We start from the raw sequence: 110,328 nt of genomic DNA, 5'->3' as shown, positions 1-110,328 counted from the left end.
TCGTCCCACAGCCGCAGGGCAGGGCCGGAGCAGGCGGACGAGGCGGAGGCGCCGGCAGGGCCCTTGGCGGGGGCGGCCGCTCCTCAACACCTCCGAGAGTCCTGCCCCGAGGCCGGACCAAATGGCGGGGGGGCAGCCAGCCGCCGGGGGGACCACCCGGCCCGGGAGCATCGCGCCCTCGGCTCGCCCGCCCCCGCCGAGCCCCTCACGGCGCTTACCTGGCTCGGCGCAGCGGGAGCGGAGCCAGCACCTGCGGCCGCCCTGCCCGGGGGAGCGGAGCCGCCGGCAGCGCTGGAGGGAGCCCCGACCCGGAAATGAGCGGGGCCGCGGGCGGGCGGCAAGGGAGAGCGGCGGGACGGGATTGCCGGGAGCAGCGGGACGGGAGCGGCGGCCAGGGACGGCGGGGAGCAGCGGGACGGGAGCGGCGGAAGGGAGCGGTGGCAAGGGACAGCCGGGGCGCGGCGGGACGGGAGCAGCGGCAAGGGACGTCCAGGAGCGGCGGGACGGGAGCGGCGGCAAGGGACGTCCAGGAGCGGCGGGACGGGAGAGCCGGGGAGCGACGAGACGGGAGCGGCGGCAAGGGACAGTCGGGGAGCGACGAGATGGGAGCGGCGGCAAGAGACGTCCGGGAGCAGCGGGATGGGAGCAGCGGCAAGGGACGGCCCGGGAGCGGCGGGATGGGAGCAGCGGCAAGGGACGGCCCGGGAGCGGCGGGATGGGAGCAGCGGCAAGGGACGGCCCGGGAGCGGCGGGATGGGAGCAGCGGCAAGGGACGGCCCGGGAGCGGCGGGATGGGAGCAGCGGCAAGGGACGGCCCGGGAGCGGCGGGATGGGAGCAGCGGCAAGGGACGGCCCGGGAGCGGCGGGATGGGAGCAGCGGCAAGGGACGGCCCGGGAGCGGCGGGACGGCGCCGCCAGCAAAGGCAAAGCCGGCGCACGGCCCGGGAAAGCCAAGGAGCAACGGGACAGGGCCGGCTTCCCCTTGCCCCAAGCACCGAGCCGATCCTAACCACCCCCCAAAGGACACGGAACCGGTGGGCTGGAGACTGCGCTCCCCGGCACCCCTTGGCTGGTCTCTGGGAGAAAGATCAACTTCGGCGGTCACGGCCCCGAGCGCGGTGTCTGTCTACAGTCTACTGCTGGCACTGGAGACAAAAAAAAGAGAAGACCAAACCCCGCAGCAGCGGCAGGGATCAACCCCAGCCGATGTGCTGATCCCTGTCCCGGGGATGCCAGCCCGCGGCAGCACCGGAACGATGCCCGGCTCTGCTGCACCAAGGAAAGCCCCTGGGGTTCCCAGAGCCTGAGGGCTTTTGGTTTCCATGCGACCCGGATGTACATAACAAACACCAGCAGCTCCTAAAGAGAGGGTGAAACTTCCCCAAGGGATGCTCCCGACTGAGAGAAGTTTCAGATCTTCCCTAACCCTCTCACAGGTGGCAAACACCTGCAATCCCCATCACAGGGCGCTTTAGAATCACAGCATTGTTTCGGTTGGAAAAGGCAACTTCAAGATCCAACCATTCTCTAACTCTGCCAAGGGTGGTGCCAAACCAGGTCCCTCAGCACCACATCTCTGCCTCTCTTTAATCCCTCTCAGGGATGGGGATTCAATCACCTCCCTGGGCGGCTGTTCCAGTGCTTCAGAACCCTTCCCGTGAGGAAGTTTCTTCTCATGTCCCACTTAAACGTCCCCGGAGGCAATCCTCTTGTCCTGCCACTTGTTCCGTGGCAGAAGAGCCCAACCCCCACCTGGCTCCAGCCTCCTTTCAGGGAGCTGTAGAGAGCAATGAGGTCTCCCTCAGCCTCTTCTGCTCCACACTGAACACCCCCAGCTCCCTCAGCTGCTCCTCCCCAGCCCTCTTCTCCAGCCCCTTCCCCAGCTTTAGTTGCCCTCTCTGGACCTGCTCCAGCCCTCAGTGTCCTTCTTGGAGTGAGGAGCCCAAAACTGAACCCAGCATTCAACTCGTGGCCTCCCCGTGCCCAGTCCAGGGGCACCACCCCTGCCCTGCTGCCCACACCACTGCTGATCCAGGCCAGGCTGCTGGTAGCTTCCTTGGCCAGCTGTGGCCTCACCGCTGCCAAATAGAGGAGGAAAATAAGTCCACCCAGAAGCTCCAATAAAACCCAGACTCGTACCAGTGGTCAGAGCTGGCCCAAACCACTCTGGTGCTCCCCTCCCCTCATGCTGGTACCTGTTTACCCCAAGAGGATTTGGCTCCAGCAAAACCAAACCCATCTCAGACAGGGCATCCAACCACTGTTAAAAAAAAAAAAAAAAAAAAAAAAAACAAAAAAAAACAAAAAACCCCCCCCACCAAAAAACAACCTTTAAATGAGCAATGCAAGGAAAAGTCCCACAGCCAAGTGAATATACTGAGAAAGTTTTTATTAGAAGATATATTTCTGCCAAAATAAATAGTTACATTTTCTTCAGCAAAACATTAAGGAAAAAAAAATAAGAAAGAAACAACAAGGGGGGGGGGGGAAGCCTTGGCAATTTAATACTGAACTTTTAAAGTGACTGTGAACACTACTTAGTGACATTCGCCGTGTGAGGAGGTGACTTGTGTGTGCTGGTGCTGCTCTAACATCAGTGATTGCCACCCTCTGTGCTGTGCTCAAGGCTCTCCTCCAACTCGGTGGCAGCAGTGGAGCCCCTGGGTGTTAAGTAGCTCGAATATGCTGCTTCCAAGAGCAAGAGAAAAGCCCCAGGAGAAAGAAGTATTAACAGTCACATCTGTGTGGCTGTTGTTTGGAACGAGAGGTTTCCCCTCCCCGTGCAGCAGGGCTGGTGTGGAGCAGACAGCCGGAGGGCTGGAGCTGCCTGCGGAGATGGAGCAACGTCCCCCCCGTGGGCAAGAGGCAGCGAGGAGCAAACGCTGCTGCATTTGGACAGGCAGCCAGGGAGGGAGCCGCAGGGCCCTGCAAAGGCACAGGGTGTGTTTGGCTGGCGCCGCAGCCCGGCCAGGAGGAGGCAGAAACAAAGCAGGAGAAACCTGCCGCCAAGGCTCTCTTTGGCCACGCTGAGCCCTGCCACCCACCACCTCCAGCGTGTGCCTGGCAGAGATGGACCCCGGAGGGAAACACACACACGTGGAGCCTGGAGTGCTTCTCCCACACCCACCCCAGGAAAGCAGGAGTGGGGTGCCAGAGTCATTTTCAGTTGGACAAAAGCACTGGGGGGTTGTACAGTGAGCAGCAGGAACATCCACTGCTGGCCCACAGCAGGTTCTCTTACCCTCCAGTCTGAGTGCTGCAGATACACAGCCCTGGCAAAGAAGTCATGAGAAAAACCATTCTCAGGTCCTAGAGACAGTGGTCAGAAGTGAGGCCTTTTCTCCTGCCCCTTGAAAAGCAGCCTGCAACCCTGTTAGCAGTAGGGCAGGCAGCAAGCCAAACCCAACCTTCCCCCATAGGAGTGGTGGCCTACAGAGCATGCCATAGCCAGGGGCTGTTGTGCCCAGCAACAAAAACTCTACAGCAGGTTAGATGCACAAGGAGCTCACCGTTAGCCTTGGTAGAAGCAGCCAGTTTACCACAGGAAGGAGAACAAAACCAAGTGGGTTTCTGAACGCACAGACCCTGCAGCTGAAGCTGTGGCAACTGCAAGGGCTGGGTGGGACTCTTGCAGAGCTCAGATGAATGCTGGAAGGACAACTGGATGTGGATGGTGTAGTGGTTTGAGCCAGTCCCTAGCTTAGATATTAGTCGTGAATAGGAAAAGAGCTTACTGGGGGGATCTAATTCGACCCACAACAGATGGCAAGCTGAACTTTTGGTCCAGGAACCTGATCTCTCAAGCACCATACACTGGACAGCAGACAGGCCCTGACAACCAGCCAGAGCCACAGCCACACCTTTGGCTGAAGGAGGAGAAGCTGTTACAGATCTTATTCCTCTGAACCTGGCAAGTGGAGGTGAAGCAGCAACTGCTGCCCAGAAGACAACCTGTGCCAGGAGAACTAAGGCTTGAAGGATTCCATTCAGCACTAACAAACCCCTCCATATCCAAGCCAGCTTCCAGGGAATTCAGAGGTAGGGTCTGATCTGGACAAGGCAGCGCTGCACAGCAAAAAGCTACTCAATCAAGAGCAGCTACAGCCCTCTGTCTGCATCAGCAGGCAAGATCCTCCCCAAGTTCTCCATCCTCTGTGCTCTGCACTGAAGGAGCAGCAAGAATTTCAAAGAAAGAGGTGAAGCCTGAGGAAGAAAAAAGTAGTTTGAGGTACTTTGAGACCTGCAGTTGCTTTATCAGAGCTTAAATGCATAAAGTCAGAGAGCTATCAGACAACAGCCAGAGCATTGGGGAATCAGCAGAGGTGAAGGAAGGGTTAATCCAGAGTGGTGCTTTCCCAGTATCCATCCACACCCTGTCAATTAGCATAGGGAAAACTGCAGTTTCCTCCCTGCAGTCAGACCTTTAGATTTAAAGCCAGGTTTTGGTTTGTGGTTGCAGTTTGAAGTGTGCAAAAGCTTCTCTTTGAGAGGTTAGAAGAGCCAAGTGAAGGGCAGAGGAGGTGAAACACAGAGGCCTTCTGCCTGGCATGGTGGCCCAGAACCAGCAAGCCCTCTGAACTGCAGCACTGGCAGACAGTGGCCACAGCCCACTTGGTTCTGCTGCAGAAGGAGAACCTCTAGAGAGGAGATCCAAGGGATAAAAAGTGCCAAGCTGCCAACTCTTAGCTGGCTCTGTTGCCATGAGGATTTGCTTTCATAGTTTAGTGGTTTACATAATTGCTCAGTGGTTCTACCAGTCCAGGAAGAAGGGATACAAAATAATAATAAAAGGGTAGTTGCATCATTTTCTCCACCCACGTATTAAACACAAGGCAGAGTCAAAAGGCCAGCCAGCAGCTTGCAAGCACAACATTCTCCTTCTCCAGCTTTGCCCTCACAGCTGTTTTGCTTCTGGACGAGAGAGATGACTTCATTTCTTGCCACTCAACACCTGGGAGCTCTTCCCTCAGAGACAAGGGACATGCACCTGGCAAACCAAGCAGTGGTGGATGTGCCACTGCTCCAGAGAAAGCAGTGCAAAAAGCAAGCCCACCCCAACCCCCCACACACAAACAGCTCTTAACTCCCATTTTCATCACATCCAGCCTGCTCCCAGCTAACCAACAGCAGCTGCTGCCTGCTTCACTTGGACTGGAATTACCAGCCAGCCAGCAGCAAACTTGATCCACAGGCTTTAGACAACCCTAAAATGGATTTGTTCCATAATCCCATAATTCCTGTTCTGGTTTCAGAATCCTTCCAAGTTTTTGGTTTGTTTTTTTGGGGTTTGTTTGGTTTGGTTTTTGTTTTGGTTGGGTTTTTCTTTTGTTTGTTTTGTTGTTTTTTTTTTTTAATTTATTTTGCTTATTTGTGGTTTTGGGGTTTTTGTTTTGGTTGGGGTTTTTTTTTGTTTGGGTTTTTTTTTGGTTGGCTGGTTGGGGATTTTTCTCTCTTCCTGTAGCAGCTTCCCTCTACCTTAACTACCTAAACTACGTGAAGCTTAAGTACTCAGCTTGACTGCAGAAGTGCAGGGCTGCTTCAGAAGCTGTGCAGCCCCTTTGTGTCACACAGGTAGGTTATACCCAGGGGTGAGGTGGTGGGGGGAAGGGGACAGTGGGGGTGATACCCTAAATCACAAGTTCATCTTTGCACTGGTGTCTCCTGGGCATTACACCACATCTTGCCCAGCCTACTGCCTCCCAGGGTGCCAGTGTCTGTCAGGGTCTCCAGCACAAACACAAGGGTGCTGGGAGGAAGAAGCAGCAGCAGCCACCACCTCAGCCCACACTGCTGGTGCAGGCAGAGCTGAGTGACTCACTGCTTTCTCCAGCTCATTAGTAGAACTTTTGGGGTTAGTTTAACCTTTCTAAAGCAAAAGTGCCAACAAAGGAGAGCTTCTTAGAAATTGCTACTGCACATCTAGGCTGTGTACTTTGGGTCTCCAGCAGGGGCAGGGGATGTTTGCTTTGGCCAGTGGCATGCTGTTTGTGCTAGGAGAGGTGGAAGATGCCTCATGCAGCCAGACACACTGCAGACAGACAGCAGGAGCTGCTTGTGTGTCACAGTGCAAGGATTTAAGGTAGAAGTAGATGCAATCCCCACAGGAAGCCACATCTCACCCTGTGAAGGAAAAGAGTTCCCAGTGGCACAGCAAGTGCCACCCAGACCACCACTGAGACGGCAGAAGCTTACCAGGCACAGTCCTGCTCCTCTGCTCTTCCATGGGCCAAGACAAAAATCAGCCTGCTCCAAGTGGGCTGTGTGTGCTCCCACACTCCCAACTGCACTTCCACTTCTCATGCTGCTGCTGGTGCCAGCTAGAGAGCTGTACCTGCCAGCCACACCACGAGCCAGGCAAGCTGTGAGGGTGGTGTAGCTGCAAGCCTAAGTCCTTCCCCCTCCAAAGCCTCAGCATCTAATCTCCTCCAGCAAAAGATGGAGCTGGTTTGGCAGGAGGTCCCTTCTGTAGCAGCCACTTGGAATTTCCTTCAGTTGCATGGTCCCTCAAGGAGCAAAGGGCAGCTCCTGTCAGAAGCAGTCCCCTCCCCAGCACTTCCTGTGACACTCCACCACAAGCCCAGCACAACCTCACCTTCCTACAAGCACTTCACACTGCTTCAGCTCCTAGCTCAGCCTGACAGTGAGGCTGAGCTTTTCCAGGGCAACCCCAAGCTAATTCCATTCATGGTGAAAGGAATGGAGCCTCAAACTCAACACATTGCCCTGGTCAAAAAAAAACAAACCATAAATTCTGGCTAAATTACTTCATTCAAAACTCAACCACTTGCTCAACACTTACGAGTTCAAGCTGCAGCAGTTCCATGAGGACAAAAGTCAAACAGGGAGAGACCATGACAACCTGAATCAACTCTGACCACATTCTGCAGTCCCAGGGCAGTCTGCAGCAGGGCCAAGCTCTGGCTTCTGGTGGGGATGCAGTGGAAGGACAGCAGAAAGGATGCGGCTTCAGCAAAGAAGAAAGAGTCAAGAAGAGATTTGGAAGCCGTGAGGAAGACTGGTTTGGCACGAGGCTGTTTCATCTTTCAGTAGCACAAAGAGCCTAAGGGATGCCAGGTGGCTGGAGGCAAACCAAGATTCATGCTCTGAAAAGCCAAGGAAGCTAGAAGCTGTGTGAGCCTGAGAGTGTCATCTACGTCCTGATGATTTGGCAGTCGGAAGCCAACGGCAGTTCAAAGTGCATCGTTTGGGACAGCCCAGCTGGGGCAGCCTCAGCCTGGCCACCAGCAATGGCCAGGCCTCACCACAGGCCTGCAGCAAGGTATCAACCCCCCAAGTGTCTCTGAAGACAGAGGGCCCCTGCCTGGCCCAGCAGGCAATGAATGGCTACAGTCAGTTCCAGCAGCCCCCCCCAGGGAAGCCTCCCAGGCAGCACGCTCAGGGCAGGCTGCTGCTCAGGGGGGAGACTGCTCCCTCCCCTTCCCACCCACCCTCATCCCCTGGCAGGAGGAGGCTCAGAAGAGTGGCAGGCACTCTTTTGCACAGTCTAGAGAAGGAAGCTTTATCTGGAACCCTTCCTGAGGGAAGAGGGAGGCCTGCATGTCCACGTTGATGCAGAGTAAGCCCAGCATGAGCTGGCGCTGGTACTCCTCCCACTTCATCATGACATCAGACAGGGACCTGTTGCTTCTCATCCACATGGGCAGGGCCTGACCACGAGCAGGGGCAGAAGAAATGGACAAGCTCTGGGGCCTTCCAAGCTCCAGGTGGTAGTAGAGCCTGAAAGGCAAACACATGCAAAAAATCAGCACGTGAGGAGCCTCAAGCAGGTGGCCAGAGCACAGCTCCAGGAACACAGAGCTGGTTTGCTCTACCCCTGGCTGCATGGATCTCTGTCAGAGGTCTCTGTGTGTGCCCCATTTCCCCCACCTCACATCTCCTGGTTAGTCAGACCACCAGCTCTTTGGGTGAGAAGACTCTTCTTTAATCTGGAGAAGAGGAGGCTGAGGGAGACCTCAGTGCTCTCTCCAAACTCCCTGAAAGGAGGCTGCAGTCAGGTGGGGGTTGGGTTCCTCTCCCTAGTCTCAGGTGATAGGAGAGGAACTGGCCTGAAATTGTGCCAGGGAAGGGTTAGGCTGGAGATGAGAACAAATTTCTTTGGTGCAGGAGTGGTCAGGGATTGGCAGAGGCTGCCCAGGGAGGTGGTGGAGTCCCCATGCCTGAAGGTGTTCAAGAAAGCTGTGGCCATGGCACCTGGGGCCATGGTGGGGTTGGGTTGATGTTGGACTGGAGATCTTGGAGAGCTTTTCCAACCCACACAACTCTGATTCATTAGAGAGGCTGCCCTGTGAGGGGAAGAAGGGAGGAGGCCATGTGCTGAGTCTATCCAACAGTTAAGGAAGCTGAGAGAGCCTGATCCAGGTTTGCACTTGGGTTGGGCAGTAACTCCTTCTGGTCAGTCTATGCCTTGCTCTGCTCCAGTGGAGTGGAGTTTGTGGAAGTCAAAGGGGAAAGGGGAAAAGGGAAATCTGCCCCAGAAGAGGACAGTGGAGGAAAGCTGCCATACCTGGCTGAAAGGTGGCTGCCCAGTTTCTTCTTGGCTTTCTTCATTAGGTAGTTGCAGATGTCAGTCACCTGCTCCCTGATCCATCTGATATCCTCAGGGATATCTGGGAGCCATTCCAGCAACCTGGGAAGAGACAGCCATTAGTTGGGACACACTAAGGACAGGATGGCAAGAACAGCAGAGCAGCCTCCTGTCCATAGCTGCTCATGGCTTTTAGTGACAGAGGCACTGGGAACCATTCACAGCAGCCCCAGAATTAAGGGGAAAAGTTGTGAAGGTTGAGCACAGTCCAGGAACTTGTTCTTTTCCATACTTGTCCTTCATTTTCACATTTGGAAAGAGGATTTCTCCTAAGACTTTCTGTCCCAAACTATCTCCTGCAGAAAGCTTTCAGAGGCTGCTTGGCACCAAGCAGCAGTCTGATACCTGCCCTCCCAGCCAAGGAAATGCAGAGCTGGCAATGGCTGTAGCTACTCAACCCCTTGCTCCAGGGGCAAACAACCTCTCCTGTGGTTCCTGCTTTCAGCCCTGCACTCCCAGGTCAGAAATCTCTCTCCAGGCTCCAAAATTGATCATTCTTTTCTAGGGCAAGTTCCAGCAAACAACCATCTCCCTTCAGGCTGAAGGATTTGCTCTAGGTACATGACACAGAAAGGCAGGACAAGTTTTGGCTGGCTTCTTTCACCCCCATATGCCTGGTGAGTGGCAAGAACTCTTTTCCCTAGAACTCCACCAGCTAGAGAGGATCCAGATCTGTCCATTCATGCTCCACCAGCTCCATCAAACACTCTGCTGCACTGGGAAAGACTTCAGTGAGGGAAGCAGCCAAAGGCCCACCTGACAGTGAAGGAAACTGCAGACTCCAGAGGCAGCATGTAGGGCACCATCATTGCTGTGGCCACACGGATAGGCAGCATGTTGGTGATGCCATCCAAGAAGCTTCTCCTTTCAGCACAAGCTTCCAGAAGAGCTGAAGACAGAAGAGAACACAGCTGAAATCCCACAATAGGATTATCCCTTCCCTGGCCTAAGAAGATGGCCAGAAGATCTAAGAAGATGCCCAGACTAATGTCTCCCCTCCCCACCTTCCACTTTTCATGGAAGTCTTGGTTTCAGGGTGGCAGTTCTCTGAGCACAGCTGAGAACAGCTTTTAGCTTTACAGGACTCCCAAAGGAGTGAGCAACAAGATCCCCCTCTCTCTGCACCATGCAGAGCACTGTCAAATAAGCCAAACTCTCCCAATTCAGCCTCCACAGGGCAAGCCACAATTTATCTAAGGGGGCCCAACTTCACCTAACCATCAGCAGGTGCCAGTTCAGTCCCTGGGTATGTCCACTCCCAGCCAGAAGCAGCACCCACACTCCCCAGCCAGCCTCTGAGGGGGAGCAGGCAGCACAGGGAGATTGCCTTTGGATTATACCTTGGTTCAGTCTGGGAGGCAAGTGTTCAAATATGTGCTCCTCAACAACAGCAAGAGCAGCATTGTCTTCAGGGTCGTCCTCAGCTTCTGTTTCTTCCTCTTTCTTCTCTCCTTGGGGGGCTTCTAGGGCAAGGAGAGGACGTGCAGGGCCCGGACGATGAAGGAGACCTGAGAAGAGAAGTCACACCATAAGGATACCAACCCAACTGCCCTGCCTTTAGAGTGTCAGTGCTCACACCCCCCTAGCCCTCCTCAGACAGATGGGTATCATACCCAGCCTCTTCAGCTTCCATCTATTCCAGTGCTGCTGTAGAATCATAGAATGGTCTGGGTTGGAAGGGACCTCCAAAGCTCATCCAGTCCAACCCCTCTGCAGCCAGCAGGGACATCCTCTACCAGGTCAGGTTGCCCAGAGCCCTCTCCAGCCTCACCTTCAGTATCTCCAGGGATGGGGCCTCAACCACCTCCCTGGGCAACCTGTTGCAGTGTTTCACCACCCTCCTGGTGCAGAACTTCTTCCTCACATCCAATCTAAATCTGCTCTGCTCTAGTTTGAAGCCATTGTCCCTCATGGTGTGACTGCAGGCCTTTGTAAACAGTTTCCCTCCATCCTTCTTGTAGGCTCCCTTCAGGTACTGGAAGGTTGCTATTAGGTCTCCCTAGAGGAGATGCTAGTCAGAGTCCTTGCTGATTCAAGATAATCCTCTTTCCCACCAGAAATTCGAACTTTTCCTCACAGGGAGCTGGTTGGCAGCGTTTTGTTACTATAATCTGCCAGCCTTGCAGGCAAGATTTGCCTCCTGCAGCTTCATCCCGAAGCAGAGCTGCATGGCTGCTCTTACCTCGGGCAGGTCCCCGAGCAGCCAGCGGCGCTTGCTCAGCCGCACACTGCCACTAGGTGGCAGCAAAGGCACCCCCGCCCCGCTACCCCCCGGGGCACGGCTCAGCTCCGCCCTGCCGCCTGCCCAGCGCAGAGGGTAGGGGCTGGAAGGGACCTCAGCAGATCCGCCGCAATCCAACCCCCCTGCCAGAGCAGGGTCACACAGGAACACATCCAGATGGGGCTTCTCCGGAGAAGGAGGCTCCACAACCTCTCTGGGCAGCCTGCTCCAGGCCTCCAGCACTCTCATACTAAAGAAGTTTCTCCCTCATGCTGAGGTGGAACCTCCTGGGTTCTAGTTTGTATTCATTGTCCCTTGTCCCATCACCAGACACCATTGAAAAGAGCCCGGCCCCTTTTCTTGACACCCGCCCCCCAGATATTTATAGACATTGCTCAGATCCCCTCTCAGGCTGTGCTTCTCCAGCCTCAGGACTCGCAGCCTTTCCCCATCAGACATGTTTCAGTCCCTTCATCACCCTCACAGCCTCCATTGGGCTCTCTCCAGTATACCCCTGTCCCTCTTGAACTGGGGAGCCCACAACTGGACACAATACTCCAGATGTGGCCTTAACAGGGCAGAGTAGAGGGGGAAGAGAACCTCCCTTGACCTGCTAGCTACGCTCTTCTTCGTGCACCCCCAGGAGACCATTGGCCTTCTTGGTCACATTGCTGTCCCGTGGATCAACTACTGTCCCTGTGTACCACTGAGTGTCCCCCAGCCTGGCCCAGAAGAACAAGTGAGTGCAGCCAGGCACAGGGAGAGGCTCACCATTCCTCTTGAGGAAGTGCAGTGCATCCCGGTATCCCTGCTTGCACATATCCCGCAGCACCTGTGGGCAGAGGAAGGCAACAGCGGCTCATGGGGGGGCTGTCTGCTGGAGCAGGGCAGACACCCAGCTCACTGCTGGCTTCAGAGCAATTCTCCTCGCTCCTGAGCTATCCCAAGGTCAACTCTCACCCTTGCCAGCTCTTCTTGGGCTGTGAGCAGCAGTGGGAGGCATAACCTGGGAATCACAGGGTAGTTCAGTTTGGAAAGGACTCCTGGAATCTGACCTATGTATGCGCTTAGAGCTGCAGCCACCTGACTTCCCTGTCTGGGGCTGATGATGCTGTGGGCAACTTCCCCTGAGTCACTGTGACAAGCAGCCCAGAGCACTGCCCAGCCACTGAGTTTGTGGATAAAGCCAGCTAAGACTAGAGAGGGGGCAGGAAAATCCTGGCCAAGCCATCCAGCACATGAACAGAGGCTTGCTGTGCCCAAATGGCAGGGCCACCCGAGGCTGCATTTGCTCAGAAGCAGGCAAAACCTCTCGTGGTGCCAGCTGCTCTGCTGGCACTTTTTAGGAGACAGTCAGTGGCTGCAGGCTGGCAGCTCCATCCTGACCTTAAACCACTCAAGAGCACGTTGGTTCTGATGGCTGGCACAGCCTTGTTGTGGTAGTTTTAGGCTGTGCCTAGAAATTTTCCACACTTGTTTACAGCTGAGCCTGGCTTCTGGAGAGCGTGACAGGGGAATACTTTCCAAGCAGCTGCCACCAGTCCAGCAAGAAGGAAAAGCAGGTGACCCTCAGCTGCAGGCAGACAAGGCCTGCCAAGTCCCTGGGTTGATAATGTCAAGGTTAAAACCCAGACAAAGAGCAGAGGCACAACTAAGAGTGTCTGGAAGCTTCTGCTCGAGTGCCTCTTGCCTGTGGCCAGGCCGTGGTGCTGCCAGACCCACCTGTGGCTCCGGGGGAAAGAGGGCCTTGGAGAGGCGGTAGAGGTTGCGCAGGTTGAACTGGATGCTGGTGTTGGTGACCCTCAGCTCGTGCATGTTGGTGGAGCTGTCCCTGGGGCAGATGTCACTCTCCCCTGAGAAGGGGGACACTGTGATGGTGTTCTTCAGCTCGTACCGGGGCAGGTTGTCAGAGATCCCTCCGTCCACGTACCTCTGCCAGCGAGACAAGGGCAGCGCTCTTCATTCCCAGGCTCTGTCACTCTCTGCCCCTGCTCAGGGCTGTGCCCACAGCTTGGGGAGGAGAACAGAGCCCAGCCACCAGCACTGCAGCAGGCAAAACCCTCCTTTTGCTCCAGGCCCTTCATTCCATGCTCAGGTGTGCTGGGCAGGAGCATGCAAAGAGAAAGGCACTTGTGGGGCCCGCTGGCTTGCACCTCTCTGGGATTTGCCTGCTGTCCAGTCCAGTAATACAGAACATGGAATTGTTTTGGTTGAAGAGACCTTTCAGATCATATCCAGTCCCACCATTAACCCAGCACTGCCAGGGCACCACTGAACCACAGCCCTCAGCACCACATCTACACAGCTCTTCAAGCCCACCAGGGATGGGGACTCCACCACCGCTCTGGGCAGACTGGGCCAGGGCCTGGCAACCCTTCTGGGGAAGAAATTGTTCACCATGTCCAACCTAACCCTCCTTTTGGTGCAACTTGAGGCCATTTCCTCTCATCCTGTCTCTTTTCTTTGGTAGAAGAGCCCAACCCCTACCTGGCTCCACCTTCCTCTCAGGAGCTGTAGAGAACAATGACATCTCCCCTCAGCCTCCTCTTCTCCACACTAAACACCCCTCAGCTGCTCCTCTCCAGACCCTTCCCCAGCTTCATTACCCTTCTCTAGACCTGCTCCAGCCCCTCAATGTCCTTCTTGGAGGAGAGGCAGAAGTGAGAGAGTCAGCAATGGTTGGCTTTGGCTCAGCAGCCACAGGCAGGGCTGTGGCCCATAGTGGTGCCTCTCACCTGATGCCTCTTGAGGGCTAGTTGGGGTCAGTGTGGGTCAGGCAAAACTCCCCATTTCCAGGCTGCCTACAACCTTCTCTGGATCTGCTCCAGCCCCTCAATGTCCTTCTTGGAGTGAGGAGCCCAAAACTGAACCCAGCACTCAAGCTGTGGCCTCAGCAGTGTCCAGTACAGGGGAACAACCCCTGCCCTGCTCCTGCTGCCCACACCATTGCTGCTCCAAGGCCAGGATGCTGTTCACCTTCTTGGCCACACTGCTGGGGCACTGACTGCTATGACACCACCAGCAAATGAGCACTGTCCCAAGCTGTCACTCTGTGCCATTTCCCACTTGTGTTTACAAGGAGCAGGCTCGGAGCCAAGTCCCCATGGGCAGCAGGATCATGACATCAGGGCAGGAGCAGCTGATGTGCTGCTTGCAGCCTTATTAAGCAGCAATCCCACACATGCTGGGAAGCTGCTTGCTGTGGGGTGATAACAGAGCACAAGGGACTTTGGGTTTGCTCCTCACAGGCTCCCTGTTATCAGGGAACGTCCTGTACCTACGTAGCACAAACACATTTGCCTTCGCCTCGCAGGAAGGGCAACCCCAGCAGCCTGCACTCAAGGGATCTGCTGCAGGAGCACACTTGCATAAGGAGCTGAGCAAGACAATCCCTATCACAGGCCTTTGGCACAGGAAGGAACATACAGCAGATAAAAGGAAGAGGACATTAGTCCAGCCAAAGGAGCAGAAGTTTGAGACCTCTGCAGAGCAACAACTCAAGCCCTTGTGAACAACTCAGAGCTCTCGTGAGCTCTGCTGACTTTGGATCGGGGTTGATCTTCCCTTCTGCTGCCTGGAACCCTTTGGATAGGTTCAAACACAAAGTCATAGATTCAGAGAATGGGTTGGGTTGGAAGGCACCTTAATGATCATCTAGTTCCAAGCCCCCTGCCATGGGCATGGACACCTCCCACTAGACCAGGTTGCCAACCTGGCCTTGAACACTTCCAGACACCCACAGCCTCCCTGGGCAGCCTGTTCCAATGTCTCCCCACCCTCAATGTGAAGAGCTTCAGTGCTCCAGGCACTGGAACTGGGGACCTCTGGCTGACTCCCTCTGCAAGGGTGAGGTCAGGCTGGGTGGGAAGCAGCAGGCAAGCAAAGCAAAGCAGGCAGCACCAGCTTTGTTTAAAGAATCATAGAAGCTGGATGGAGGGAAGTGTTTTGGCCACTGAAGGCCACCCTGGTGCTGCAGTGAGGCTGCAGAAGTGCACAGCCCCTGAGGGTGGCATCAGCAGCACACAGAAAGGAGGCTTCAATATAGTAAAGCTGACAGGCAAAGGCTTCTGACTGCAGAGAAATCCAAGGATAGCTGTGCAGACCCCAATCCTTGGGGATGCTGATTACCCCTCCTCCCTCGAGTAAGCTACTGCTCCTTTAGGATTTGCTCTGGCAACCCAAGCCTGGGCACCCTCCAACCTCCTGCAAAGCTCCTGAAGGCACAGAGCTGGAGCTCTGTGGATGAGCAGCAGCAGCTTTTGGGGGATGGTTCATGACTGGAGTCATCCCTGTAAGCTAGGAGGAGTTACACTGCCCAAGCTCCTCCTTGGGCTCTGCTGACACCACACAGTGGCTGTCCTCACAGCATGGTTGTTCTCTTCTGTTGTTGGAGATGTTCAAGGCCAGGCTGGATGGTAGTGGGAGGTAGGGGGGTTGGAACTAGATGATCTTTAAGGTCTTTTCCAACCCAAACCATTTTATGAAGCTCTGATTCTGTGGGCACTCAGCTCCTTCCCTTATGTCCTGGGCCCTCCCTCCCAAGACCTGGCAATTAGCTTGTTGAGCCTCATCAGAGGTTCAGCTCACAGCTCAAGGCTAGAGGGTGTGGACAGGTCCATCTCTTGGCATTTGAGAACTCTTTTTCCTCCCTCCCACCCATCTTCAACATCCAGTTCACTGGGCTACCAGAGCTCAAGGAAGTGAATACTAAAAGAAGTGTCAGGAGGAAGGCAGAAAATGGTTTTCACACCTTGCACCCCACCAGGCTGCCTTGAGAAGTGGTCCTCGTGCCTGTCCACCTGTCCTGTGGCACACAGTCCCCCCTGGCATGCCAGCAGCCACACACTCCTGCTTCATAAACCTTTTCCCAGGCTCACACCCAGCCCAGGTTAACCTTTCCCCTTGCCAGCCTCCCCTCCAGAGCCACAGAGCCAGGATCTTCTGGGGAGGAGGTAGCAATTCATTTTCTCATCTTATATATTCCCTCCACACCTTTCCCCATGAGAACTCACCCTGGCCATGCCAGCAACCACACAGTCCTGCCTCAAAACCTTTTCTCAGGCTCACACAACACAGTTTAACCTTTCCCCTCACCAGCCTCCCCTCCAGAGCCACAGAGCCAGGATTTTCTGGGGCAGAGGCAGGAATTCATTTCCTCATCTCATATATTCCCTCCACACTTTTCCCCCGGGAGGAATCTTGGCAGAAGTCACCCCTCAGCATGCCAGGTCAGCTGCACATTCCAACCCCCCTGATATTGTAGGCAGCCTGGAAATGGGGAATTTTGCCTGACCCACACTGACCTCAACTAACTCTAAAGAGGCATCAGGTGAGAGGCACCACTATGGGCCACAGCCCTGCCTGCAGCTGCTGAGCCAAAGCCAACCATTGCTGACTCTCTCACTTCTGCCTCTCACTCCAAGAAGGACATTGAGGTCCTGGATAGGGTCCAAAGAAGGGCAATACAGCTGGGGAAGGGTCTGGAGAGGAGCAGCTGAGGGAGCTGGGGGTGTTCAGTGTGGAGCAGAGGAGGCTGAGGGGAGACCTCATTGCTCTCTACAGCTCCCTGAAACGAGGCTGGAGTGAGGTGGGGTTGGCCTCTTCTGCCATGGAAGAAGTGGCAGGACAAGAGGATTGCCTCAAGTTGCCCCAGGGGAGGTTTAGGTGAACTTTTTTACTTCTTCTGAAGCATTGGAACAGCTACCCAGGGAGGTGATGAATCCCCATCACCTGGAGGGATTAAAGAGAGGCAGAGATGTGGTGCTGAGGACCTGGTTTGGCACCACCCTTGGCAGAGTTATAGAGTGGTTGGATCTTAAAGGGCTTTGCCAACCCAAGGGTAACTGCAAACAGCACTGGGTTGAAGGCACATCCACTGTTGGAAGTTGCTTGTTTGGGGCTTCCTCCTGCCTCTTCAGGCTAAGTGCTGCCAGCAGCCAGGTGAGGAGACTGCTCAAACTGAGCACCAGTATTTCTGTCTTCCCGTTCCTCAGGGCCTGATTTAGTGAAGGAGCCCCTTAGGGTCTTACTCACCACTCCACGCAGGGTTGGAGGTATCAGCCCACAGTAGACAGGGATGAAGGTGCTGCAGACACAGGCCTGCAGGAGAAAGAGAATGTGAGCAGGAGCTCCACGGTACTGACCCCATTACTCTTCTCAGCCACATGCTATTAGTCCAGTAGCAAGGACACTGGGAGCCCAAAGCAAAAGAGGAGTGCAGGAATTTCCTGCCTGGCCCTCTGCAGAAAGCTTCCACTCACCTGGATCAGCTCCTCCTTGGAATTGAAGTCGGACAGGATGACATTTTCTCCATCAGAGACTCGAGTGAGGGAGATACCCAAACGTCCTGCTGCAACTTCATGCCCATTCTCTGGCACTGCCTTGGACAGACAGTTCCTGATGGTCTTCACCAAGTTGAAGGAAGGGTGGAGTGGGCCCAGGAACCTCTTCCGGGCCTCTTTGGAGGCTCGGATAATGCTGGCACCAGCCTCACCTGCAACAAGAGAAAGAGAAATGCACCATAAGGCTTCTGCTTTGCAAAGTGAGGCACAGAAAAGCCTCCTGCAGAGCTTTACTCAGAGCTTTCTCCCTGCTGCCTGAGCCTAACTGCAGCTCTGAGGCTTTTAGGGGCTGCATTAGATAACTCAGGGCACTTTGCTGTCTTAACCCTCACAGCCCAGCCCCAAGAGCTACCCTTCACCCTACTGATGTTTTAGGAAGTCAAGGAAGAATACATGCAGCAGGAGCTTTCTTAGGTCTTGCTTCACTGGTGAGAACACAAAGCAAGGGAGAGGCTTCAAGGGCTTGGAGCTTATGGCTGAATCCACCTCAAAACATCCACCGCTAAAACTTTTCCACTAAGTGCCCTCTTTTTCCTGGCAGGAAAGAGTCTTCTGCCTGGAAGCACAGGGCTAGTAGAGAGGAATGTTGGTGCCTTCCCTCAGCTCTGCTGGGAACTCAGCCACATCTCAGGTCAGCAAGCTGGACACACAGCACAGTCAGCACCGTTAGGTGACTCCATGCCTCCCGCAGAGTCTCCTGTGTCCTGCCCCTTCCATGGCACTGAACCAGGCCCTGTTGGAAGCAGGGCTCCTCAGGGCATGCCTGCCTTACCCCTCCCACAGTGCCCCAGCTGGGTTTGGAGGAAAGGAGACACCTCATCTGCACAAAAGGGAAGGCATCTGCTCAGGCCATTATCCCCTGGCCACTAGGAGCCAAGCAGGGGTCTGCAGTGGGAAAGGAGGGATGGGAGCAGAGAAAACAAAAACATCCTCCCAGGCCAACCCCTCAGCATGCTGCCCTCTGCACACCCTGACTGCTGGTACCACAGCCACCTCCCAGCCATGCTGAGGCACAGGACACAACCATGGAGAACAGAAGGCTCTGGGGAGACCTTACAGCAGCCTTCCAGTACCTGAAGGGGCTCCAGGAGAACAGGGGAGGGACTTTCTACAAAGACTTGTAGTGACAGGATGAGAGGGAAGGGATTGAAGCTTGATGGGGGCAGACTGAGACTGGAGATGAGGAAGAACATCTTGAGAGTGAGGGTGGGGAGAGACTGGCACAGGTTGCCCAGGGAGGCTGTGGCTGCCTCCTGCCTGGAGGTGTTCCAGGCCAGGCTGGATGAGGCCCTGAGCAAGCTGTGCTGGTGGGAGGTGTCCCTGCCCATGGCAGGGGCTTGGAACTGGATGAGCTTTGAGCTCCCTTCCAACCCAACCCATTCTGTGAATCTATGAAACAGTTCCTTGAAGGAGCAGCCAAGCACTGCACTCTTGGGGCAGCAGGGTCATGCATGAGAAGAATGTGAGGGGAAGAATTAAAGAGACCAGAAGAAGAGATTGAAACTGCTCTCTGAACTGAAGCTTTGATCCTGGCCAAAGAAGAAAGACTACCTAGCAGCTCAAGGCAACTGGCAATGCCTCCATTTCGCTTCCCAGTTGCAGAAAGGAGGCAGCAGAAGGAAAGAAGCCAAGTTAGAGCCAGGTTAATAAATAAATGGAGATAAGAGCAACACCACCCTCAATGCTATGGTGACACATCCCTCCCTCTTGCAATAGCAGCAAGATGTTTTCCAGCCACACAGCCTGGGAATGTGACTCTGGGCTTGGGAAACTCATCAACACCAGTAGCTCAAGCATGCACACAACTGGACCCTTGAACAGGACCAGGGACTCTGGGGTCAGGATTTTAGGCACTGGGAAGTAGCAACTTAGCAGAAAATCCAAGTTCACTGCTCTGAAGCAATTTTTAGCACTGTAATCCCAGTCTTCTGCTCTGTCCTGCAGCAATGTTTAGCAGCCTAATTCTGATCTCTCCTAATTAGCAGTAAGCCATTGAGCCCAGCCCTGCTCCAGAGAGTAGCCACATGCACAACATTCCCCACATGAAGAAAGTCAGCCCCAGAGGAATTATTGATCAGCACTCATAGAATCACAGAATTGTTGTGGAAGAGACCAAAAGGCTCAGCCAGTCCCAACCCCCTGCCATGGGCAGGGACACCTCACACCACAGCAGGTTGCTCACAGCCACATCCAGCCTGGCTGCAAAACCCTCCAGGGATGAGGCTTCTACCACCTCCCTGGGCAACCTGTGCCAGTCTCTCACCACCCTCATGGGGAAGAGCTTCTTCCCAATATCCAATCTGAATCTACCCATTCCTATTTTTGTTCCATTCTCCCCCAGTCTTATCCCTCCCTGACACCCTCAAAAGTCCCTCCCCAGCTTTCTTGTGGCCCCCTTCAGATCCTGGAAGGCCACAAGAAGGTCTCCTGGGAGCCTTCTCCTCTCCAGCCTGCACAACCCCAACTCTCTCAGCCTGTCCTCATAGCAGAGGTGCTCCAGCCCTCTGCTCCTCCTCATGGCCCTTCTCTAGACTCAATGCTCCCTAAGGCACCTTCACATGGGACAAGGGTAAGAAAGTCAAAGAAACAACAACAGAGCTAAAACCTGAGTGAAGGAAGGCCAAGGGTCTCCTGGGGTGCAGCAAGAAGAGCATAGCCAGCAGGTTGAGAGGGGTTCTCCTGCCCCTCTACTCTGCCCTGGGGAGGCCACACCTGGAATATTGTGTCCAGTTCTGGGCTCCCCAGTGCAAGAAGGACAGGGATTTGATGGAAAGGGGACAGCAAAGGACTGCAAAGATGCTGAGGGCACTGGAACATCTCCCTGGTGAGGAAAGGCTGAGAGTCCTGGGGCTGAACAGTCTGGAGAAGAGCAGCCTGAGGGGGACTTCATCAATGCTGAGCAATGCTTCAGGGGTGGGGGTCAGGAGTGTGGGACCAGGCTTTGTTCAGTGCTGCCCAGTGGCAAGACAGGCACAAACTTCAACAGAAGATGTTCCATCTAAAAATGAGGAGGAACTTCTTCAAGGGTGGTGGAACCCTGGAGCAGGCTGCCCAGAGAGGTTGTGGAGTCTCCTTCTCTGGAGACTTTCAAGGCCTGTCTGGATGTGTTCCTGTATCAACCTGCCCTAGCAGGGAGGTTGGACTCCCATGATCTCCAGAGGTCCCTTCCAACCCCCACCATTCTATAATTCTGTGAAACCCTGCCCTGCACCATGGCCACACCAGCCAGGAAAATCCAAGTGCAAATGCTGAGCTGAAAGCCCAAATGGGAGGTGGGTGCTGAGCTGTGAGGACAATCTGTGTGCAAAGGCTGTGCTGAGAGGGGTCAGCCAAGAGGTGGTGCTTGGAGAAGGCTGCTTTCAGACTTGTCACCTCTGCCTGCAGAAAGATTTGACAGCAACATTGAAAACAACAGCAATGAAATGGAGCTGATGACTGTTTGGGTTAAAATGTGAGCTGGAAGCCTTTGAAGAAAAACAAAAACAAACCCAAGTCCCAACAATGCCAGGAACAGCCTGTCTCAGCCTTTGAGGGGAGGCTCCAGTTGCAGCTGCCTCCTCTGCTACTATTTCACAGCCAACAGGGCAAAGAAGAATTACTACTCATAGAATCATATAATCCCAGAATTGTCAGGCTGGGAAGGGACCTCAAGGCTCAGCCAGTTCCAACCCCCTGCCATGGGCAGGGACACCTCACACCACAGCAGGTTGCTCACAGCCACATCCAGCCTGGCTGCAAACACCTCCAGGGGTGAGGCTTCCACCACCTCCCTGGGCAACCTCTGCCAGTGTCTCACCACCCTCATGGGGAACAACTTCTTCCTCACATCCAATCGTTAGTGAGTTCATTCTTTGCATTCTTTCACACTGGTTGCTGTTATTTACAGAATCACAGAATTGTTTGGGTTGGAAAAGGCCTCTGAGATCATCCAGTCCAACCAGCAACCCAACCCTACCATGGCAATCAAACCATGGCCACACCTTTCTGGAACCCCTCCAGGCATGGGCACTCCACCACCTCCCTGGGCAGCCTCTGCCAATCCCTGTCCACTCTTGCACCAAAGAAATTTTTCCTCCTCTCCAACCTAACCCTCCCCTGGCACAATTTCAGGCCAGTTCTCCTTCTATCCCCTGAGACTGGGGAAAAGAGCCTAATCCTCACCTCTGCATCCATGGCTTCAGTTTTAGGAGCCCTGTGCCTGTGCTGGACTTGGCCCAAAGCTGTGTGGAAGGGCTGGGCACAGGGTGCTCAGCAGCACCATCAGCTTTCCTGGAAATAAAGCTGGCTGAGGGGTCAGCCAAAGCAGGCAGGGTTACGGATGGAGATCCATGTCAGGTGACAAGCCCTCTTGGAAATACATTTGGGAGAGAGAGAGAGAAGAGGTGACAGTGGTTTAGTCCTATCACTACCAGAAGTGCTCTTCCAGGAAAACCAGCTCAAAGTTGGCTCACAGCCTGCTAGAGGCAGCAGCTGAATGAGATGGTCCAGGGATGAGTCCCTACAAGGGTCAGCCACAAGCTGTCAATTATTACAAGGACTAAACCAGTGCCAGTTCCAGACCACAGAAAGGTTTCTCATGGTTTTGGATGGATCAGGTGATTCAGGACACAAAGGTGATGTAAGAAAGCTAAATTAAGTTCCTCCTCCCTTACTGAGGCAGGTACCAAGGAATTGAGACAACCACTAATGGCTGGAAAACATCTCCTTTCCTTCACCAACCCATTAACCCAACACTTCTCCCTGCACACATGTGCTAAGCCAACGTTCCTCTGTGGAACACTCCACCTGCAGCAGCACAGCCCTGCCCCCACCAGCACAGCCCTGTCCCCTTCTCCCCTCCCCCCACCAGTGGCTCCTGTTACACAGGAACCTCTGCAGGGCCAGCAGCCTTATCTCAATTTCAGTACTGATGACGCAAAGGAGCATCAGGCAGCTGTGTCCTGAACTACCCTGACGTGTCCCTTCCTCCCAGAAAGGGGGAGGCCACCTGCTCCACCTCTGCTGCTTCATCCCCTGCTCCTTCTGCAGCAAGTTACTGGGACCTGGAGGCAAAGACCTAGGGACAAAGACCTGGGGGCAGCTGCTTTTAATCTCTATCAAGCCAGCTTCACCTGAACTTATTGAGAGGTGAGTGGCTGACCTGCTGGAAAGCAGCTCTCCAGAGGACCTGGAATTTGGATAAGTTCCCCATGAGTCAACAATGTGTCCTCATGGCCAGGAAAGCCAATGGTCTCCTGGGATGCATTAAGAAGAGTGTGGCCAGCAGGTCCAGAGAGGTTCTCCTCCCGCTCTGCTCTGCCCTAAGGAGGTCACAGCTAGAGCACTGAGTCCAATTCTGGGCTCCCCAGTTCCAGAGACAGGGAACTGATGGAGAGAGTCCAACAAAGGCTACTGAGGGGTCTGGAGCAGCTCTGTGAGGAACAAAGGCTGAGAGTCTGGAAAAGAGCAGCCCCAGAGGAGAGCTGAGCAATGCTCAGCAAGAGCTAAAGGAGCTGTGGGGGGCAAGAGGCTGGGGCCAGACTCTGCTCAGTGGTGCCCAGGGACAGGCCAAGGGGCACAAAGTGGAACCCAGGAGGTTCCACCTGACCAGGAGGAGAAACTTCTTTAGTGTGAGGGTGCTGGAGACCTGGAGCAGGCTGCTCAGAGAGGTTGTGGAGTATCCTTCTCTGGAGAGCTTCCAAACCCTCCTGGAGGTGATCCTGGGCAAGCTGCTGTGGGTGATACCCATTTGCCAGCCAGCAAAACCAGAGTTGACTCAAAGTATTTCAAGTGGAAAAAAAAAAAAAGCCTAAGAGACAAACAAAAATAGGAGGAGAGCAGAGTGAGGAGGGAGAGGAGGCAGAGGGGCGTTCTGGACATGGCACCCAGGAGCTCCTCTCACTGAGGCCCACTCATGACATTGCTGTTTCTTCTGGAAGAGCTCCACATCTGCAGCAGGGCCACCATTCCTGCCCTCTGCCTAGTGCAGCAGCAAACAGAATGCAAACTTGAAGCAAAGGCTCTCCAACAGGGATGGAGAAGAGAGGATGGCAGACAATGGATGGATGTAGGGACAGCACCTCCTGACCCTTCTTGGCAGGGGGCACAGACAGGAAGGTCACAGCTGACTGCAGATGTCTGGACTAAGGGGGCAGGCAGGGCAGTGTGCAGATCCTCACTAAACCTCCTTCTCACTCAGCACCCCCAGGAACTCAGATGGATTCCTTCCTCCACTCCAGCAGCACAGGAGGCACCATTCCCCTCTCCTCAGTCCCATCACCCAGCTAAGGCTCCAGGCTGCCCAGACACACCAAAACCAAATACTTTGGAAGGAAGTCAGCTAGCAGAAGGCAGAACAGGAGCTTTGGACATTCCCCCACACCCCAGTGCCCTGTTAGTGTGGATGGAACGGACAAGCTCTTTGCAGTGCAAGATTTTCAGGCCAGGACCCAGCTCCTCTGGTCTGTAACCAGGGACCTCCTTCTGGAGCTGCTGGAGCTGTCTATCACACAGATGTCTGTGTGATACTCACAGACTCATACATCACATCAGGCTGGGAAGGAACCTCAAAGAGCATCCTGTCCACCCCCCACCCTGCAGGCAGCAGGGACACCTCCAGCTAGAGCAGGCTGCCCAGGGACACAGCAAAGCTGAACTTGAATGTCTGCAGGGATGAAACCTAAACCTCAGCCCTGGGCAACCTGTTCCAGTCTCTCCCCACCCTCCCTGTGCAGAACTTCCTCCTGATGTCCAATCTGAATCTGCCCTGCTCCACTTTCAAACCACTGTCCCCTGTCCTATCACTACAGGCCCTTCTGAACAGTCCCTCCCCAGCACAGATGCTCTCTTCAAGAGTCCCCAGCTACAATCTTCACACTCTGCTTTCCACTCAGAAGGTTGCTTAATATCATTGGAGTTGTTGTGTCCCCTATTGGTAGGTCTCATTCCAGAGCTGAATTTAGGAATAGGCTGAGTCAGAAGGAAATAAGCAGCATGATCTCCCTCAAGGTCACCTTAGCTTGGTTGCCTATTTCAGCTGTTGCTGTCCCTCACCCATGGAAGAGCTAAAAGCCATTCTCTGATGATGAGCATAGGTTCTTCCTGAGCACAAAGCCCCAAGCTGCTCCAGCTCAGCACCTGCCTCTTCTCCAAGCCCCCAGAGCAAGCCATGCCCATGCTCTTCCTGCCCAGCCTCTCCCAGGAGATGATGGAGTCCTAATTAGAACAGTCCCCGGCCCCACAACAGAAGGCTGTAAACACAGAGGCACTGAACCAAACCCTGCCCAGCTGAGCTCCAGAAAATAATTAACAGACCTTCACTGGCTGCTTCCTTCACCCAAGGCACAGGGCACAGCAACACACTGGTGACCCAAGGCCAAGTCCAGCTCCTGTGGGCAGTAACCATAGCTTCTGAAAGCTCCCACTGCTTGGCAGGACCTCTGCTCCTCTTCCCACACTCACACTGAAGCAACCTGGTTTCCACTCGTTGTCCCAAGAGAGCAAGAAGCAGACAGACCTTTGGTTGAGCTAAGCTGAATCAAGGCCAGCACGTCCTGAATGGGAACTTGACCCCAGATGTTCCCCAACTGCCTCTCAGCCAGGCTGCATGGATGTCAAAGGGGGCCCCAAAGACACACTGATGCCAACAGGAGAAAAAGTGAGAGCCTTGCCTTATGATTTGCAATTAGAAGTTTTCAGGTGGTAGGGGGAAAGCTGGTGACAACTCTTCTATTTCAGGGTAAAATCCTGGACAGAAGCCTGAAAGCATTGCCAGAAATTGTATACTCTTAACATAAAGAACAGCCCTGAGGAGAAGGACTTGAAGGGTGCTGGGGGTGCAAAGCTGGAGAGGAGCCAGCACCAAGTGCTGCCAGCCCATCCCCAGCCTGGCCTGGGCTCATCCCCAGCAGTGTGGGCAGCAGGGGCAGGGAGGGGATTCTGCCCCTCTGCTGTGCTCTGCTCAGACCCCCCTGCAGTGCTGGGGCAGCTCTGGAGTGCTCAGCACAGACAGGGAGCTGCTGGAGCAGGGCCAGAGGAGGCCACAGCAATGCTGGCAGGGCTGGAACCCTCTGCTGGGAGGCCAGGCTGAGAGAGTTGGGCTTGGGCAGCCTGCAGAGGAGAAGGCTCCAGGAGACCTTCTGGTGGCCTTGCAGTGCTTCAAGGGCTGAGCAGAAAGCTGGGGACAGACTTCTGAGCAGGGCCTGTGGGGACAGGCCAAGGGGGGATGGTTTGAAGTGCAAGAGGGAGCTGGAGAGTGGAGAGAAGGGAGAAATGTTTGCCCCTGAGGGTGGGGAGAGCCTGGCCCAGGCTGCCCAGAGAGGTGGGAGCTGCCCCATGGCTGGCAGCAGTGCAGGGCAGGTTAGATGGGGCTCTGAAGGACCTGCTCTAGCTGAAGAGGCCCTGCTGCTGCAGAGGTGCTGTACCAGATGACCTTTAAAGCTTCTTTCCAACCCAAACCAGTTTCTTATTCTATGATGTTTAAAGATTTGCTGCTGGTGGGGTGGCAGGAAGCAGTGGAGCCTTTAAGGCACTGAATCTTTGCACAGCTTCCTGAGAGGCAATAACATTGAGAAACTCCCTGTCCCAGAACGAGCTGTTCTGCTGGGACTTCCCTAATTTTTGTTTTTCTGAGGTGTTTGTTTTTATTTATTTGAAGGGGTTTTGCTCAATCCTTCTCTCCTATATTCTGTCTGTCAGATAAGAAACAGCTCAGCTGACTTTGCTCCTGATAAGAGGTACAGGAAGGAAGCTTTATTTTTTTTGTGATACACAGGTAGAAAACACAACTCTCCCCCCAGCACACACCCACTCAGTCTGCAGACAGCTCTGATGCTTGCCTGGCTGTTCCCTGTGGCAGAAGCCCTTCCATCAGGGGCTGGAAAGTAGGAAGAAATTCTTGGCAGTGAGGGTGGGGAGAGACTGGCACAGGTTGCCCAGGGAGGCTGTGGATGTCTCCTGCCTGGAGGTGTTGAAGGCCAGGCTGGATGAGGCCCTGAGCAAGCTGTGCTGGTGGGAGGTGTCCCTGCCCATGGCAGGGGGTAGGAACTGGATGAGCTTTGAGGTCTCTTCTAACCCAAACCATAATATGAGTCTTTCTCCCACTGTGCTGTTGACTGAGGGTTACATGTCCTACCAGAGCAACTCACAGAAACATTGAATGGGTTGGGTGGAAGGGAGCTCAAAGCTCAGCCAGCTCCAGCCCCCTGCCATGGGCAGGAACACCTCCCACCAGCACAGCTTGCTCAGGGCCTCAGCCAGCCTGGCCTGCAACACCTCCATGCAGAGGACATCCACAGCCTCCCTGGGCAACCTGTGCCAGTGTCCTCTTACCCTCACTGTCAAGAATTTCTTCCTATTCTCCAGTTTAAATCTCCCCTGCTTGAGCTTCTATCCATTCCACCTTATCCTATCACTCCAAGCCCTTGTCAAAAGTCCCTCCCCAGCTTTTCTGTAGCTCCCTTCAGGTACTGGAAGGAAGAAAGGAAGGAAGAAAGGATTCCCAGGGATCCTGATCTGCCTGTGAAAGCAACACCTCCTCTGACCACACAGGTGGGGCAGGTGGAAGCACCAAGAGGAAGAGAGCTTTTCAGGTAGAGCCAGCTCCTGCAGCCGGGGGCAGATGCTGAAGGAAGGGCTCAGCCTTGCAAATTCCAGACAGTGTCAGGAGGCAGCCCATGGTAGGAGGGCTAAGGACATCCAGCTCACCTGCAGCTGCTTCACAGCCAGGAGCCTCCCTCTGAACAGGTCTTTTCCCCCCCAAGAAGTTTATTTTTCTATGTCAAGTAAAACTGGGGCAAGAAAGGAGAAAGCTGTTGGCCACTTTATCTATTCAAAGCCAGACCAAAAGGAGAGGTTTCCCCCTCTGATCCAAAAGGGACAGTTGTTGGTGTGCAGCTAATGGATGAGCCAGAGCTATTGCCACATGCTGCACATGGGGAGCAGATGGTCTGCTCTGAGGCTGCCCCAGCTTTGGCTCTTGCACAGAGCAGCTCACCCACAGTGGCTGTCACCTGCCTGTCCCTCCACTGCTCCCTCCAGCCCCCTGCCAAAGCACAGATGCCCACTTCATGCCTCATCTCACCCTCATGTGGCTTGCTCTGCTTTGTAGAGAGGAAAAAGCTTTAGCAGAAGGGACAGAAGAGCTCTCAAGGGTTGGTTACACCTCTGAGGAAACCTTTGCACCAGACTTTGGCACCCCAAAGCCTCCCCAGGCCACCGGTGTGCTACAAGCCCAGATCCACTCTTGCAACACAAATAGAACAGCCACAGCTACTACTGCCAAAGCATACAAGAGGCAGTTGGGCTCAGGCAGGTAGCCAGGAACATCTCTGTCCCCACCACAACAGCAACCAATTCCCACTGGCCTCAGCTTTTCACCACTGCAATGCCCTAATGGGAGTCTTAACGCTGCTTTGCTTTGCTTGCACAAAAGAGAGGGAAAATGGTGTAACAGCACGTGAAGGGAAGTTGCTCAGGACCACAGGCAAGCCACACCTGGTCCTCATGCATCCATCCACCCCTGCCAGTGGTACAGTGTCACTGAGATTCACAGGGGGTGACAAGAAGAGGGGATTCACAGAAGGCACAGCTCAGATCCCTGCTGAGCCACAGTAACACTCAGGGCGTGGACTCACTGCAAAGCAAACACTCAGCGAGCAAAAGCTGGTGGAGGGCAGAAGTGGATGGCAAAGCACACGGTAAACACACAACATTTCCTGTGCCCTGCACAGCTGCAGAAGGGGAACCACAGCCAATTGTTGCTTTATTCCGAGTGAAAAACACTACCAGGAAGGCTGCAGTGGTTGTTCTTCTGAACAGGAACTGGTGCAGGTGGCTCAAGCCTCACCCACACACCCCATGCTCCACACCCCACCACCACGCTCCTTTCTCAGGTTTGCAGATGAGCACCACACACCCAAGGACAGAGCACAGTGGAGGCACCAGTAGAGGCTGGAAGCTTTGGGAAAAGACAGACCAGTGCCAGGCACCTGTGCCACAGACTGATGAAGACCGAGTGGAATAAGCAGTCAGCATTTCTGTTCCCAGAGCCTGGAGAAGGAGCTGCCACACCAACATCCCCTCAGCTCTACCACACCCCAGCCACTCCCCCAGCTGGCCCACCAAGGCCACAGCAAGGCCCACAGACAGCTCTGGATGGCTTTGACTCCTGCTAGATGCCCTCCTGCTTGCTCGCAGCAATTGTTGTGTCCAGCAGAGATGTCAGCAGGGACAAGGGCAGCTCTATCATGCAGAAGGACAGACACCTCTGTCCTCCCTCACTGCAGCCCTGTGTGACTGCTGGAGCCCTGGCATGGGATGAAAACAGCTCTGCAGCCCTGCCCTGGCCCTCTGCCTGCATCATGCCCAGCTCCCTCGTGCTCACAGGGCCAGCCAAACCCTCCAGCCCACGCCAAGCACCTCCCCACCCACCTAGAGGGCACTGCTCACCATCCATGCATGCTTTGCCCTTCCACCTCACACAGGCATGGGCAGTGTCACTTTACACCCCTGGACTCTTCTCCACCAGTCATGGTGTGAACAGAGCCTGCTACCAGCGAGGAAGCAAGAGTGAGAAGCCTCGTTCCAAAGCAGTCCTCAGAAGGGGCACAGGGACTCAGCTCTAGAAGGGCTCCCACCTGGATGACAAAGCTGATTTGGGAAGGATCTTCAGGCAGGCTGCATTCCTTGGGAGCATGACACAAGAGTAATATCTGGAAACTGATGTTCCATTTTTCCATGGACAGCAGCAGCAGTCCCCCCCTCCCCCCCAGCCACCAAGATGATTCAGGTCCTGAAACCAACCACATGAGCATGACAGGAGCTGCTCACAGAACACTGCAGGAAAAGAACCTCTGCTCAACTCTGCTGCCAGGCTGAGCAGTGCACAAGGAGAGCACCAAGACAGATGTAGCAATGTCCACCTGAAGCTCACAGTGAACTACTCTGCATGCAGAAGCAGACTTGGCAGTGCTGGGTCAATGGTTGGACTTGATGATCCTAAAGGTCTTTTCCAGCCTGAAGGACTCTGATTCTAAGCATAATTAGCAGTTAAATGGTTAGTTTGGTCCCATAAAGAAGTTTTCACCCATGCCACTGTATCCCAGCACTGCTTTAAGTAACTCAGTGTAGCTCCTGTGCTGACACAGGGCTCTAACTTCATCCATGCATGATGTAACCATGGCAGCCTGAATCCACAGCCTGCCTTCACCATCACACAGTCATAGAATGGTTTGGGTTGGAAGGGACCTTAAAGATCATCTAGTTCCAACCCCAACCCGAGACACCTTCTACTAGATCAGCTTGCTCAAGACCCTGCCCAGCCTGGCCTTGACCACCTCCAGGGAGGTGGAAAAGACCTTTAAGATCACCTAACTCTTCCAAGTCTGGTGCTAAACCATGAGACACTGGAAGAACTTTCTTGCCAGGCCCAGCCCTGAATCAGTAGCATTCACTGAAGTCAGCAAGAGCATCTCTTGTAATTAACATATGTAAAGGGCTCCTGGAATCATTTACACCTCCACACACCACCTCCTTTCCTTCAGGATGCTAAATTAGGAAATCCACAGGCGTGGCAGTTCAGAGACACTGCCAGAGCCTCCAACGCTCAAAATGGGACTCATTCCTTTCAATCCTAACCCAAAAGGCTTCCCAAACCAGGACCTTCCAAACAAACCACAGTGGAGGAAGATAAAGGTTCACTCTCTCAGAGTGCCTCCAGGCACCTCATAGCCAAAAGCCTGGGGGAGAGCTGCAGAAGACACTTGATGAAGCTTGCTGATTCTAGAGGACTTGTCAGACAAAAGCCATCCATGGAGACTTGGCCTTTACCTGCACCAGAAAGCACCAGTTATAGTGCCCAGGTATTGGCAAGTGCCAGAGGGCAGCACAAAGCCCTGGGTCCTACCAGCCCCACACCTGCCAAACCCAAAGCACCGAGGCCAAAGTACAGGCCACCAACCCAGACTCACCACTGCAGGGTCCCCCAGGGCACAGCTGCTTCCAGCCCCTCAGCTGAGGGAAGTGCCTTTCTGCACAACACCAAGGGCAGGTCTCCCAGACACACTGTGCTGCACAGCAGCACAGCTCCAGGGGCAGGGGCCAGCCCCAAGCAGCTCTTGCACCACAAGTGCCAAGCTCTCTCCTCCCTTCCTTCCTGCAGCCTTTGTAGCTAAACCAGGCAGGGCTGGTTGGTCTCCAGCACCTCTGCTACACTCCCAGGCTCAGCAGTTCCCTCCTTTCTGTGTGCTCCTTGGAGGGGATGTTCTACTGCTCCAGATCCTATCTCTCCAGGACACCTTCTGCCTTTTTCCAAGGACAAAGACTTATTTAGGGCCTTCTACACAGAGTCATTTCATAGAATCACAGAATTGTTTTGGTTGGAAAAAACCTTTAAGATCACCAAGTCCAACCTTCAACCCAGCACCACCATGGCCATTAAACCACATCCCAAAGCACCATGGCCACAACTTCCTTGAACACCTCTGAGGATGGTGACTCCACCACCTTCCTGGGCACCTTGTTCCAATCCCTGACCACATTTTTCCTACCATTTGCTTTTCACCAGCTCTTACTCTCCTCACCTGTCTGTGAAGGAAAACAGCCCAAGGCAAATGCAGATGGGTGAGCTCCCTTAGCTCCCAGATCCCTGAAGGCACATCCTGATCTCCAACCCAAGTCCCACAAAAAGCTGGGCAATGGAAGTGTAGAAGTGCAGAGGATGCAATGGGAGAGTGATGGCCAGTTTGGAACCCAGCCAGCAGTAGAGTTTGCCTCATGGAGAGCAAGGTGGGTGGGAGTCACCTGCTCATACTCAGGTAGGAGATTTAGCCCTGGAATTAGGAGGATTGTCCATTCCCAGCTCCAGAAAGGAGGAATGCTGACCAATAAGCATCCCTTGCATGGTTCTCTGAGTACAGCATAAAGCAAGTACAGAGAGCTGGAAATCCTCTCCAGCCAGGCTGGTGAACATTTCATCCCTGCCTCATGGAGGGCACAGAGGGAAACAGAGAAGGCCAGAGTGAGGAGAGGGACAACATCAGAGTACAGCCTCTCCTGGCCCTTGACAGAAGGGCAGACAGACAGAAACCACACAACAACAGCTACTGGACACACAGGCAGAGCAGCAGGAACTTGGAACTGGAAAACAGAGCAAGGACCTGAGGGAGGTTTTAGATTCAGCAGGGTCAGACTTCCAAACATCATCAGCAACCAGCCACAGGACACTGAAGAGCACAGGACAGCTTCTCATCTTTCAAAGGGAGGACCTGCAGGTGCCTTGAGTAATTTGGGGAGAGAAGAGTCAGAAAGAAGTGGGGCAGCCTGGCCATGCTACAAGTGCAGGAGAGCTGCTGAAACGCTGGGTCAGAATGAAGACGTGCTGCTGCCACCAACGCTGCAGAGCTGCTGCCAGGGCTGCTGGAGGAAGGCTGAGCACCAGGCTGCTCTGCCTCCTACAGCCTGGCTACATGGGGTGGTAATGTGACTCTTTCACTGCCAGTGGGTGCTCCCTTCCCTTCCACTCATCCAACCAGATGCCTGCAAAGCACAGGACTTCCTTCCTGAAAACAGAGGTGGGTGGGATGCTCTCTGTGGGCCTTCACAGCACTTGCAAGTCCTCCCTCTAAAAGATGAGGATCTGTCCTGCATGCTTCAGGGTCCTGCATCCCATTATTGATTATGTGTGGAGGTTTAGTCCTGACAAATCAAAAACCTTCCTTAGAGTCCTTCCTCTACTCCAAGCCAGGCAGTCAGCAAGAAGCTCCTTCCCTCCCACCAAATGGTACTGTGGGTGCTCCAGCAGCCTGGCTGCCAGCTTACTCATCTGGACAGCTGAGCCCACAGCCCTGTGACTGCTGATGGCACTGGCCCAGCACAGAAGCTTCTCCACCAAGCCAGTAAAGCTTTCAGACTATGTCCACACAGGACATAGAATTGTTCTGGTTGGGAAAGACCTCCAAGGACATCTAATCCAACCATCAACCCAGCACCACCATGGCCATCAAACCATGGCCCCAGGAGCCATGGCCACAGCTTTCTTGAACACCTCCAGCCATGGGGACTCCACCACCTCCCTGGGCAGCCTCTGCCAATCCCTGACCACTCTTACACCAAAGAAATTTTTCTTCCTCTCCAACCTAACCCTTCCCTGGCACAATTTCAGGACACTTCCTCTCTTTCCCTCACCTGAGACTAGGAGGAAGAACCCAACCCCCACCTGGCTCCAGCCTCCTCTCAGGGAGCTGTAGAGAGCAATGAGGTCTCCCTCAGCCTCTTCTCCAGGCTGAACACCCCCAGGTCCCTCAGCTGCTCTTCCCCAGCTCTATTCTCCAGATCCTTCCCCAGCTTGGTTGCCCTTCTCTGGACTTGTTCCAGCCCCTCAATGTCCTTCCTGGAGTGAGAAGCCCAAAACTGAACCCAGCATTTGAGACAAGGCCAGTGCCAAGTACAGGGGGATGATCACTTCCCTACTGCTGCTGGTCACACTGCAGCTGACAAGGGACAGGATGCTAACATCACCCCACACACCCCTGGTCTCCACCACAGAAAGCAGCAGCAGTCTTCCTGTTTCCAGGGAGCTCCAGAAGGCTGCCCACAGATGCCATGCATGAATGCACAGCAGATGCCTCTCCCCACACTGAGTGTGCTGGGGCTGCTCAGCTCAACAGCTTTTCCCCCAGCAAGGTCCTTTGCAGCAGACACAAACAGCCATCTCCTGTGTCTCCAGCTGTGAGGAGCCACACAGGCTACGGAGCTGGGGAGAGCTACAGACCTCCTCACACAGCCAAGCAAGACAGCAACCTCCACTTCCCCTGGGATAAGCCTCCTCTGGCCAGCATAAACTGACACAGCTCTGAGAACTCCAGAGAGACTAAGCTGATTTATTTCCCTCTCTCAATCTGGGATTTGGTGTTAGACCACATACAGAGAATGAAAAACAACCTCTGGGACTTGGCCTTCAGCCTTTGCCTGCACAAACTTCAGAAGCACAGCATTTGAGATGCTGCTACCCTTCCTTATTTCCATTTCAAAAGAGGGTTGGTTTGTTTGTGGCTTCTTTTTCTTGTCCCTCCTGCAGTTCAGCATGGTGACAGCTGACAAGAACACCTGAATGAGAAGATCATCAGGAGCCAGCAGTGAGCACTTGCAGCCCAGAGAGCCAACCAGAGCCTGGGCTGCAGCAAGAGAAGTGTGGCCAGCAGGGCCAGGGAGGGGATTCTCCCACTCTGCTCCACTCTGCTGAGACCACACCTGGAGCTCTGTGTCCAGCTCTGGAGCCTCTGTTCCAGGAAGGATCTGGAGGGGCTGGAAGGTGTCCAGAGAAGGGCCATGAGAAGGAGCAGAGGGCTGGAGCTGCTCTGCTCTGGAGTCAGACTGAGAGAGTTGGGGTTGTGCAGGCTGGAGAGGAGAAGGCTCCCAGGAGACCTTCTGGTGGCCTTCCAGGATCTGAAGGGGGCTCCAAGAAAGCTGGGGAGGGACTTTTAAGGGTATCAGGGAGGGACAGAGCAAAAATAGAAAGGGGTAGATTCAGATTGGATGTGAGGAAGAAGTTGTTCCCCATGAGGGTGGTGAGAGACTGGCAGAGGTTGCCCAGGGAGGTGGTGGAAGCTTCATCCCTGGAGGGTTTTGCAGCCAGGCTGGATGTGGCTGTGAGCAACCTGCTGTGGTGTGAGGTGTCCCTGCCCATGGCAGGGGGTTGGAACTGGCTGAGCCTTTTGGTCTTTTGACATCCTATGAATGTCAAATGAACTGTCACTTCAGGTCAGGTGGAGGCTGGGAAAGCCCTGACTACAAGCTAGTTTAAACCCCCTCCTTTCTGTATTCTCAGTGCTAGCAGCACCCCCTCAACTTGCTCTGATATTTTTTGCTGCTATTGCCATGCTTGAGGACAAGACCTAACTCCCACAGCTGGGAGGTTGGCAGCCAGCTTTGCTTCTCACAACAGAATCCATCTCTCCTCCCCAAAAAAGCAGCAATTCAGCAGTTCCTACCCAGCCTCCCAGAGGAGAGCTCTTTAGGACACCATTCCCTTGCCAGACAGACAAAGGAGAAGCTGTTGATCAACTGTGAGTCACCAGCACAGCCTGGGCCCTTCTCAGCTTTTCAGTGATCCCTGACAGCTCACTGGAGCGAGGGAATTAAAGACCTTTGACAACAATATATCCCCTGCTCTCTATCAAGGAGGGAAGAATCTGACATTGGTTTTATTTTAGCATCACTTGTGAGCAAAAAAAGGCCAGTCTGGTCATGTCATGTCCAGTTCTGCTCACCTAGGCTCAGTGGCTTGAAGATTTATTCAGACAAGTGAACATCCTCAGAGCCTGGAGATTGGGAAAAGCTGCAGGATTGGAGCTACAAAGCCACCACAAAAGGACTTTGAATCATCAGAGGCCTGGAAGCTCTCTGCCATGTGAGGAAAGGCTGAGAGAGCTGGGTTTGATCAGCCTGGAGAAGAGAAGGCTCAGGGCAGACCTTATCACCATGGACCAGGACTCAAAGGGTGGCTGCCAAGGGGATGGAGACTCCCTTGTGACAAGGAGTCCCATGGGGCAGACAAGGGCTGATGGGGACAAGTTAGTGCTGGGGACATTCCCTTTGGGCTGCAGAGGAAAATGTTTCATGAGAACAGTCAGACCTTGGAACTACCTCCTAAGGGAAGATGGAGTCCCCTACACTGGACACTTTGAAGACTCAGCCTGGCAGGGTGCTGGGCCAGCTCCTGGCAACTTCACCATCACCTAGAAAGGTTGGAGCAGGTGATCCTTGGGGTCCCTTCCAAGCTGGCATTGTGTGAGTCTGTGATTCTGAGTTGCTTGGCCTGTATAGATGCATTTCCTGGCATGCTGGACTCTCCAGAGAAGACACAGGCCTGACAGAAGGCCAAGGCCCCAGGACAAGAAGTGATTCATGCTCCAACACTGCAGTGTGCACAGTCAGAGAGCTTGTAAACATGCAAGCCTCTGCTTGAGCCACCTTGCCAAGCAGACAGTTCAGTGACAGAAGGAATAATGGCTTCAAGCTTGAAGATGCTCTATTTGGATTGGACATGCAAAAAAAATTCTTCCCCATGAGGGTGGTGAGACACTGGAACAAGTTTCCCAGGGAGGCTTCAAGCCTGAAGTGTTCCAAGCCAGTTTGGATAGGGCCTTGGGCAACCTGCTCTAATAGAGGTGTCTTTGTACATGGCAGGGGGGTTGGAACTGGATGATCTTTAAAGGTCCTTTCCAATCTAAACCATTTTGTGATTCTAGTAGAAATAAAGTAACAGCAGTGCTTCTTCATGCCAGTGAACAGCAAAGCTGGAGAGAGCACTTCAGATGTGGCACAATACCACTGCTGTAGCCCATGAGACTAAATCCAGTATCCCTGCAACTTACTGGTTGAGGTCATAACAGATGAGGTGAGATCAGAGCTACATGAGGTCATACCAGACCATAAATACCTCCTAGCATGTCATTTAGACATAAGGTCCTCTGTCTGCCCAATGTTTTCCCATTTGGTGTTCTCAAATGGGCCTTTGAAGTCTACAGAGAGCTCTGAAGGCTGCAGGTCATTTGGTCAGGGCCTTCAGCCCAGTGTTAGCCCACAGCAAAGCCTTACTGCCATGTACAAATGATGGCATTTTGGCCTTTCTGCTCTTCAGTCAGCGAGAAGACCTCAACTCCAGACCAAGCTGAACACATGTAAAGGCCAGAAGGAAAAAGCCAGAAAAGAAATGGGATCTCACACTCTGAAATCCAGGAAAAATTCTGGTCTCAAAGGATCAGAACCAAATAAAACCCAAAGGATGAAGGTTTTTCCAGACCTCCCCAGGAAATATTTATCTTCACCCAGCAGAGTCTCATTGAATTCAGAGCCAAGTAGCAATGCATGAAGGCACCAACCTTATCTACACCCCACCAAACAAGCAAGGGTTCTGCAAGAGTCCCCTCTGCTTGCCACCCAGCAAGAGACTATTTAGCACTCCCATCCAATGGACAGTAGCAGCTGCTAGAGGTGTCAAAGCCTACAGGCTTCTCTTCTCCCTACTATCAGGTGATGGGAGAGGAACTGGCCTGAAATTGTGCCAGGGGAGGGTTAAGTTGGAGATGGGGAAAAATTTCTTTGCTGCAAGAGTGGTCAGGGCTTGGCAGAGGCTGCCCAGGGAGGTGGTGGAGTCCCCATGCCTGGACGTATTCCAGAAACTTGGGGCCATGGTGGGGTTGGGCTGATGGTTGGACTCGATGGTATTAGAAGTCTCTTTCAACCCAAACAATTCTGTGACTCTATGACACCTCCTCCCAGGCAGACACCAGCTGCACAGCAGGTACTCAGGTCTTCTGGCAGCCCATAGTGGGAATCACTTCTCTCCCAGTCCAGGCTGCAGCTGTACCTTTTGCCCCATCCCCTTCTATCCTACAATCTCATCCTAACCCCTGGACCTCTGCCTGTGATCTGCACTGTCAGGAGGCTTTATGACAGGGACAAAGTGCAGCAGTTCCATGTCCCTGCTTTCACTTCCACAAGTCAGCTCTGGGGCCTTAGGGCTGCTCTCTGCCCACCACACATGCCAGGCACACAGGCAGAGCCAAAAGAAAACCAGCCCAGGGAAGTCAGACTTGAGGCAGAGGGAGAACCCAAGCCTTGGCTGGCTCTAGACAGCATGGTTTGCCCTCTTTCAGGAGGGAGGTGAATGCTGCCTAGAGGGTGGTCCCTAGCCCACTCCTCTTCATCATGCCTCCTCTTTTAGCACTCAGCAGGGAGTGGGGAAACTTAGTCTAGCCCTGATTCACAGAAAGCTCTCTGCCAGGCTGGGCAACTCCCTGAGGGCAACGCCTGGTACTGTGTGGATGCTCCAGACATATAAATAGATGTGATAACAGACTTGCTCAGCACTGTAATGACACCTGAGAGCAAGGCAAAGGACCCAGGCACTGACGGTGGTGTCAGGCTGTCTCCTGTCTGGGCCACGCCTCCAAGTGACACAGGGACCACTCTTGAGAGCTAAGTGGGCAGCCACCTCCTCATGGTTTAGCACCAGACCTGGCAGAGTTAGATTACAGCTGGACTCAATGATCTCAAAGGGCTTTTCCAGCCAAAAACGATTCTGTGATTCTATAACAGAAGCAACAGCAAGTAAAGCAACCAACCCCCTGGCAGCTATCAGCAAAGGACCCCTGAAGCAGGAGAAGTTTGAGGAGGCCTTTCCCCCTGTCCATGGTAAAAGTCAGCAGCACAGCATGACAACAGTCTTTAAGGTCCATGCTAGGGGTTGAATAGCTGGCAGGAGCTTCTCATTAAACTCCAGGAACAAGGGTTCACAGTTGAGTAACTTCAGATGCCAAGGAGGGGGAAACTTCAAACCTAACTGCACAGAAAAAGCTAACTCTTGCTGCATGAGGGCTGCATGTCAAAACTCTAACCCATCCCCAAAGAACAGGGAGTGCCATGGAAAGACACCTGTGATCAAGTGGAGAAAACCTCAAACAGTAAACAGCTCTGGTTTCACTTGGCCCTAGGAGAGACTTGTAATTCTCTGGGACTAGAGCCACCTGATTCTCTCCCATCACATTCACCTTCCAGGTTTAACCAGCACAGAAAATGATCCTACTCTCAAAAAAAAAAAAAAAAAAAAGCTTTCAAGCACAGATTCTAACACCTGCTTGCTCATTCCCCCCATACGCAAAACATCTCAACTTCAAAACAGAAAAACCCAAAACCAGGAGGCACCACACACCATTCTCTTCACAGAATTATTTAGGTTGGAAAAGATCTTTCAGATCCTCAATTTCAACCACTGTTTAGCTACCAAGTCTGATGGTAGCTCCCCAGGCATGCCCTAAGCTGGGACAGACTGCACTGCATGCCTGTGCCAGAGGGAACTTCTTAAGATTTCTTCTGTACATCTCCAGATGTAGCTTTTGCACAGGAAATGCAAAGAAATTTTGCAAGAAAATGACTCAGCACCCTACAATCCCTCTACTCTGCCCCAGTGAGGCGGCATCTGGAGTATTGTGTCCAGTTCTGGGCCCCTCAGTTTAGGAAGGACCTCAGGGAACTGCTTGAGAGAGTCCAGCACAGAGCCACAAAAATGATTAGGGGAGTGGAAGATCTTCCTTTTGAGGAGAGCCTGAGGGCTCTTCAGCTTGGAGAGAAGAAGCCTGAGGGGTGACCTCATTCATGTTGATAAAGATGTGCAGGGTGAGTGCCAAGAGAATGGAGCCAGGCTCTCATGGGTAATGCCCAATGACAGCACAAAGGACAAGGGGCAGTGGTGGAAGCTGAGGCATAGGAAGTTCCACGGAAACAGGAGGAAAAAGTTTTTTCACTGTGAGGGTGACAGAACCTGGAACAGGCTACCCAGGGAGGGTTGTGAGATCTCCCTCCCTGGAAATATTCAAAACCTGCCTAGCTATGTTCCTGTGTGCCCTGCTCTGGGTGACCCTGCTCTGGCAGGGGGTTGGACTGGTTGAGCTTCAGAGGTCCCTTCCAGCCCCTAACATGCTGTGATTCTGTGTAATAACCCTCTGGCTGAAATAAAGGGGCTCAGAATCAGAGCTAGCTACTTGTAGTTACTCAGAGGTGCTCCTCCACTCCAACTTGTACATGCTGCTGCCCACACGACAAGAGGTCATCAAATCACAGAGTGCTAGGGCTTGGAAGGGACCTCTGGAGATCGACTCCAACCCTCCTGCTAAAGAAGGGGCACCCAGGACAGGTCACACAGGAATGCATCCAAGTGGATTCTGAAAGTCTCCGGGGAAGGAGACTCCACAACCTCCCTGGGCAGCCTACCCCGGGGCTCCAGCACCCTCACACCAACGAAGTTTCTCCTCCTCTTGAGGTCGAACTTCCTGATTTCCAGTTTGTGTCCACTGCCCTTTGTCCCATCACAGGGCACCACCCAAAAGATCCTGGCCCCTTCCTCTTGACACCCACCCCTCAGATATTCATAAACACCGATCCCCTCTCAGCCTGCTTTTCTCCAGGCTAAGCAGCTGCAGGTCTCTCAGTCTTTCCTCGTAGGAGAGATATTCCCAGTCCCTGTATCATCCTCACAACGCTCCCCAGAGGATCCTCTCCTCACCATCAGCCCCACCAGACCTCCACTCAAGCAAGCCAAACCCTGGACCTGACCCCCACAAGCCGACGTCCCCATGGTGGGGGGCAAAAGCAGGGCCCCTCTATTGACCTGCCATTGGGGCTCCCTCTGTGGGCAGCACCTTCCACCCATCCTGAGGGGCCGGGCGCCCACTCTGGACCCATTACAGCAGAGCTGAAGCACCTCTGGCACCCTTCGGACCTCAGCTTGAGGCACTCAGCCAGCCGAGGGACCGGGGCTGCCGGGGAAAGGCGGGGGGGCCCAAGGTTTAAGAGGGTTAATAGTGACATAAAAAGCTTAAAAACACAGCGCCGCCCATATATAGGAAGAAAGGGAGCGGCGGAGCACTGCTTCCACCCTCCCAGCGCTGCTGCTGTAACTAAACCGCCGATAGCCGAGGCAGAAGCGGCGGCCCCGGCTCGCCCCGCCGCGCCAGCCCGCCCTGCGCTTACCGAGGCAGGCACCGCTGACGAGGGCGGTGGCGGTGAGCGCCCCGGCTGAGGCCCCGTACACCTTCCTGGCGTTGGCGACGAGAAAGGGGGCATGTTCCTGCAGGCAGCTGGCGACCCCGATGTGGTAGACCCCTAAGAAACCGCAGCCGGCGAAGGAAATATTCCAGGGGGAATCCAGGGGGAACATGGCTTCCGCGCCCCGCTGAAGGCGGGGAGAGGGGCGGGAAGGAGAGCGGCTGAGCGGCTGTGCTGCGGGGCGACGGGCACGGCACGGCCAGCGGGCGGGCGAGCAGGCAGGCAGGAGGACAGCAAGCAGGAGGACGGGAGCCTCGGAGCTCGGCTGCTAGAGGACGGCAAGCCTTGCCGTTGAGGTGTCAGGGGCAGCCGCTGAGCTTTTATGAGGTAGCCCGGCCCGCGGACCCGCCCTCGGCTGGTGGAGGGGCCGAGCCTCGGGGACGGTGCCGTCGCTGCCGTCCCTCCGTTCGGCCCCTCCGCGGGCCCCGGGTTTGGGCGGGCGGAAGGCAGCTCCTCCTTCCAACCCTTCCTCCGGTGAACCGCGCTCTCAGCCCTGTTCCTGGGAGTGTTGCGGCAGTGCCAGCGGCTGCCTGCAGAGCCAAAGGCCAGCAGAGGCCAAGCCGGCACCCTCAGGGCTCCCCGAAGCTTGCGCTGTGCCGGGGCGGCGCCCTGGCATCCCCCCACAAGTCCTGCTGGTTCTGCTCCAGGGGCCAGGTGGAGTTTCTTCTGACTACGATGGGTCTGGCTAGGACAGAGCTAGTTTCTGCTAAACCGTGACATACAACCCTTTGTTTTTCAGCATCTGAGCAAGAAATAGGAGAAGAAGGGAAAAGCTGAGGGAGGCAAGGCTCAACACAGCACAGGATCACAGGCTCACAGGATGCTAGGGGTTGGAAGGGACCTCCGAAAATCATCGAGTCCAACCCTCCTGCCAGAGCAGGACCATAGAATCCAGCACAGGTTGCAAGACCAGAGACTAAGGCAACCTCTGCTTCTGAAGGGCTTTCCTTGCCTCTAAACTCCCCAAAACACACACAGCTGCTCCCTTTGCTAACCTTCTCACAACAGTTTTCTCTGAGTGCCTTGAAGCTCGCCAAAAGCTTTACTTTTGGTGAGGGCAACAGCAATCTTCAGCAGTGCTGCTGCACAAACCCTTTGCAGGCAAGCCCCACGGCACATCAGCTCGCCACAGAACAGCAGTGGGGGAGAGACCAACACCATTAGGAAGTCAAAACTGATTTCAGACTCTGGAAAGATCTCACAAACAATCCAGGCTATGGTCCTTTCAGCGAGCAGCAAAGGGTGAGAGCTTGCAGGGATATCCAGAGGATCAGCACAGCAAGAGAAGCAGCTGCTCGACTCCAAAGCAAGGAAGGAAGATGAGCAGGAGGGAGGTTTGAAGGGTTACAAAACAAAAAGCATAAGGAGATTGGTTTTTTTTAATAGATTCACCAAGGGGCAAAAGCACTTTCTACCAAAGTTTAAGGGAAAACAAAACAACCAAACAAAAAAACTTAATTAATCTTAGCATAAATTTGTATTAGTTGACTTATAACTGGTCAGAAATGTCTCCTTTGGGACACTGTTAGGCCTTTCCCTAGCAGGTCTCAAAGTAATCAGTCAAGCACTCCTCCCCACAGGAGTTTCACAGTTATGTGCAATCCCAAGCACAAACACAGGCTGGGCAGGGACTGGCTGGAGAGCAGCCCTGAGGAGAGGGACTTGAGGGTACTGGGGGATGAGAAGCTCAACAGGAGCTGTCAAGTGAGCACTTGCAGCCCAGAGAGCCAAGCAGAGCCTGGGCTGCATCAGGACAAGTGTGGCCAGCAGGGCCAGGGAGGTGATTCTCCCCCTCTGCTCAGCTCTGCTGAGACCCCACCTGGAGTACTGCATCCAGTGCTGGAGCCTCTGTTACAAGAGGGATATGGACATGCTGGAAGGTGTCCAGAGAAGGGCCACGAGGATGAGCAGAGGGCTGGAGCTGCTCTGCTATGAGGAGAGACTGAGAGAGTTGGGGTTGTTCAGTCTGGAGAAGAGAAGGCTCCAAGGTCACCTTCTTGTGGTCTTCCAGTATCTGAAGGGGGCTACAAGAAAGCTGGGGAGGGACTTTTGAGGATCTCAGGAAGTGACAGGACTGGGGGGAATGGAATAAAGCTGGAAGTGGGGAGATTCAGACTGGACATGAGGAAGAAGTTCTTCCCCATGAGAGTGGTGAGAGCCTGGAATGGGTTGTCCAGGGAGGTGGTTGAGGTCCCATCCCTGGAGGTGTTTAAGGCCAGGCTGGATGAGGCTCTGGCCAGCCTGATGTAGTGTGAGGTGTCCCTGCCCATGGCAGGGGGGTTGGAACTGGATGATCCTTGTGGTCCCTTCCAACCCTGACTGATTCCATGATTCTATGTTAGGGAAGGTCACCCAAGTAGGCCCCCTCCTTTCCTCTCCAAATGTCCTTTCAAGGGACATGAGGGAGACTGGTACCCTCCCTGTAGAGGGTTGTAAGAACAGCCTCAGCTTACTGCCTCACAGCTGACTGAAGCAAACCCCCAGGTAACCCTTTTATAGATCCCATATTTGAGCTCAGGTTAGGCCTCATGCTCCAGCCGTTATCAACAGAGTTTATTAAGCAGTCATACCACCAAAGAGGCACCAAAGAGGCAGGAGTCCAAGGTTATCTTTCCTCCAGCTCCCACCCTGAAGCCCACCCCCTGACCTAGCTGCCAGATACTCCCCTTGATCTATATTAGCTCCATCCTGGAGCACCTCAAGAACTAACTGCACTTATCTCAAGTCCTCTGCTTATGCCCCATACCTGCCCTTCCCTCTCTTCCTCTCATACCATTTTGTAATTTCCTTCCTCCCTTGTGTTTGAGGTGGTTACACAACCCTTGTCATCTTCAGCTCCTCCACCCGAAGAGGTGAGCCTTGGCACACTTGAGCCTTTGACCCTCTTAAACACCAAGACATCACAGAACTTTCACCCCACACTCCTGGTGACACAGAAAGGTGTTTTCCTGTAGCCAAACCTAAAGGAAAATTTGTGTCTTGCAGTTTCCAGAGCAAGAATTGGGCTGCAAAAGATGCAGTCAACAGGCTGTGACTTGAGATCAGCTGGACATGAGCAGGCAGTGTGCACTTCCAGCCCAGAAGGCAAATCACATCCTGGTCTGCATCCAAAGCAGCGTTGGCAGCAGATCCAGAGAGGTGATTCTGCCACTTTACTCTGCTCTGGTGAGACCTCACCTGGACTACTGTGTCCAAGTCTGGAGCCCTCAACACAAGCAGGACATGGACCTGATGGAGCAGTTCCAGAGGAGGGCCATGAAAATGCTCAGGGGGTTGAAGCACCTCTGCTACAAGGACTGGCTGAGGGAGCTGGGGGTGTTCAGCCTGGAGAAGAGAAGGCTCCAGGGAGAACTTAGAGCTGCCTGCCAGGACCTGAAGGGGCTACAAGAAGGCTGCAGAGGGACTGCTCCCAAAGGCCTGCAGGGACAGCACCAGGGGCAATGGCTTCAAACTAGAGCAGAGCAGATTGAGATTGGATGTGAGGAACAAGTTCTGCACCAGGAGGCTGCTGGAACACTGGAACAGGTTGCCCAGGGAGGTGGTTGAGGCCCCATGCCTGGAGATCTTGAAGGTGAGGCTGGAGAGGGCTCTGGGCAACCTGATCTGGTGGAGGATGTCCCTGCTGAGTGCAGGGGCTTGGACTGGATGAGCTTTGGAGCTCCCTTCCAACCCAGACCATTCTGTGATTCTATGATTCTATGATCTGTGACAAAACTGAACACTGAACCTTGCTTGCAGATAACACTTGTAGCCACAAGAACAACTTTGCTTTCCAGCCAGAGCTGCTTCCTCTTTTCTTCAGCATTTCACAAACCCTTCAGGTTCCTACTGTGTCTGAAAAAAAAAAGAAAAAAATAGAAACAACAACGTTGGAGTTAGCTTCACTCGATTTCCCCACAGCAATTTCTTCTTGAGTTGTTTACATCACTCTGCCTTGGCCCTCCAGCTTAATGCTGCTCCAGGGAACAGGTGAGTGAAAGGCACCACATGAGCAGTAATCTCTGCAGTGCCACATTGGGTGCTGGCACTACCAGGCTGGCCAGCAAGTGGGAAATTATCCCCCCTGAAAGGAATCTTTTTTCTCCTCAACTAGAAAACACTGCCCTAATCCTGCAGCTGCTGCTAACCCTGCAATGAGCCCTGTCAGCAGGATTTCCATGGCAGCTCCTCACGTGGATCAAACTCCTGTCAGAACCCTGCAAGCTGGCTCGTGCCTCTACATGTTGTGATGCCAGGCAGCCAGGCAGCTCCTCATGCAAGCTCTCTTTGCTCCATGTGTTTCCTGGGCTAGCAAAGGGCGAGCAGTTGGTACACAGGAGATAAGGCTGCACAAGCAAACAGTCTGTTTGCTTTTAAGGTAAGACCTTGGTTGTTGGCAGCCAAGGAGAATTCAGTTTAAAGGGAGGCTTTCAAGAGGCAGTTTGTCATGCTGTTGTCTTGAGCATGTCACTTTGCATTGTTGACTGGGGCCACTGGTTGTGCTGTCAGCATCTCTGGAACCCAGGCTCTGATGTCTTATTTTCTTATCTGTGATGTTTGTGTATGGCAGACAATCCTACAAACACTTGGGACTTGCTTCTTCAGAGCATAGAGTCATAGAACTGTCAGGGCTGGAAGGGACCTCAAGGCTCAGCCAGTTCCAACCCCCTGCCATGAGCAGGGACACCTCACACCACAGCAGGTTGCTCACAGCCACATCCAGCCTGGTTGCAAAAACCTCCAGGGATGAGGCTTCCACCACCTCCCTGGGGCAACCTGTCCAGTCTCTCACCACCCTCATGGGGAACAACTTCTTCCTAACAGCCAATCTCAATCTACCCCTTTCTATTTTTGCTCCATCCCCTCCAGTCCTATCACTCCCTGACCCCCTCAAAAGTCCCTCCCCAGCTTTCTTGGAGCCCCCTTCAGATCCTGCAAGGCCACCAGAAGGTCTCCTGGGAGCCTTCTCCTCTCCAGCCTGCACAACCCCAACTCTCTCAGGCTGTCTGCAGAGCAGAGCAGCTCCAGCCCTCTGCTCATCCTCATGGCCCTTCTCTGGATATGCTCCAGCATGTCCATATCCTTGTAACAGCATCTTCTGAGGCAACCACCAGTCCCCTTGTGCTGCTCTCTTGGGGCTGAACTTTCCTTCTAGGAAAGCTGCTGCAGATATCTCTGTCCTACGTAAGTCAGAGCCACTGAGTTCAGCAGGGCTGCCTGCGTGAGGCAGCTTGCAACACTGGGCCTCAGCAGGAGGAGTGGAACCAGTTCACTTGCCAGTGGCCCCAGGGAGCCATTGGTTATTACTCTCCAGCAGTGTCCAGGACATTCTCCCTGCTTTCCAAGTAGTGAAGACATTGTGTCACTCCCCTGCCCCGCAGTGATCGTCAGGGATGGTTTTCAGGCAGAGCTGCTGGGAGTGTTTGTGTTCCAGTGAGGAAAGCTCACGTGTGTCAGCATCCAGCCTGTGATGAAATCACTCTCCCCTGCAGTCAGTCTCCCAATGATCACTTATGGGGGTGATCTCCAGGCACAAGGCTTTCCTTTCCCTCTAGTGCCTTTGAGCCTTTATTTAAGAATCAGTCATAGACTCACAGAATGGGTTGGGTTGGAAGGGACCTCAAAGCTCAGCCAGTTCCAACTCCCCTGCCATGGGCAGGGACACCTCCCACCAGCCCAGCTTGCTCAGGGCCTCATCCAGCCTGGCCTTGAATACCTCCAGGGAGGAGGCATCCACAGCCTCCCTGGGCAACCTGTTCCAGTCTCTCCCCACCCTCACTCTCATAGAATCATAGAATCAACCAGGTTGGAAGAGACCTCCAAGCTCATCCAGTCCAACCTATCACCCAGCCCTATCCAATCAACCAGCCCATGGTACTAAGTGCCTCATCCAGGCTTCTCTTGAACATCTCCAGTGATGGTGACTCCACCACCTCCCTGGCAGCACATCCCAATGGGCAATCATTCTCTCTGTGAAGAACTTCCTCCTAACACCCAACCTACACCTCCCCTGGCACAGCTTGAGACTGTGTCCTCTTGTTCTGGTGCTGGTTGCCTGGGAGAAGAGCCCAAGCCCCTCCTGGCTACAACCTCCCTTCAGGTAGTTGTAGACAGCAATGAGGTCTCCCCTGAGCCTCCTCTTCTCCAGGCTGAACACCCCCAGCTCCCTCACCTCTCCTCATAGAGTTTGTGTTTCAGACCCCTCCCCAGCCTTGTTGCCCTTCTCTGGACACCTTCCAGCATCTCAACATCTCTCTTGAACTGAGGAGCCCAGAACTGGACACAGCACTCAAGGTGTGGCCTGAGCAGTGCTGAGCACAGGGCAGGATGAGTTCCCTGCTCCTGCTGGCCACACTATTGCTGTTGCAGGCCAGGATGCCATTGGCCTTCTTGGCCACCTGGGCACACTGCTGGCTCATGTTCAGCCTACTATCAACCAGCACCCCCAGGTCCCTCTCTGCCTGGCTGCTCTCCAGCCACTCTGTCCCAGCCTGTAGTGCTGCTTGGGGTTGTTGTGGCCAAAGTGTAGAACCTGGCACTTGGACTTGTTCAAGCTCATCCCATTGGCCTCTGCCCCCCCAACCAGCCTGTCCAGGTCCCTCTGCAGGGCCCTCCTACCCTCCAGCAGATCCACACCTGCTCCTCACTTGGTGTCATCTGCAAACTTACTGATGATGGACTCAATCCCCTCATCCAGATCATCAAAAAAGATATTGAACAGGATGGGGCCCAACACTGATCCCTGGGGGACACCACCAGTGCCTGGCTCCCAACTGGATGCCAACCATTCGCCACCATTCTCTGGGCCCAGCCCTCCAGCCAGTTCTTGACCCATTTCAGAGTGACATTTCAACAATTTCTTCCTCATCTCCAGTCTCAGTCCCCCTCTTCCAGCTCACAGATGTTGCCCCTCATCCTGGCACTACAAGCCCTTGTCAAAAGTCAGGAAAAGAAGACAGGAAAAATCTTTTCTAGCTCAAAGGGATTCTGCAAGGGAACAAACTAGGCCACCACTCCAAGCAAACACATTCCAGTTTTCTCTGAGAGCTTCATGCAATGCAACACATCCACCCCTCTGCACCCTCACCTTTGGATAGCATTGCCAAGGCTGAAGAGGCATCAGTGAGACCTGAAAATTCAGAGCAGTGTCAACAGGAGCAGGCATCCCAGCTTGATAGCTGAAAGTCATGGAGGTCAGAAGAGAGCTCCGTGGTGACCTCCATCCAAAGCACCAAACAGGTCTGCACCACCCCTTGTAGGCCCACCCCTGCTCAGGTGCAAAGACACCAAGTGGCAAACTCTTTTATAACTGGGTGTGGGGCAAGAATGTCTAATAGAGAATGTGTGTGAGATCTTGGAGCAGACCTGTCCCCTGAAGGTCTCTTCAAAAGGGGTACCTACAGGATGGTTATGCCAAAGACATGACAGCCTGTGGCAGTGTCATCAACACTCTACTTTCAGGGCTTTCTCCAAGAGCTGCCCTTAAAAGTTGCTTCTCTAAACAGTTCACCAAAAGTCCATCTGTTTATCAAAGCAGACTGAGCCACATGTTTTATCAAAATCAAAAATCCCTGAGACTGAGAATGAAGAAACACTGGCACAGGGTGCCCAGGGAGGCTGTGGCTGCCTCCTGGCTGGAGGTGTTGCAGGCCAGGCTGGATGAGGTCCTGAGCAAGCTGTGGCTGGTGGGAGGTGTCCCTGCCCATGGCAGGGAGTTGGAACTGGATTATCTCTAAGGTCCCTTTCATCCCAAACCATTTTGTGAATCTATGATGCACTTGCAGGAATGTAAAGGTGCTGAGAGGACAGCCAGCACAGGATCTTGTCCATAACTCAAGGTTTAACAGGACATAGGAAGAGAAAACCAGGGAGAAGTAATTCTAGCTGCAGCTGTAGTCCTCCCATGGTCACATTAGCCAGCAGCAGGCACCAGAGGTTTTGTCTCATCCCACAGACCTGAGCACAGCAAAGCTCACAGAAGGGCTGGAGCTGCTCTGCTCTGGAGACAGCCTGAGAGAGTTGGGGTTGTGCAGGCTGGAGAGGAGAAGGCTCCCAGGAGACCTTCTGGTGGCCTGCCAGGATCTGAAAGGGGCTCCAAGAAAGCTGGGGAGGGACTTTTGAGGGTGTCAGGGAGTGACAGGACTAGGGGGGATGGAGCAAAAGTAGAAATGGGGAGATTGAGATTGGCTGTTAGGAAGAAGTTGTTCCCCATGAGGGTGGTGAGAGACTGGCACAGGTTGCCCAGGGAGGTGGTGGAAGCCTCATCCCTGGAGGGTTTTGCAGCCAGGCTGGATGTGGCTGTGAGCAACCTGCTGTGGTGTGAGGTGTCCCTGCCCATGGCAGGGGGTTGGAACTGGCTGAGCCTTGAGGTCCCTTCCAGCCCTGACAATTCTGTGATGCTATGATAAGACCTGGCACAGACTGAGAAGGAATCTTTTCAATGAATATCTAAAGGGTGGAGGGCATTAGGATGGGGCTGGACTCTTTTCAGTGACAGGGTAAGGGGTGACAGGCACAAACTGGAACCCAGGAGACTTCACATAAACATAAGGAGAAACCTCCAGCTGCTGGATCCTTGGAGCAGGCTGCCCAGAGAGGTTGTGGAGTCTCCTTCTTTGGAGACTTTCAAAATCTTCCTGTGCAGCCTGATCCAGGTGTCCCTGCTTTAGCAGGGGAGCTGGACTGGATGTTCTCCAGAGGTGCTTTCCAACCCCCACCATTCTGTGATTCTGCAAGAGCTCAGTGCCACTGACACAAACTCCTGTGTGCATGGAACCAGCCTTGCTGAGTGGTGGTGTGACAGGGCAGGTCCCACCTGTGAGAACAGCCACCTGGCTCCTGCAGCAGCCAAGCAAGGCAATACCATGGGGTGGGTTACATCTCAGAAAGCCACATCCCAGCACCACTCTTTGCCACTAAAATGGCAAAACAGGCAAGGAAATAAACACAGCTATGGCTGCACCTCTGCCCCTGCCAAACCACAGCCACCACGAGTCTGGCAGTGACCAATCAGCAGCAATTTCCTGACCAAGATCACCAGAGACAAAAGGTGAGCAGAGGTCCTGGCGCTGTCACCTCCTGTAACTCTTCCCTGCAGGTGGTTTGTTGCTTACATTTTGAGTTCCAGGGATCCAACTTTACACATTCCCCTTGGCTGCAGTACAGTGAGGGCTGTGCCCTCCCAGGACACCACAGAGGGATGAAATAGTTTTTCCTACTTGGATCTCATCCATCTCTCCTCTCAGAAGCACTTGCCACGCTGTGCCCAGTGACTCATAACCAGCACAGCTGTAGCAGCCAGGCCTCTCTTTAGCCAAAACAACTCTTAGAGAAGCTTTGCAGCACAGACTGCTCCAGCTTACCTCTTTCTGACCATACCTGTGGGGATCTGGCATGGGAAGATCATCCCATGTGCCATATGCACAACCAGTGGTGACAGCCAAAGACTGCAGTAGGCACCAGGGGAAGGTGCCTGCCAGATGCACCTCCTAGAAGACACTTTATTAAAGCAAAATTTCCTGTCCTCCCAAGCCAACGTGTTCTGGGCACACCAGAGATCACTTTCACCTCTCCCAACCAACCATTCTCCTCATAAAAGAGGTTTCGTTTTTGTTTTTTTAGATAAAGATCATTCGTGCCCTGGTGGTTCAGCTCCCCAAAAGAACAACTTCATTCTGAAGAGCACCTTTCTTTAGGCTGGGCAAGGAGTGGCTCAGGAGGAGACTCTAGAAGGCCTTGGGGGTGTCAGGTGGTGACAAACTGCCCAGGAGCCAGCAGTGGTCCCTGGCAGCCCAGCAGGCAGCTGTGTGCTGAGCTGCATCCAGAGCAGGGAGAGCAGCAGCACAGGGAGGGGATTCTGCCCCTCTGCTCTGCTCTGCTCACACCCCACCTGCAGCACTGCCTCCACTGCTGGGCCCCCAGCACAAGAGGGACCTGGAGCTGCTGCAGAGAGTCCAGAGGAGGCCACCAAGATGATCAGAGGCTGAAGAACCTCCCCTATGGGGCCAGGCTGGGAGAGTTGGGGCTGTTCAGGATGGAGAAGAGAAGGCTCCAGGGAGACCTCAGAGCAGCTTCCAGTACCTGAAGGGCTCCAGGAGAGCTGGGGAGGGACTTTGGCCAAGGGCTGGGAGTGCCAGGATGAGGGACAATGGCTTGGAGCTGGGAGAGGGGAGATTGAGAGTGGAGATGATGAAGAAATTGTTGAGATTGAGGGTGGGGAGAGACTGGCACAGGCTGCCCAGGGAGGCTGTGGCTGCCTCCTGCCTGGAGGTGTTGCAGGCCAGGCTGGATGAGGCCCTGAGCAAGCTGTGCTGGTGGGAGGTGTCCCTGCCCATGGCAGGGATTTGGAGCTGGATGAGCTTTAAGCTCCCTTCCAACCCAAACCATTCTCTGCTGTCTGATCTTTGTGTCCCATCAAGAGCAGGACTTTTTTATCCCAGATTCGATTCCCATCACACTCAAGCATTTAACTGCTGTTATCCCTGGATCATGTTAAATGGATCCTGGGAAACAAAGCCCTTCCATTGCAGAATAGATGGGACTCCTCCCTGAGTAACTGAGATGCCAGAGTATGGGGAAGGTGAACTTCATAGCAAAACCAGCCTTCAGGTCACACAAACTCAGCCATTCCCTGAGTGTTTTAAGTGAGTTGAGTCCACTGCTTGTCATAACCTTCAGATACCTATTTCAGCCAGCAACCAATCAAAGCTTTGTCAGAGCAGCTGCCCAAACCCAGGAGCACTTCTACTCTTCTAACAACAAACTCCAAAAACCATTTTAAACAAAGAATTTTGATTTCTCTAACAAATAATTAATCAAAGAGGCCGAATCCCATATCATCATCTGACTCTTCTGACTCCTCCTTCTTCTCTTCTTTCTTCTCCTCAGCTGAAGGGGAAACAAAGAAGACCAAGACAATGGTTAAATATTTACACTTTTGGCTCCAGAGATTTCCAAGAGAGACTTCCTGGTGCTCTCAGCTTTTGTATTATTGATATTTTGGCTTCCGTGGTTTCTCTCATTCCCTTCCCAGAGCCAAATACACCCGGGGGACACAGACACTGCTACTGAGGCTGACATCTCTCTGAGACTTGGTTCTAAGCCAGACCAACCTTAAGCTGGGTAAAGAGCAAATTCTGGCAGCCCAAAGGCAAAGGACTGCTCAGTCTCAATCACACAGCGAACTGCCAAAGTTAACTCTGTGATCAAAGCCATGGAAAGTCCTGAGATTTGGGCTCAGTTGTTAAAAATCTTACAGGAGCTGCTCTGGACCAGTCTGTACTCACCTGCAGCTGGGGCAGCAGCTGCAGCAGGAGCAGCAGAGCCTCCTCCAGCAGCCACAGCCACAGCTCCCCCAGCAGGCATGCTGGCCAGCTTCCCATTACCTGAGCAGGAAGGAGAAGAGAGTTTCAACACTCAACACAAGCAGCAAGGTACAGTGAAAGGAGCAGAGGTGACAGTTCAGAACAAACCAGCTGCTGTCTGATGGACTGCACTACTGTGTCCAGGTCTGGAGCCCCCATTACAAGATCTGGAGGTGCTGGAAGGTGTCCAGAGAAGGGCCACAAGGAGGAGCAGAGGGCTGGAGCTGCTCTGCTCTGCAGACAGCCTGAGAGAGTTGGGGTTGTCCAGGCCGGAGAGGAGAAGGCTCCCAGGAGACATTCTGGTGGCCTTCCAGGATCTGAAGGGGGCTCCAAGAAAGCTGGGGAGGGACTTTTGAGGGGGTCAGGGAGTGATAGGACTGGGGGGGGGGGGATGGAGCAAAAGTAGAAGTGGGGAGATTGAGATTGGCTGTTAGGAAGAAGTTGTTCCCCATGAGGGTGGTGAGAGACTGGCAGAGGTTGCCCAGGGAGGTGGTGGAAGCCTCATCCCTGGAGGTTTTTGCAGCCAGGCTGGATGTGGCTGTGAGCAACCTGCTGTGGTGTGAGGTGTCCCTGCCCATGGCAGGGGGTTGGGACTGGCTGAGCCTTGAGGTCCCTTCCAGCCCTGACACTTCTGTGATTCTGTGACTGGACCTGGCACTGTTAGCTGACAGGAACAAGAGGAACAGCAAGATAGCATAAACTATTCTATGAAAAAAGAGTTTGAGACTCACAAAGGCTTATCCCAAGGACCCCAAGAGCATCTCATTAGCAAGTTTTCTCCTGTCCTACAGAAACTGTGGCAAACTCACCCAATTTTACAGATAGAGAAAAATTCTGTTTTCAGAATTTTAACATCCCAGAAGCTGACAACTTCAACACACCTCACAATGAGCATGTAGGCAGCTCTGGCTTCCCCCCCTCCCACCTTTCATTGAGGGTATGGAGAACCGTGAGGGCCTGACTGGATCACACCTCAGGAGAGAAGCACTGGATACTAGGGGATGGAAGGGACATTTGGAGAGTGAGTCTAACCCCTCTGCCAAAGCAGAATCACCCAGGAACACATCCAGGTGGGTTTGGAATCTTTCCAGAGAAGGAGACTCCACAACTTCTCTGGGCAGCCTCCTCCAGGACTCCAGCATCCTCAGACCACAGAATTTTCTCCTCAGGTTGAAGCAGAACTTCCTTGGTTCCAGTTTGTGTCCATTGCCCCTTGACCTATCACAGGATAGCACTGAAAAGATCCTGGCCCCTTCCTGACACCCACCCCTCAGATATTGACAGACATCAATAAGTTGTCCTCTCAGGCTGCTCTTTTCCAGACTAAACAGCCTCAGGGCTCTCAGCCTTTCCTCCTCACACAATGTTCCAGTCCCTTCATCATCCTCATAGCCTCCACTGGACTCTCTCCAGTAGCTCCCTGACTCTCTTGTACTGGGGAGCCCAGAACTGGACACAGTACTCCAGATATGACCTCACCAGTAGAAGAGGAGGAGACCCTCCCTTGCCCTGCTTGCCACACTCCTCTTTATGCCCCCTGGGACACCATTGACCTTCTTAGCCACAAGAGCACATTGCTGACCTATGGGTAACTTACTGTCCACCAGGACTCCCAGGTCCTTCATAGCAAAGAGTGAGGTAGTTTCAACCCATCTCCAGCACCCCATGAACCCTCTTGCATCTCCTTTGAGAGGAGCAGACTCATCTAGGGGAGGGACTTTTTAGGATATGAGGGAGTGATAGGACTGGGGGGAATGGAATAAAGCTGGAAGTGGGGAGATTCAGGCTGGATGTGAGGAAGAAGTTCTTCCCCATGAGAGTGGTGAGAGCCTGGAATGGGTTGTCCAGGGAGGTGGTTGAGGCTCCATCCCTGGAGGTGTTTGCAGCCAGGCTGGATGAGGCTCTGGCAGTGTGAGGTGTCCCTGCCCATGGCAGGGGGCTTGGAACCAGATGATCCTTGTGATCCCTTCCAACCCTGACTGATTCTATGATTCTGTGACTCCTGCTGGCCTTTGCAGAACCAGCTGCTCCTCTGGCATCCCCCCTTTCACATACCAATGCTCCCATGGCACTCAGAGGTCCTGTACACAGCGTGTCTGCCCACATTCCAGTTCTGGGAATCAGTTTCTAAATAATCCCTTCTGACTTCAAGCTCTAATAAACCAACCAAGTAAACAAGCATGCTTCATCTGCATGGCACTGTGTTCTAGGAAACCATTTATTTAAGGAAAAAAAAAGCCTTCCAGAGAAAGCATGAGTGCTGCAAGCACGTGTACCACAGCTCTCTTTGCTCTTCACATGAAAAAGAACTCTCCAGTTACTCCTCAGAACAGCAAGGTCCTGCCAACCTTTAAGCAATTATGTCTCAAATCTCCCTTTTGCCTAAGCATTTGCAAAGAAAAATAGGAATTAATTCAGCAGAAACCTTTGCACTACTTCAGCTCTGCTCCATTTCAGACCTACAGCCAAGTCATGTTAAAAGTTGCAGCTTTGGGAGGAGCCAGCAGGTAAAAGCCAAAAGATTCTACAGGAGCCAGCACCTGGGAGTCTACTCTTGGAGAAGGGGAAATGCCAGACTTGGGGAGCTCTGAAGAGGGGTGACCTGGAGACAAAGCTTACAAGGAGCAGCTCTGTGAACTAGGGTTGTTTAGTCTGGAGAAGAGAAGGCTGAGGGAGACCTCATTGCTCTCTACAGCTCCTGAGAGGAGGCTGCAGTCAGGTGGGGGTTGGGCTCTTCTCCCCAGTCTCAGGTGATAGAAGGAAAGGAACTGGCCTGAAATTGTGCCAGGAGAGGGCTAGGTTGGAGAGCAGGAAAAGTTTGTTTGCTGCAAGAGTGGCCAGGGATTGGCAGAGGCTGCCCAGGGAGGTGGTGGAGTTCCTATTTCTGAAGGTGTTCAAGAAAGCTGTGGCCATGGCACTTGGAGCCATGGTGGGGTTGGATTGCTGGTTGGACTGGATGAAGTTAAAGGGCTTTACCAACCCAAACAATTCTGATTCTATAATCACAGAGGGTGGAACTGTGCCCTAACTGTGAACTGACATTTACTTTTAATATTCTTGACATTTAAGCCTCTCCTTGCTTTACAGAACTGGTGTACACAACTGGTGGTGAATGCAAAGGAAAAGCCTCCCAGGGATCTCAAGGACAGCTAATTCTTTCTCTGATCAACCTGTCCAGAAAACTAGGCCATGAGCAGACCACCAGTAAGCTCACACATCTCCCAGTTTTCCAGTTCAATGTGGTCCACAAGCGAAACCCAGCAGGTACTGGCACCAACCTGCAGGGAATTAGAATGGACCTGGAGCTCAGTCCAGCTTGTGGGTCCTCAACCAGAGCTCCACTGATGAATGAGCAGGGAGCTGGCAGCATTTCTGTGCTCTCAGCTCTGTTCCCAAAGCAGCAGAGGCAGTTGTGTGGCACTCAGGCTGTACTTACCCTGAGCAATGACATCCTCAATGTTCTTCCCATTCAGCTCACTGATAACCTGGGTAAATAAAGTTCAGAACGTTAGCAGGTTGCAAACAGCATGAGCAGAAGCTACACTTCCACAAGCACTGAGTAACCACCACGTGCAATGCCTCCATCCTCCTCATCCAGCCCCAACATTCCCTGTTTCTCTGTGGAAGGGACAGGACATTGGAATGAAAACCTCACCAAGTCTTTCACCCTTTCCCTCTGACAGCTTTTTCATTACAACTGTCACAATAAAGTCCTAACAAGTCCAAGGACCTTGCAGTAAGGACACACAGATGTTGTGGAGCCCATTAGGAAACCCCACTAATGGTCACCGAGGGGCTGGTAAAATATCTTGCTTAATACCCACTGGAAGGGCTCTGAACCACTTGGCTCTGGACCAGGAACCACAGGGGGTTGTTCCCAGCACCACCAAATGTTACAGCCAAGCTGGCAGTTGCACCTCTGCACTGGAACAAAGAGTCCCAGCTCGTCTTACCACGGTTGTTCTATACCCTGGCACAAGGAAAGCAAAAGTCAAACCCCAAAATGCTAATAAAGCAAGCAAGCAGTTAAAAAAACCAAAACATGCCAGCCCTTCCTGCTGAGTCCCTGCTAGCAGGGGTCAGTGCTGAGCCACCACAGGGCTTTACCCAAGAGCTCTCCACCAGGCACCTCCTGCTGAGACAGGCTGTGATGTGACCAGGCCATGCCTGTGTCTTTGCTTCATCCAGACTTGACTACAGACTGACACTGGTACAAGATGCAGCCAGTGCAAACAGGAAAGACCCAAACAAATCCCAGAGCAGCTGTCTGGATACTGAAGGACCAGAGAAAACTAATTTATGAAGGCATTAAATGTAAAGCCTTGGCATTTAAGGAGGGGCACCACCAGTCAAAGCAGCACCCCAAGGATGCTGTCAGCTCAGCCACACACCACCTGCTTGGGCCTACTTTAAAACACTGTCTCCAGCTGGGGAGTAACTTGGTTTTCCCTCCACCTCTCTGGAAACACTCCCATGCAAGTATGGGCCAGGTGCTAAGACCATTTTTGGGGTCTTCCTTTCCATGGCCATTTATTTTTAATTCCACAAGGCTGAATCTGTGGCATCACAAGCAACATTCTCATGAATACATTCTTCTTAAAATCCTTGGTTTTCAACACAACCATTTCAGCATTTATGTCCAACAACTTTAGTATCACAGAATCACAGACTGTTAGGGGTTGGAAGGGACCTCTGGAGCTCATCCAGTCCAACCCCCTGCCAGAGCAGGGGCACCCAGAACACATCCAGGAGAGGTTGGAAAGTCTCCAGAGCAGGAGACTCCACAACCTCCCTGGGCAGCCTGGCACCTTCACAGGGACAAAGTTTTCCCTCCTGTTCCTGTGGCACCTCCTCTGCTCCAGCTGGCACCCAGTGCCCCTTGTGCTGTCCTTGGCCATCCCTGAGCAGAGCCTGGCTCCAGCCCTGCACATCTTTATCCCCAGCCATGAGGTCACCCTCAGGCTCCTCTGCTCCCAGCTCCAAGCCCCAGCTCCCTCAGTCTGGCCTCACAGGAGATGTTCCACTGCCTGCAGCAGCTCTGTGGCTCTGGGATGGACTCTCTCAAGCAGTTCCCTGAGGTCCACCTGGAACTGAGGGGCCCTGACCTGGACACAATATTCCAGATGTGGCTTCACCAGGGCAGAATAGAGGGGCAGGAAAACCTTTCTCAACCTCCTAACCACAGCTCTTCTAATCCACCCTAGGATGTCCTCGGCCTTGTTAGCCACAAAGGCACGTTGCTGCCTCATGGGCATCCTTCTGTCTACCAGGACCCCTAGGGCCCTCTGTGCTGCTCTCCAACAGGTCATTCCCCAGCCTACACTGGTATATGGTCCATGCTATAATCTGCCTGTTTCTTGGTGAAGAAACAAATGCTTTTTAGCAGCACAGGCCCTCAAGTGGTAGCTTTGAGTCAATACTGGCCAAAAGCCCAAATCAGATATGAATCAGATATGACTTTCACACCACACATTATGTCAGAACTAACAGCCAATACAACTTGGCTGCAGCCAACAACTCACTGAAAACTCTTAGACTGTAAGTCAGAAGCCAGCAACATCTGACAGGTATCTTCATGCAAGGCAGGTGTTAAATAAGAAACCCAACTTCTACAAAAACCTTGTAAAAACAGTTCTGATTGGCTAAGTGCTGCTTTAAAAGTCACACGAGGTGATCAGAGAACATCTGGACAAAATAAGACTAAATCACAACAGCAAGGCAGCTAAAGAAACACTGAAACCAAGGGAGCAGCTCCAGTGTCTGATGCTGACTAGGACACAAACACTGGGAATTAAGAGGCAACACAACCTTGTTCATGCGTTCATCGTCTGTCTCGATGCCAACGCTGTCGAGGATCTTCTTCAAGTCCTTCGACGTGGGAGATTCGTTGCCACCGAGGACGGCGAGAAGGTAAGCTGCGACGTAACGCATCCTGTAAACGACAGAAATGGGTATTCAGTGCTATGGATCGCGTTACGCCTGCGAAGATTTACTTCCTCACTGAGTGACGCAGACCTCACCCTCCCAGCCACAACTGCTCTGCTTCCAAATCAACGCTCAAGACAGGCGAGGCCCCACGCACCGCGCCAGGCTCTGAAGCGATGCCATCCCAACCTCGAACAGCCAGCGCGGCCTTGCCCCGCAAATCTCTCCCTAAAGAAGGCAGCATCGCGGCCTCCTGGAGCTCTATGCCCTCCCTCGACATCCCCGCCCGGGCTCCCCACGCCTCAGCCTGTCCCGTCCCTCTGCAGGCCCAGGCCGGCAGAGCACATGGCCGCCATCCCCCCATACACTCCCCGCGCCAGCAGTCCAGCCCGGGCCTCGGCGGCAGCGGATCTTGAACGGCCGTTCCCGCGGGGCGAGAAGGGAAGGGAAGGGACGGCCGCCCGCTTACTTGTAGGAGGTGACGGCAGAGGGAGACAGGCCCGAGACGTGCGTGCGCGATGGCGGCTCGGCGGCGAAAAGGAAGGGGTGGTGCTAGGGCCACGCCTTCTTCCTGTCACCCTGCAACAACGCGCGCTGCCATTGGGCTGTGCCAGCGGGCAGTGACCAACGGGGAGCAGCAGTTGCTGAGGGCCGCCGCGCAGGCAGCGGAGGATGCGCAGAGCAGGGTTGGGGGTGCGGTGCGGCGCGGCGCGGCGCTGCCTGGAGCCGGCTGGCGATGCTCGGGGCCGCGGCAATAGAATTTCTGTTTTCAGGGCTTTCCCCCCCCCCCCTAAACTGCGATGTCCGCGTGGGTTCGATGCTGCCACCCGCTGTTCCGTGCCCTGGTGGGGTTAGCCTGGTCTCGCAGCAAGCGTAGCCCCCTCCTGGAGAGCCTGGCTGCTCCTGGCTGGGATGGGAGGATGCTGCACTGGGTTCAGAACTGGCTGGCAGGGCCCAAGGAGTGGTGGGGAATGGAGTTAACTCCAGCTGGTGGCTGCTCACCAGGGATGTTCCCTAGAGCTCAGTACTGGGGCCAGGTCTCTTTAGTGTCTTTGTCACTGCTCTGGGTGAGGATGTTGAGGTAGCCTCACCAGGTGACACCAAGTTAGTCACAACTGTTGATCTGCTGGGGGTTTGGGAGGCTCTGCAGAGGGACACGGACAGGCTGGATTGATGGGACAAGGAGAGATTCGATAAGGCTGAGTGCTGGGTCCTGCACTTGGGTCACAATGACCCCCTGAATGCTCCAGGCTTGGGGCAGAGTGGCTGGAAACTGCCTAGTAGAGAGCGACCTGAGAGTGTTGATCCACAGCTGCCAGGGTGTGCCCAGGTGGCCAAGAAGGCCACCAGCATCCTGGCCTGGGTCAGCAACAGTGTGACCTGGACCCAGCACAACCAGGGCAGGGATTATTCTCTTGTACTCAGCACTGCTGAGGCCACAGCTTGAGTGCAGGATTCAGTTTTGGGGCCCTTGCTCCAAGAATGACATTGAGGGGTTGGAGAAGGTCCAGAGAGGGGCAACAAACCCAGGGAAGGGTCTGGAGAACAGGGCTAGGGAGGAGCAGCTGAGGGACCTAGGGGTGATTAGTGTGGAGAAGAGGAGGCTGAAGGGAGGCCTCATTGCTCTTTACAACTCCCTGATACGACAAAAGGAAATGGCCTGAAGTTGTGCCAGAGGGGGTTTAGGTTGGACATAGAGAATAATTTCTTTCCCAAAAGGGTTGTCAAGGCATGGAACAGGCTGCCCAGGGCAGTGACGTATGTAGTCCCCATCCCTGCAGGGGTTTCAGAATTGTGTAGATGTGGTGCTGAGAGCCATGGCTTAGTGGTGACCAGGCAGTGCTGGGTTAATGGCTGGGCTGGATGATCTTAAAGGTGTCTTCCAATCAAAATGATTCTGTGAGCCTGGAGCCAGGTAGGGGTTGGTCTCTTTCTCCCAAGGACCAAGTGACAGGATGAGAGGAAACAGCCTCAAGTTGCACCAGGGGAGGTTTATGTAAGGAAAATATGTTTGGTGAAAGGGTTGTCAAGGCCTGGCCCTCACTGCCCAGGGCAGTGGTGGAGTCCCCATCCTTGGAGGGATTTAAAAGACACAGATGTGGTGCTAAAGGACACGAGTTAGCACCAGACTTGGCAGTGCTGGGTTCGAGGGGGGAAGCAGGGAGCAGCGGCTCAGCCTGGGCAGGCAGGAGCTGATTGCCCTGCAGCATGGCCTTGCCATGGGATCACAGGAATTACTGCCCAGCCTTAGGCACTGGATTTTCTCCTGGATTAGGGAAATGAACAAAAGTGGAAAGCTAACATTATGTCAGAGAGCACCGGATCTGAATGACCCATCAGGGCTGCAGCAGCCGGGCTGTGGGGAGGCTTTGGCTGGCCCTGGCTTGCCACCCAGGAGCCTCCCCATGACCCCCTGCGTGGGTGAGGGCACTCTCCACTGTTCTAGAAGCTGTACTGCTACCACAAAACACCAAAGACACCCAGCCTCCCAGTTTTGTAATTGGGAAGTGCTTCAGAGCAGCAGTGCACCGAGCCTCGGGGCGGCCTCGCTGGTGGGGGGAGTTAGACCCAGCAGCAGGGGCTGGAGGCTGGAGCCCTTTTGGGGCAGCAGAAACCTGGCTGTGAAAGAGCAAGGGCTGCTCCAGCTCCCCAGTTCCTGCTGCGGCTCCCCCAATTCCTGCTCCGCCTTCTCCATTCCTGCTGCGGCTCCCCTGTTCCTGCTCCGGCTCCCCCATTCCTGCGCTAGTTCTCCCATTCCTACTCCAGTTCCCTCGCTGAGTTTTCAGGGACACCCTTTCCCCCGGTTCCTTTCCTGCGGGCTGAGCTCACATCTGAGCCCAGGGGAGCAGCACCGGGACCTGCCGAGGTGCCGAGGCCGTGGCGGCAGGAGGAAAATCTCTTTCCGTGACATTATCGTGACACTATCGTGACATTGCCGTGACAGCTTGCCCCGGGCCGCTTGCCCCTCGTCCTGCTGCATCCGGCACCTCCTCCGCCTCGTCCCGCCCCGGCAGTGCCGATCCCGCTGAACTTTCAGGAAGCGCCCGAGCCCAGCCGGGCCGAGGGGAGCCCAACCCAGGGGCGGCCGGGCCGCCGGGAGCCCGGCTGCGGGTGCGGAGGGGTGAGGAAGCCGCGGCCGTGCTCAGTGGGGCACAGGTCCGGTGGGCAGGCTGCGGGTCCTGCCGGGGGTTCCGCGGGGGCCGAGCCTCGGCTGAGGGGTCCTGTGGGGTGATAGGGGCCGTGTGGGGTGATGGGGCCGGGGGCTGGCAGGTGGGGACAGCGGGGGGCTGGCAGGTATGGACAGCGGGGGGCTGGCAGGTGGGCACAGCCAGGGGCTGGCAGGTGGGGACAGCGGGGGGCTGGCAGGTGGGCACAGCCGGGGCTGGCAGGTGGGGACAGCGGGGGGCTGGCAGGTGGGGACAGCCAGGGGCTGGCAGGTGGGGACAGCGGGGGGCTGGCAGGTGGGGACAGCGGGGTCTGGCAGGTGGGGACAGCGGGGGGCTGGCAGGTATGGACAGCGGGGTCTGGCAGGTGGGGACAGCGGGGGGCTGGCAGGTGGGGACAGCCGGGGCTGGCAGGTGGGGACAGCGGGGGGCTGGCAGGTATGGACAGCGGGGTCTGGCAGGTGGGGACAGCGGGGGGCTGGCAGGTGGGGACAGCGGGGGGCTGGCAGGTGGGGACAGCGGGGGGCTGGCAGGTGGGGACAGCCGGGGCTGGCAGGTGGGGACAGCGGGGGGCTGGCAGGTATGGACAGTGGGGGGCTGGCAGGTGGGGACAGCCGGGGCTGGCAGGTGGGGACAGCGGGGGGCTGGCAGGTGGGCACAGCCGGGGCTGGCAGGTGGGGACAGCGGGGGGCTGGCAGGTGGGGACAGCCAGGGGCTGGCAGGTGGGGACAGCGGGGGGCTGGCAGGTGGGCACAGCCGGGGCTGGCAGGTGGGGACAGCGGGGGGCTGGCAGGTATGGACAGCGGGGGGCTGGCAGGTGGGGACAGCCAGGGACTGGCAGGTGGGGACAGCGGGGGGCTGGCAGGTGGGCACAGCCGGGGCTGGCAGGTGGGGACAGCGGGGGGCTGGCAGGTATGGACAGCGGGGGGCTGGCAGGTGGGGACAGCCAGGGACTGGCAGGTGGGGACAGCCGGGGCCGTGCCTGTGCGCAAGGTGCCTGCCCCTGTCCCGCACACACGCCTGGGGCAGCGTTTGTGCTCTCCCGGCATCTCTGGCATGGAGTTGTCCTCTGGTTCCCTTAGCATCAGCAGGTCTCCAAAGCTGTGGCAGGTGGCCTGGGAGAGAGCTGTGTGTGTGCTGCGTGTGGCCCTTGTGTCAGAAGGATTTACCCTGCCACTAAAGCAGGCATTTGCATTTCCCTCTTCTTCTATCCCTATGTGACCAGGATGTTTCTGTGGTGGTGAGGCCTCACCGGGGGTACTGGGTCCAGTTCTAGGCACTCCAGCTCAGGAAGGACAAAGAACTATTGGAGGGAGTCCAGTGCAGGGCCAGTGAGCTGCCGAGGGGACTGGAACAGCTCTCATGTGAAGAAAGGCTGAGAGAGCTGGGGCTGGGTAGCCAGGAGGAGGCTGAGTGGGAATCTGATCAATGCTTACAAATATCTGAGGAGTGGTGTCAGGAAGATGAGGCCAAACTCTTCTCAGTGGTCCCAGTGTCAGGACAAGAGGTAATGAACATGAACTTGAACATAGGAAGTTCCATCTAAACATGGGAAGAAGCTTCTGGACTTCGAGGGTGGCAGAGCCCTGGAGCAGGCTGCCCAGGATGGTTGTGGAGTCTCCTTCTCTAGAGACTTTCAAACCCTGCCTGAATGCATTCCTGTGTGACCTGCCCTGGATGTCCCTGCTCTGGCAGGGGGGTTGGACTGGATGATCTCCAGAGGTCCCTTCCAATGCCTACAATTCTGTGATGGAGGGAGCTGGGTGTGATGCCTCCCCTCAGACTGTGCCTTGGAAATCCCAGTGCTGCCACATCCTGGTTAGCAGTAAGAAGCAGTGCTCCTCAGCATGTGCCAGGGGCATTAGCTTGCTCTTGCTGGCCCTGGACCTAAAAGCCATTGTGAGTGTTCTTTGTACCTCTGCCTCACTCACTCATTCAAAAGAAACTTCTCTTTTGCCTGTTTGAGCCATGACAGGGTTTAAAACCAACTCCCAACGTCCACACTATAAAGTAGTTCACTTGCCCAGATCAGGAGGACTTGCAAAGGATAAAGTAAAGGCAAAGAGCAGGAAAGAGAGGACTTGAAAGTAGGAAACAGAGGACTGCTGTAATAAAAGCAAATGAGGTGCTTCTGCTTATCTTTGTGCTCATCGGTGTGCTCTGGTGGGAGTAGCTGGTTGGGGAGGAAGGCTTCTTCACACTAGGAAGGCAGAGGAGTAATTAATTTGTTTAGATTTCATATCTCTGCTCCTTTAGGTTTAAATCCTTCGTAGCAAGCAGGATGTGAAAGCTACTTTTCCCCTTTATCCATGGAGGGTGCTGTTAGGGGAGGGAAGGAGTGCAAGCTGTTCACTAACTGGCTGTGGCTTCACGCCCAGTTCGCTGCCTTACAGCATCCCTGCAGAGACCAATCTGCAAGAGCCCCAAGCCCACTGCACAGCCCAGTGCCCTGGACCTGCCTTTTCTCACCCCCTCCCTGGCCTGCTCACATTTGCTCTGCTGCCCTTTGCCTGGTTTTATCTACCCTCACTTTTATCCTGTTATGAAACTGAGTTCTTTGAGGACCTGTGGCAGCCTCTGGGCTTTGCTCCAGGCTTGGGTCTCCCTGCCCTGGTTTCCCCCTCCACTTCTAAAGCTTCCCACTAAGGCACTCTGAAATCTGCTTAAGGCATAGGCAGCATTTCTGTCTTTTCATGTTAATATTGGGATTTGTTCTGATGGGGAGAGCTTAGAGCAGTCTTCCAGTAGCTGAAAGGGGCTACAAGAAAGCTGAGGGGGAGCTTTGGACAAGGGCTTTGTGGTAGGGTGAAGGGCAATGGCTTTGAGCTGGAAGAGGGGAGCTTGAAACTGGAGGTGAGGAAGAAATTGTTGAGAGTGAGGGTGGGGAGAGACTGGCACAGGTTGCCCAGGGAGGCTGTGGCTGCCTCCTGCCTGGAGGTGTTGAAGGCCAGGCTGGATGAGGCCCTGAGCAAGCTGTGCTGGTGGGAGGTGTCCCTGCCCATGGCAGGGGTTTGAAACTGGATGAGCTTTAAGGTCCCTTCCACCCCAAACCATTCTGTGAATCTATGAATTGCTTCTCTCCCTGCCAAGAGGAGAATCCTCCGTGGCATCCATCACCCCCCAAAGCTTTCAGTGACACTGGTGCCATCCCTCCTGCCCTCTCACTGTGATGATAAACTGTTTCCAGCCTCTCTGGGCTGGGGCAGGAGGCCTTCATTGTGCATTTGTCTTCTCTTTCAGAGCCATCATTCCTCCTCCTCCTTGTCCCAGCTGCCTCATGGTGCCGCTTTTGCCTATCTGCCTGGCAAGTCAGAGCATGTCCAGACCCCGTGGGCGAGACGTAGAAGATGGCAGAGCTGCTGGGGCTGGGGGCCGAGCGTGGGGAGGGGGCTGTGGGGGCTCCTGGGCTGGCTGACTGCTGCCTGGCAGACCACAGGCTGAACCTGGACGTGTACCCGGACGGCTGCCGCCGCTTCCTGCGCCTCTGCGAGGGGCACCGGCCGGAGGTGCTGCAGGTGGAGTTCCTCCGGCTCAGCGGCAACGACCCCCTCCTGGGCACCACGCTGGGCATCCTTCCTCAGCTGCACTGCCTCAGATCCCTGGTGCTCAAAGGTAAATTCCTGGGCCCTGTCACCACCCCAACTTTCCCAGGCTTAGGGCTTTGGGTTTCTAATCCTTCTCTCCACAGCTGGAGGGCAAACTGCCCTTGGGATTGTTTTGTCCCAGGGCCCCTTACTACAGCCTGAAGATTCCAGCAGGGTACAGCTTCCAGCCTCCTTTTTCCTTTCCTTTATTTCTGCAGCTGCCTGGGGAGCAGTTTGTGCAGTCTGGTTGGGTTGATGCTGCAACAGTCTTCCTGTAGCCATCCTCTAGAAGAGCGTTTTTTGCAGTTACAGGAGAGGGGGGTTGAAAGGTGTTGGGATTTGGGGTAGATGTTCAGCCCCTCTTTCATTTTTGGGGGCTGTCTTTGTGGTGTTTCTATCCTAATCAGTCCCAGCTTGATCCTTGCTCAGTGTCATCACAGAGCAGAGCTCAAGACAGAGGCTGCTCAGCTTTTTATCAGAGGTATGGCTCAAGCTGTAGGAACTGTCAGCCCTGTAAATATTAAGATCCCTCTCTGACTTGCAGCAGGAGCTCAACACAAATGTACATTTCCTGTGCCAGGCTGAGTTGTTTGCTCTTTGGGAGGTGGGATTTTAAAAGAGGGAGGAATAAAAGGGAGTTTGTGGCCAGAATTGAGGGTTCTAGCTGCAAACTGTAGAGGCTGAGGTTTGATTCTTCACCTGCCTCAGATTTCTCAGGTGGATAACGTGGTTTGTCTTTTCCCCCCTTGTGTGAGGTGAGCATAGTGGCAGGGCCTGCTGCCAGGCTTGGTTTGGGACACCCCAAGCAAGGCAGAAGTGCAATCAGATGCTTCACTAAGTCCTCCTGTACAAAGTGCAAGCTGCCAGTTGGGTTGTCCTCATCTTTTACCATCAGGCAGCATTAAAAACGTTTGTTTGCCCCTCTGCTGTGTGTGATACAGACAGCAGTGGAGGGAGAGGAGGGAATGATGAAGAAATGGAGACTTCTGGAAGTTTCCTTTTGTTTGCTTGGCTTATTTCATGTGGGTGCAGCCCCTCTCCACCTTCAGTGTCACAAGCTGGGGTAGAGAACTTGTGTCCATCCCTCCCTGTGCTCTCTGGCCTGCACAATAATAAAGTACCTGCTTTGATCCCCCTATTTTCACTGCTTCCCTCATGTCTGCTCTCCAGTTGTGCAGGGGCAGATCTCAGTTATGGAATGGGTTGGGTTGGAAGGCACCTTAATGCTGATCCAGTTCCAAGCCCCTGCCATGGGCAGGGACACCTCCCACCAGCCCAGCTTGCTCAGGGCCTCATCCAGCCTGGCCTGGAACACCTCCAGGCAGGAGGCAACCACAGCCTCCCTGGGCAACCTGTGCCAGTCTCTCCCCACTCTCACTATCAAGAATTTCTTCCTCACCTCCAGTCTCAATCTCCCCTCTCCCAGCTCACAGCCATTGCCCCTTGCCCTGTCACTCCACGCCCTCAAGGCTGTTTGTCCCTCAGCAGCACAGGCAAAGCCTGGAGGGTGAGGAATGTCTCCTTAGTCCCTACAGTGTTGTGTGTTGGTGGGGAAGGAGGGTGGGAGGCCCTGAGGACTATATGCCAGCTTGCTGGAGGGTGGTAGATGTGTGGCATGGCCTGGCTCTTTCTGAGCTTCAGCCCCAGGTGTGTTTAGCAGAGCTCTGCTGGTTTGGCCTCTCTTGATTCCACATCAAGCCTTCACCATTATATCCCATTTGCTGCTCAGGACCTGGAGGCAAGGAGCAGAACTGTGAGTGCTTTGTAGTCAGAGCTGTTCATTATGACCAGCAGCTCTCCATCTTCTGGGTCTGTGTTCCTCAGAGTCTCTCGAGTGAGGCTGCTGAGGTATCCCTGTGGCATGTTGACCTCTTCCTCCGCTTCCCTCCACACCCAGGTGGCCATACCAGGGATGAGTTTGGTTCGTGCCAGCTTGGCTCCCTGAGCAGCTTGCCACCAGGTGTTGGGAGCCTGACCTGTCTCACCCACCTGGATCTCAGCTTCAACAGCCTCTCTACCCTGCCCAGCTGCATCCTCCATCTCCCCAGCCTCCGTGTGCTCCTGGTGAGCCACAACAGCCTGGTGGCACTCCCACAGGACTTTGGCTTTCTGAGAAAGCTGACTTTCTTCTCTGCTATGAAAAACCAGCTGAAGGACTTACCTCAGAGCATTGGGCAGCTGGGAGAGCTGCAGGAGCTGGATCTCTCTGAAAATGCTTTGGAATTCCTCCCTGAAGAGGTTGGGAATCTGCACAGCTGCACAGAACTGGATCTCTCTGGGAATCGCTTGTCAAGCATCCCAGACTCCTTAGGTAAGTGTTTCCTAGGGGAAAAGGAGAGGGGATGGTGAGCTCTTGGGGCAGTCTTGGAGCCCTGAGGTGCTTGGTCTGTGGTAGCAAGAAGCATCTGTTAGGTTAGAGCCTGCAGAAACATGCTGAGGTCATCAGTCCCTCTGAGCATCCACAGCTCTGGACCAGGTTCTCTGCTTCTGTGAATCACCCAGCCTGAAAAGATTTGGGGTGCTGACAATAAGCCAGGCTGTGCCCAGCTGGCCAAGGAAGCCACCAGCAGCCTGGCCTGGATCAGCAGTGGTGTGGGCAGCAGGAGCAGGGCAGGGATGGTGCCCCTGGACTGGGCACTGCTGAGGCCATAGCTTGAGTGCTGGGTTCAGTTTGGGTCCTCACTCCAAGAAGGACACTGAGGAGCTGGAGCAGGGCCAGAGAAGGGCAACCAAGCTGGGGAAGGGTCTGGAGAACAGGGCTGGGGAGGAGCAGCTGAGGGACCTTGGGGTGTTCAGTGTGGAGAAGAGGAGGCTGAGGGGAGATTTGCAGAAGATGCCAGCAGTGGCTCTGGCAGCCTGGCAGAGGGAGAGCAGGACAAGAAGGAGCTGAGCTGTGGGTCCCCCAGGGTCAGGCTGTGGGCAAAGCAGTGGCATCTCTCTACAGCTCCCTGAAAGGAGGCTGCAGTGACACTAGGGCTCTTCTCCCTAGTGTCAGGGGATAGAAGGAGAGGAACTGGCCTGAAATTATGCCAGGGGAGGGTTAGGTTGGAGAGGAGGAAAAATTTCTTTGGTGCAAGAGTGGTCAGGGATTGGCAGAGGCTGCCCAGGGAGGTGGTGGAGTCCCTATGCCTGGAGGTGTTCCAGAAACCTGTGGCCATGGCACTTTGGGATGTGGTTTGATGGCCATGGTGGGGTTGGGTTGATGGTTGGACTGGTTGATCTCAGAAGGTTTTTCCAACTGGGGTGGGCTGAAATTCTGCCCCTCCCCCCCCATATAATTTGCCAGCCTAGCTGAGTTGGAAGCAAATGAAAGCTGTGTTTACAAGCAAAACAACAATCTACAATGGAATGCAGTGAATATGTACAAAAGATACAGGATTTACAATATTTACAGGGATTCACAATTAACAAACAGCACAGGGACCCCCTGGCCAAAACCCAGGGGAGCTGCAACAGCTTCTCCCTTCCCTGCCTCCCCCTTACTCCCCTGTACAAAAGTGACAAGAGAAAGGAACAGAGAAAGTTGCTGTTAGACTGAGCCAAAACAATGCAGCCAAGGTCAAGCAGAAGCAAGTTAGTATCTGCCAGCCTGAGGAATGATAGAAGTGTCAGGGCTGGAAGGGACCTCAAGGCTCAGCCAGTCCCAACCCCCTGCCATGGGCAGGGACACCTCACACCACAGCAGGTTGCTCACAGCCACATCCAGCCTGGCTGCAAAAACCTCCAGGGATGAGGCTTCCACCACCACCCTGGGCAACCTCTGCCAGTCTCTCACCACCCTCATGGGGAAGAATTTCTTCCTAACATCCAATCTCAATCTCCCCACTTCTACTTTTGCTCCATCCCCCCCAGTCCTGTCACTCCCTGACACCCTCAAAAGTCCCTCCCCAGCTTTCTTGGAGCCCCCTTCAGATCCTGCAAGGCCACCAGAAGGTCTCCTGGGAGCCTTCTCCTCTCCAGCCTGCACAGCCCCAACTCTCTCAGGCTGTCTCCAGAGCAGAGCAGCTCCAGCCCTCTGCTCACCCTCGTGGCCCTTCTCTGGACACCTTCCAGCACCTCCAGATCCTTCCTGGAACAGAGGCTCCAGACCTGGACCCAGAGCTCCAGATGGGGTCTCAGCAGAGTGGAGCAGAAGGGGAAGTGAGAAGAGAGAGAGATTATTTTGATACAACTATTCAAGTCCCTTAATTCTCCAATGGGATGTGTTCAGAACTCTCATCATTTTCCTGTGTACACCCAATAGTAATTTGTTGACATTTTTACTGCTTTTCTGTTCAAGATCTGTGAAAAATGGTAACAGCATAGCCTAGAACTGCCACACCAACCCAAACAATTCTCTGTCTCTGTAAAAAACCAAATGAAATGATAAAAGGCAAAGAAGCTGCTGCTCTCTTGTGCCTTGCCCATGCTCTCTTACTGTGTGCTGAGCATGGTGGTGGTGGGGCTGGAGCTGCTGTGCAGTCCAATTAACACCATGGCTTTGGGGGGGGTGGGGGTCCTCACTTCTCCTTCTCACCCACAGGCAATTTGAAGTCCCTGCAGCGGCTCCATATCCACAGCAATCTGCTGCTCACCGTCCCTGCCTCTCTTGCCAGCCTGCCCAACTTGTCCAGGCTTGATCTGCAGAACAACTGCCTGCGTGCTGTGCCTCCCGAGATCCAGAGCTCCCCCTTCGTGCACCTCCGCGGCAACCCTTTAGGGCAGCCAGCACCACCTCCTGGTAAGTTCAAGGCTGCTGCTGCTGCTGCTGCTGCTGCTGCTGCTGCTGTTACTGCAGCTGTTATTGCTGTTGCTGCTGCTGTTGCTGCTGCTGTTACTGCAGCTGTTATTGTTGCTGCTGTTGCTGCAGCTGTTATTGGTGCTGCTGCTGTTGCTGCTGCTGTTACTGCAGCTGTTATTGTTGCTGCTGTTACTGCAGCTGTTATTGCTGCTGCTGTTGCTGCTGCTGTTACTGCAGCTGTTATTGTTGCTGCTGTTACTGCAGCTGTTATTGTTGCTGCTGTTACTGCAGCTGTTATTGCTGCTGTTACTGCAGCTGTTATTGTTGCTGCTGTTACTGCAGCTGTTATTGTTGCTGCTGCTGCTGCAGCTGTTATTGCTGCTGCTGCTGCTGCTGTTGCTGCTGCTGTTGCTGCAGCTGTTATTGCTGCTGCTGCTGCTGTTGCTGCTGCTGTTACTGCAGCTGTTATTGTTGCTGCTGTTACTGCAGCTGTTATTGCTGCTGCTGCTGCTGCTGCTGTTGCTGCTGCTGTTACTGCAGCTGTTATTGTTGCTGCTGTTGCTGCTGCTGCTGTTGCTGCAGCTGTTATTGCTGCTGCTGCTGTTGCTGCTGCTGTTACTGCAGCTGTTATTGCTGTTGTTGCTGCTGTTGCTGCTGCTGCTGCTGCTGCTGCTGCTGCCCGGCCCTGCCCTCCCCCAGCCGTGGGGTGCCTGGGTCTGGGGTAGAGCAGACAAGCAGGGGGCAGGCAGATGAGTGCTTGTGTGTCTGGAGTCCTCATCAGGTGAGGACAGAGGTAGGGCTAGGTCTGCATTTACAAGCCTGAGCCTGGTCTGACGGGCTGAGTGGTCCCTGGAATTGCTTGCTAGGAAAGGGTTTAGAGGGCAAGTGAAGATGGGATTCATAGAAAACAGTTCAGGAGAAGCCCCTGAAGGGGTTCAGCCTTCTTAGAAGAGGTGAGCATCAGTTCTTGGGCTTGCAGTTTGGCCCTGAGGCTGTGGTGGTTCATGATGCAAGCACAGAGAGCAGTAAGAGGTCACTCCTGGCCTCTGTCAGGAGTAGTGTGGGCATCAGGAGCAGGGCAATGATTGTGCCTCTCTGGACACTGCTGAGGCCACACCTCGAGTGCTGGGTTCAGTTTTGGGCTCCTCACTCCAAGAAGGACATTGAGAGGCTGGAGCAGAGCCAGAGAAGGGCAACAAAGCTGGGGAAGGGTCTGGAGAACAGGGCTGGAGGGAAGGGCATGGAGAACAGGAGCAGCTGAGGGAGCTGGGGGTGCTCAGCCAGGAGAAGAGGAGGCTGAGGGAGACCTCATTGCTCTCTGCAGCTCCCTGAGAGGAGGCTGCAGTCAGCTGGGGGTTGGGCTCTGCTCCCAAGTAACAACACAAGAGGAAATGGCCTCAAGTGGCACCAGGGGTGGTTTAGGTTGCATGTGAGAAGAAACTTCTTCACTGAAAGGGTTCTCAAAGCCTGGCACAGGCTGCCCAGGGAGGTTGTTGAATGCCCATCCCTGGGGCTGTTGAAAAGACACAGAGATGTGGTGCTGAGGGCCAGGGTTTAGCCTCAGCCTTGGTGGACTTAGAGAGTGGTTGGACTGGATGATCTGGAAGGGCTTTTCCAACCAAAGGGATTCTGTGATTCTCTCATTGTGCTTTACACTTCCCTGCTGCTTTCCTGTGGTTCTAGGCTGTAGTAGAGCAGCTCCTTGTCCAAGCTGAGGGTGATGAATGAGCAGGAATCAGCTTGCCCAATGGTGCTGGTTGCCAGGGCTGGCCCCAGGCAGTCAAACATGGCCCTGAGAGCTGCAGGGGTGGCAGACTGAAATGTTTCCTAATTGCAGCTGCTTCTGAGGTTTCCTGGGGCAGACTCAGCATTTCTAGGACACCTTGGGACCCCTAAGTCTCTTCCATCCTCTGGCTGGTGCTCCATCTGAGGCCTGCTGCAGCGTGGGCAGGGTTCTGTAAGCAGCTTCAGACAGATCAGGCTTCAGTCAGATCTGAAATGCAGGTTCAGCCTTTCTTACCTACCCTGACTGAAGTCACCTCTGCCTCCTCCTCCTGCCCAAACCTTCTTCTTGCTACAGATGAATCCAGCGCTGGAGGGCTGCAGAGACTCTTCCTTGCATCAGAAGAGGGCAGGTAGGCCTCTGTTCTTAACAGCTTAGATTGCAGTGGTGTGCTAAGGTCCCAGAGGAGATTGCTGCATGGTGGGATTGCACCTGTGGGGAGGAGCTTGTGGCCCTGGTAGGCCAGCAAAGGTAGGAGGTTCCTCTGAAGTCACTGCACAGTGTCATTCACAGACTGCACTGGCTGGGAAGGGAGCCTCCAAGGGCATCTCATCCAACCCCCTGCAGGCAGCAGGGACACCTCCAGCCAGAGCAGGCTGCCCAGGGACACATCCAGCCTGAGCTGCAATGGCTCCAGGGATGGAGCCTCAAGCACCTCCCTGGGCAGCCTGTTCCAGTGTCTCCCCAGCCTCACTGTGCACAACTTCCTCCTGATGACCAAAGAACTTCTTCCTCGTCTCCAATACATTGATGCATTTCTTCTGGAAGCTTTACAGTCACCTCTGAAGGCTGCAAAGTGGTCCTGGCCTGTGGCATCCGTTTCTACTTCCCACCTGGGGCTGCACCTGAGCCTCTGCAGATCTTCTTCCAAACCCTGGCACCAGACCCTCAGTGGGTGAAGCTGAGACATCATGATGTCCTGCTAAGCAGAGTCCTGGAGCTGCAGCCTCATGGGGTCCAATTCCAGCAGGTGAGGACACATCCAGGCCATCTCCTGAGCAATCTGCCTCTGCAGGACCTTGGCAGGCTCTGCTGAGAGAGTCTGTGGGGACTTCTGGGCCAGCTCCCCTGCTGGCTGCTGCTTCTAAGCAGCTGCAGAGCTGCCTTTTAAAGGGCTGCTAAGACTCAAAGAGAGGACACAGCCAGCTCCTCTGACACTGTGCTGCTCTGGCTCTGCTGGAGCTCAGCTGTGGCCCTGCTCCTGTGCCAGAGGGTAAGTGCTGTTCCAGCTGGTCCAGCCTTTGGCCCAGGAGAATGATCTGAATCCTTCTCTCGTTGCCTCACTGTGTGGTTTGCACTCCAACAGCCCCAGCAGGGCTGACAGCAGCTCCCTGCATGAGTTGGTTTGCCCCTTTGTGCCCAGCAGCAGCTGATTTTTTCCTGCTGTCACACTGCAGCTGACATCTCCTCCCTGGAGGCTGCAGGACAGAGCAGGCTTCTGCCTCCTGCTCCTCTCCTGGTGCACAGGGCCTTCACCCTGCCCCTTGGCTGCACAGGAAGCCACAGAGCAGAGCTAGGCTGGGGCTCCTCCTTTCTGTCAGTGTCTGATGGGATGCTCTTCGGGCAGGAGGTGCAGATCTGGATGCCCTGTGCCTCCCCTCCAAGCCTGCAGCAGCGTGAGGTGGTGGTTCGGACCTTCAGTGGGCAGAGCTGGAGCGACCTCAGCACAAGAGTGGAGCAGAAGAGGAAGGCTAAGGTAAGCAGCTTGGCATGACCATGGCACATGTGGTTCCTCTTCCCCTCGCTGGCTTTGGCCAGCCCACAGTGACCCCTTTGAAACATCCCACCAGCTGTGTTTGCACCACTGGAGTCCAGCTCCAGCTCTGCTCTCTCATGGAGGTTTGTCTCCTGAAGGGCATGAGTTGCAGCCTGCTGTGCTTCAGGGCACAAGGCTGGGGAGGGGTCTGGGGCACAAGGCTGGGGAGGGGTCTGGAGCACAAGGCTGGGGAGGGGTCTGGAGCACAGCACTGTGAGGAGAGGCTGAGGGAGCTGGGGGTGTTTAGCCTGGGGAAGAGGAGGCTCAGGGCAGACCTCATTGCTCTCTACAACTACCTGAAGGGAGGTTGCAGCCAGGTGGGGGTTGGGCTCTGCTCCCAGGTACCCAGCACCAGAACAAGAGGAAATAGTCTCAAGCTGTGCAGGGGGAGGTTTAGGCTGGAGGTGAGGAGAAAGTTCTTCCCAGAAAGAGTAATTGGCCTTGGGATGTGCTGCCCAGGGAGGTGGTGGGGTCAGTGTCCCTGGAGGTGTTTAAAACAAGACTGGATGAGGCACTCAGTGCCATGGGTTAGTTGATTAGATGGTGTTGGGTGATAGGTTGGACTGGATGATCTCTGAGGTCCTTTCCAACCTGGCTGATTCTGTGATTCTGTGCCCCCTGTTCTGCTGCTTTCAGCTGCTGTGAGGGCTGCCTCTGGCCCTTCTCTCCCTGCCTTTGCTGTGCACTCTTATGTGCCTGTGGTTTTTCTGCCCTCACAGAAGCATGTGGCTCACTGCAGTGTCCTTCACTTCTCCTGGTTCCTGGTGGTGTCTCGACTGGTGCAAAACGAATGCCAAGTGGCAGCAGAGGGGACTCTGCTCTTCTCCAGTGTGGATCCCAGCATCAAAGTGACCTTTCCCCCTGGAGCCACTACAGACACTCGCAGTGTCAAGCTGCAGGTAACTCAGCCTTGAAGAGCAGGCTCTGCTCAGCCCTAGTGCTGTGGTTGGCCCATGGCAGGTAGGGAACTGAAAGGGAGAAGGAGGCTGAGGGTAGACCTTCTGGCTTCTCTACAACTCCCTGAAAGGAGGTTGGAGTCAGCTGGGGGTTCATGGATTCATAGAATGGGTTGGGTTTGAAGGAACCTGGACAGATGGGCAGAGTCCAACAGGATGGCATTCAACAAGTCCAAGTGCCAGGGACTGCACTTTGGCCACAACAACCCCATGCAGAGCTACAGGCTGGGGTCAGAGTGGTTGGAGAGCAGCCAGGCAGAGAGGGACCTGGGGGTGCTGGGTGACAGCAGCTGAACAGGAGCCAGCAGTGTGCCCAGGTGGCCAAGAAGGCCAATGGCATCCTGGCCTGCATCAGAAGTAGTGTGGCCAGCAGGAGCAGGGAGGTCATTGTACCCCTGTGCCCAGCACTGGTTAGGCCACACCTTGAGTGCTGTGTCCAGTTCTGGGCTCCTCAATTCAAGAAGGACCTTGAGATACTTGAATGGGTCCAGAGAAGGGCAACAAAGCTGGGGAGGGGTCTGGGGCACAAGGCTGGGGAGGGGTCTGGAGCACAGCCCTGTGAGGAGAGGTGAGGGAGCTGGGGGTGTTCAGCCTGGAGAAGAGGAGGCTCAGGGCAGACCTCATTGCTGTCTACAACTACCTGAAGGGAGGTTGCAGCCAGGTGGGGGTTGGGCTCTGCTCCCAGGCACCCAGCACCAGAACAAGAGGACACAGTCTCAAGCTGTGCAGGGGGAGTTTAGGCTGGAGGTGAGGAGAAAGTTCTTCCCAGAAAGAGTAATTGGCCTTGGGATGTGCTGCCCAGGGAGGTGGTGGAGTCACCATCCCTGGAGGTGTTCAAGAGGGGATTGGATGTGGCACTTGGAGCCAGGGGTTAGTTGTCAGGAGGTGTTAGGTAATAGGTTGGACTTGCTGATCTCTGAGGTCTTTTCCAACCTGGCTGATTCTGTGATTCTGTAACCTCAAAGCTCATCCAGTTCCAAGCCACTGCCATGGGCAGGGACACCTCCCACCAGCACAGGGTGCTCAAGACCTGGAACACCTCCAGGTGGAAGCATCCACAGCCTCCCTGGGCAACCTGTGCCAGTCTCTCCCCACCCTCACTCTCAACAATTTCTTCCTCATCTCCACTCTCAATCTCCTCTCTCCCAGCTCCAAGCCATTGTCCCTCATCCTGGCACTCCCAGCCCTTGGCCAAAGTCCCTCCCCAGCTCTCCTGGAGTCCCTTCAGGTACTGGAAGCTGCTCTGAGGTCTCCCTGGAGCCTTCTCTTCTCCAGCCTGAACAGCCCCAACTTCTCCCAGCCTGGCCCCACAGGGGAGGTTCTCCAGCCCTCTGCTCATCTTGGTGGCCTCCTCTGGACCCTCTCCAACACATCCATGTCCTTGACCACTGGTTAACAGCTGCTCTGTGAGTGAGGCTGGGGGACATTCCCTGTGTGGATCTCATTCCAAAGCCACCCCACCAAAGCCAGTGGCTGTGTAGAGTTTGTAGACAGTGCTGAATGCTTCTGTCCCACCTTGGTCTGCCCCAGCCTGCCAGGTGGTCACCAGTATCAGGGCAGACATCAGCCAAAGCTCACTGTGCTTCCACTGCCCACCAGCCCCTGAGCCCAGAGCAGCATTTGCCTGCTGGGTGCTGGGGGAACTGAGCAAGCCACGAGGGGGTTTTGGGGTGCCTGACTGCTCTGCTCCCTGTGCTGTCTGCCTCGTGTAGGTGCTGCCTGTCTCTGCAGAAGAGCTGGAGGACATCACAGCTGACCAAGGGTGCAGAGCCAGTCCCCTGCTCTGCCTCTCCCAGGACTCCCTGCTGGATTTCCTCAGGCCAGTGAGGATTCAGCTGCCTCTCCCACCTGGGGTCACAGGTCAGTTACCCCCAAAACTGGCAGAGAGGGACTCTGTGTGTGGAAGTTCTGCAGCTTCTTTACTGTGAGAGTGCTGGAACCCAGGTGGCCAAGAAGGCCATCAGCAGCCTGGCCTGGATCAGCAATGGTGTGGGCAGCAGGAGCAGGGCAGGGATTGTCCCACTGGACTCAGCACTGTGAGGCCACACCTTGAGTGCTGCGTTCAGTTTTGGATTCCTCACTCCAAGGACATTGAGGAGCTGGAGCAGGTCCAGAGTAGGGCAACCAAGCTGGGCAAAGGTCTGGAGAACAGGGCTGGGGAGGAGCAGCTGAGGGAACTGGGGGTGTTCAGTGTGGAGAAGAGGAGGCTGAGGGAGACCTCATTGCTCTCTACAGCTCCTGAGAGGAGGCTGCAGCCAGGTGGGGGTTGGGCTCTGCTCCCCAGTGAGAGGAGATGGCCTCAAGTTGCACCAGGGGAGGTTTAAGTTAGGTTGGATATGAGAAGAAGCTTCTTCACTGAAAGGCTTCTCAAAGCCTGGCACAGGCTGCCCAGGGAGGTGGTTGAATGCCCATCCCTGGAGGGATTTAAAAGAGGCAGAGCTGTGGTGCTGAGGGCCATGGTTTGGCACCAGCCTTGGTAGAGTTGGAGAATGGTTGGGCTGGAGGAGCTGAAAGGGCTTTGCCAACCAGCATGGTTCTATGATTCTGTTGTACCAGAATATTCTGGAAGCATTGGAGCAGCCTCCTCCTTTTATTGCTGCTCTTTGTTGACCCAGCTCTAGTCCTAGTTCCTGAAGAGGAGGCCATGAGTCTGAATCTGGTGCTCTTGAGCCATGAATCACCCAGAAGTGTGGCCATGAGGAAAGGCTTCTGCTGCACACAGCATCTCTTGGTCTCTGTTGTCTTCAGGGCTCAATCTGGATCGGTCCAGGCTGCATCTCCTCCATGGTGACCTTGAAGGGCAGAGCTGGGATGACATCACCAGCCAGGTGGTGCTGGAATTCACTCATCTTTATGCAGTGTTTGAAGTCTCTCACTTCTCCTGGTGAGTGCAGGCTTAGTGCTGAGGCCAGGCTGGGACCTTCCTCTGCCTGGCTTTTCCCACAGACTGAGCAGGGATCGTGCCAGGAACCCTTTGCCCTTTGCCACTCAGGCCCTGCTTAGCACTTTGCCTATCCCCATCACTTTTGACCGTCTCCTGGGTGAGACAATCCCTCCTTAACCCCTTCTCTGCCAGGTACTGGCTGTGGTACACCACCAAGAGCTACGTGGGAGGCATTGCCAGGAAGGTCTACGAGCGGCTGCGGCTCTACCAGGTGAACTTCATTGCCCTGCAGAGGAAGAAGGACCCTGAGCAAGTCCTGCTGCAGTGTGCGCCCAAGCACAAGGTCAGACCTGGGTTGCATTGCCCTGCTCCTCAGCTTCCTGCACCTTTGTAGGTGGTGAGGGCAGCAGTGCTGCAGAGTCCTGTTCCTGTTCCCAGGGGCATGGAGCAGCTCCAGGTGCCATCTGTCTGGGCTGCTGTAAGGCCTTTGACTCCAGCCCCCACAAGATGCTGCTCTCTGAGCTGGAGGGAGGTGGGTTTGATGTACCAAACTGATGTAGCTGCAGATGTCCATGCTCACTGCAGCAGGGTTGGACTAGATGACCTTTAAAGAGCCTTTCCAACCCTAACCACTCTATAACTGCCCAGGGAGGTGGTTGGGGCTTTATCCCTGGAGATATTCAAAGTGAGGCTTGACAGGGCTCTGGGCAACCTGATCTAGTGGTTGCTGAGTGCAGGGGGTTGGACTGGATGAGCTTTGGGGATCCCTTCCAGCCCAGACCACTCTGTGATTCTGTGTTTCTGTGATTCTGTGATTCTGTGTTTCTGTGTTTCTTTGATTCTGTCTCTGTGTTTCTTTGATTCTGTTTCTGTGTTTCTGTGATTCTACGTTTCTGTGATTCTACGTTTCTGTGATTCTGTCTTTCTGTGATTCTGTCTTTCTGTGCTTCTTTGATTCTGTTGTTGTGTTTCTGTGATTCTACGTTTCTGTGATTCTATGTTTCTGTGATTCTGTCTTTCTGTGATTCTATGTTTCTTTGATTCTATGATTCTGTGTTTCTGTGATTCTGTGTTTCTGTGATTCTGTGTTTCTGTGATTCTATGTTTCTGTGATTCTGTGTTTCTGTGATTCTATGTTTCTGTGATTCTATGTTTCTGTGATTCTATGTTTCTTTGATTCTGTGATTCTGTGATTCTGTGATTCTGTGTTTCTGTGATTCTGTGTTCCTTTGATTCTATGTTTCTGTGATTCTGTGTTTCTGTGATTCTATGTTTCTTTGATTCTGTGTTTCTGTGATTCTATGTTTCTGTGATTCTGTGTTTCTGTGATTCTGTGTTTCTGTGATTCTATGTTTCTGTGATTCTGTGTTTCTGTGATTCTATGTTTCTGTGATTCTGTTTCTGTGATTTTGTGTTTCTGTGATTCTGTGTTTCTTTGATTCTATGTTTCTTTGATTCTGTGTTTCTGTGATTCTGTGTTTCTGTGATTCTATGTTTCTGTGATTCTGTGTTTCTTTGATTCTATGTTTCTGTGTTTCTGTGATTCTATGATTCCATGATCCCTTCCAACCCAGCCCATTCCATGATTCTTCCTGGCATGGGAGGGTTTGGGGCTTTGTTTCTTTCTGTGTCGAATGGCCAAGCCCTCGGTGAAGGTGAGAGGACCATCATGGGTGTCGGGCCGTGGGTCAGGGGTCAGGTGTGCTTCAGGGCACGCATGAGTCCTGTGTTGTCATCCTGACCAGGTGGAGGCAGTGCTGAAGAGGCTGCAGGACCGCTACAGAGGCCCTGAGCCCTCGGACATGGTGGAGATGTTCGAGGGGGAGCAGTTCTTTGCGGCCTTCGAGCGAGGCATCAGCATCGACGCAGGTAGGGTGCTGCTGGGCTCCTTCCTGCTCCTGCCCCTCCTGCTGCCCCAGCCCTGCCTCTGCTCCTGCCAGGAGCTTTCCTGCTCCCTGCCGTTGATCTCTGTGCCCAGCAGCCTGCCCATGGATGTTGAACTCAGAGTGACAGAATTGTTGGGGTTGGGAAAGGCCTCTGAGCTCATCCAGTCCAAGGGTCAGCCCAACCCCCCCATGGCCATCCAGCCACCTGCCATGGCCACACCTCTCTGGAACACCTCCAGCCATGGGGACTCCACCACCTCCCTGGGCAGCCTCTGCCAATCCCTGACCACTCTTGCAGCAAGGAAATTTTTCCTCCTCTCCAACCTAACCCTCCCCTGGCACAATTTCAGGTCCTTTCCTTTCCCTCTATGCCCTGAGACTGGGGAGCAGAGCCCAACCCCCACCTGGCTGCAGCCTCCTCTCAGGAGCTGTAGAGAGCAATGAGGTCTCCTTCAGCCTCTGCTCCAGGCTGAACACCCCCAGCTCCCTCAGCTGCTCCTTCCCAGCCCTGTTCTCCAGACCCTTCTCCAGCTTGGTTGCCCTTCTCTGGACAGAATTCAGCCCCTAAACATCCTTTTTGGAGTGAGGGTCTCAAAACTGGTGCCATTCTCTGGTCACCCAACTTTTATCTCTCTTTTCCCTCCAAAAGAGCTGCTTGGAGGACTTCATTTCCTCTCCTGCTGCTGTCACCTGCAGAGGGCAACAGCTATGGTTGCTCTGCTCCTGCAGCCAGCTGTCTCCTCCTTCTGGCACCTTCCATGATGCCCACTGAGATCTAATGGATGTTGTCTGGGTTTGAGACAACACATACAAAGCTATTTTGACTTGGAGAAGGTATTTCTGAAATAATCCAGAGCAAAGAATTCCCTCTAATGGAGCCAGTAGGAGAGGAGGAAAGAGGGAGCAGGACCAAAACTTGAGGTGATGGTTTGTGGCCCAGTGGATCTGGACCTGTTACAACCACAGAACCTGGACACACAGCTCAGTACCTCTGGTTAAGCACAGTTCTGTGAAGAATAATCACAGAATTGTCAGGGTTGGAAGGGACCTCAAAAATCTTCCAGTCCCAACCCCCCTGCCATGGGCAGGGACACCTCACACTAGAGCAGGTTGCTCACAGCCACATCCAGCCTGGGCTTAGAGCAGCCCTGAAGGAAAGGCCTTGGGGTGCTGGGGGATGAGAAGCTCCCCAGGAGCCAGCAGTGAGCACTTGCAGCCCAGAGAGCCAAGCAGAGCCTGGGCTGCAGCAAGAGAAGTGTGGCCAGCAGGGCCAGGGAGGGGATTCTCCCCCTCTGCTCCACTCTGCTGAGACCACACCTGGAGCTCTGGGTCCAGGTCTGGAGCCTCTGTTCCAGGAAGGATCTGGAGGTGCTGGAAGGTGTCCAGAGAAGGGCCAGGAGGATGAGCAGAGGGCTGGAGCTGCTCTGCTCTGCAGACAGACTGAGAGAGTTGGGGTTGTGCAGGCTGGAGAGGAGAAGGCTCCCAGGAGACCTTCTGGTGGCCTTCCAGGATGTGAAGGGGGCTCCAAGAAAGCTGGGGAGGGACTTTTGAGGGTGTCAGGGAGGGATAGGACTGGGGGGGATGGAGCAAAAGTAGAAGTGGGGAGATTGAGATTGGATGTGAGGAAGAAGTTGTTCCCCAGGAGGGTGGTGAGAGACTGGCACAGGTTGCCCAGGGAGGTGGTGGAAGCCTCATCCCTGGAGGGTTTTGCAGCCAGGCTGGATGTGGCTGTGAGCAACCTGCTGTGGTGTGAGGTGTCCCTGCCCATGGCAGGGGGTTGGAACTGGCTGAGCCTTGAGCTCCCTTCCAACCCTGACAATTCTGGGATTCTATGAGGCTTTCACCACCTCCCTGGGCAAGCTGTTCCAGTGTCTCACCACCCTCATGGGGAGGAACTTCTTCCTGATGTCTAATCTAAATCTTCCCTCCTCTAGCTTGGATCTATCCCCCCCAGTCCTATCACTACCCAACACCCTCAAAAGTCCCTCCTCAGCCTTCTTGGAGCCCCCTTCAGATACTGGAAGGCCACAAGAAGGTCTCCTCAGAACCTTCTCTCCTCCTAACTGAACAACCCCAACTCTTCAGTCTGTCCTCATAGGAGAGGAGCTCCAGCCCAGTGCAGTGGAGTTCAGGAAGCCAGAGTCTGTCCCTCTGTCCTGCTGTAGTCTGGACTCCAAATTAATTCCTAGATAAAGACACAATGGATGTTGTACCTGCCTCCCTTTATCCCTATTCCTATTTCTGCAGCCCCTGCAGAAGTGCTGAAGAGGGAGGTCACCTCTCTTTGTGCCTTCCAAGATGCTATTGCAGCTACTTCTGCCCTGCAAGGGTTGAATGGACCGAGGACTGGAGGGAAGTGTGAAGGATGGACTCTTGGACTTCATCTCAATGTCTTGCTTCCATTCTTGGACTTGCTCTCCACCTTGTGGCCATTCTCTGTCACCCCAGGAGCTGTTTTCTCAGCTGCCTGTGGGGGTTGGGCAGTTGGCCAAGCTGCACAAGCTGCACTTTTTCTGCACAGGCTGAGTGTTTGCTGCTTCTCCTCACTCTGGAGAAAAGGAGGCTAAGGGGAGACCTACCTGAAAGCAGGTTGGAGCAAGCTGGGGGTTGTCTCTTGTCCCAAGTAACAAGATGAAGGTGGCTGAGGAGAACCTCAGGAGGGGCAAGAAGGCAAAGTGCAAGGTCCTGCACCTAGATCAGGGCAAGCCTCAGGATCCATCCAGGCTGGGGGGGATGAGATTGAGAGCAGCCCTGCAGAGAAGGACTTGGGGGTGCTGGGGAAGGGGAGAAGCTGGCCAGGAGCCAGCAATGGGCACTGGCAGCACAGAAGGCCAAGGGCAGCCTGGGCTGCATCCAAAGCAGTGTGGCCAGAGCTGGAGAGAGAGGATCCTGCCCCTCTGCTCTGCTCTGGGGAGACCTCACCTGCAGGGCTGGGGCCAGATATGGTGACCCCAGTACAGGAAGGACCTGGAGTTGCAGGAGCAGTTCCAGAGGAGGTCACAAAGTTGATCAGAGGGCTGGAGAACCTCCCCTGTGGGGCCAGGCTGGGAGAGTTGGGACTGTTCAGCCTGGAGAAGAGAAGGCTCCAAGGAGACCTTAGAGCTGCCTTCCAGTACCTGAAGGGGACCTACAAGAAGGCTGGGGAGGGACTTTGGACAAGGGCTGGGAGTGCCAGGACAAGGGACAATTTGAGCTGGAAGAGGGGAGATGAGGGAGAAATTGTTGAGAGTGAGGCTGGGGAGACACTGGAACAGGCTGCCCAGGGAGGTGCTTGAGGCTCCATCCCTGGAGCCATTGCAGCTCAGGCTGGATGTGTCCCTGGGCAGCCTGCTCTGGCTGGAGGTGTCCCTGCTGCCTGCAGGGGGGTGCACAAGATGCCCTTGGAGGCTCCCTTCCAATCTGATGCAATCTCTGTAAATCTGTGAAATGGCCTCCAGTTGCCCCAAGGGAGGTTTAGGTTGGACATGAGAAGAAACTTCTTTCCTGAAAGGGTTCTCCAAGCCTGGCACAGGCTGCCCAGGGAGCTGGTTGAATGCCCATCCCTGGAGGTGTTTCAGAGACACAGAGATGTGGTGCTGAGGGCCAGGGCTTAGCAGTGAACTCAGCAGAGTCAGAGCATGGTTGGGGCTGGTGGTCTCAGAGGGCTCTTGCCCCCTGCCCAGACCGCCCTGACTGCGTGGACGGACGCCTCGCCTTCATCTTCTACTCCCACCTGAAGAACATGAAGGAAATCTATGTGACCTCACCTGTGGACAGGAAAGGCCAAGCAGTCAAAGGCCAGGTGAGCAACCAGCTCCACTAACTGTCTGTGGCCTCCTCCATCAGCAGCACTGCTTCCACAGTGCTCCTCATGATCACCCCTGGGCACGGTTCCCTTCCCCTTGCCTTTGCATTTCCCTGGCTAAAGCCTGAGCAAACAAGAGCTCCCTCCTGGCTTGGCTCTGCCTGACATTGCTGCCATCAATGGGGTGTGGGCACTGAGGCCAACCTGTCTGGCAGACCCTCAGTGCTCCTCCCAGCTGCACTTAATGTGGAGGCAGTTATGGAGTGAGGAAGGTTGGATTCATCCCTCCCCAGACACAGAGGCTTGGTGCCCACAGCCTTGCCCACTTTGCTGGAGCCTCACTGCACATTTTCCTTTTGCAAAGGTCTCTTTCTACCGAGGGGAAGTTCCCAAGGGCATCCCTGAAGATGCTAGCAGGAGGAGGAGAGGACCAGACTCCCTCTGGCTCGCCACCCTGCCCATCAAACTGCCTGTGAGTTGGTTTGTCTGCTACAGAAGGATTCAGCCAGGTGGGGAAGGAGCCCAACCCTCCTGCTCAGCTCATTTAGGCTTCCTCCACAAGAGTGGCTGTGATGGATGACAGCAAGAGATGGCTGCCCACCCCTGGCATGGTCACAGAGGGGCAGGTTGGAAGGGACCCCAAGGTTCATAGATTGGCAGAATGGGTTGGGTTGGAAGGGAGCTTAAAGTTCATCTAGTTCCAAGCCCCTGCCATGGGCAGGGACACCTCCCACCAGCACAGCTTGCTCAGGGCCTCATCCAGCCTGGTCCTGAACACCTCCAGGCAGGAGGCAGCCACAGCCTCCCTGGGCAACCTGTGCCAGTCTCTCCCCACCCTCACTCTCAACAATTTCTTCCTCATCTCCACTCTCAATCTCCCCTTTCCCAGCTCAAAGCCATTGTCCCTCATCCTGGCACTCCCAGCCCTTGGCCAAAGTCCCTCCCCAGCTCTCCTGGGGCCCTTCAGGTACTGGAAGCTGCTCTGAGGTCTCCCTGGAGCAGTGGCATTTGATGTTTTCCAAAGGCAGTGAGCACTGCTGGGCAATGCCAGTGCAGGTGCTCCTTGCTCCTTACAGCCTGATGCTTCAGCCCCCAGAGCTTCCTTCCTACCCATCAGAAGAAAGGAAATCCATAGAATCTTGGAATCCTTCTGTTGGAAAAGCCCTTTCAGCTCATCCAGCCCAACCATTCTCTGACTCTACCAACTCTGGTGCCAAACCCTGGCCCTCAGCACCACAGCTCTATCCCTTTTTAACACCTCCAGGGATGAGGATTCAACCATGTCCCTGGGCAGCCTGTGCCAGGCTTTGAGAAGCCTTTCAGTGAAGAAATTTCTTCTAATGTCCAACCTAAACCTCCCCTGGGGCAACTTGAGGCTATTTCCTCTCATCCCATCACCTGTAACTTGGGAGCCCAACCCCCACCTGGCTTCAGCCTCCTTTCAGGGAGCTGTAGAGAGCAATGAGGTCTCAGTGTCCTTCTCCACACTGAACACCCCCAGGTCCCTCAGCTGCTCCTCCCCAGCCCTGTTCTCCAGACCCTTCCCCAGCTGGGTTTGCCCTTCTCTGGCCCTGCTCCAGCTCCTCAGTTTCCTTGCCACTGCAAGGACCCAAAACTGAACTCAGCACTCAAGGTGGCCTCACAGAGCTGAGTCCAGAGGGACAATCCCTGCCCTGCTCCTGCTGGCCACACCACTGCTGCTCCAGGCCAGGCTGCTGGAGGCCTTCCCATCCTGTCACTTGTAACTGGTGAGAAAAACCCAAGCCCCACCTGGCTGCTCTCAGGCACGGAGCCCTGGACAGCCAAACACTGTCCCCAGTTTGTTCAGAGCGTTGCCTCTCTGCTCTCTCTGACACAGCAACTGAAACCCTGCTGGGCTGAGAGCTCTGGGGCCCTGGATGGCTTCTCCTTCCCTGCCCTGAACCTGGGCAATGCTGAGACTGGCTACCTGACCCAGGCCAACCTGCTGAGCATCGCCAGGCGCCTGGGAGCCGACTGGCAGAGCCTTGGCCTCAGCCTGGGCCTCACCTACCAGCAGATCGAGCGCATAGGCTACAACAACAGGTAAGGACCCCCCCTGGGCAGCCCCCAGCCTCCAGCTCTGGGGCATCTGCAGCCCAGCAGCATAAATGGAACACTTCTCTGCTTGAAAGCTTTCCCACTGGAATGGGGTCTCTGGGTAAAGGTGGAGTTTGGTTCTTCAGATCTCAGAGATGGGTGGCATGGGTTGGATGATCCCTGAGGTCCCTCCCAACCCTGACAGTTCTGTGACTGATTCTGTGGTTTGCATTCCAAGTGCAGTGGAAGAAGGGAAAAGGGATTGGGGAAGCTTTCCTCACTGTGGGGTCACACAGCTCCTGCTGGCCCTCCATGGCTTCTTGCTGCAGGAGTGCTCAGCTCTCCCTCCCTGCTGCTGCAGCTGACTCTTAATGAAGCCTCCAAACCTGTCACAGAATCACAGAATGGGTTGGGTTGGAAGGGAGCTCAAAGCTCAGCCAGCCCCAACCCCCTGCCATGAGCAGGGACACCTCCCACCAGCCCAGCTTGCTCAGGGCCTCATCCAGCCTGGCCTTCAACACCTCCAAGGGGAATCCACAGCCTCCCTGGGCAACCTGTGCCAGTCTCTCCCCACCCTCACTGGCAAGAATTTCTTCCTCAATCCATTCTCCATCTGCCCTCCTCAAGTTTCAATCCATTGTCCCTTGTCCTGGCACTGCAAGCCCTTGTCAAAAGTCCCTCCCCAGCTTTCTTGTAGGCCCCCTTCAGGTACTGGAAGGTTGCAAAAGCCCTCCAAGGTCATTGAGTCCAACCATCAGCCCAACCCCACCACAGCTATCAAACCCAAGTGCCATGGCCACAGCTTTCTGGAACACCTCCAGGCATGGGGACTCCACCACCTCCCTGGGCAGCCTCTGCCAATCCCTGACCACTCTTGCAGCAAGGAAATTTTACCTCCTCTCCAACCTAACCCTCCCCTGGCACAATTTCAGGCCAATTCCTCTCCTCCTCTCACCTGAGACTGGGGAGCAGAGCCCAACCCCCACCTCACTGCAGCCTCCTCTCAGGGAGCTGTAGAGAGGCTACATCACTTTTTTTTGCCTGGAGAAGTGCTTCTCTTGTCTTCTGTTGTAAAACAAAGCTTTGCATCTGAAAACCAGGGCTGGGAAATGCCAAACCTGATGAGCTTTGTTCAGATGAGTGGCATTCCTGGACTGTTCTGGGATCGGGATTCCTGGCCAGCCTCCATCTCTGACAATGAGCTCTGCTCTATGGCATTCATGGTGAAAGTCTTCTCTATTCCAGCCCAGCTTGTGGCACATCATGGGACATACAGGCTGAGCAAAGAGCTGCAGCAGCAGCAGAGGATGGGATTTGTTGTGGCCAAAGCACTGTTCCTGTGGGGAATTTATATTCACAAGCAGAATGCTTTCATCTGGTATTTCACAGAACCCCAGCATGGGGAGGCTTGGAAGGGACCTCTGGAGCTCACCCAGTCCAATCTCCTGCTCCAGCAGAGCACCCACAGCAGCTTGCCCAGCAGCACAATGCCCAGGGGGGGTTGGAAGCTCTCCACACAAGGAGACTCCACAACCTCTCTGGGCAGCCTGCTCCAGGCCTCCAGCACCCTCACACCAAACAACTTTCTCCTCCTGCTCACATGGAACCTCCTGGCTGCCACTTTGTGCCCTTTGCCCCTTGTGCTGTCCCTGGGCACCACTGAGCAGAGTCTGGCCCCAGCCTCTTGCCCCCCACAGCTCCTTCAGCTCTTGCTGAGCATTGCTCAGCTCCCCTCTGGGGCTGCTCTTCTGCAGGCTCTCAGCCCCAGGGCTCTCAGCCTTTGCTCCTCCCAGAGCTGCTCCAGGCCCCTCAGCAGCTTTGCAGCCTCCCCTGGACTCTCTCCAGCAGTTCCCTGTCCCTCTGGAACTGGGGAGCCCAGAACTGGACACAGGGCAGAGTAGTGGAGAAGGAGAACCTCCCTTGCCCTGCTGGCCACACTCTTCCTCATGTCCCAGAGGTCGTTCTTGCCCTTCTGGGGTAGCACATTGCTGGCTCACGGTGAAGTTGTCCACCAGCACTCTCAGGTCCTTCTCTCAGGAGCTGAGATTAGGAAATTTCCACTAGGAAAAAATTTCCTAGTGAGATTTGAATGCAGGAACTGCAACTCCTGTCTGCTGTGTGGGGAAGAGGCAGGCCCACAGTGTGCTTGATGTGTCTGCAGGGCTCCTCTGGGGCTCTGGCCATGGGCTCAGCTCAGGTCTCTTTGGGCTGCCAGTCAAGAGAATGAGTCTCACAGGCTCTCAGAATGTGAGGGGTTGGAAGGGACCTCTGGAGATCTTCCAGTCCAAACCCCTGCCAGAGCAGGACCAGAGAATCCAGCACAGGTCACACAGGAACACATCAGACAGGGCTGGGAAGGCTCCAGAGAAGGAGACTCCACAACCTCTCTGGGCAGCCTGCTCCAGGGCTCTGGGACGCTCACAGTGCAGAATTTCCTCCTCCTGTTGAGGTGGAACCTCCTGTGCTGGAGTTTCCATCCATTGCTCCTTGTTCTATCCCAGGGTGCAGCTGAGCAGAGCCTGTCCCTGTCCCCTCCCTCCTGTCCCCCAGCCCTCAGCTATTGATAGACATTGATCAGATCCCTCTCAGCCTTCTCCTCTCCACACTAACCACCCCCAGGGCTCTCAGCCTCTCCTCCCCAGGCAGTCTCCAGTCCCTTCAGCATCCTTGGAGCCCTCCCTTGGACTCTCTCCAACAGATCCCAGTCCCTCCTGACCTGGGGAGCCCAGAACTGGATGCAATATTCCAGGTGTGGCCTCCCCAGGGCAGAGTAGAGGGGGAGGAGACCCTCCCTGGATCTGCTGCCCACACTCCTCTTGATGCCCCCCAGGGATCCCATTGGTTCCTTTTGTGTTTCCCTTTTCTTCAGGGAGGACCTGGATAAGCAGATCCTGGAGATGCTTTTCTCCTGGGCCCAGCAGAACTGGGAGGACCCTGAGTGTGTGAGCAGGTTGGTGAGGGCCCTGCGGGAGAGCGGGCGGCAGGACATCGCCGAGGAGGTGGAAGCCGTCCTGGAGCTGGGCAGGCACAAGTACAGAGAGTCCCTGCGCAGGCTGGGGCTGCAGCAGCACAGCAGCGCCCAGGACTCCGCCATAGCCACCAGGTAGCGCCTGGCAGCAGCAGCTGGGTGCCCTCTGGGCTCACTCAGACTGACAGGAGTGTCCTGGGGCTGCCCTCCAGGGACAGTGGCTTCCCGAGGGGCTGAGCAGGGTGTGGAGCTCTCCTGGAGCGCTCAGGTGCCAGCTCTGCCAAGGCCAGGCAGAGCTGAGTGTGTTCTGCTGTCCTGCTTCTCAGCCTTGAGCTTTAGGCTGCAGAATGGTGCAGACAGCCAGAGCCTGAGGTGTCTGGCAGGGGAGCTGTGGCTGGAGCAGCCTGCACTGGATCCATCCTCATGTTCCCTGTATTTATTTGTAACTTATTCCTGAAACTGGGTGCTGCTGGAAGCCCTGGCTGGGAGCATCTGGGGCTGTGCTCCAGGGCTTGGTGGGGAAGAGGGGAGGTGCAGTGGTGCTGTGAAGGTCCCAGGTGTGTCATGTGGCTGCTTGCAGGACAATGTGACCTCTGTTCCCTGGGAAAATGTTCCCTGCTTCTTGACAAGTTTTGTAGTCATTGAATCATTAATGTTGGAAGAGACCTCTAAGATCATCCAGTCCAAGCATCACCCAACATCACCACAGCCATGCAACTGTGTCCCCAAAGTGCCATGGCCACAGGTTGCTTGAATACCTTCAGGCATGGGGACTCCACCACCTCCCTGGGCAGCCTCTGCCAATCCCTGACCACTCTTACAGCAAAGAAATTTTTCCTCAGCTCCAACCTAACCCTCCCCTGGCACAATTTCAGGCCAGTTCCTCTCCTTCTGTCACCTGAGACTAGGGAGCAGAGCCCAACCCCCACCTCACAGCCTCCTCTCAGGGAGCTGCAGGTCTCCCTCAGCCTCTTCTCCACACTGAACACCCCAGGTCCCTCAGCTGCTCCTGCCCAGCCCTGTTCTCCAGACCCATCCCCAGCTTGGTTGCCCTTGTCCAGCCTCTCAGTGTCCTTCTTGGAGTGAGGACCAAAGACCCAGTGAGGTGTGGCCTCACAGTTCTGAGTCCAGGGGCACAATCCCTGCCCTGCTCCTGCTGGTCACATCCAGGCCAGGATGCTGATAGCTCTCTTGGCCACCTGGGCATACTGCTGGCTCAACTTCTTCCAGTTCCCTCCATCCCAAAACAACACTGAAGTGTGTATGGTGAAAAGAGAAGAGACTCATTTCTAACCAAATTGCTGTGGGTGTTCTTTTGTTGTTGTTGTTTGCTCCAGAAGCTATTTTGGAACAAACAAAATGTCCCCAGGCTGCTGGCACCACCTGCCAGGCTTTGCAGAGGAGACCTCCAAGCTGCTGGTCTTTGGCCTCATGAGTAAATAACAGCCCACAAGCCTGCTGCACTGGGAGAGACTCTTAACTGATGGGAAACTTTGCCTTGAAGCTTCCAAGGGCCATTCCTGACATCCTCCAGGCAGCCCAAGCCTGTGTCACAGTGAAGCTGTGACCCCTTGTGAAGCCTGGTGCAGAGCATGACTTCAGTGTGCCTGGTAGCCACTGATCTGAGCAGTGGAACAGGTGCTGCTGTGGGGCTGGCATGGACTGTGCTGAGCTCACCTCAGGCTGCACAGCAGGCTGGAAGTCTTTCCTGCTTGGGCACTGCTCAGTGCTGACCACTGAGGGACCCTGCTGCTGTCCAGCTCACTCTGGACCTCCTCCAATGACCCCCTAAGGACAGTGGCACAGCTGATGCCAGCTGCCTAAATGCAACTCTTCCAAGGCAGGGTTGGACTCAGCAGATCTCTGCAAGGCTGTTCTCAAGCAGAGGGACAGAAGCCTGTAGGAAATCCCAGGTTTGCAACAGCCAGAGTCAAGCTGCAGCTGCTTTGTGCCACCTGGGGCTTGTGCCACCTGTGGAGCATCATCAGTGGTCTGCTGCTGCTGTGCTTCAGGCACAGCCCTCAAACATTTCTGCTTCTGCTTTGCTTTTAATGCCACCTCAGGCCATGCAGTGCTTCCTGCATGAGGACCTGCAGGCTGGAGTGGCTACCTTGGCCCTAGGGACTTCCTCAGACCTGACTTCTTAGGCTGTGCTGCCCCTCAAGTCTCAATCCCATTCTCAAGAGGATTCTGGCAGAAGGCTGGAAGAGGGCAGATTGAGGCCGGAGATGAGGAGGGTGGAGAATGAGACTGGAGAGGAGATGCCAGTGAGGGTGGGGAGACACTGGCACAGGTTGCCCAGGGAGGCTGGGGATGCCTTCACCCTGGAGGTGTTGAAGGCCAGGCTGGATGAGGCCCTGAGCAAGCTGTGCTGGTGGGAGGTGTCCCTGCCCATGGCAGGGGGTTGGGGCTGGCTGAGCTTTGAGGTCCCTTCCAACCCAACCCATTCTGTGTATCTCTGTTGGGTTCAGGTCAGCAGCTCTGTCATGAATGTGCATTTTCTCTGTGTCCTTTGTCCTTGTCTGTAGTTTTGATGTGTACCAAGGAGGTGTTTGTCTTTCTCTCCAGCTTTGGCCAGGTGCATCTGGGCCTGCTACTCCCACTGGAATAAAACCAGCACTGCACTGTCCCATGGTGTTGATTATTTGAAGGAAAAGATTGTTTTGCTTTCTGGCTTCTTTCACAGAATACCAACATGGTGAAGGTTAGAAGAGAGCTCTGGAGGTCACCCAGTCCAATCCCCTGCTCCAGCAGGGCACCCACAGCAGCTTGCCCAGCAGCACAATGCCCAGGGGGGGTTGGAAGCACTCCAGAGAAGGAGACTCCACAACCTCTCTGGGCAGCCTGCTCCAGGCCTCCAGTACCCTCACACCAAACAACTTTCTCCTCCTGCTCAGATGGAACCTCCTGGCTTCCACTTTGTGCCCCTTGCTCCTTGTGCTGTCCCTGGGCACCACTGAGCAGAGTCTGGCCCCAGCCTCTTGCCCCCCACAGCTCCTTTAGCTCTTGCTGAGCATTGCTCAGCTCCCCTCTGGGGCTGCTCTTCTGCAGGCTCTCAGCCCCAGGGCTCTCAGCCTTTGCTCCTCCCAGAGCTGCTCCAGGCCTCTCAATGGGCTCTCTCCCATAACTTCCTCTCCTTCTGGAACTGGGGAGCCCAGAACTGGACTGAATACTTCAGATGTGGCCACCCTAAAGCAGAGTAAAGGTGGAGGAGAACCTCTCTTGACAATGCTGGCGAGACTCTTAATGCACTCCAGCATCTGGAGAAACAAAAGAGACAGAGGAGGCAGCTCAGCTATTTCTGGTGCTTCCACTAGAAATCAAAACAGGGCTGCAAGTCTTTGCTTCTGATGAAGCTGCCTGGTGGGTAAAGATAGAATCCTAGGATGCATTGGGTTGGAAGGAACCTTTCCAGGTTCATCCACTCCACCCCTGCTGCACTCATGAGGGCCATCCCCAACCAGAGCAGGCTGCTCACAGCCCCAACCAACCTGCCCTGCACTGCTGCCAGCCATGGGGCAGCTCCCACCTCTCTGGGCAGCCTGGGCCAGGCTCTCCCCACCCTCAGGGGCAAACATTTCTCCCTTCTCTCCACTCTCCAGCTCCCTCTTGCACTTCCAACCATCCCCCCTTGGCGTGTCCCAGCAGGCCCTGCTCAAAACTCTGCTCCCCGCCCGCACCGAGCCCCGGGCAGGGCTCCTGCCGCTCCCAGCCCCGACACCAATTCTCGCTCCAGCCGCGCCGCTGCCAGCCAATCACAGCGCCCTCCCCACCCTCCCGGCCTCTTATTGGCTTCGCTCGCTGCCCAGCTGAAGCCAAGCCGGTGCCATGGCTACTAAGGGCACCGCTTCTCGCTGGCCGAGCGCTGAAGCGGGCCAGGCGCCATCTTTACTGCTGGCCACTGGCTCCAGCCCGGGTTGCTTAGCAGCGGAGCAAGGCTGGCCCTACTGGGATGCAGTGGGCTGGGAAGATGGGGGTGCCCCTGTCCCCTTCCCCGGGGCGGGAGGGGCTGCCGGGGCTCAGCCTCTCCGTGCTGGCCTCGCATGTCCTCCCAGGCCCCCTGATGAAGTGATAGTTTGGGGGGCGAGAAGGGGGAGGGGGGGGGGCAGACGCTGTGTGTGTGTCCCCTGCTCAGCGACAGTGCCGTGCCCCGGCCCTCTTCACAGACATCCATCTGAGCCTGCAGGCGGGGACCGTCACCCCCTTCCCCCCAGCGCCACCCTCCCGCAGTGCCGCACCCTCCCCCCGCAGTGTTACCCCCAGGGAACAGGACTGTCCCCACGGGCTCCGGCAGGGGCACGGCAGGAGGCAGAGCCCATGGCAGCACGGTGACCCCCGTGGGGACACCACAGGGACAGTGGGGATGGGGACACGGGGCCGGCCCATGCTGGCACGCTCAGGGGATGCTCTCTGCCACCTTGACGTCCCCTTCGGCTCCCATCTCTGTTCGTGTTCCCAACCCTGTTCCTGTCCTCATCACTTTCTGTCCTTGTCCCTGTCCCCTCTCTGTCACGCTCCCCACCCCTGTCCTTACGCCTGCCCCGGGACCCCCCACCCACATCCTGTCCCAGTGCCTGCTGCTGGCTTTGTCCCCGTTTGCAAGACAAGCAGCAGCCCGGGCACTGTTCAGAGAGCCAGCAGGGGCTCAAAGAACGCCCACCCAGGGCTGATGGAGAAGCCATGAAGCAGAGAGACTTGAGCATCTCCCCTGTGAAGAGAGCCTGAGAGCCCTGGGGCTGTTTAGTGTGGAGAAGAGAAGGCTGAGAGGGATCTGATCAATGTCTATCAATAGCTGAGGGGTGGGGGGCAAGTGGAGGGGGCCAGGCTCTTTTGGGTGGTGCACAGTGATAAGACAAGGAACAATGGGTTCAAGCTTGAACAGAGAAGGTTTCACCTCAACATGAGGAGGAACTTCTTTACTGTAAAGGTCCCAGTGCCCTGGAGCAGGCTGCCCAGAGAGGTTGTGGAGTCTCCTTCTCTGGAGACTTTGCAGCCCCGTCTAGATGTGTTCCTGTGTGACCTGTGCTGGATTCTATGGTCTCGAAGATCTTCAGAGGTCCCTTCCAACCCCTCACATCCTGTCAGCCTGTGACAGCAGACCCAAGAGAAAGACTTGAACCCAGTCAGCATCCCCTTCCCCACGACAGGGGCTGCAGCCCATTACAAAGCACTGCACCTGTCCTGTTTGGCTGGGGGCAGGCAGTGGACTCGAGTGAAGGAGAAGGCTGGCAAGTGGTTTCAGTCTGGGCCAGCAGATCGTGTGGTACCACATCTAAAAGCATCTGGATGGAGAGAATGGACATGCCCAGAATGCAGGAGAATCTCATACCCTGCCAGGGCACAAATTGCCCTGAACTGCCTTCTGGTTCTTTGGAATGAGCCACCCAAGGCTGCTCAGGAAGCAAACAGCCTCAGGGGGGAGCTTCTGCCACATCACTGCGGCTCTGTCGAGGCTGTCTCTCCAGAGGAGCCAGCGTCGGGGGTCTGAATCGCTCAGCTCCCTCCGGGAAGAGCCATCCACGTCTTGAACCTGCGAGATTCGGTGCTGAAGGCCTCTGACGAGAACCCAGCTCGGATGAACAGTGCAAAGAGCTGGAGAAGAAGCAGAAGAGAAAGCAGCCAGGAGCAACCTCCTTGATCTCAAGCACTCAGATCCTCCTGCCTGTTCTTCTCCTCCTCCTGTAAAAACCTCTGCCCTGGTGGAGGAGAGGGGAAGCTCCCAAGCTGAGGGGAACCCCAGCACTTGGGTGTGAGAGATATGAATGGCCAAGCAGGGGTTTAATGCTGCTGGGGTCAGAAAAGCCATGGGGACCATGGGAACCTTGCTGGCAGGTGGAGATCTGCAGAGGGACTTGGAGGGATTGGATCCATGGCCAAGGTTACCAGGAGGAGCTTCAACAAGGCCAAGTGCCAGGTCCTGCACTTGGGGAACAGGAACCCCAAGCAGTGCTGCAGGCTTGGGGCAGTGTGGCTGGAAAGCTGCTGGCAGAAAGGGACCTGGGGGTGCTGATGGCCAAGCAGCTGAGGAGGAGCCAGCAGTGCCCAGGTGGCCAAGAGAGCCAAAGGCATCCTGGCTGGGATCAGCAATGCTGTGTCCAGCAGGAGCAGGGAGGGGATTGTCCCCTGGGACTCAGCTCTGGGGAGTGCTGGGTTCAGTTCTGGGCACTCAATCCAAGAGAGATGTGCAGGTGCTGGAGCCAGGGCAGAGGAGGGCAAGGAAGCTGGGAAGGGCCTGGAGAATAAATCTTGTGAGGAGCAACTGAAGGAGCTGGGGATGGTTAGTGTGAAACAGAGGAGGCTGAGGGGAGACCTCATGGCTGTCTACAGCTCCCTGAAAGGAGGTTGTGGAGAGGTTGGTGCTGGTCTCTGCTCACAGGTAATTAGTGACAGAACAAGAGGGAACAGCCTCAGGCTGGCTCTGGGCAGGTTTAGACTGGACAGTAGGAAACTTTTTCCCATCAAGAGTGGTCAGGCACTGGAATGTGCTGCCCAGGGAGGTGGTGGAGTCCCCAAGCCTGGATGTGTTTCAAGGTGGTTTGGATGTGGTGCTCGGGGCTATGGTTTAGGGGTGAGCCTTGCAGAGTAGGGTTCTGGGTTGGATTTGGTGACCCTGAGGCTCTGTTCCAACCTGAGTGTTTCTGTGGTTCTGTGAGGTGGACTTCAGTGTTAGGCCAGACTCCAAGCTGGCTCACATCTCAAGGTGTTCTGCACCCTGAGCAAGGGCATCATGCCCAAGGTGCTTTGTGTGACTCCTTACCTGACTATTTACTCTTTCATTCTCCCTACTTCTGAATGCACAGGGGCTTGCCTGCTGGACTTTTCCATTTTCTCTTCCTTTTCATGGAATCACAGAATGGTAGGAGTTGGAAGGGAGATCATCCAGTCCAAATCCCCTGCTACTGCAGGTAATGCCCAGATCAGGTCACACAGGAATGTGCCCAGGTGGGCTTTGAAAGTCTCCAGAGAAGGAGACTCATAACCTCTCTGGGCAGCCTGCTCCAGGGCTCCAGCACCCTCACACCAAAGAGGTTTCTCCTTAAGTTCAAGTGAAACCTCCTGGGTTCTAGTTTGTGCTCACTGTCCCTCATCCCATCACTGGGCACCTCAGACAAGGGCTCAGCCACAGCCTCTTCACCTCCACCCTCTAGATACTACATTGAGAAGATGCTCTCCAGCCTTACCCTTTTCCAGGCTCCACAGCCCCAGGGCTCTCAGCCTCTCTTCCTCACAGAGGTGTTCCAGGCCCCTCAGCATCTTTGTGGCCCTCCATTGGACTCTGTCCAGGGCCAGCTGTTCAAGACCACAAGGGAGTTCAAGTGGTGGACTGTGGGGAAGTCCTGCATGTCTCAGGGGGTGGGGGGCCCCAGGGTGCTGCTGTGTGCAGTCCTCTGATCCAGGGCTTGTCCCAGGGTGTGCCACAGCAGCCCTGAGACATTGCAGGGCATAAGCAGCAGTGTGGGGCTGGGCCCTTGATTTTAGCTCACAACCTGCAGTGGGTCAGTTTGTGTGCTCCAGCTCCTGCAGGGACGGTGGCAGCCCTGAATTCCCTGCTCCACTCTGCCAGTCTCCTTGCAGCTCCCTCATCCCTGCTGTGGCAGGGGGGGTTGGACTCAATGATCTCTAGGGGGTCCCTTCCAACCCCTAACATTCAGAGATTCATGGAATGGCTTGGGTTGAAGAGACCTCAAAGCTCATGCAGCCCCAACCCCCTGCCATGGGCAGGGACACCTCCCACCAGCCCAGGGTGCTCAGGGCCTCATCCAGCCTGGTCTTGAGCACCTCCAGGCAGGAGGCAGCCACAGCCTCCCTGGGCAACCTGTGCCAGTCTCTCCCCACCCTCACTCTCAACAATTTCTTCCTCACCTCCACTCTCAATCTCCCCTCTCCCAGCTCCAAGCCATTGTCCCTCATCCTGGCATTCCCAGCCCTTGGCCAAAGTCCCTCCCCAGCTCTCCTGGAGCCCTTCAGGTACTGGAAGCTGCTCTGAGGTCTCCCTGGAGCCTTCTCTTCCCCATCCTGAACAGCCCCAACTCTCCCAGCCTGGCCCCACAGGGGAGGTTCTGCAGCCTCTGCTCATCTTGGTGGCCTCCTCTGGACCCTCTGCAGCAGCTCCAGGTCCCTCTTGTGCTGGGGGCCCCAGCAGTGGAGGCAGTGCTGCAGGTGGGGTGTGAGCAGAGCAGAGCAGAGGGGCAGAATCCCCTCCCTGTGCTGCTGCTCTCCCTGCTCTGGATGCAGCTCAGCACACAGCTGCCTGCTGGGCTGCCAGGGACCACTGCTGGCTCCTGGGGAGTTTGTCACCACCTGACACCCCCAAGGCCTTCTCCTGCAGGCATCTCCTGCCTGGGCACACAGTGTTCCATGCCCTGTGTGGCTGCCAAGTGCTGGGTTGCAGTAGGCCACCAGGGAATATAAATCCATCAGAGGGGGATATGGGAAAACCTTCCAGGAGCTGAGCAGGTCTGGTTTAGCTAATGGGGCATGAGGGCTTGAGGAGAGCTGCCTGCAGACATGTAGTGAGTGACCTGAGAAAACTGCAGATTGATCACAGAATGGTTTGAGTTGGAGAAGCCCTATGAGAGCATCCAGTCCAACACCAACCCAACCCCACCATGGCCTTCAAACCATGGCTCCAACTGCCATGGCCACAGGGTCCTGGAACACCTCCAGGCATGGGGACTCCATCACCTCCCTGGCACCAGGGATCTGAAGGGGGCTCCAAGAAAGCTGGGGAGGGACTTTTGAGGGGGTCAGGGAGGGATAGGACTGGGGGGGATGGAGCAAAACTAGAAGTGGGGAGATTGAGATTGGCTGTGAGGAAGAAGTTGTTCCCCATGAGGGTGGTGAGAGACTGGCACAGGTTGCCCAGGGAGGTGGTGGAAGCCTCATCCCTGGAGGGTTTTGCAGCCAGGCTGGATGTGGCTGTGAGCAACCTGCTGTGGTGTGAGGTGTCCCTGCCCATGGCAGGGGGTTGGGACTGGCTGAGCCTTGAGGTCACTTCCAACCCTGACAATTCTGTGACTCTGTGATCTCCCTGCCCTGCCCCTGAGGAACCACAGAATGAGTTCCTGCATCTGCAGCTTCCCTTAGGTGTTTGCTGGTGCTGGAGGAGCAGAGGAACAAATGAGCTGTGGGGAGCAGGGAAGGCCAGGCAATCCCCAAGCACATGGCACCCTTTGGCATTCCTTGGCTGCACATCCACGCAAAGGAGAGATGTTCCCTGTCCTGCAGGGCCCCAGGCAGAGCTTCATCATGCACCTGGACCAGGGGATGGAGGCAGCCACAGTCAGTATGCAGAAGACACCAAGGACGGTGGCAGTGTTGATCTGCTGGGGGATAGAGAGGATCTACAGAGGGGTCTGGCCATGGCTGGGGTCAGCAGGAGGAGGTTAAAGAGTCACAGAATTGTCAAGGTTGGAAGGGACCTCAAGGCTCAGCCAGTTCCAACCCCCCTGCCATGGGCAGGGACACCTCACACCACAGCAGGTTGCTCACAGCTACATCCAGCCTGGCTGCAAAACCCTCCAGGGATGAGGCTTCCACCACCTCCCTGGGCAACCTCTGCCAGTGTCTCACCACCCTCATGGGGAACAACTTCTTCCTAACATCCAATCTCAATCTCCCCACTTCTACTTTTGCTCCATCCCCCCCAGTCCTATCACTCCCTGACACCCTCAAAAGTCCCTCCCCAGCTTTCTTGGAGCCCCCTTCAGATCCTGGAAGGCCACCAGAAGGTCTCCTGGGAGCCTTCTCCTCTCCAGCCTGCACAACCCCAACTCTCTCAGGCTGTCTCCAGAGCAGAGCAGCTCCAGCCCTCTGCTCATCCTCGTGGCCCTTCTCTGGACACCTTGCAGCACCTCCAGATCCTTCCTGGAACAGAGGTTCCAGAACTGGACACTGAGCTCCAGGTTCAACCAAGCCAAGGGCTGGGTCTTGCCTCTGGGTCACAACAACCCCATGAAGGCTCAGGAGTGGCTGGAAACTGCCCAGTGGGAAAGGCCCCTGGGGTTTGTTCAACAGTGGCTGCCCATGAGCCAGGGAGTGCCCAGCTGGGCAAGAAGGGCACCAGCAGCCTGGCCTGGAGCAGCAATGGTGTGGGCAGCAGGAGCAGGGCAGGGATTGTCCCACTGGACTCAGCACTGTGAGGCCACACCTTGAGTGCTGCGTTCAGTTTTGGGCTCCTCACTCCCAGAAGGACATTGAGGAGCTGGAGGGTGTCTCTGGCCTGCAGAAAGGGAGGCACAGGAACACCTTCTGGCTCTCTACTGCTCCCTGAATGGAGGTTGGGCCAGATGGGGGTTGGGCTCTTCTCTCAGGGAACAAGTTGCCTAAAGTTGCCCCAGGGGAGGCTTAGGTTGGACATGAGGAACAATTCATTCCCCAGAAGGGTTTCCAAGGCCTGGCCCAGGCTGTCCAGGGCAGTGCTGGAGTCCCCATCCCTGCAGGGGTGTCAGAGCTGTGGAGATGTGGTGCTGAGGGCCATGGTTTGGTGGTGCCCTGGCAGTGCTGGGGTAAGGCTTGGACTGGATGGCCTGGAAGGGCTCTTCCAGCCAAAACAATTCCACCATTCAATGCCCTTAAATCTGATACCACCTCCCCAGGGAGCCAGCTGCTGCTGGTGGGATACAGGGGGGCAGTTTCTGCCTGGGCTGAGGGGCTGAGCCCTGCCGAGGGGCTGAGCCCTGCCCAAGGGCTGCTGCGGCAGCAGGCGGCGGTGGCTGCAGGCTCCCTGCCAGCAGCTGTGCCCACAGCGGGTATCTGGAGGCCGATGTGGCAGCCAAGAGAGCTCCATTCAGCAGCACTCAATAAACAAAAGTGCCCTGCTGCCTTATCAGGGAGATAAGCAGCCGGCACGGGACTGCTCTGCCTGCGGCTCTCTGTGCTCAGCAGCTCTGCCAGCCGCCGCCTGCTGCTGCAGGAGCTGCTGCCCTGCCCCATGCCAGCGATGGGCAGGCAGGCAGGGGGCTGCTGGTGGCAGGCAGCCCTCAGGCTGGAGCCCCACTGGTGCCAGGCACAGCCAGAGGCTGGGGCTTGCTGGTTGGCAGCCCTGTGGGGCCGTTTGCTGAGCCCCCTCAAGCCAGCTTCAGCCTTAGCACTCCAGGGTCAGCCCTGCGGCTCTAAGGCACCTATGAAGGGGAGAAAATTCTACTCCAGTGCCTTTTTGGCTTCTTGGTGGTCAGTGAAGGAAGCCTGAAAGCTCTTTGGTTGCCTTTGTGTTGGAGAGCAGCATTGGTGAGCTGGGATCTCCCTGCTCTTGCTGGAGAAAAGTGGCTGCAGGGATTGCTGGTGGGAAGTGAGAGCCTTGAGCACCAGGAGCCTTCCTCCTGCCATTTGTTAGGCATTGGCATCAAATGGCTGCTGAGAAGCTGTCTGCAGCCCCCTGCTGAGGAGGGACAGCCAGGGGGGACACACACACCTTCTGCACAGGTTCACCTGCATGGCCTTGCAGCCTTCAGCTCTTGGGGACAATAGGGGTTGGAGCAGAGCTGTCCCCTTCCCACACCAACCTCCCTGCCCAGCTGCCTCCCCATCCCCTCTCCTTCTGTAATCCGTGTGGAATATGAAGCCAGACCTGCAGGATCAGTGGTTCCTGGGTGATTCCAAGCTGAGGGCCAGTGGTGACTCATTTTATTCACACTACCTGGCTGTGCCCTCAGCAGGGCTGGGGCCAGATGCCTCCTCCATCAGCTGTGTGCAAACCATCCTGAGTCTTGACAGAGAACAGGATCAGGTTTGGCTGAGATGGATTCTTCCAGAGAAGAGGAGGCCATGGTGATGAGCAGAGGGCTGGAGAACCTCCCCTGTGGGGCCAGGCTGGGAGACTTGGGGCTGTTCAGCCTGGAGAGGAGAAGGCTCCAGGGAGACCTCAGAGCAGCTTCCAGTACCTGAAGGGGCTCCAGGAGAGCTGGGGAGGGACTTTGGACAAGAGCTGGGAATGCCAGGATGAGGGACAATGGCTTGGAGCTGGGAGAGGAGAGATGGAGAGTGGAGAGGAGGAAGAAATTGTTGAGAGTGAGGGTGGGGAGAGACTGGCACAGGTTGCCCAGGGAGGCTGTGGCTGCCTCCTGCCTGGAGGTGTTGAAGGCCAGGCTGGATGAGGCCTCCAGCGATGGTGACTCTGCCACCTCCTTGGGCAGCCTGTCCCAAAGCCAGTCCAGGATGGCCACTGGCCAAGGCAGCAGTGCCCAAGCTCTCCTGATTTGGCTTTTTGAGCATTGTTTTATGTGCTGGTTCTGGCTGGAGCAGTTCATCTTCTGCCCAGTGGTTGCCATGGTGCTGTGCTAGGACTGCTGCTGGGCACAGTGCTGGGAGCTCAGGGATCTTTGCCTCAGTGCTGAGCAGCTCACACACAGCCAAAGCCTCTCCTGCTCCTCACCCACCCCAGCAGCCAGCAGCCTGGGTGGGCACAAGGAGCTGGGGGGTCACGCACCTGGGACTGCTGCCCCCAGCTGACCCAAGGGACATTCCAGGCCAGGGGACATCCTGCTCAGCACAGGGAGCTGGGGCAAGGAGAGGGAAGGGCTGCTCAGAGTGATGGCCTTGGTCTGCCCAAGTCAGCATCAGGTGTGATGGAGCCCAGCAGGGGATGGCTGAGCTCCTGCTAGCATGGGAAGTGCAGAGGGAACTCCTTGGTTTGCTCTGCTTGTGTGTGTGGAACATCTCCTGTGAGGCCAGGCTGAGGGAGCTCAGGCTTGGAGCTGGGAGCAGAGGAGCCTGAGGGTGACCTCATGGCTGGGGATAAAGATGTGCAGGGCTGGAGCCAGGCTCTGCTCAGGGATGGCCAAGGACAGCACAAGGGGCACTGGGGGTGAGCTGGAGCAGAGGAGGTGCCACAGGAACAGGAGGGAAAACTTTGTCCCTGTGAGGGTGCCAGAGCCTGGAGCAGGCTGCCCAGAGAGGTTGTGGAGTCTCCTGCTCTGGAGACTTTCCAACCCCCCCTGGCTGTGTTCTGTGTGCCCTGCCCTGGGTGCCCTGCTCTGGCAGGGGGCTGGACTGGATGAGCTCCTGAGGTCCCTTCCAACCCCTCCCCTCTGTTTCTTTTGCTTTACCTCCTGCAGTGTCTTCATCTCACCCCAGGAGTTTTCTCACTTCTACCCTTCCCATGCCCTCCCCAGCAGGGGGGAGCCCGCTGGGTGGGGCTGAGCTGCTGGCTGGGGTGAAAGCAGACACAGCCCTTGGGGGTCACCAGCACTCCACCACTGGTCAGAGCAGAAAGCAATGCAAATGGGGAAAGAAGCTGAGAAACACAAGCCCGTGAAAGCCTCTCTCTGTGCCAGCAGGCTGAGCTTCACCTGTGTCCTTGGCAGGGCTCACCCAGCCCACAGCCTCTCTGGCAGCCAGGCTGAAAGCAGCAGAGGGCTGGAGACAGGCAGGAGGAGCTTTGTGATGAGCTGAGCACAAACCTGCTGGAATGCTCCCATCTGTGCCATCCTGAGGATGATGTTGCCTTGTGCCTCCCCACCTTGAGTGCTGGGTTCAGTTTTGGGTCCCTCACTCCAAGAAGGACATTGAGGAGCTGGAGCAGGGCCAGAGAAGGGCAACCAAGCTGGGGAAGGCTCTGGAGGACAAGGCTGGGGAGGAGCAGCTGAGGGAGCTGGGGGTGTTCAGCCTGGAGGAGGCTGAGGGAAGACCTCATTGCACCCTGAGAGGAGGCTGCAGTGAGGTGGGGGATGGGCTCTGCTCCCTAGTCTCAGGTGACAGAAGGAGAGGAAATGGCCTGAGGTTGTGCCAGGGGAGGTTCAGTTGGATATTAGGAAAAATTTCTTCCCAGCAAGGGTTCTGAGACACCAGCACAGGCTGCCCAGGGAGGTGCTGGAGTCCCCATCCCTGGAGGTCTTTAAAAGCTGTGTGGGTGTGGTGCTGAGGGATGTGCTGCAGTGGCAGTGGCTTAGCAGCAGTGGTGGCACTGTGAGCTGTGGGTGAGTGGCTGGACTTGGTGACCTCAAAGATCTACATGGGGCCTACATGAAGGGTGGAGAGAGACTGTTTGCAAAGGCCTGCAGGGGCAATGGCTTCAAACTGGAGCAGAGCAGGTTGAGATTGGATGTGAGAAACAAGTTCTGCACCAGGAGGCTGCTGGAACACTGCAACAGGTTGCCCAGGGAGGTGGTTGAGGCCCCATGCCTGGAGATCTTGAAGGTGAGGCTGGAGAGGGCTCTGGGCAACCTGATCTGGTGGAGGATGTCCCTGCTGAGTGCAGGGGCTTGGACTGGGTGAGCTTTGGAGGTCCCTTCCAGCCCAGAGCACTCTGTGACTCTGTGATTGTGACTCTGTGACTGTAACTCTGTGACTGTGACTCTCTGATTCTGTGACTGTGACTCTGTGACTCTGATTCTGTGACAGTGACTGTCTTTCTGTGACTGTGACTCTGTGGCTCTCATTCAATGACTGTGACTCTGTGACTCTCATTCTGTCACTCTCATTCGGTGACTTTGACTCTGTGACTGTGATTCTGTGACTCTGTGACTGTGATTCTGTGACTCTGTGATTCTGTGACTCTCATTCTGTGACTCTGTCTGTGTTGTGTGAACTCAGCTGGACGCTGAACTTGGCACAGACTGGCAGGGATGGATTTTGCTGTTTGTCCTAAACATGCCACCCTGTAGATGCGCTGGCAGGGCAGCACCATGCCCTGGCACAGAGGAGGTTAATGCTGCCCAGCCTTGTGCTGAGCTGGAGGAGGACTGCAAGGCCCTGGGTTTACTCTGGGTTCTGCTTGCATACAAACTGCTCTTTGTAACCTGGTGCAAAGAGCTGGCTCCTTCCGGCAGCCTGGCAGAGGGGAGAAAAGAAGCAGAGGAAGAAAGTTGGCCTTCAGCAAGTGCCAGGTTGTCAAGGTTTCCTGTGCCCTCAGGAACAAATGGTTTGGGTTTGGTTTTTCTTTCCTCTGACAGACACATGAGAGATTTAAAACTGTTTGCTACCAAGTGGAGCACCCAAAGCAGCGATGTCTGCAGCTGGGAACGAGGTGAAGAGCAGAGCTCAGCACCTCCTGGGGTTGTAGCACCATAGAACTGCTGAGGCTGGAAGAGATCATGGAATCATGGAATCACAGAATCATGGAATCACAGAATCATAGAATCATAGAATCATAGAATCACAGAATCAGAGAATCACAGGATCAGAGTCACAAAGTCACAGAATCACAGAGCCACAGAATCACAGTCACAAAGTCACCGAATGAGAGTGACAGAATGAGAGTCACAGTCACAGAATGAGAGCCACAGAGTAACAGAATCACAGTCACAGAGTCACAGTCACACAGTCACGGTCACAGAGTCACAGAGTACTTCCAGTTGGAAGAGGCCTCCAAGCTCACCCAGCCCAGCACTGCAGGCTCAGCACCAAACCATGGCCCTAAGCACAGCCCACAGCTGCTGGAACACCCCAGGGATGCTGACTCCAGCACTGCCCTGGGCAGCCTCTTCCAATGTCTCAGATCCCTTCCAGGGCAGAAATATTTCCTCATGTCCTGAACCTCCCCTCCTGCAGCTTGGAGCCATTTCCTCTGCTCCTGTCCCTTGTCCCCAAGGAGCAGAGGCTGTCCCCTCCTCGCTCCAACCTCCCTTCAGGGAGCTGCAGAGAGCAATGAGGTCTCCCTCAGCCTCCTCTTCTCCAGCCTGAACACCCCCAGCTCCCTCAGCCCCTCCTCTAGCCCAGGGGCTCCAGGCCCTTCTCCAGCCTCACTGCCCTGCTCTGGACAGGCTCCAGCCCCTCAATATCCTTGCTGCAGGGAGGGCCCAGAGCTGAGCGCAGCTGAGCACAGGGGGATGGTCACCTCCTGCCCCTGCTGCCCACCCTGTTTCTAACCCGAGCCAGGGTGCCATTGGCTTTCTTGGCCACCTGGGCACTGCTGGCTCATGGTCAGTTGCCTATCAACCAACACCCCCAGGTCCCTCTCTGAGTTGCAGCTTCCCAACCACACATCCCCAAGTTTGTGGGGATGTGACCCAGGTGTGACTTTACAAAACATCCCAGAGTGGGGACCACCACCACCAAGGAAGGGGGGGAGAAGGAGTTGTGCAGCTGGGGGGAGGAAAGAGGGGGCTGCAGCTCCCCTGCACTCTGTTTCCCTGTTCCCCAAGCTGGAGGAGCCCCATGTCAGTGGCCACCAGTGCTACTGCAAGGATGTGGTGGAGACAAAGCTGTGGGGTTGGACAGGCAATGCCAGCAGCTGCCTGCCCACTGCACTTGAATTGTGCTGCTGTGATGTGCAACACCTCCCCAGAAATGGCTGTGGTGCCTGAGTCTCCTTCCTTGGTCTCCACCTTTCTGGAGCGATCCTTGTCAGCTTCTGTGCTGTATCTTCTCTCACACGTTGCCCAGCCCAGGCTGAAAGGTGCACAAGCTGCTCCCTTTTCTACCTACATCAGCCTCATCAGCATTGGCTTCTGATGCTTCACCTGTCTCTGGTTTACATCTTCTCACCCTGGGGTGAGAAGGTCCCTGGCTGTGCTAACAAGCTCCTCTCCCTTTCAGCTGCCTGCTCAGCTCTGATGTTTCTGCTCTGTTCATCATGACTCTGTGTAATTGTCACCTCTCCTGTGCACACAATGTCCTCATTAGCCTGACACGGTGCACCACCCCTCCTGGCTGCTCTGAACCCCTCTGATCCATGGCACAGGCTCCATGCTCTGAACCCCTCTGATCCATGACACAGGCTCCATGCTCTGAACCCCCCTGATCCATGACACAGGCTCCATGCTCTGAACCCCCCTGATCCATGACACAGGCTCTGTGCTCTGAATCCCTCTGATCCATGGCACAGGCTCCATGCTCTGAACCCCTCTGATCCATGGCACAGGCTCTGTGCTCTGAACCCCTCTGATCCATGGCACAGGCTCCATGCTCTGAACCCCTCTGATCCATGGCACAAGCTCCATGCTCTGAACCCCCCTGATCCATGACACAGGCTCCATGCTCTGAACCCCTCTGATCCATTGCACAGGCTCTGTGCTCTGAACCCCCCTGATCCATGACACAGGCTCCGTGCTCTGAACCCCTCTGATCCATGGCACAGGCTCCGTGCTCTGAACCCCCCTGATCCGTGGCACAGGCTCCGTGCTCTGAATCCCTCTGATCCATGACACAGGCTCCGTGCTCTGAACCCCTCTGATCCATGACACAGGCTCCATGCTCTGAACCCCTCTGATCCATGACACAGGCTCTGTGCTCTGAACCCCCCTGATCCATGGCACAGGCTCTGTGCTCTGAACCCCTCTGATCCATGGCACAGGCTCTGTGCTCTGAACCCCTCTGATCCATGGCACAGGCTCTGTGCTCTGAACCCCTCTGATCCATGACACAGGCTCTGTGCTCTGAACCCCTCTGATCCATGGCACAGGCTCCGTGCTCTGAACCCCTCTGATCCATGGCACAGGCTCTGTGCTCTGAACCCCCCTGATCCATGGCACAGGCTCTGTGCTCTGAACCCCCCTGATCCATGGCAGGGGCTCCGTGCTCTGAACCCCCCTGATCCATGGCACAGGCTCTGTGCTCTGAACCCCTCTGATCCATGGCACAGGCTCTGTGCTCTGAACCCCCCTGATCCATGACACAGGCTCTGTGCTCTGAACCCTCTGATCCATGACACAGGCTCCGTGCTCTGAACCCCTCTGATCCATGGCACAGGCTCTGTGCTCTGAACCCCCCTGATCCATGACACAGGCTCCGTGCTCTGAACCCCTCTGATCCATGGCACAGGCTCTGTGCTCTGAACCCCTCTGATCCATGGCACAGGCTCCGTGCTCTGAACCCCTCTGATCCATGGCACAAGCTCCGTGCTCTGAACCCCTCTGATCCATGGCACAGGCTCTGTGCTCTGAACCCCTCTGATCCATGGCACAGGCTCTGTGCTCTGAACCCCTCTGATCCATGGCACAGGCTCTGTGCTCTGAACCTCCCTGATCCATGGCACAGGCTCTGTGCTCTGAACCCCCCTGATCCATGACACAGGCTCTGTGCTCTGAACCCCTCTGATCCATGACACAGGCTCCGTGCTCTGAATCCCTCTGATCCATGGCACAGGCTCCGTGCTCTGAACCCCTCTGATCCATGGCACAGGCTCCGTGCTCTGAACCCCTCTGATCCATGGCACAGGCTCCGTGCTCTGAACCCCTCTGATCCATGGCACAGGCTCCATGCTCTGAACCCCTCTGATCCATGGCACAGGCTCCGTGCTCTGAACCCCTCTGATCCATGACACAGGCTCCGTGCTCTGAACCCCTCTGATCCATGGCACAGGCTCTGTGCTCTGAACCCCTCTGATCCATGACACAGGCTCCATGCTCTGAACCCCTCTGATCCATGACACAGGCTCCATGCTCTGAACCCCTCTGATCCATGGCACAGGCTCTGTGCTCTGAACCCCTCTGATCCATGACACAGGCTCTGTGCTCTGAACCCCTCTGATCCATGGCACAGGCTCTCTGTTAGCCCTTGGGGCAGAGCTGGGAGCTCCATGCTCCCCACATCTGCTACATGCCTGGTGGGGATGCTGTTGTTGATGGATTCCTCTGGAGATCCTTCCTGAAGAGCAGCTGAAGGACTTGGGGGTGTTTAGTGTAGATCAGGAGGCTGAGGGGAGGCCTCATTGCTCTCTACAGCTTCCTGAAAGGAGGCTGGAGCCAGGTGGAGGTTGGTCTCTTCTCCCCAGTGTCAGGTGATAGAAGGAGAGAAACTGGCCTGAAATTGTGCCAGGGGAGGGTTAGGTTGGAGAGGAGGAAAAATTTCTTTGCTGCAAGAGTGGTCAGGGATTGGCAGAGGCTGCCCAGGGAGGTGGTGGATTCCCCATGCCTGGAGGTGTTCCAGAAAGCTGTGGCCATGGCACCTGAGGCCATGGTTTGATGGCCATGGTGGGGTTGGGTTGAAGGTTGGATTGGATGATCTCAGAGGTCTCTTCCAACTGAAACTGTTCTATGATTCAATCATCCCCAGAGGCACCGAGACCTGGCTGGCCACTGCTGTCCTGCTCTCTGCCTTGCTTAGCTCCTAAAGCCTACTGAATCAGAATCATAGACTCATTCCAGTTGGGAAAGACCTTGAAGGCCATCGAGTCCCAACCCTTATCTGCTGGAATGGTCTCCGTGGATGTTTTAGTGTGAGCAGTCAGACCCCTTTATGGCAGCACAATGAAACCTGCCGGTGCTGAAGGTGCTGCTCAGCCGTGGGCTGCAGCGAAGGACACAGCACCGCGATCCACTGCCGCAGGGCCCGTGCTCTGCAAGCCTTTACGCCGGAGGCAATGACAGATTTATTCCTTTTCCCCTCATTTTCTCTCTTCCCGCTGTCCCACCCCGCTGCCTGCTCCCCAGGTGGCCGCAAGATGGCTGACGGCGGGGCCGGGGGTGTGCGCAGCTCGCCCTGGCAGAGGGCAGTTGGCCGCCGCAGGGGCGGAGGGGCGGCCGAGGCTGCGGGGCACCGCCGAGGCTCCGGGACATCGCCGTGGCGCCGGGACATCGCCGTGGCTGCCGTGGCCCGGAGCCGCGGGGAGGGCCGGCGCAGGCCGCAGCCAGGCCTGGGCTCTCCGGCCCGGCGTTGCCGTGGTGACGCCGCGACCGCCCCGGCGGGGAGGGACGGCTGGCGGCGGCGCTTCTCCCGCGGCGGGCGCGGCCAGAGGGGGCAGAGCTGAGCCGGGCCGCGCCGAGCAGGGAGAGACAGGAGGCAGCCGGAGCTCCGCGCCGCACGCCGCACCGGCCCCCGGCGGGACCCGCCGCCGCCCCGCACCGGTAAGTGCGGCCGCAGCGCGCCCTGGCCCACGGAACGTTTCTCCGGCACCCACGGCACCCCTGCTGCTGCCGGCCTGCGGCTCCCCTGCCCCGGCCTGGCCCCTGCGGCACCGGCCCCTCGCCTCGGGGGTGTGCGGGCCCTTCCCTGCACCCTGGCCCCGGGGGGGGTCGGCGCCTCGCTTCGGGGGCTGCGAGCTGCCCTGCACCTCTCGTACCTCACTCACCCCGGAGCTGCCCTGCACCCCTCGTACCCCACTCATCCCGGGGGCTGCCCTGCACCCCTCGTACCCCACTCACCCCGGAGCTGCCCTGCACCCCTCGTACCCCACTCATCCTGGGGGCTGCCCTGCACCCCTCGTACCCCACTCACCCCGGAGCTGCCCTGCACCCCTCGTACCCCACTCATCCCGGGGGCTGCCCTGCACCCCTCGTACCCCACTCACCCCGGAGCTGCCCTGCACCCCTCGTACCCCCCTCACCCCGGAGCTGCGAGCTGCCCTGCGTCCCTCGTACCCCCCTCACCCCGCGGGCTGCCCTGGCCGCCCCCGTGTGCCCTCCCGCGCCTCCATCCGCTCCCGTCGCCGCCCACCAGCTGCTCCTCTCACCCTGAGAAGTGCCGGGCGCCTCGGTCACTGCTCTCATCCCGGGGCTGGGGATCTCCCTGTCCGGGTTTGGGGCGCGGGGGCTGCAGGTGTTGGAGCCGAGCCGGGGGGAGGTGTCCCCGGGCTGCCGGCGCTGGGGGCTGCCGCGGCCCTTCCTGCCGCCGTTCTGGCAGGGGAAACGCGGGTGACACGTGTGTGCCTTCAGCCGTGCCCTTTGCTGACCCGGAGCCGCTGCTTGCTGTATCGAAAGCGACTGGCGCGTTTCTCGGGGGCTTTTCCTTTCTGGGATGATTTGTTAGGGTTGTAGCCTCTGGCCACCCTGGTCGAAGGGCAAGGTCCTGCATCCAGTCCCCCCCTGAGGCTCTCCTAAGCCCCATCTGCACCTCTTTGAGGTAGGTCAAGGTTATTGTGCTCTTGCTCCCGTGGATGGAGAAGGTGGGAATGGGGGTAGGCTGTGGGATTTCCTCAAGGTCACCCTGGGAACTGGACCCCCCTCTCCTTGCTGGCTGCACCCTCTGGAGCTGCCAGGCTCCTGCTGGGCGAGGGCACAGTTGTGGAAGTTGGATTTTCCAGTGCCCCAGGCCTCTCTCCTGCAGGGCTTCTTGGCTTTTCCTTTCTACACCTTGCCAGGCTGTCAGCATAGGATCCCAGCTATATTTATTTGGCCTAAATAATCTTTTGCACGTGAGATGTTTACGGTTCCCCAGAGGGTGATTCAGCGCAGCACCTTCACCTCCCAGAGCCTGCCTGCCCTTAGGAGCTGACCTGGCGTGGTGTGGATGCCTCCTCCGGGGTTGTGTCTGCAGTGATTGGGATCAGTGCAAGCCGCTGTGGCTTTGCCTCTCACGTATCGCTTCTTGGCAGTGGCGAGCGAAAGGCAATCGAAGTGGAGTGGCACTCAGCTGATAACGGTGGATCACTGGGGCCTGGGTGGTGGCTGCTCTGTGTTTTGCTTTCCAGGCTGCTATAAATAAAGGTATAGGTGAGGGCTAGTAGGAGGAGTTACTCCAGCCTCAGCACCAGGCAATAAACACCAGCGTTTCACACAATCCCAGTGTGCTGGGGGTTGGAAGAGAGCTCTGGAGATCATCCAGTCGAAGCCCCCTGTTAAAGCAGGGCACCCACAGCAGCTTGCCCAGCAGCACAATGCCCAGGGCGGGCTGGAAGCTCTCCACACAAGGAGACTCCACAACCTCTCTGGGCAGCCTGCTCCAGGCCTCCAGCACTCTCACAACATCAAAGCTTTCTCTCCTGTTCAGAAGGAAGAGGATTTTATAGAGTTCAGGGTGGTGGAACACTGGGACAGTTTGCCCAGGGAAGGTAACTGAGGCCCCATCCCTGGAGATACTCAAGGTGAAGCTGGACAGGGCTCTGGGCAACCTGATCTAGTAGTGGAGAATGTCCCTGCTGAGTGCGGAGGGGGGTTGGGCTGGATGAGCTGTGGAGGTCCCTTCTAACCCAGACCATTCTGTGATTCTTTAAATGTGGGATTTTGCCCTTGTTTACTGCTCCTGCTGCCTGTCATTCAGACAGGGACAGTTTTTGCCCTGGTGCTGTGCCCTTGGCTCATGTGCTCACCGAGTGCCTGTCGTAGTAAGGAGTGTTCTGCTGTGGGGTGGTGGTGACTGGTGGCCCAGTTGGAACAGGAAGCAGATCTGTGTCATAAGCTGGAGCCCAGCACTGTTCTAAGGAGAGCCTGCAGCCTTGTTTGATGCCCAGCAATCTTGTTAATGTCATACTAAGATGCCAGGGTCCTAGGAGATCCTCCTGCTGCTGTTTCAAGCAGAGGTGGTGTGCTGTATCGAGTTACTAGGAGGTAGAAAGGGCTGGCAGCCTGTCAGGGCTGTTCTGCTCCCCTTTTCCTGTGCCAACACTTAAATTAGTGGGCAGGTCAGGGGGAAATAATCTATCTTGCTGGCCAGGGTGACATGGAAGCAGCCCTCCCTGGCATCAGGCAATAGTTTTGGTTAGAAGAGACCTTTCAGGTCATCCATCCCAACCCTTAACCCATCACTGCCAGGTCACCACTGAACCACGTCCCTCAGCACCACACCTCCACGGCTTTGAAAGCCCTCCAGGGGTGATGATTCAACCACCTCCTTGGGCAGTCTGTTCCCTTGCTTGCTTGTGTGGTAGGTCCCTGGGAAGGCAAAGGGAGAAGTGGGGAGAAGTGGCTGAGATGTCATGGCTGGGGTTTGGTGTGCCTGGGAGCCCTTGGGGTTTGGAGCTGTTAGAGTGGGGCAAGGCCCCCCGTGGAGCTGTGAGCTTTGTGCCTGCTCTTGTGTAACTGTAGTCGTGCTGAGAGTTGTGAAACAGTAGGAGGGAGTCGTGTTCTGGTGTAGGGCAGCAGCAGTTTTGGGAGGGGAAACGTGCTGTGTTTAGCTCATGTCACAGAATCCAGCCTGGTGAAGGTTGGAAGAGACCTCTGGAGATCATCTTTAGCAGGGCACCCACAGCAGCTTGCCCAGCAGCACAATGCCCAGGGGGGGTTGGAAGCTCTCCACACAAGGAGACTCCACAACCTCTCTGGGCAGCCTGCTCCAGGCCTCCAGCACCCTCACAACAAACAGGTTTCTCCTTCTGTTCATGTGACACCTCCTGGGTTCCAGTTTGTGCCTCTTGTCCTGTCCCTGGGGCACCACTGAGCAGAGTCTGCCCCCATCCTCTTGCCCCCCACCCTTTAGCTCTTGCTCAGCATTAAGGAGATCCCCAACTAAAGCACCTCTGAGTCCAGCATCTCTGACTGATGGATCCAGTTTTGCAGATCCTCTAAGAGCCATGAGGAGGGAAGGCCATCTAGGGCCCGTGCTGGCTGCAGCATGTGATGACCATGCAGTGCTGGGAGCTGCACTCTGCAGTGCCTCTGAATCATCTGCTCTGAGATTGGTGACTGACAGGCTGCTCCTTCTCCCTCAGCAAGGAGCACCTAAGTGTGCTGTAGGGCTGCCTGCCCTCCATTTCTGGTCCTCCTGAGGGCTGTTGGGCTTTGGGTTTGCTGTTGGGCTGGGGGTTGTTTGTTTTAGAGCTGTTCACAAACCTCTGGATCCTCTTTCACACCACAGTGGAGATAAAATGCTCTTGGAGTATTCCAGCAGCTGCTGGAAGGTGGCATGGCCTTGTGAAGTTTTAGGGGGTGAGGAGAAAAGTGTAGTGGTGTTGAACACAGCCTTGGAGGGACTCACGTTCCTTGGTGCCATCTCATCACCATGGGCAGCAGTGCCCTCCTGCAGCCCAGCAGGCAGCTGTGTGCTGGGCTGCAGCCAGAGGAGTGTGGGCAGCAGGGCAGCAGAGGGGATTCTGCCCCTGGGCTCTGCTCTGCTCACAGCTCACCTCCAATCCTGCCTCCAGCTCTGCTGTCCCCAGCAGCAGAAGGACACAGAGCTGCAGGAGAGAGTCCAGAGGAGGCCACAAAGATGCTCCAAGGGCTGGAGCAGCTCTGCT

General features: G+C 55.5%; 4 protein-coding genes and 1 non-coding gene across 5 annotated transcripts; 1 reads left to right on the top strand and 4 right to left on the bottom strand.

The window, feature by feature from the left end:
- Window positions 1-7,454: 7,454 nt before the first annotated feature.
- On the bottom strand, window positions 7,455-39,922 carry PNPLA2 (patatin like phospholipase domain containing 2). The gene is made up of 9 exons (XM_054390382.1): window positions 39,677-39,922; window positions 17,087-17,319; window positions 16,860-16,925; window positions 12,549-12,758; window positions 11,598-11,658; window positions 9,946-10,113; window positions 9,362-9,494; window positions 8,525-8,647; window positions 7,455-7,737 (listed from the first exon to the last, which is right to left on the bottom strand). The coding sequence occupies exons 1-9, from the start codon at window positions 39,861-39,863 to the stop codon at window positions 7,473-7,475; spliced, it is 1,446 nt and encodes a 481-aa protein (XP_054246357.1). The 5' UTR covers window positions 39,864-39,922; the 3' UTR covers window positions 7,455-7,472.
- Window positions 39,923-50,109: 10,187 nt separating this feature from the next.
- Window positions 50,110-57,555, bottom strand: RPLP2 (ribosomal protein lateral stalk subunit P2). The gene is made up of 5 exons (XM_054390523.1): window positions 57,488-57,555; window positions 56,902-57,025; window positions 54,530-54,578; window positions 51,016-51,114; window positions 50,110-50,617 (listed from the first exon to the last, which is right to left on the bottom strand). The coding sequence occupies exons 2-5, from the start codon at window positions 57,022-57,024 to the stop codon at window positions 50,541-50,543; spliced, it is 348 nt and encodes a 115-aa protein (XP_054246498.1). The 5' UTR covers window position 57,025; window positions 57,488-57,555; the 3' UTR covers window positions 50,110-50,540.
- Window positions 54,262-54,394, bottom strand: LOC128974260 (small nucleolar RNA SNORA52). The gene has a single exon (XR_008489309.1). It is a non-coding gene; the product is annotated as a small nucleolar RNA SNORA52 (small nucleolar RNA).
- A 2,384-nt stretch (window positions 57,556-59,939) lies between the features above and the next one.
- LOC128974181 (uncharacterized) lies at window positions 59,940-61,231 on the bottom strand. Its single transcript, XM_054390730.1, has 2 exons — window positions 61,165-61,231; window positions 59,940-61,063 (listed from the first exon to the last, which is right to left on the bottom strand). Exons 1-2 carry the CDS (start codon window positions 61,229-61,231, stop codon window positions 59,940-59,942), a joined length of 1,191 nt encoding a protein of 396 aa, XP_054246705.1.
- Window positions 61,232-62,150: 919 nt separating this feature from the next.
- On the top strand, window positions 62,151-107,194 carry PIDD1 (p53-induced death domain protein 1). Its single transcript, XM_054390729.1, is given in 19 exon segments — window positions 62,151-62,234; window positions 63,423-63,468; window positions 63,471-63,794; window positions 65,664-66,077; window positions 68,289-68,486; window positions 70,567-70,621; window positions 71,038-71,239; window positions 71,837-71,965; window positions 72,745-72,924; window positions 74,694-74,841; window positions 75,730-75,865; window positions 76,058-76,208; window positions 77,611-77,734; window positions 81,414-81,532; window positions 81,900-82,007; window positions 83,394-83,599; window positions 86,463-86,696; window positions 92,073-92,145; window positions 105,872-107,194. Coding segments are annotated over 19 exon segments (4,254 nt in total).
- Window positions 107,195-110,328: the final 3,134 nt, after the last annotated feature.

This window comes from Indicator indicator, chromosome 21 (genome assembly GCF_027791375.1).
Source record: "Indicator indicator isolate 239-I01 chromosome 21, UM_Iind_1.1, whole genome shotgun sequence".
Lineage (NCBI taxonomy): Eukaryota > Metazoa > Chordata > Aves > Piciformes > Indicatoridae > Indicator > Indicator indicator.
This window is presented reverse-complemented; position numbering and strand designations above follow the sequence as displayed.

Coding starts and splice junctions, on each gene's coding strand:
- LOC128974181 (XM_054390730.1), bottom strand. CDS start 61,231: ATGCCGGGAGAGCACAAACGCTGCCCCAGGCGTGTGTGCGGGACAGGG. Junction 61,064..61,164: donor GGCAGGCACCTTGCGCACAG/GCACGGCCCCGG, acceptor CCCACCTGCCAG/CCCCGGCTGTGCCCACCTGC.
- RPLP2 (XM_054390523.1), bottom strand. CDS start 57,024: ATGCGTTACGTCGCAGCTTACCTTCTCGCCGTCCTCGGTGGCAACGAA. Junction 54,579..56,901: donor ACGATGAACGCATGAACAAG/GTTGTGTTGCCT, acceptor TTATTTACCCAG/GTTATCAGTGAGCTGAATGG. Junction 51,115..54,529: donor TGAGGATGTCATTGCTCAGG/GTAAGTACAGCC, acceptor CTTCCTGCTCAG/GTAATGGGAAGCTGGCCAGC.
- PNPLA2 (XM_054390382.1), bottom strand. CDS start 39,863: ATGTTCCCCCTGGATTCCCCCTGGAATATTTCCTTCGCCGGCTGCGGT. Junction 8,648..9,361: donor GCAGTTTCCTTCACTGTCAG/GTGGGCCTTTGG, acceptor GTCTCTTCCCAG/GTTGCTGGAATGGCTCCCAG. Junction 7,738..8,524: donor GGCAGCCACCTTTCAGCCAG/GTATGGCAGCTT, acceptor TTTGCCTTTCAG/GCTCTACTACCACCTGGAGC.